Raw genomic sequence first — 124,822 nt, forward strand, 5'->3', positions numbered from 1 at the left:
GGAATGACCTTAGAGCTCCCACATAATCAGCACTTTACCCACTTACTAACATCTGTTTGAGAATCGGATTTACCAACCATGAGGTGGAAAAGCACCGTGCCTGACGGGGTCATGGGATCCCTGCTGGGGTCAGTCATGGCAGCTGGGTGTGCTGGAAGGATGAGAGGGTATGCTAAACTTTCCTTCCATCTAGTTCAGGCTGGACTACCTGGGAAATCTTCCTCCCCTGCTTGATCTGTGCCCTTGGCTGGCACCCCATGCACAGTCCCTGTGCCTATCTTGGTAGATCAGAGAGCTTTGGTGCATATGAGAGGATTAGGGACAAGTCACACTCAAAACTGGAGCTGTGGGGTCCCAGCCCTGTCAGTTTGGGGGCCAACTCTGGTGTTCCCACATACACATACCCCCTGTCTAAGAAAACCCAGGCTCTGAGTAGGATTTGCACAATGGGTAAGTTCTCTGCTTTTGTTCTCCTCAGCACAGCAGAAATACCTGCAGAAATGCTCAGACAATGAACAAATAATTTGGAATCTTCACTCTACCGTGGTGCAAACCTCAGTGCCTGGAATGCCTGTTTGTGCTGCCCTTTTCATTGATTATAATGGAGTAAAATTAAGAAGGAAAAAGAACCTCAGTCCTTTTAAATCAATGTGGGGAAGGATAAATCAGGGCTTCAGCCTTGTCTTGCTACTAAACAGCCTTTCCTATTTTATTTTTTTTTTGCTGAGAATAAGGATGTAAAACTGATATTAGTATCTATGAAACAATATCACTGCTTTGTGTTCATATTGAAATAGCTTCCAGTTTCTCAGTCTTGCAAAAATTTCCAGCACATTAATTTGGCACAAATGATTTATAGCTGATGAGCAATTAAAGTATAATTTCTTTCCAGTATCTCAGGCTTTGTGCCTAGACTATTAAATGATTTTGCAAGCTTGCTCTATCATTACAGGATAGCGTTGGGATGATTTCACAGGAGAAATTTATTCCTCCTTGCAGACCCAGCATCTGCTCTCACTGCAAACTGGAGCACTGCTTGCATTCCTCAGATAATTTTCTCAGCATATCTTTTGTACAGTCTTTCTTCGGACCTACAAGAGAGCTTTAGTCTGAATTTCAGTGACAGTTTACTCTGACATTACAAAGTCCTCCCAAAATACCTGTTCTGCCTGGAACCTTTGATGTAGACTGATGCTTTACTTAAACCTGTCATGGTATTTCAGAACTAGCAGCAAACAAAACCATTTTTTAAATTATTTTTATATTTGGAAGGGCAGCTCCCAGAGGCAAGTGGGGTAGAGAAAAATCAGATGAAAGTACTGGCTACAAAGAGTCCTCACCTCTAAGTTGTTTAAATGTCAGCAGATGACATTTAGCTAACCATGTCTTGATTCTGCTGTAATGGAGGTGGAGAGAACCAGAAGAGCTTCATGTAGACACTTCACCCTTCAGGAAAGGACATGACAGGTATAGTTGTCAACCCTGCTTTGTTTAGGAAGGAACAAATAGCATGGATATGAGCAGAAAAGGAAGGAAAAAACCCCCAAAAATCAAAAGATCTGCTTCTGACTGTACAGCTGGGAGGTACACTAGGCTATCTGATTGTAAGATCCTTGTGGGATTCCCCTTTATAAACCTAATTAAAACGTGCACTGACCATGTGTGACACGATTCTCTTCACTACCACCTAGTGGGAAACTCCTCCATAACCCAGCTGCAGAGCTGCTACCAATCTTAACCTCAGCCTGATGGTAATAACAAGGAATAAGTGGAGAGAGAAAATGACAGATTACTGGGAAGGAGGACACAGTCCTGTTTCCACATACAGGTAGAGAAATGTGTAGAGCAAGTCTGTAATTTAAACCCATTCTGCCCCATGGATTTACCAGATCACAACTCCAAGCTCTGCATCCAGCCCAGCCCACTGGTGAAAAGCCCAGCTTCCTTCTTGGTAAAATCACATTTTTCAATTATAATCACACATTTACACCAAAGACTACTACATTAGAACCTAAATGGGTATATATTGGAAACATTAAAACCATGTATTCAAGCAAGTCCTTCCCCACTGAGATACTCGGGGTTTGCACAAATAGCTGAAATCCAACCCTATGAAAACAAGGTATAAATGACAATTATCTCAGATTTTTCACGCTCCTGTGTGCCATTTGGGACTAAGCTCCCAATGCACAAATAATCAGTTTTGGTACTCATATAGCTTTTTCCCCCCCAGTAATAGAAATAGGGGTGAACATTACCATAATAGCTCTCACATTTCAAGGAGAGGATTATGTTAATGTCATTCAGGCCAGTAAAGCATTTAGCAGTCGCAGCAGGAAGAACAGTAAAATGGTAAAGAATTATTAAAAGAACCATTTCCCCGTGTTTCATTTGCCAGTGGCAATTTTGCCACACTATTCAGGGAATTCTATGGGTTCCCACTAGTAGGACTTTTATCATAAATATAAGTAGGCTTTTTTTCTTCTCTGTATGCTCCTTGAAGCCACATTACACTGGCTTTGTACCAGCAAATTACTGTATTTTTCATCATGTACACTTCATAATAGATATAATTCAGTAAATTAAAACATTAGAGGTAAAAATGGAGTTGATACAGGAGTCAGGCTTTGGGAGTCTATTCTGCTTTCCACAGCCCTGCTGTTCACAGGACTCTGCTGTCCCTTACTGTGGGTTTGCTCCAGTGCAATAAGCAGAATACAGACCAGTACATGTAAAATCAGAATAACACTCCTATTGTGTACCCATTCATACTTTCATGCAGTGTTTTCAGTTTAAGTAATTTGCTCACTTTATTTGATACAGGGGAGAAGAGATTACTTTGGAACAGTTAATACAAAACCAAATACCACAAATGTGAGAAAAACAAGCAGGTATCTCTTGGTGTCTTCAAACTTTAAGCTTTCCATGTTACAATGACCAAGATTATATTAATCAGAGTGACTTGAGAATCAAGTCATGGCCTGGGAAATGGTTACAATTAAGGAAATTAACATATAGTAAGCAGTTGTAATAGATAAAAAATGTGTATAGGAAACCCAAGTCCCCTTATTTCAAATATTCATCCTCAAGGCACAATCCCTGAGTACAATTCAGCTACAGGAGAATTGTCTGATTATGGCACTCTGCAACTGAGCTCTTCCTCCAATAGAACTTTAATCTAACTTCCATCCTTGACCTCTGCTATTCTTTCATCACCTCACAACTGCACTTGTAATAATCTAAGAAATATAATATTGCAATCCTTAATGCCAGGCTATAAAATAGGGATGCTGGCTAATTCACAACAGGAATCCCTTTCAGTCTGACCACTAGCTATTTTTAACATTTAAGAAACACTGAAAAGCTCACTAGCTTTCCTGCACTGAGGAATCTGAGATACTCAGTGGGGCTGAGCCATTCACTGGCACAGTCTGACAGGTTCCAATTAATGGAATGATGAAAGTGGGTAAGTTTATTTGCTTTTTTTGCTAATTGTCCAGGCTCCTATAGTTTAAAATGGACAATTCTGATAGACCAAGGGAAAAAGCTCTTCAGGATAAAGTGACAGAGAATATTTACCTCCTTGTTGGTATTTTAAATGTTTCCTTGTTCAGCTAAGTATTCTCCACATGGCATCCAGTTGTAGCATTCAGGGAGGTCCCATCAGACAAACAGATGTGCATTTCTCGTTTTATAGACTTCAAAGTTCAAAAGAAACTTCTACAGCTGAAGGTCTTCAAGGCAAGCAGAAGCAGCAGCATCAGAACTTCTGTGTGGATAAGGAATCCTTGAAACCACATCATATAGACATAATTTGTTGCTATGCTTTATTCTCTTTACAGCTTCCATTGACAAATATTGCTGTTCTTTGTTTAAACTTAATCTGTGTCCCCATTGCCCCTCAAATATTCAACAGGTTTATGGAAAGTCTTTTTTAACAAGAACAGTGGTAGTATTTTCCACCTTGGTTTATGTAAAAGAGATCACCATGCCAAAGAGAGGCAGAAATAAGTAACACAGAATGACAGCATCCCCTCTGTCACATATTGCTCCACAATCTGGTGTGTCCCTTTCCAAAATCCTTGAATTATAAGGACATATCATGCAGAAACTGTGTGTCATGGCTGGATACTGTAATTACAATTGAAAATTGCCAGTAACATTGTCATGTCTACCTGAGAGGCAGGAATAAAGGAAAACTGTAATAGCAAATAAAATGCATAGAAATTGTATCAACACACTGATGATAAAATGCCAAAAAATGCTCATCATTCTTTAAATGCTCTTGTGACAAGTGCAAAACCAGCACAACTCTTTATAAGAGTATGACCCCAAAAAAATCTTTAGAAGCTGAAGTTGTATTTTTTACATTAATGTTCACAAGAAAATTTCTTACAATAAATGTTTTTACATGGACTCGGAAATCTTACTTGTTTTTAGCCACACAAAGTCGTCCGTATCCATCAGCGCTCTGTTAACGCCCTGCAGGGAGGGGACGTGGTGCGCTGGGCACAGAGCAGATCTGAAATAAAAGGCAAGAGTTAACACAGCCCCGCCCGGTGCCTGGAGGGAGAAGGGTCCCTCTGCAGGAACTCTGTCCTGCAGCTGCTGACTCAGGAGCCTGGAGAGCTTGGCCAGCGGTGCCCACAAGGGAAAACAGGGACCAAGGTCCTCTGCAGCACTGTCTTGGGACACTGCCCAGTCTGGGGACAGCCCTAGCAGGCTCCGTTTAGCTCAGGCTTGATGGGAGTGTACAGACACAGGCAGCTGCCCTTGGCAAGCTTCCATTGAGACAACAGCTTTACATCCTCCAAGGAATCACTCGCATGAGACACTCGTGCATCGAGTCCACAGGTGCACATCAAGTTACTCCCTAATTCAGCTACTCAAAGTAGATAGATTCATTCATATAATTTCAGATCAGAAAGGACAGTTTAGTGATACAGATCCCTGGAGAGCCGTTTTAAGCAATTCCAGCCAAGCCAAGGATCATGTTTTAGGAAATCACCCAACAGGTGGGAGCAGAACCTCAGAGCAGGGCTGGTATCAAGAAGGGATCGAGGCGGATGATAAAGGGACACCACAAGCTTGCCCAGAGCACTCATCAGAAGCAGCAAGGCAGTTGATGATAGAGTAGGGATTTTGAGCATGACCCAGCACCCAAGGCTATCCTTTATCAAATACATGAATCACAAGCTCACAGAAGCAAGCCCTGCAATCCCCCAAATTAGTGGAAACACTGCTCCTGCTCATAGCTGAGCAATAAACATGGCAAGGTAAAATGGAGGTACTACTAGTATTTGCACATCAAGATCCCCAGCAAGCCAAAGCCAGAATTGAAGAAGCCACTCAAGTTTTGATGCTCTGCCACAGAAACCAGCTGGAGCCCCAGAACACAAGCTGCAAGGCTTGGGAATGTTCACATAAAGCCAGTAGTCGCCTCGCCCTCTGCTGGGGGTTGCACAAAGGCCACTGCAGCTGCCAGTGTGGCTTTCTGTCAGCCCAAAGCCTTTGGCAGGGCCTAACACTGGCTGTACTTCACCACTGCCAGAGCTCTGAGCAGGTTCTGTGATATTCCAACAGCAGCACCTTGTCCTGAACCGTGGGCAGCCAAGCACAGCTCTTCCTTCTGGGTACTCCACCTTCTTCCTTGTCCAAAACTAACAGAACCAGAAGTAAGCCATGCTTCTGCATCCCCATCTTCCTAGTTTTCTTTCCATACTTACTTTTCCATGCCGCGGATTTTTTATCCTTTCATTTTCTTCTCCTTCTTTCTCCTGCTTCCCCCTGCCTTTCCCCCTCCCCCTGCTTTCTCTCCCTCTGCACTTTGTGAACTGCTGCGGCAGTGCTGAAGTCCAAAGTTCAGTAACTTGCTAAAGCACACAGATAAATATGAACCTTGGAGAATTTACATTTGCTCCAATGTAAACAGATAGCCAAGGGTCCCTTTATCAGCACTGGCTCAGGACAGTCGTGGGGGGTCTGAAGTGGCTCAATTTTGTATTTTGTTTTTTTGGGGGGGTGTAAAGGCGGGAGGCTGTGCTGTGCCCACTCTCCTGACAGTCGGGCGTGTTACCTCAGGAACATGGTGTAGGGAAGCTGGAAGCAGGATAACCTGAAATTCAAACAAGAGACACCAGGCTGAAGACCATGGTCTCGAAGCTGACTCATCTCCAAGTGGAGCTGCTGGAAGCACTGCTGGAGTCGGGGCTGACCAAGGAGACCTTGATCAAGGCACTGAGTGAAGTGGAACCCTACGGGCTCCAGAGCGAAAGCCAGCGCGCTATCAATGCCCTCCAGACTGAAAAAGGGGAGCCCTGTCCCGACATCCCCAACCTCCCCAACGGAATGGGGGAGTCCAGGGTATCAGAAGATGAAACCTCAGATGACGGAGAGGAATTTACCCCTCCAATAATGAAGGAGCTGGAAAACTTGAGCCCTGAGGAGGCTGCTCACCAGAAGGCTGTGGTGGAAAGACTATTACAGTAAGGACAGATTTACTGTTCCTCTTTGCCGTTTTCTTGCGCTCTCCCTCTAACTATCTTTTCCTTTCCCCTTCTCCTCAGTGTCCCTAGTATTCACAATTGATCTAGCTGCACAGTCTTCATCCATGACAGGACTAGCAGCCTCCAAACACCCCCAAATACTTTATAAATGCTCAGATTTTCCTTTTACCTCACTTAAAATGCATGAAGGAAGCTATGGAGCCTGATTATGTATTTGACATGCTTACAGCATCAGGCTTCAGAATAGTCCAAGGCCTGTGTAACTCTCATCTCTTTGACTGAATGTTAGGGTTTAGAATTTAAATTTTTAATACAATTCACAGTTTCAGTTATCAGGAAAGAAAAAAAAAAACCAAAACCCTGGTCACACTGAGCTGGTGCTGTATTTGTATAAATGACACAGTGAAGTTGTAACATTTCCCTGCTGTAGTTAAGGAGAATGATATTGTTATTTTCACTGGGGTTCGCTATAGATTATTGGCCAAAGCAAATCAAGAGACCTTGTTGTTCTTCTGAGTGTGAAGTTCCCCGACTTTGGTGGGGATTTTTCTTGTAAAAAGCACACACCAAACACAAGCTGAGGTTAAAACCTGGACAGAACACTGAGCTTCTACCATCTGTAGAACTGTCACAGTTACAAAATACATACACAGCAACAGTTCCAGGGTTTGCTGCCACACACATTTGCCTTTGCCTATAAGCATTTTTGAGATCAAAAGACAGGGAATGTACCCTGAACCAATAAGGCTCACAACAGACTCAGAGAAACATTCACTCAGTTTCCCACTTGGGATTCTTACTGGGATACAATCCCCATGGGAGACCCATGAGGTTTGTCCAAGCAAGGATTAGGCCCATCCTACCATCTATCACAACAGATTCTTGCCTGTTTTGGGGCTAGTTTGAAATGACAAGCTGATAGAAGACAGAGGGGCAGCAACATCCTGCTCCTAAAATCTTCACTAAAAATCCAGCTACGGAATTTCTCAGGCTTTCTAATCACTCTCTTTCACAAGCAAAGGAAATCAACAGAAAATATAAAGAAAATATCAAATCCCACCACAAAAGGCCAGAGCTAAGAAAAGAGCATGACAAGAGTTAGCATTCACTCTAAATACTGAAAAGAAAGCTTGTTGGCAGATTGGGAGTGATGATTGTGCAGAACCTAAGAGAGGAAAATTCACTGGATCTGCTCTTACCTGGGTGGGGAAACATTCCCAGTAATTCAGTCTTCTTCCTGGCCCAGTAGGTCTCATTTCTTCTGCACTTCCAGCTCTTCTGCATCTTTTTCTCTACTTCCTTTACATCTTTCAGATTCTTTTTACCTGTTTCTCTTCTCTCCTCACTATTGCTGCTTCTGCTATTCCTCCCATTTTGTTGTTTCCTTGGCTGATTCTCTCTCTGCCTCCCACTCTTTTTCTTCCCCTCATCCTTGTCTCCTTCTCATCTTCCTGAGTCTGCGTACAGGTCTTGGGGCAGTTTGAGCCCAGTGGCACCGGGCGGGCCCTGGCTAGTTACTAATTATCCAATGGCTTTATTATTTCTCTTTTGTCTTATAAATTTATAGATGAAAAGACCCTGATAAGCTTTTTGATCATTAACTTTTGATGGTTTATCAAGTATCTCTCCAGAAAGGAAGGTGTGGAACTTGAGGAAGGCCCCTCTGGCTTTGTCCCTTTTTCTCCAATGAGTGGGTGAAGCAGGACTGAAGTGACATCTGCTAAGAACAGACACATGGATGGAGGGAATTCCTTCCTGTCACCCTCACTGCAGCACCATTTTTGGTTTCTGATCCTCCCTGCCTTTCTAGGATCTTGCTGCCAGTCTTCCCTGTGCTTACCAGTCTCACCACAAGTCTTACCTCTCTTCCAAACCTGTGACATGAACACTTTCTGATGAACAGTCAGTCTGCTGGGCAGCATTTCCATTTCACAAATAGAAACTGAGGTACAGACGAATTCTAGGACCTACCTAAACCCCTGAGACAGCACAGAGGAGACTGGGCAAGGACAGGGATCTCCTAAGCCTCACACTGGCTCTTAATTACAAAGGCTTTACTCTGAAACATCAGAGATTTCTGTCACAGCCTCCCCCACTACAGGATAGAGCAATTCACTTCTGCTGTTGAGGACAGTATGAAGACACCAGAAGCCTCAGTTTCAGAAAAAAATTACAAGTACAATTATGGAGGTCTATAATAGATCAAAATTAATCAAGTTAAAATGAAAATAGTAGGAAGCCTGCATTGACATATTTCAAATTTCTCATCAAATCAACAGTGTGTCTAAAAATCTGTTCAAAGCATCTGAATCAGTATCAGGGATTGATAATACCCTAAGAAGTTGTTATATACTAATAAACGTATTTTGGTTTTGAGATCAAGCCTTTCCATTAATAGATGCCTAAAAGTAATGTCCCTTAAAATAGTATTATAAGTATTGTAAAGCAGGGCAGATTAGTCTGTGGTAGCAATTACTTCCAGCAATAGATAAAAGAAAGGCAGGCAAGAATCTCCATGCCCAGGGATTCCCAGAAAAAGGTCGATGCTTGCAAAACTATTTCAGCATCTACACAAGGGTTTCAAATGCAAAAACCAGATGGAGGCAGTTCTCCCTTTAAACAGAAGCCTTGTTGGGCATTATTAACAATTCCTGGTCTGCAGACCCAATTTTAACAGAGAGATTGACTTGTGGGCAGCTTTGTGGTAACTGCAGACATTGCTTATAAAGCCATTGCTTTATAAAGTAGAATCAAGAAAAGTATCCATTATTAGGCTTTCCAGGAGCTGGAAAGAGAAAAAATTGACAGCATCAAGAGACCAACTATGTCTTCACAGGATCACTGAAGTTGAAACCAGTTTGAAAAATTCTGGTCAAAGCTGAGTAGAACAGAGAAGATACACCCACAGGGCTGGGTGCACCCATGGGTGTTGATTAGATTTTGTCCCTACAGAGAAAACATGCTAAAAGCAGTTCAGATAAAGGTTTCTCTAGGGGGGAATTAGCATCATTTCATTTTGTCCTTTCATATGTCTCATTCATCTCCCGTAGATTTACAGTTTGAATAAAAACATTCTTTCCATATCAATCCACACAGAAAACAAATTGCATCTATGATAAGAAATAAATGACTCAGTAGGGAGGTAGAGCTGTGTGGAGAAACTCCCAGATATTCCTAGAATATAAAGCAAGAAGGAGGCTACCTTGGGGGAAGGGATCATACTACTGCAGGCAAAGCAAGTGGAGAGAGGTATAGCAACAATCCACCTGTAGGGCAAGGGGTGAAATTCCATGAGGAAAGAGAGAAATTGAGATAAGCAATAGATTTCCCCTGGAGGCAGGGATAAAAGCATGTTTTCCAAGAGGAAAAAAGAAAACAAAGATATATAATGACAAAGGTCCAGTCTTTCCCCCTGCTTAGAATGGCTCTAGCTGGGGAATCTGGAGATGAAGCTGCCACACCCCTTTCATTTCCACATATAAACCAAGATGAGGCAAACCAGGCCAAGTTCAACAGAAAGGAACACTGCCAGGATGGATGGTCTTACCTTCCCTCTGCCCAGCCCGGCTCCAGGCTGGGCTCTGGGTTGTGAAGCAGCTCCAGAGGAAAGGGCCGGGGAATGGTCCTGAGCACTTCACAGCTCTGAACCTCTGCTTGAGCAGGGTCTGGTCCAAAGCAGCAATTCAGAACCCACCTCAGGGAAATAAAGGCTTCTCCCACCTGAGAATCAGGACAGAAAAGAAGGGGAGAGAGAGAGAGAGAGAAAAAGGAAGAGGAGAAGAAAGAAAAGAACAAAGGAAAAATAAAGTCAGGAAGAGTGAAGGAGGGAGAAGGTCCCCTGAACGTTACATCTCCAGCTCTCTGGAATGGGTTTTCTTTAATGCTAACAACTTGATATTTACTTTCCATTTAAATTTGAGATGTTGCTATAAATTATCAACCAGCCTCTTGTTCCCTTTGAGTTTATAACTAACTACCTGGGTTACTTATTGTTCAGGTAACAAAAGGGAGGTGAAAACGCCCTTAAAAAGTGACCTCAGAACTAAGAAAATGGGAAGCTGACATGGAGAGAAGACCCTGGCCCCTGTGGTGGGGATGAGTCATGGAGAAGGGCTATGCTCACATTGCAATAAGCAACTGAGAGCAGGAGAACAAGACTTCAGAAGAAGGAAGTAAAAGCTATAACTAGGAGACAGATTAGACCCTGGAGAACAAGACCTTGGGGAGACAGTTTGCATCTGAGGAAAAAGGGAAACTAAAAGGCAGAAAACAGTCTTGGAGATAGGGAAGGAGAGCTTGGCAAGGCAGACCCATTTGTGTAGTTCTGACTCACTGAAACAATTGAGATTTGACTGCAACAAGCAGGACAACTCAGCTTAGAGTGAAATCCTTCCCTTTGAGTCAATGATAGTCTCATAGCCAGTGAAAGAGAAAAGGTTTCAACTTCTGATGTCTTAGCCTGTGATGGTGGCTCTGCAGATGGAACTGTGTATTTGAGCAAGGGTTCAGCTGGCCAGACTGTCATCACTTGGACTGTGGTGTAGCCTTGGGCCTAAAGGACTTGCTGCACTGGTTTTGCAGACTGGCCTTCGACAATGTACAGAGTAGCCAGGATTTCATACAGCTGTCCTAGGAAACCACACTGTACTAAGATTCCCTGCACTATTTTGCATCACAAAGCTCCCTGCCATGTCAAAAGAAGACAAAACCCACAAGTCTTTAACCACTGTGAGAAGAGATTCCTGGTTTATTTATCTCAACAGGGGAGACAAAACTGGCTCAACTGGGCTGCAGAAAGGAACTAATACATAACAGAGGCTTCATCAGTGGCAACACAGCCTTTCCTCTTCCCAGCCAGAACACAAATCAAAGAGGACAGCTTCCCAGTCAGAGTCTTTTCTCCTCTCACAGGGACTTGGACAATGAACACAGGGTGCAGGTGCTGGCCAGACTATCACAAGTACAAAGGCAGAAGACTGGTTTAGGCAGCAGGAGAAAAAACAAAACAAAAAACAAACAAACAACAATAAAAAACCCACCCAAACATGAGGAAAGAAAAGCTTTCTTAAATTCAGCTCAATATGAGGCTTTTGAAAGACAAAGATAGTTAAGGGAAGATGCTAAAAACCAGAAGCCTCTATGGCAAGTGCTCCAATGTAAAAGAGAAACAAATGTTCTATTTTAAGCAGGTTCTTCAAAAAGCTGTAACTGACACCATTTGTGTCACACTTTAACTGCTGTGGAGCAGTCTTGGACTACTACAGCCCCTGGGAGAGGGGCTGCAGGGGAACAGAGATAAGGGTGTTTGTACTGAGAGAACAGGTGTGGACTTTGTCCTCCTTATCACTGTGCAGCCTCCAGCAACCTCCTGAGTCAACAAAGCCATGAACAGCACAGTTGCTGCCTGTTGCTCAGACATGTGTGCTCTTGTGACAGTTTCTGCACCATCCCAGGTACCTTTTTTTCTCCCCACTGCTCCTTTGATGCTGGTGTTGAATGTGACACCAATGTCTTCCTACAGCACTGCAAACCATTTCCTCCAGACATTTCACACAGAAGGATGCTCTTGTTCAAAGTGAGCCAGGAGCTATTCTGCAGAAATGCTCTGGCACTGTTTGGATTTAGACTGATGAGTTTTGCATCTTTATTTCTACTGTGACTTTCAGCTGTGGTGAAATCAATACACATAAAGTCACAGTCATGTTTTTTCTATTTTCCTCAAGAACCTTAATGGATATTCTAACTGGAGATAATAAAACCCAGAGGATCACGTTAATTATAAAATCCCAAACTGTTCCTCAAATTCTGTGAGCAGGTCTCAAATAGTTCTATTCCCTCGGCTGTTACCCAAAGGAGGGCAGCAATAGGAGGAATAAGTGATTTGCCTTTAGGTCTATATTGCATTTGGAAGCTCTGAGTAGATCTAGGTGTGAACCCATGTGTTTGAGTAACACGTAGCAGATGTGTAAGAACATAATTCTGGATGATTTGTCATATACATATGCATAAAGAGCTGTCATGTCACAGTATAATGACAGCCTGTTTCCATTTGCTGAATCATTGCAGGCAACACAGCCTGGACCAGAATCAGGGCATGAGTCAACTTCAGTCTAGTATCACAATCAATCTGTCTTGGAAAACCCAGTACATCTGCCCCATCTGCTTTAATGAGAGGGGGATAGAGAAGTTATGTAGGGAAAGGGAAGAGAGAAGGAAATTCCCCTGGTAAGCAAAGTCTCCTCCTAAGGGCAGCCCTAAGTATGTACAGACAGCAGTTCAGAGGAAGCCATTGCTATACCTTTTGCACTGTATTTCCAATGTCACATAGTTTTACCCTGCACACAGAGTCAAAGCTGAGCAAGGAAGCACATCGAGGAGCAGCTTTCCCCCCTGGCCTGACCAAATGTGATGGTGATGATTGACAAGTGCCCCTCAGGAGCTACTACTGCACCTCCTTGAAATCCAGGTCTGCTGAGAGCAGGTGTTTGATCTCTCTCCCCTGAGAAATGTTTTCTTTTCCTTCCAGAGAGGATCCCTGGCGAGTAGCAAAGATGGTGAAGTCTTACCTCCAGCAGCACAACATCCCTCAGCGTGAGGTGGTGGACACCACAGGTCTGAACCAATCCCACCTCTCGCAACACCTCAACAAGGGCACTCCCATGAAGACCCAAAAACGGGCAGCCCTGTACACCTGGTACGTCCGGAAACAGCGAGAGGTGGCCCAGCGTAAGTGTGGCGACAACTGCTCCCCTGTCTCAGTTTCACAATGGCTTCTGCTCTCCCTTGCTCGTCATTACTCCTTATTATTTTCAAGGAAAAAATTCCCTTACCCCTTTGCGCTTGCAGAATTCACACACGCTGGCCAGGGTATACTGACAGACGAGCCCATGGGAGATGACCTGCCCACCAAGAAGGGAAGAAGAAACCGCTTTAAGTGGGGTCCTGCCTCACAACAGATCCTGTTCCAAGCCTACGAGAGGCAGAAAAACCCCAGCAAAGAAGAGAGGGAGGCACTGGTGGAAGAGTGCAACAGGTAAGGCTGGCTGTGTGTCTTTGAGGAAGAGGGGCACAGCACTCTTGGGGTTTGCTGGGGCCGCTGGAAGGCAGGACAAAGGTACAGCACTGGGTGGCACTGCTGACACCAGCCACACTTAAATTAAATGCCACAACTGATCATTCCTTGTCCACAGAACTCAATGCCCCAGGTCTTGCAGGACCCTTCCACAGAGTGTGCCAGACCACAGCCACATTCTGGTGTGCACTTACTCTGTGTCTCTGACTAAGCCCAGCTCAGCAAGGCTCTTCTTGTGTTTTTCCCAACAGGGCAGAGTGTATTCAGAGAGGTGTTTCCCCATCTCAGGCCCAGGGACTGGGCTCAAACCTGGTGACAGAGGTCAGGGTTTACAACTGGTTTGCCAATCGCAGGAAGGAGGAGGCTTTCCGGCACAAGCTGGCCATGGACACCTTCAGCGGACCACAGCCCACCTCTGCCCCTCCTCTAACTCCCCACAGCTCTTCCTCCCTCCAGCCACCACCTGCTCTCTCACCCAGCAAAGTTCACGGTAAGAAACAACCAGAGGGAGATCTGAAAGAGGGGTGAACCTCCCCAAACTCAGTCATCCGAACTCTTTCCCAAGTCCAACCCTTTAGGAAATGGATCTACAGATAGAAAAAGCAGATTTGCTACAAGGGAAGAGCAAAGGTGACAAAGAGACCATGTTTCTGGGTGAAGAGAGTGGCTAGAATGTCAAGGGAGATAAAATTCAGTAACAAAACCCACAGCCAGAGCTTCTCACTTACTGTGAGGCCCCCCAGTTGGCAGGCATCAACCCCAAACTTCCTGTTCCAGGAGTCATCACTGCCCATCAGAAGTCAGCTCCATGCCCTTTAAGTGTGCACTTTACTCCTTTCAATGCCAGCCCCATCAGACTCTGTGACAGAGGTTTTAGGCATGAGGAAAGGTCATTCTCCACCCAAAAAGAGCACAGCTTTTTCAGCTTCACAGGCCAGAGCTGGGGGGTTCCCTTGCTCTGGGAAGAGATGATCTCACCAACACTCCTCTCTGCAGCCACATCCAGAGGGGTGGTTTCCTGCTCCCCACAGCACTCACAGCCAGGCAGTGTCTGAGGGAGCAGCTACACCAAATTACAGGGAAAAGTCAGGGCAAGGTGTGAGTGCCTGTTCTTCTAGTTCCCCTACTGACCATGAAGTATCTGCCCAAGTATCTGGTGACAAGTGCCTGCAAAGGAAACTGAATTTAATGCCTGCCTAAGTTACTCAGTTTCTCACTTGTGACAACCAGTTTCCCTCCTGTTGTGATGCAGGAGTGAGGTACAACCAGCAGCCCGCCAGCGAGGCAGAATCCTCCAGCAGCAACCACCATGGGAACAGCTCCATGGTGACCACCCAAACCATCCTGCATCAGGTTTCGCCCCCTGGACTGGAGCCCAGCCAGAACCTGCTGAGCACAGACACTAAGCTGGTAAGTGATGGGTGCTTCGGTTCTGCTGACTGGAAGATGTCAGACCATCTGCCTGTGCTCATAATATGAACTATTCATGGGTATTTTTTTCTAGAATGTTCTTAAGCCCACCTTCTTATGTTACATAGTCATATGTAACATATCGTTACATAACATCTTATATAACTGTATGTTACATTAGAGTCACTTTGCACTGACCATGTAAGATCAATAGTCCCGAGATCCACAGACTGTGGTGAGGGCAGGTATTAGAGCATGAAGACATTTCCTTATGAGCAATTAAAACAGTCTGTTCTGGAAACACAGCACTCAAGGTATGGCAAGATTTCCTTCTTCCCAGGAAACCCTATTCTCTCTTCCTTTCCACAAAGAGATTCTCATCTCATCTCTAACTCTAATTTGGACTCTACCCATCTCAAGAGAGTTGCTCAGACCAGTGGGGTTACCAGAACACAGACCCATACTTACATCTATCTTACCTGTAAAAATGAAGCCAAACAGCCTGGATGCAGACATGTACTGGATAGATTGCCTCCTCAAAGCCAATTTCCTTCAGAGACCATCTGAAAGATCTGACCAGATCTTTTCCCCCATCATTACAAAGAAGCACCAGAACTACATGACTGATCATTTTCAGTCTGCACACGTTCCCTTGCTTTCAGAGAAACAGTCAGCAGAAGTCTGCATTAGCACAGGCTGGCCAGAGGCAAAGTTAAGGTTGCTAAAAATAAGTATGATTTAAATCTCATCAGTCACTCACTTTGCTGGCTTTCTGGTCTCTTGCTGAAGAAAATTAGTCTTTCACAAGGTCCTGAAAATCTTCTATGTCTGTCTTCTAGAACTGATATCAAGGTGGTTTGTCCCAGTGTTTAATCTCTTGGTGCATATTCTTACTAAAGCTTCCTTACAGCTTTTTGTCTGAGGGGAGAGAGAAGTATAATATAAGGCACTTAGCTTTCTCTATCAGCCAAATTATTAGAATGCTTTTTTGCTCTTCAACAAGATTATGACTACAGATCTCTAAAAGAAAGAGGAACTCCTGGATTCTGTGCTGAAAGTTACATGAGCCTCTTAATTTCTCTGAACTTCACCTTCTGCCCTCAGCTATGAAATAGATGATCTTTTCCTACAGAGAATGCAGTGAGCTTAATCACATTCTTACAATTTCTTAAACTTGGAAGAACTAAACCAGCAGGGATTTACTCTTAGTATGTCAACAGCTGACCTGTGCTAGTTAATCAATGAGCACACAGAAACTGCAGACAAGGATATGTGAAGCCTTTCCAGTTAGCAAGGGGGAAGAGCAGGAAGAAAGGTGTTTATCACAGATTCGCCTGCTGCAGGCAGTACGTTCAGGGTTCTCCTATCGCACAGGTATCAGCTCCTGGTGGAACTCTCCCTCCTGTCAGCACCCTGACTGCCCTGCACAGCCTAGAGCAAAGCCCACACACGCTGAGCCAGCAGACCCAGAACCTGATCATGGCATCTCTGCCGGGGGTCATGGCAATTGGGGCCGGCGAGACCCCGTCCCTGACACCCGCCTTCACCAACACGGGAGCCTCCACCCTGGTGATCGGTGAGTAGTGGCTGCAGTGACTCTGCTTCCAGCACCTGCAGGAAGAGCTTCCTCTCGTTGTTACCATTACCTGCCCCCTTTTCACAGCCTTATCACTAAGCTGGCAGCGATACAAACCTGAAGAAATTGTCACCAAAGATCAGCAGCACTCTTGGCAAGTACCAGTGGGATTAAGGACAGATGTTCCTCATTCATATTAGAATTAAGTTACACACAAAACCCACGTTTTAAGAGTAAGAGACTTTTACAATCTATTTCTATGCCAATGTTTTGGTTTGCTGCTCTTCATCTTTCCAAATATAAGTATAATACTGCCTTAAAATAATGAAAATTGAAACATGTTTATAGTGTTTGAAAGACAAAACATCCCATTCCACTTCCTGCAAAGAGCAGCATATGCCTTTGGAATCCACAGCAGTAATTACTATTTTTTTGTATTTTTCACTTTGACAGCTTTTCTGGACTTTTATGAGATTTCTTTTCATTCCAAAACTAGTCTACTGCCAAAGTGCATCTCATTAGAGAAAGGAAAATAAAATGTATACTCTTCTCTTACTTTCTTCCCAGGAAAAAAGATGTCTTGTTTTGTTCCATGGTGACAGCTGTGAACTAATTTTCACTTCTTCCCAAGATTATGATATGGATTTGAATTCTGTGCAAACAAAAAAAAGATAAAACTGGAGTGCTGGGGAGACCTGCTGATTTACAGGAACAGGGTCTGGACAGCTGTGGGAAATGGGCAGTAATGTGTGAAACCTTCTACCTCTCTCACTGATTCAAATTCCTTAATTTGGCAGCCCTAGCAAAAAGAGTTGAAACTCCATTCCACGTGGCTGGACAGCTACAGCCTAGTTGTCTCTGTTGCCAACAGCTTCATAAAACAAAAAGAGTAAATTAACTGGGCACTGAGGTGATGCTCTGAATTTATTTTTGAGCAAGGCCTCCCTTGCTGATCACTAAACTTGAAAAGGGGCTATACTGGTACACAAGGATGTAGACAAGGACAAGCCCTGGAAATCAGAGGTGGGTTTATGCAGTTTTTGGACATTTCCACTTTGCTCTCACAGGCATGAAATCTCTTCTTAATCACAGACAACCAAAAGAACACCTGAAAAGCAGGATCTGGAAAAACCCTGCAGTGACAGGCTGCCACAATGGCTGTTTCAGATGTCCCTGTTGCAGAGCAGCCACTCTCCTCCTGCAGTGTGGGACACCACTGGCATCAATCCTTATTTTCCAGGCCTGGCCTCAACCCAGCCCCAGAGTGTTCCTGTAATAAACAGCATGGGGAGCAGCCTCACTACCCTGCAGCCTGTCCAGTTCTCCCAGCAACTGCACCCATCCTACCAGCAACCCCTCATGCAGCAAGTCCAGAGCCACATCAACCAGAGCCCCTTCATGGCTACCATGGCTCAGATACAGAACCCTCATGGTAAGAACTTGAGCTCATTTGCTTAAGTAAACAAAAATAAAGACACTGTTCTGGAGCATTTGCCTTGAGCTTACAGCTCTCTGTTTTTCTCCTCTGTTATTGTCGCTCTAATTATGAAATTATTTTTCTATTGCATTTATCTCCCTGTCCCTCCACTCCCAGCATTCTGGAGACAGACAGCAGGTCCCATTGCATGAGGAGAACAACTCAGCCAGAGCTCCAGCATCCACATGATGTTGTTTTCTTTCATATACAGCTCTCTACGGTCCCAAATCTGAAGTGACTCAATACACGCACACAGGCCTCTTACCACAAACCATGGTGATAACAGACACAGCCAATCTCAGCGCCCTGACCAACCTGACACCAACTAAACAGGTAACAGCCTTTATTCAGCCTTTGTTCCCCCTCCTGAGAGCTGCACCAGTCTGCAGACAGCCCCTTGCATGTCAAAGAGGTTTTGGGTGTGTCTATGCCATCCCAGCAGAAGCCTCTTTTTTATCTCCTGGCCTTGCTGGTACCAGCTGCAGTACTGGGGGCACTAGAGCAAGTTCTTCACTGCATCACCAAGGAGGATTTCATCTCCCCAGAAACTGCCCCTGCTCAGTGCTTCTCTCACAGCTGTTAGAAGGGATATAGAAGCCAGGCACTATTAACTCTCTTTTCTTTAGGCATTCACACCTGACTCGGAGACTCACACTGAGTCTGGGATGCACACACCAGTGTCACAGGCACCAACAATCCATCTACAGAACCAAGACACAACCATCCAGCACCTTCAGCCAGCCCCACGCCTCACCTCGAGCCCTGCTGGTAAGAGCAGCAGCCACTCTTGTGGCTGTTAAGCCATGTATTGCCTAGTTTTTCTTGCCAACACTGTAAAATACAATTACAAACTGGTAATTTGGGTTCACAATTCCCTGAATTGGCTCTGTCAGTGTCCTGAGGGGTTTGAAAAGTCAATACAATGAAGATTCAGAGCAGAGTCCATGTAAGGCCAGACTGTGGAAATTGGTCCCTTCAGAATCTAGAAAGGAAAATACCTTGAAAAATATCAACAAAATCAGTATCAATGAGTACCCAGTTCTGTGGGCAATTTTCAGGGCTGAGAAGCCCAAGACTCTCTTGTGAAGGCTCCAATTAGGTCATCCCAGTTCTAAGAGGAGAACTGGGACATCAACTGGAATTCCTAGAACTGAACACTCTAGAGATTGCTGCCCTCAATGTTTTCAGGCTGGCTGTGGACCCAAGCCAGCTATTCAGCAGCACACAAAACACACAGAAAAGCAGCTCTGCCCCTAAGCCAGGAGAGTACAGCCATGCTGGAAGTGGGGGGTGTGCACACGCAATTAGGGGACTGATGAGAATCTGCAACTGACTTCTTTCTGCCTGTACCTTTGGCAGTGTCCTCCAGCAGCCTGGTGCTGTACCAAAGCTCCGACTCCACCAACAGCCACAGCCAGCTGCTGCCATCCACTCACAACGTCATTGAGACCTTCATCTCCACACAGATGGCATCTTCCACCCAGTAACCACCACAAGTAGCTCCTGAGTGACTGCCACCACCAACCTGCCAGGTGCGACTCCAGCCGTGTTTGCCACTACAGCCGCACACAAGCCCCTTCTCAGCTGCCTTCAGGAGAGAAAATGTCTCAGGCTCAAGACAGAAAACATGGAAAGATGATGCTGGAACTGCTAAACTCCACTGTACCCCCCTCTCCCAAAACATCAAACCTACACCACATTCTGAGCCAGCTCAGAATGGCCAGACATCCTTTTGTGGCTGCCCAAGAAGGAATCCAAACGCTGCCAGGACGTGGATGGGACTTTCATTCAGCTGTACTTTCATCAAGCTGGGCCTGCACAAACCTGCCAACACCAGACTAAATCATGTGGGAAAGTGCAAAGCTGAGCTGCCAAAGAAGGGACCACCTTTAAACACTCTCCTCCTTTGCTGCAAGGAAGCACCAACAGGAACTAGAATAAATAACAGCACCCTGGAAGTTTCTGACTTTGCAACAAGAACAACCAAGAAACAGATTTGAGAATGGCTTGGCACAAACCTGTGAGTATGGGGTCACCAACAAGCTCCAAACCCTTAATTAACTACCAAAATACCAAACATTCTCAGTGAAAAACGACCTGCTCTAAAATCATGCTATCCTAGTGGAAATGGCTTGGTTGTTTTTGATATAGCTCTGCTTTGTTTTAAATGCAGAAATTAAAGTTTAACAACTGCAAGGAGATTCCAGTTCTCTGCATTAACCCTGTGAATTCTCATCTCATCTGCTATGAATAATCTGCTATATAATTTAGCTATCTGCTAAATTATTTGCAGGATGGCATTCCCCACTGGTCCCTGACACTGCCCAGCACCTGAGAGGTTCCCATGCTCCACAAAGAGTAGAGGTTCCTTCAGTTTTCTCTATTAACACTCAGCCTGGATTAATTTTACAGAACATGGCTCATTCTCAGCTTCCATGTAAGCTTCATTTGTAGTTCTTGGTATGCAAATAACTACCCTAGGGTCTAAGAGTCTTGCTTGCACTAAGTGAAGGGTTTTAGTCCCAAGGATCTACTTCTGTAATTCCTCTTCTAATTATTCCTCTCTATTTACTCTCAACATCCACATCACTGATATGTCATTAGCCAGACATGAAAACAACCCCAACTAACAGGTTTTTGTCTATGACTGAAACTGAGCTTCTCTCTCAACTGTGAAATGGATGAAAAACCTTGAGACTGGGAGAATTGAAAAAGCCCAACAGTGAACTCTTCAGTTATCATACCTGGGAATGTCAAAATGGCTGATGTCTGTGAAAAGTTTCATTGATAAGAGCTTCCTCTAGATACTATCAACAGTTTCAGTAACTAGATTCTCTGAGGAATTTCATCCTAGAATTGTTTCCTGATTTCCCATGTACATCAGTTGCAAATATATCTATTTTCCAGTTAGCATAAAAATAAACCCAAAATAAATCAAGAGGAAATGTTTGGGCCACCATGCATTTGAAAGCCCAGGTTTAAAATCCAGTACACTGAAGTTTTAACTGCACGTAACACAAAAAACTTCTGCTGGCACATTCTGTTAGGTTACAAGCCAATTTTCTACTTAGCTTTTCTATTTTTGGACGCCAGCTGTGTTTTCTTGACTAAAAACCAGCAAGAATCTTATAACAATTTCCCATGCTCAAAGAGCTATACTTCACTCTTTTGGTTTCTCTAATCTGGCTTTCTGATCTTCTGAATTGGGCCAGTAAATTGGATTTACTGAAAACCAGGAATCTTAAAAACAGAAGTAGAGTATTTATCAGTAACAGCTGATTTCCTGAAAGACTGGAAGTGAAGAATAAACAGACAAAGAGTCATACTGAAAACTACCAAACCTCACAGTATTTCAGAGAGACAAAAGTCATTAACCAGCTCAAACAAGAACTGAAATGTGGTTTTTAAATCAGGCTTAAGTCCTTCCTGTAGCAATTCCATAGCGTCGATCACCCAGCAACAAAAAAGCCATCCTAAGCCACCTCTATCTCTGCTGGAGAGAATCTGAATACAACAAGAAAGTCACTGTTGTACAAAACCTATCAAATTAAGTAGGTCCAAGAGTGTAGTAAAATTTAATAACAACAGATGCCATAAAAAAAAACCCTATACATGAAAAAAAATTTTCAGTGGACACAACTGGAACAGTAGGATGCATTTACACCAACCCTGAAATCAGCTCACCACACATTGTTTATGTGCAGGGGCCCTGGAGAGGTGCAGATTGCAGAGGGATTAGTAACACAGCAGGTTTCAACAACAGATTGCTATGATGATCGCTGGGAAAAAATAAGGGGCCCTGATTTCTGACAGGATGCTTTTGATAAATGAGTCTCCCACGAGCTGGAGCTATTCTCAGTAGTCTACAAAGAAGCAAAGAGAAAAAGCAGTTGATCACCTGTTGCCATGTAAACCAAATTCAATTCATCATATACTTTCTCCAGAAGAGTTTCATGATATGAAGAACAGACCAGGAGGAATGCAGCTATGATCATATCCCTCTGCCATGCAAGTCTGGCACAGTATTTAATACTTTTAGATTGGGCCTGCATAAGCAGCAGCACAGACTGCTGCTGTGTGAGGAGAACAATGTTCCCTTCCTTGGGGATGCCAGTAGCACAGGAAGTCACTTAATTAGTCTCTCAGGCCACTGAGCTTTTAGAGCAGAAGCTCTGCCAATTAATTTTCCCTCATCTGCAGCAAATCTTGTTGTTAGGTTTTCTTTCAGTTTCCCTCACCCATCACAACCACCTGCCGTTTGTAGAGCAAAATCATCATTCTTTTTTCTTCTTTTTCTTCTTCACAGCTCCTGGCAGCACAGAGTTCTCTCTGTGATTGCTGTCCTGTCTCTCCTGTTGGCCATTTGCAGACACCAACTGAGGCAAATCTTTGCAGATCTGGTCACACTCTGCTGGGTCTATTATTTTCTCTTGAATATTGTTCTGTCTCCCAGTTTTCTTCTTCTTTTTTTTTTTTTTCTGGTTGGGCTCTACATAACTCTGATTCTGATCCTGGCTGGAACCCTGGGACAATGCAGGAAAAGCACTTTGCTTCAGAATATCCGCAGGTGACACGGCAGCCTCCCGGTACCTTTGCCACTCTTGGTCACTGTCTGAGTCACTGGAAAAGTAACAAGAGGGAAGGAAGTTGAATTGCACTTCTGCCTTGAATTCACCCAAAACTTGGACAGCAGAGTAATCTGAGATGAGAACACATGATAAACAGGTCCCAGTGGCTCTGGGACTCCCACACCTACAGTTTGCATTTAACCAGTCTGAAAGCCAATGTGTTCTTTTCCCCTCCATACCAGGAGGAAAAGAAAATCTCCCACAAACATTTCTATTTCCCCAGCACTAAATAAGAACAAAATTCTGGTCTAGTCAAATATAAAAGTCATAAATACACACTTCTCAAGCTCTTCAGCTTCCTATTCCCTTGTGGGAGTCCCAGCTGCCTCTAAAATGTGGGATGCAACAGTACCTGAGGAGCAAAGCAGCTTCCAGCACCTCACCTGGAGCTAACTGGCCTCCTCCTCCTTGCTGCAGGGCAAGGCTCCGGTTTCCCACAGTCTCCAGGGACAGAGGAAGAGAAGAGGCGAAAACCTGAAGTATGGAAAGGGGGGATTTAGGTAGAATATAAAACAGAGGTGGAAACAATCAACTGCTGTTTTCCTGGAAGATACAGCACTGTTACTGTATCCCCACAGTGCGTGACAGCAATTATTTGGGACTGTGGGGGAGGACTTTCAGCACAGAGGTCAGAGCTGCAAAGTAACAGCCCTCACAGACACCAACAGAAATTCTTTTAGTGCAAATGTTAAAAGTTGGATGTACAGCTGGTGATGGACAGGATCCATCCCACCTGTCAGCAGCTAACAGTCACAAAACAGCCACAATGGCTGAGACTGGAACTCACCATCATCCTCAGAGTCAGACTGTACCACCAAAGTCTGTGATGGTCCTGATGGGTCCTTGAAGACAGTGATGAAGCTAAACAGAAAATCCCAGTCAGATCTTAGACAGGTTTGTGCAAACTGAGCTAAAGTTGGGTATTTCTGGGAAACAAGACTAGAGGGAGATGTTGCATATATCTTTTTTTGTTAGTTTGCCTCAGCTCCCTGTTTCCAGAGCAGACCAGGCCTTCTCTCCTCAGTAGTGCAAGTCACAAGAATAGTTTAGAAACTGTGTTTCTAAAGCCAGCTCTGAACAGTTCTCCAGAAACTGTTCTATTTAACAATAGATGGAGAGTGGCAGCTCAGTACCAGGCATTCTGCCAGCACAACCCTGAACCAGATATTGGTTTAGGTTGCAAGAACAAATCAAAGATTCTTCTGCCAGCTTTTACATGATGGAAGTGCTAAGGCACCCAAATTCTCTTTTCTCCCCACAAGATGCTCACCACAGAGGCAAATGGAGACAAGCAGTGCTGCACAGAGAGTTTTAACCAGATGGGCACAGCACATCAGCAAGGTTAGGTCCCAGAATACTGGAACCTTGTACTTAAGACATTGAACTTCCTGGCTTTAGCGAACAAGCGCTTCAGTGTAACTGACCCACAGAATAAACTTTCCTAGCCTTGCATGCCAGTACCTGTCTAGCATGGATCCCAGTTTCTTTGCAACGTGTGCTCTGAACTCTGGAGTCGTTTGGAGCTCATTGTCACCCTCCTCACGGCTGATTGCCTCACGCCCGTTTGAAATAAGAACAAGGATTATTTCTTTCGAGGCTAATAACATCTGTCCCTCCTCACCCAAACCCTTAAAAACATATTAGTCTGTTCAGATTTAAGCATTATTTCAGATTATGGTTGGACTAATTCCCCAAACAGAATTGGCCCTTTCAGTATGAAGTATCACAAGGTACAAAGTAGAAGCAGCACAGATATTACACATTCTTTTTTTCTTCAGGGAAAACATTAAATCTGAAACCAGAAGCAAAAATACCTCAGGCTTGGCTGATCTTTAAGCTGCAACCGGTCCTTTCTAAAGCCCCCTGAAAAGAAAGTAGCAAAGGCACATTTGGAGACCTGCGGCCAGGATCTCTTTTACCTCCATCAGACCCATGTTAGGAAATAAAGAATAATGTCTGAAGGACAGCGCTGGCCCACCTTCGGGTGAGAACAGTTATGAGGGGAAAGGGAAACTTCCCCCAGGCCAGGGTTGCCGGGAAGGGGCTCTGGGCCCGGCTGGAGGCCGGAGATGGCCTCGGGAGGACCAGGCAGAGCCCCCTTCAGCTCTGGCACCGGCACCACTGCAGGGAGGAATCCCCGCGGGTCAGGAGGAGCTGCTGAGGGGGCCGGACCGGAGCGGCGGGGCGGGGAAGAGAGAGGAGGGCACGCCGCAGAGGGGGAGCAGAGCCCAGCCTGTCCGCCGTCCCTCACCGCCGCGCGGCTCCGCCCGCGCCGCCGCCTCCTGCGCGGTGCAGTCCCAGGCAGCTTCCCGGAACCGCGCGGCCGCTTCACCGCCGCTGTCCGAGTCCGAGTCCGAGCCGGTATCGCTGTCCGGGCCCGAGCCGCCCTTGGGCGCCGCCATCTTGCAAGCGCGGGACACGCTGGGCGCTGTGGTACGGCCGCGGCGCATGCCGGAAGCTGTAGTCCAGCCGCAGAGCACGCCGGGAGCTGTAGTTTGACAAGGCTCCCCATACCCGAATTTCATAAACTCATTCCTGTTTTAATCAGCTTCTGGAGGATACGGTTCATGTCCTCGGGGCCCTGGTAACTTCCTAATCAGATACTACACTGACATGACAGATTTTCGCTTGAATGGAGAAGCTGTGCCCAACCCTGCTGCTTTGCTGACTGATTGAAAATTAAGAGAACTGCTTTGTTAGAGATTTTCAGTGTTCCTGCAGGTAGGACTGCTTTGTGTGCTCCTCACGCCATCAGCACTATCGCGTTATGCACTACATATACAACAACGTGTTTGGTGATTCCAGGTGGGCTTCTGGATAACCATTTTGCCGTGGGTTTTGCCAAGCCTATGTGCTCCTGAAAGCAGCAGGACTCTGTAGAACTGTTTTTATTCTGCTGGACATTTCCTGGCTTGCACATTCCAGCCTTCACACTAGAGCTGTGCAGTCTCAGGCCGCTGACAATATCCTTGGGCTCTCTCCAATTGGCTCCCTTGGCACAAGCTTCCCTTAATTTCTTCACTATTGCCTCATAAAACTCAACTTCTTTAGTGGAAGACCTTGGTTTAGGAATCACCCATTCTCCACTGTATACAAGAACAGGCAATTTTGGGCTGTTTTGTACCTTGGAATCCTCAGGACTGGTGGGGTGCCCCCGGAGCTGGGTGAAACCCTCCAGAAGTGCCTTCTCAGTCAGGTCACCTCCTCTCCCTTGCTTTGGTTTCTCACAACTGTACAAATACATTTTTCAAGCTCAAAATACTTTTATCAAGCTCTCTGTTTCCATTCTGGAGATGTTTCTCAGCTCAGATTCTAGCACTCTACACTCGTAAGTCAACGATTTGTTTCCCTCAAACTTCCTTCCTTCCCTTTCCGTCCTTCCTTCCTTTTCCGTCCTTCCTTTTCTTTCCTCCCTTCCTGCTTGGGCCGAGCATTCGGTACGAACTTCTTGCAGTTCCCGGAGGCCGCCGTTTGGCCGCGGCCGCCACACGTCCCCGGGCAGCAGGGCCGCGCACACCCGCAGCACCGGGGGTGGCGGCGGGGGCCGAGCGCGGGCGGAGCAGCCCCGGCCGTTCCCCCCGGAGGAGCCCGAGGTAACGAGCGCCCGCGGGGTCTGCGTGGGGCCGGGCTGAGGAGGGGCCGCGGGCAGTGACACCTGCCCGCCGCGGCCCCCTCTAGCCGCCGGGCCGGTGCGCGGGGCCGCCGCGGTCGGTGGGGCGGGGGCCGGGCCCTTCCGCCCACCGCGTTTCCGGGCGGTCAGGTGACGGGGCCCGGCGGAGCGGCGGCTCGGCACGGCGCTGCGGGGAGCCCGGACCCGCCGGTGAGCAGGGCCGGGCCGGGCCGGGCCGGGCCGGGGGGGGGGTGCTGAGGGGAGCTGGGGCCGGGCTGCGGCTCCGAGGCCGGGCCGGGCCCGGGCGCTGGGAGGCCGGAGCCGCCTGCGCCTGCTCCAAAGGAGCGGGGCGGAGACGCCGCGGGACCCCCGGCCTCGCCCGGAGCCTCCGGAGCCGCGGCTGCGGTGCCCTCGGCGGGCCCAGCGCGCGTCCCCCGAGCTCAGGACCGCGGCCCGGCGCTGCCGGCCGGGGTTTCCCCCGAAAGCGCCGTCCTAGGGGCCGCCCGTGCCCGGTGGTGCGCTGTGCGGGGCCGGACCCGCTCCCAGGAGCGGCGCCTCTGTCGCGATAGACGGGTCTGGCTCTGGGTATGTCGCGAGGCGTCAGCTGCTGGTACATGACATTACTTGTATTTTGAGAATTGCTCATACAGTAAGACTCGCTTGTTACTTTTTAAATCACGTCTGTTGTATATAATTACTGTTGTATTTGATATTTTTACGTTTTGCTGCTAGCCTGGGTTAGCCAAGCACGTCTGTCTTGCACGGCACTGCAGACCAGGAAATCGCTGGGGCAGCATTACCCAACTGCTTATATTTCTTTTTCTTTTTTTTTTTTTTCCCCTTTGGACTTTGTGAGGTAAGAGGATAAAATCTTTGTTGAAAGACTTTTGTTGGGAGTCTGTATTAAACCTTTATAGAACAGATAAAAAAGCAATTACTTTAATCATGTAAGGGTTTTTACTGTTTGCATTTACAAGGTACATGGACTCCTCAGTGCTCCCGAAACAGCCCTTCAGCTGGCATACCCTGCCTTACCCTGACTGGAACACAGGTGTGCATTGCAGAATCCCAATTAATGAAACCAGGCCAGGCAAGGACACGTTGGGCTGGAAGGCAAATGGTTGGTTTTGCAAGAGCAAGTGATCACATGAATTCATGTTTTGGGACCACTTTATGGTGATATTAAAAAGTGGGTGCCCAATGCTGTACAGGTTACAGGAGGGAGAAAGATGAACTGGAGAAATGTTTCCAAGGAGTTAAAATGTAACATGTTTGGGGGACAGAAAAGAGTAAAAAGGTAGTGAGAGATAAATATGTATTTAATGATTAACAGCAAGACAGTCATGTGTTTGTTAAAAATATCTGAAATGACTGTCAAGAAGGCAGTGCACTTTCTTCTAGGCACTGTCAGCAGTTTTTAGCTAAGGTTATTACCTGGTTGTTGTACTTGAAGCCCAGGCAATTGTAATATGTAAGTATCAGACTGTTGTTAGACTGATGAGTAGACATCTTTATATAAACTCTCAGTAGTAATTTTAGATTTAAATTAATTTTCTAATGTTAATATTCCTTTTATAAAATTTTTAAGTGTCAGAAAATGACACTGTTACCTTAGTAATAAGATAATACTGACAAGTCTTCTTTTTCATTTAAACAGAAAAAGGTTCAGGAGCTAAATCAGAATTTGTTTCATAAATAGATTTGGATTATTTCAATTTCAATAATCTTAGCTAAAATAAGATTAATTAGGAAAGAAATATGGAAAAGGGTCTTTCCAGTGGAATTGACATCCAACAGTGCTGCCCTTTTTATTTCATTGTTATGCCAAGGAAGAACAAACTGGATTTTGTTAATAAACTAGCCAGACTTCTATATCTTCACCAGAATGTTTTCTCATTGTTCATGAAAAAAATTCAATACTTGAGACATCCTAATGTCATACTGTGAACATGTATTTGAGGACTGTTTTATGTAGGTGAAATTAGCTTCTAATTTATATTCCCTCTCTGCCTTTCCCAGGTTGAATTAATGTTCACCTGCTGTTTCCAGCAGATTTATTTTATATACCTGAAGTTATGGTGAAAACTCCTCTAGCCTGTCTTGAAGTGTTTTTCCTGTATTTTGAGGGTTGGGCCAGTGTACCTTGGCAAATGTAGTCATTGTCATTTGCTGAGTTCAGGGGTGTGATCTTTGACAGCCACTTTGACAGTTTGTGCTTTCCTGGTGTGCAGTTGCTCCCAGTAGATTTACAGATTAAGTTTTTAAAATATTAGAGGAAAATTCCTTTCTTAGTGGCTGTTAGTGAGATCTGTAGCAGTACTCACACCCAGCACATGGACATTTCCAGTCCCTGTACTTACTTACTCCTCTCCTGGACCTCCTGTGCTCTCAGCTGGCTCAGGTCCCAGTCTGCCTTTTGGAGTTTCACCCTCTCATGTACCTCCACTTGCATGTCTTCATGCTCCACCAGACTTCTGTGTTTATTTAGGAAGCCTCCTTGCAAATGAGTTTCTTGTTTCTTAACCATTCATCTGCTGCCACTCTTGATTCCTGGACGTAGCAAATGTCAGTCGTTGTCAGAACAACCTGTTGGGATATAACATAGGGATTGTGTTTTAAAGGAAATAAACAGCTAATCTAGATGGCTTTTATGAAACAAAGGTACTGTTTTCCTGTAAATATGTAAAGAGCAAAGAAGAAAGAAAAAGACAAGATCTCTGAATGCCTGCAGTTAGGTATCAGCTGGTTTTTATATCCTTTCCCTTGTTTTGTTTGCTGTTCATCATGCCTCTAGGGTTGATTTGGAGACCTGATCTGAAGGACAAGGATATAGCAAATCTTGACTGGCATCCCTCAGTTGTGTTTACTTAACCCCAGAAGTCATGTTCTATCCCAGTGTACTCACAGTCTTCCTTAGAAACTCTAAGGAAAAATGAAAATGGGATTGGTTTGGCCTGTTGTGTTAGTTGTTGATTTTTTTTAGTTTGTGATTTGTTTATCATTCGTTGTTTTGGTTTTTTTTTCCCTAGAGAATTTTGTCTCAAAGTTTAAGTAGTTTGAGTGACTGTTCCATTCTGAGCTCATTCTGTTCCATCAAGTTCCATTTGCAGTTGAATTCCTACTTTAGGATTCAGAGTACACTCACAAGCTACACAATATATGATTATCAAATGTAAATTTAGCCACTGGAAGCTGTTTCACGTTTGCTTCTTTATATATGTGCAGATGTACGGAGCCCAGCAGCACTTGTTACAGACTCACATTAAACTATGTTTCAAGGACAAGAGCAAATGTTTGAGAATACTTTTATTATTTTTACTGGTGTGTATGGTTTTGATATTTTGAATTGGTTATATCATAACAGGTCACTGGGCCCCATCAGCCAATGAACAAATACTTAGGAGAGGATCCCCAGTAGAGATTAAGGAATGACCCTCTTCTAGGAAAGGAGATTCAGTGCCTGTTGCATTATGTCATTTTAATCTTTCTTCTGTCTCAGCCATCTTTATTCCATTTCATTACTAATATGTCTCTGGATTTCTTTGTCATCCTTCTTCATAACATTTTACTTATTTGTTGTAGTTACTAAAAACTGAGAGGTTTGTTTTCAGTAAGTTTTTGTGGAGATACAGATTTTATCTTTTTTGTCAAGTCTCTAGATTCATTGTGTTAATATATAGAATTTAATTTGGAAAAAAGGAACTTTTTTTCCACATTGGTATTAGGGACTCAGAATTTATTCATTTGCCTCTTTTACACATCCTTTCCTTGTGTTATATGTCAAGATGTTTCTTGTGACCATTCCATAAAGGGATGTGTATTTTTAACAGCATGTTGAACTTTTTAGTTTTAAAGAGGTTTTCTCAGTTTTTATATTAATATATATAGGTCCAAGTTGATAAGTTTTCACTTAAACTACTGAGCAAGACAGACCGAAGATTCTGCTTGTAAGGATGTGTGAAAAATCCAAGTGTCTTTGGCGTACGGTTTGTGGGTTGGCAGCGTTTCCATCTGCCTTGATCTAACACGGATTTTAATTTTGTACAATGAACTGAGTGTAAATGGAGTCATGGTGTGAAATGCTGAGAGTCAGCAATGCTGAAAGCAGCGTATGTTGAAGTGCAGCATCTGTGAATACAAATCTGCCCTTCTGGGACACTGTGCAAAATGATGTAATGGAGTGAAAAAGCTCTGCAGAAATAGATTTCACCTGCTGTAACTGAGTCTTTGCTGCAATACTTCACAAGGCTGGAGTGTGATGCTTTCCTGACTGTGCAGTGGGAATGTATTGTAGGAAAGGAGCTGTTGGCAATAACAGCTGGAGATCCCGAGGCTTTAGTTTGCTGCCCTGCAGGTGTGCTGCAGCTCTGCTACAAAGAGGCAACACTAAGGAAAGCCTTTAGTGCTTGGGGGGTAAGTTCACGAAGAAATTACCTTCTGAAAAATTCAGGTTGCCCTTTGAAAATGCTTCATTATTTGTACACTTGCAAAAAGTTCAGATAAACACCTGTTTGTTTCTCACAGCTTTATCTAAGTATTCCTGTTCCTGCAGCATCAACATGATGTTAGAGTTTCATGAAAAGCACAATGGAATATTTTAAACATTTTTGTTTTAGTTAGTGAATTAATTTCTGTAGCTACTGAAACTCTTTTAGTTCTTGGATTAAAAAATTTGTACTGGTAAAAGTATTTCTAGAAATGTAAATGCCTTGTGCTGAATCTCAAAGTTTTAGGTACTGTGGAATTTACATATCAAGGAATTACACTGTAGAGGTTGTTGCTACTGAAATAAAATAAATGCTGTTCTTTGGTAAATATGATTATGTTAATGAGGTGAAAGCATTGAATTAAAATGCAAGCACATTCAGGTAAAATTTCTAATACTTACATTACTACCTTACTACTAGATTAGAGATGTTTGATAGTTTGAAAGTATTAGGAATGTTTGCTAGTCATATCAAGACTGCTGTGATAGCAGCAATATACTGCTCAGGAGACAATTCAAGTTCTAAGCCACCTTTGCTTGCCATTAATGTCATTAATATTCCAAACTAATGAACATTGAACTTAAAACTCTGCATTGTCAGTCTGAACCGTGAATTACTTCACTATTAAATTTTGCTTCAGACTGCACTCTCAGTTATAAGTTGTGTTGGATTTTGGAAGGGCATGTATGACTAGGTGAGCTCATTCTCCTTACAGCAAATGGCATTTATGAGAAAATACAGAGGGGTTGTTTTGGCTGTGGATGCTTATCAATAACAGTAAAGTACAGGTCACACATCAGCCAGGTCATACTATGGGACTGTAAAGTAGCTTAGTTTCTAAAAAAAGATCCCTCATGGCTACCTTAAACTAAAACCATCAACAACAGGATTCAAGAGCTTCTTAGATAATTCACTGCCAGTTTGGAATGGGGCCAGAATGCAATGTTTATAATGCCAATAAGTTGTTTAGGTTTGTTTATTTTTTTCCCTTTCTCACAGCTAGGATTCCAAGAAGAAAATTTTCTTGACCTCGTCTGGGTGGTTCTTGAGGATGGCAAGCAAAGGACCCACGACTTCTGCATCGACAAAGAACTCCAGTACTGGAGGGACCAGTGGCAGCAGTAGCAGCAATGGTTCTGGGGACAACACTAATCAGGACAACACTTTTGAATGCAACATCTGTTTAGACACCGCTAAGGATGCAGTTATCAGCTTGTGTGGGCACCTCTTCTGGTACGTGCTGCAGCCCCACACATCAGCCAGGAGGAAGGACTGGGGGTTTGGTTTAGGAGAAGCTTGGGTTTGCTCCTCAGCTGTTTTAATTTGCTTGTGTTTCAGGGAGTGGGTTTCCTGTGTCTTAAACTCCCTGTACTTCTGGATTATTGTGTAAAAGCAAGCAAGCAGCCTCACACAGACGGTTCAGTGCTTGTTGACACTGTTTGCTTATGTGTGTTAATCTATTTGTGCTGTCTGGCCTAGCACAGATACGTTCTTTAGATCTAAATTCCTTTCTAACCTCTGCCTACCTAAACCTGGATATGAATCTAGGTTCTGGAGGCCAAATTGTAGTTTCTCCTACAAGCTTGCTCTTTTTACCTTTGAAACCATAAAAAAAGAAAAAAAACAGTCAATAAGCTTTTTACATATGGGCTATTTCTCTTTTCCCATGATACTGCACTTGTGTTAGGAATTTTTCAGTTCTGTAATTTGACCTGGAAATAATGTACAGCACAGATATAATACATGTACAGAATTTCTGATGTGGGTAACCTGGTTTGAACTGACATGATTGACATGGCCAAATGTGGGGGGGTTGGAGTTTCTTACACAGTGGGCTAAATTTTTAATAAAAAGAGGCCTAAAGGTGCTTTTCTCCTGTGTAAATATACATAACATCTGAAAATCTGGGTTTTTATTTGAGGAGATGGAAAATCACTGGTTTAGGGTGTGTTAAGATAAAATAAGATTAAATTATTGCACAAAAGGATTTGGAAGAGTGGAACTTTAAAAATACCAGGTGTCTTGTCTGAATGGTGTTATTGAGAACATTTTGAAAGCAGATGGCTGTTTAGCAGTTCTATCTTGTAGGTTGCTTGTCTTTGACTTTTTTTTAATTTGCCATAGCAATTTAATCTGTGTAATAGAATTTCTCTGCCCTGAGCAACTGAGTCTGACCTCAATAGCTGACTCTGCTCTGAGCATCAGGTTGGACTAGAGGCTACCTGAGGTATTATCCAGCCTGAGTTATTCCATGATTCTGTGATTATGGCTGGTGTTTCTGCTCAATCTTCTAAGATCCTAAAGTCTCATTACTGACATCTTGCTCATTTGCATCTTGGCTCTGGGATATCTTTTCATGGTATCAGAAGAGAAAATTTGTACAATAAACCCTAAGATTAATAGAGCCTCTGTCTGGCCCTTTGGAATGGATGAGGACCCAGCAATGGGAGATGCACAGAACCATATTAGGAATTTAGATTGCGTAATGTGAAAAAAAACCCAGTGGAGATCAGTCTTGGGCTGTGCTTACAAAAATTATTTTAATGGGAGGCTACAGAACTGGCCCAGCTGGATTCCAGGATTCTGTTGTCACCAAGCTGTGCTATCCCTGTATGCTGCACATTTGTCATATTGAATTCAGTAACTAATTCTAATTTCTTCTCTTTTTTTGCTCTGTGAACAAATTGTCCTGGGAATGCTCACAGTTGGCCTTGTTTACACCAGGTAAGACAAGTTTCCTTTAACTTTGTTTTTCATCAGCTCCAGTTGCTCAATAAAGCCCTTGGTTCTCTGGAGTATCCCCCTCTTTTCAAATGTGCTTTTCTCTCCAGGGCCATCACAACCTGCTCATGCATCTTCATGTGCAACACCTTGCAATCTGCTCTTTGAGCAACAAGAAAACTTAGATTCTGTTCCGCTTGCCTCCACTTTTGAGTTTCTTAAACCCTGTGTAATTCCAGTTTTGGTACAATTACTGTTGGAACTTGCAAGGTTTACTTTGCAGGTTTAAGTGCTGAGTATTGTTCTCTTTGTGTACATAGTGTTTTGCATTGTGTTACCAATATAGAAAAGGTGGATGATAGGAAGTCCATCTGCACTAGCCCTTGGCCTACCAGTTCTGGTGATACTCTTTATTTCTTATTTTACTGCAGTGCAGATCTGAATATGTACACATCAGCAAGTGGTTCCCACCAGAACAACAGCCAAAGTGCCAACTCCACTTTGGGGACTACTTGGCACTTATTAAATGTCTTGCTCCAGAGCTCTGTGAGAAATTGCTAAAGTCTTTCTGCCTGGCTGCAAGTGAGGTTTGCATAGTTGTTTTTGTGGTATTTTACTAGTTTTCTTCTAATTTACCTTTCTTTTAGTGGCTAGAGACCAGGCCAAACAGACAAGTGTGTCCTGTATGCAAAGCAGGAATCAGTCGAGATAAAGTTATTCCTCTGTATGGAAGAGGCAGCACTGGGCAACAGGACCCCAGGTAAGAAACCTAAATGCAACTATTTTAATTTGAAAATTAAAGATGAAACTTTAGGGTCTTAAGATTAAACTGTTGAAGTGCTGGATTCACAATTTTAAATACTTTGTCAAAAGACATAGATCTGATATTTCTGCCAAATACTACTGGCTTTTTCAGGGCCTGGGTTTGCACACATTTCTTCTTCAACTGGCAATTCATTTTAATTTGAATCAAGTGTTAATTGTCAGTTACAAGTGGCAGGTGGCAATGATTGTTACCTGACCAGAGAAGCTTCTATTAAATGTTCATGTCCTCAGTTTTTAGTCTTTGCAATGGGTATTTGTAATTCAAAAGTGCAGTGTTAATTCAGTGATGTGCTGCTGAAGGTCCACAGCTGCATGATTGGCTCTCTCACACTGCTCCAGCTCTGCTGGATGGCCCCAGCATTTTATGGTGGTTCTGCATTATTAGGCAGGCTACAGCAGATACTGTTGTCAGATGTCCTTGCACTTGAGCTAATTTCACAACTTCCTGCAGAGAGAAAACTCCACCACGACCCCAAGGACAGAGACCTGAACCAGAGAACAGAGGGGTAAGTGATCAAACAAGCTCAAGCAGTTTGGTTGTTTTTATTGATGGTGGTATTTATTCATCCTGGAGAACATAATGTTTGTGAGAGATCTTGTATGAAGATCCTGCAGCTTGCACATCCTGCTCTTGCCCAGTTGGTTGTTCATGAATCATTGATAGCTGTGGTGTGGCAGAGAGCTCATTCCTCTGGTACCCTTTAGCATCCCAAAGAGCAGCCCAGCTTGGATCAAGCTTCATGAGCCCAGTGTGGTATCACTGGAAAAGCTTTTCATACTTAATTGTTCTCCATATTTTAATACAAGAAACACTTTGCTTTGAAAATTCCTTGTGCAAATGTATTTCTCTCAAAACATACGTGTCATTGAAATATGTCATCCACGTATGAATTTAGATTTTTGAAACTGACACCTGCTTCTCTTGTTTCGATGGGATGTTACTGTACATTACAAGCAAGAGAAATCGATATCTATTGGATACATGTTAATTTGAAGAGGGATCTGTGGTTTTGTTGAGGAGGTTACATAGGGTGAATGTAAACAGCAGTTGGCAGATGGAGTAGATGTGGGAGTAGGCGGTAGGACAGACCACAGTCTTCAGCACGATGGCAGCGAGCATGACCTGATGAAACAATGGCACATTTCCATGTAACTCAGCCTGGAGTCCTTGGAGAGGATTGTCTCCCTCATGCTTCAGGCAAACAACTCTGCAGGGTGTGATTAAGGTGCATTTCTGTATTGAATGTATTGGGAGCTCAGCTGTTCTCTTTGACTAGGGCATTGCTGCCTTATTAAATCAGCTCCTGTACCTTATTTGGACCTTTCAGCTGGTGCTGCTGTAAATTAGAGGGATGGGATATGAAGGGCAGGACAGTAGTGGTGTTGCTTCCCTGTTCTCTTCAGATCCTGTACGTGCCACAGAGAGCTTTGCTGTCCCTCATAGTTAGTGGCAAAATGCTTGAGAAGAGTATGTTCAAAAAGACCCAACTCCTCAAATCAAGGCTCAACCAAAAAACTTCTGGCTTTTATTATATGTTTAAAATCATCTTTGTCCTCCCATTGTTGGTGGTGATAAACCAGAGAGTCTTTCAGAACTGGTAGCACTGTTTTAATCCTGAGGTGAGAGGACAGATCATTGGATTACAACTGGGGGCTCTCCACAGTTGTTAGGCATGACAAAAGCCCCTAGATTCCTATACAGGTGGTTCTCAAACAGCACACTGCTTCTGCAGAGCAGGATTCATCTCATTTCAGAACACTTATCTTTTGACTTGATGTGGTATTTTAGTCTGGATCCCACAGGGTCAGTGTTATTGCATTGTAACTTCCTTTTTTCCTCCTTTCCTTATGTCTTGCATTTATGCCCCAGGTGATTTTTCCACCTTAATTTGAGTCCCCCGGTTAACTTTTTTTATACTTTTCCTTCAAATGCATTCCATCCCACTGGCAATTTATCATTTCACTGAGCGTTGAAATGATGCACATGTATCACAAAAATAAATTTCTATTATTTTCTGAAGTACCTTTCTTATGTGGCTAACAGCTGTTAACAGAGATAAATTGTTAAGACATTCTAAACAGAAATCCTTCTGATTATTTTGATACATTGGCAGATACCACATTACTACATTGAGAAAGGTTGCAGTTGAGAAACACTGTCCTAATTTGTGACCCTCAAGCAAGAGCTGCAGTTGCTAGTTTTCATTTTCTCAAACCTTTGGGTTGCTTGGCAAATTTACTGCTGTCTGAAACATTTAAACCCAGGAGAGCTAAGGGGATATGTACAAAAGTGTGTCAGACTGAAAGTTGCCAGACAGCGTGGCTTTCCTTCAGTCCTCGGAAAGCCAGTGAGAGGGAATGTCTGCACTTCCACAAAGTACTCTGAAATAGGCTTTAAGTGATTGTTACCTTTTTTGCCTCCTGTTCTTTGTTCTCTGCAGGGATTCCAGGGCTTTGGGTTTGGCGATGGTGGCTTCCAGATGTCATTTGGAATTGGGGCATTTCCCTTTGGTATATTTGCAACAGCCTTCAACATAAACGACGGGCGACCTCCTCCAGGTACCACGGATCCTTCTCCTGTCCTGTCACAAACAGACATTTTACAAACTTAAATAACCTACTAAATGACAAAAGATTCTGAACAGTAACCAGTGTTGCCAATGGAAATACGAAATGAGGGCAAAAACACTCAGTAGAGAACGTGGTCTGTAGCTGATATGTTTTGTACACAGACTTATAAAAGAAGAAAGTTTGTCACTTGCATATAATTTGCTGAAGTGCCTCCTGGGAGACCAGTGACTGCAGGCAAACAGTGGCACTGGAGACAGCTCTCCTTTAATTCAGATGTCTCCTCTGACATCTGAATTAAACTAGCAGACTCCTCCTGCAAAAAAACAAATTGGACTAGACTTTCTAATACTAATAAAAAGGAGTCATTAGGGATGTGAAGGAGACACAGATTTTAAAAACAGTACGAAAGGACCATTTCCTGAAAGATAAGAAGGAAAAATTTAAGCTGGTGCTTGGTACCACAAAATAATGAATGCAAAGACTGTTCATTTTTCAGAAATTTATCTCTGAGATAGTCATCTGTATTCTGTGAGAAGTAACTTCCCAGTGAAATTACTTCATGTTTTTGATTAACAGAAAACAATTGGGTTACTCCAAGGGGTGATCTTGCTCTCTAACAATTAAGTAATCCCTAGAGAACTTCCTCCCTGTCTTTATTGTAGACAAGCTGAATCTGTTTTGAACAAGGACACCTACTGCCCAGGGTTTTCTGAACTTATTTTGTGAAAGGTTATGCCTGGCAAATCTTCCACTGTCATACAGCACAGGAATTATGAGGAGCAAACTCATTCTTCACATCACACCAGTGTTGCCATGGTCCTGTGCTGTCCTTGGGTCTAATTATTGTCCCTATTAATTACAGTTCAGTGTCCCCTGAAAATCTGGGGTGGGACTGAACTAAGGAGTCCTGCTTCAGGGATCTGATACTTGTCTTCCTTCTGATCTTCCCATGCAGCCAGCCAGGCTGAGGGTCAGAAATAGCAACTTTCTCACCAAGCAGATTCTTTGCATATTTTTCAATGTATGAATATCCTATATTCAGAATATACACAATCCCAGAGAAGAGGAAGGAGCTGAACTGTTGTTTTTTTTACTTCCTGTTTTCCAGCTGTTCCAGGGACTCCTCAATATGTGGATGAGCAGTTCCTTTCCCGCCTCTTCCTGTTTGTGGCACTGGTGATAATGTTCTGGCTGTTGATTGCATAAGTCTTTTCCATTATTCTATATACTCATGACCAACAAGGCCACTGAAACAGTTACAAACTGCATCCCCATCCCATTTTAAACCTCTTGGTGTCTGGTTCCATAGCTAACTATGGGCTTCAGGAGTTGGTGGTACCACAGCACAATGAGGAATCTCACATTTTGCACCAGAGTTGGGAATTAAAACATTGGTTTAAAAGTGTATTTCATCTCAGATATCTTGTACAGGTTCCTGCCACAAACCGTGGGCCTAGCGTTGAGCTGCACTCGGAGAGGGAGTGCTGCTTTGAAATCCTGTGCCAATCAGTGACACCAGGTCTGTGGGATAGACAGTTATCCCAAAGTAGATTGGGCAGGTAAGGAAACCTCCAGTGTGACCAGTATCTCCTGCTTTGCAACCACGATGGATCTGCCAGAGCTGCAGATGTTATTTAATGTCTCCATCAACATCCGACCTTCTTCAGGAAATCATCTGCAGCACTGGAGAGAGAGACTCTCTGGGGCACAGCATGTGATGCAAACGGAACCAGGTCTGGAGACTGGTTTCTTTTCCGTCTGTTATTTCCTGGTGTGGTGGAAAACCCTTCCTGATGGTTCTGATGGCTGTTAGAAGAAGGGATACAAATTTATGCTGCAATTTTCTAAAGCCTGAGCATGCTGGAGCCAGACACTGGAAGATTCTCTGGCCATGGAGCCAGGTGGGGCTGCCAGACCCAGCCCAGTTCCTCACTGACAAACAGTGTTGTCTTCCCCAGCTCTGTGCAGCACCTGTGGCTGCACTCATGGATAATCCCCTCACAATCTCGTCACTGTAGCGACATTTATCTTTCCCAAGGCTTTGAGACTTTCTACACAAGGTCATGTACTCCAGATAAAATCCTATTACAGATCTGAGATCAGTTTGTTTGGGGAGAGGAAGAAAAAGCATCTTTACGTGAGTTTTGAGGTAAAACTTGTCATACTGTAAAATTACACAGGAGGAGACATGAGACCCTGCCTTTGCCAGCACATGTTCAGTAGGGAACATTTGGAAGACCTTCTCTCTGCAGGTGCGTACAGACCTTCTCCCGTGCCACAGCAGAACCACTACAGCGCAAGAGTCTCTGCAGTATCTACCAAAGATTTTAATTTGAAGTGCTGGAGGAGACCACAACCATTAATGTGCTGAGGGGATATTTCAGAAGGTGAGCACTCTGCAGCCACTTTGGAATCTTGTTGGGTATTCAGCTTTAAAGAGTACTCCTGATGTATTGGTGTAGATTCCTTCGAAACAGGTACGAGAGATTCCCTAGCAAGATGAACAGTTCATATTTCTCTGACTAGGCAATTCCATTTTTTTTCTCTTACTGTTTTTAGATTTTTTTGATTCAGTTCACTCATAGTCATAATGATTTCCTGCAAGATGAATGTTGTGACTTCCCTGGCAGTAGACAGAAAACTGATAAATCAATTAATAGAAACTTTTTTTTCAATAGCTTGGGATTTTTTAGCATATGGAAGAGTTTCCTGGGCAGGACACCTTTAATTAATTGTTATAGAAGTTTATTTATGTAATTATAAACTGTTCCCTTTTAGTGTCAAGGCAGAGGATGACTGAAGTTTAACTTGCCTACCTCCAAAATCCCATCTGGCAAGTCGAATGTTGCAAAGCTTCTGCAGTGTTTTGTCATGTCAGATTTGTGCCTGACTCGATGATAATCTGACAGAATATATTGCTCAGCTATTTATAGTTGAGGTGGTGCTTCAGCTTTTGTTGTGCGACACTTGTGAGAAGCTGAACTTTGGTACAGGGTTCTTCTCAAGTGCATAACTTGGTAACTGGGGCCCCTTCCCAGGAGAAAGGCTGGTGTTGTTTGGTTGTCCTACAATGTCACAGCTTTGGGTTCCTCTCCTGCACAGTCAGCACCACCTGCTGATGAGAAGGGAAGGTTCATGTCACAGTAAAGGACGGATTCCTTCTCCTTTTGTACGGAAAAACTCCATACTGAGAGGTTATGCAGGGAGGAGAAGGGTAGCCCGTTGAAGCCTTTATCCCATAAAGAGGATAGAGAAGTGACTGCAATTGATTCAAGTGGTACTGAAATATATTTAAGTAATACATTTATGAAGCAGAATTTTAATGGATTGGGGGGTTTTTCCATCTAGGAGTGAGAGAGATAATGGATTTAGAGAAGGCTGCAGAAACATGGCTGAGAGCTCTTATTTTCCGGCAATTCAAGGATCAAATAGTCTAAAAGTGTTAACGCTTGGTTCCCCCTTTCCCTGGTGTGCTTTTATATGTACCCCTGCCCCGTAACCCGACCGCACACGGCCCGGACGGCTCGGTCAGTGCGTTACCGTTCCTCCTCACTAATTTTCACTGTTGTGAAAGTGATTTAGAATTAAAAAATGGTTTTACATTGAGCGGAGTACGCCGCCGTTCCTTTGCGCTGCCTCGGGGCCGGGAGCGGGACCGGCGGGGCCCGCCCGGGGCCGCACCCGCCGCGGCACGTGCGGGGCGGGGCTGCGGGCGGGGGGCGCTGCCATTGGCCACCGGCGCGGAAAGGGCGGGGCGGGCGGGGCGGGGCAGCGCGGTGATTGGCCGGTGCGCGGAGGGGGCGACGCCGATTGGCGGGGAGCGGTGGGCGGGGCGCGGGGAGGCGGGCCCAGGTGCGGCGGCACCGCTGGCGTCGGGCGGGCGCGGGCGGCGGGCGCGGGATGGAGGCGCTGCCAGGTGAGCTCGGGCCGGGCCGGCCGCGCCTCCGCGGGAGGAGCCGCCCTCCGCCACCGCGGGGCGGGCGCGCGTACGCGAGGCCGCGGCTCCGGTCGGCCGCGCCGCCGTAATGCGGCCGCCGTTATGCGGCCGCCGGTGCACCGGCGGTGTCGCGGGGCGGCCCCCGCGGGGCTCGACGGGGCCGCTGCCTCCTGAGCCCGCGGTCCGGCCGGACGTCAGTCCGCGGCTGGGGCGCATTCTGGAGCCGGCCCGCGGCTCCCTCCAGCTGGTGACACCGCCGGTTCGCGGCCACGCGCGCGGCCCGCGGCTTCCCGGCGGCTCTCGGCAGCCCCGGTGCAGGGGGGCCCGCGGGACGGGCCGAGGGGGGCCCAGCCGCACGGGCCCCCGGCAGCGCAGGTGCCCGCGGGGCCGGCCGGTGCCACTCACCCCCACCCTGTGGTACCGCCGGGGCCGCTGCGGCTGCTCCTCGCTGGCACATTCCGCCCGTCCTGGGGAGCTCGACAGACCTGTTACATGGATTATGTCCGTTTGCGTTTCCTTCGCGCTGTTTCCTGCTCTGTTTTGTTCATTTCCGTCGTTTCTCCTGCATACTGAAGCAATTTCTGTTGGATTGAGGACTGTTCGTTTCCGTTCGTGAGCTATTCAGCCTTCCTGGGTACATTTAAACAGATGTAGTACTTCAGCCGAGAGTAGGTGACTGCTTCGTGGAGTTCCAAAGCTGATGGGTCAGATTCCGTAAAATGGTCGGGGAGTAATTTGTTGCTTTTAGTCAGCTGTGGTGTAGTCATTGATCTTTAAATGTCTTTAATAGGATCCACAGACCGTTTTGACACGTGTGTGTTGTGCTGGTGACACTGAATGGGGAGGGGATGGAGCTGCAGAATGTTTGATTTGCAGGTGTTTTTGGCCTGCAGCTATTTCAGAAGTCCAGCTGACTTCCAGGGCTTGCTCCTCTTGGAGAGGAGAGCATTGGCTGCCTGTGCATGGAGGCACAGGCACATATAACTTTGCCCTTTATTCCCAAGCCCGTTCGGTGTGCTAAAAGCCATTTGTTTTAAAGGACAACACAGGTAGGGTCAGGTTTTCCCAAGGTACTCCCAGGCTTTACTCTGCTGTGCAGGTCTGAGCTCAGGTGGAGTTCTTGTCTTCTGGATTAGCAGGAGAGCACAGGAGCTGATGCACACTTGGGAACTGCAGTAGCAACCTGCACCACTCATCACATTTAAAGGAACCCTTTGAGCCTTACAGTCTGCATGGAGACCTTTCTGGGTGCTGCTGCTCTGTGGTGATACTGGTGCTTGTAGCTGAGCAGCAAATGGTTTTTACCCTGAAACAGCTATTCATGTAAAAAGTGCAAGATCTTCATATTGGTTAATTTTAAACATTGTCCTTGACCTACACTGTGGGGTAAAGGTGCATGGAAGGCTGATGGTTTCTGCTTTATGTAGTTTCAAGGAGCTTAACAGTGATATTAACTTGCCTAAGCAACCACCAAGTTGTACCACTCTTTGGAAAAGGGAAGTTTGTGGTTTGTGGTTTTCCTTGTCTAAGTGCACCTTTTTCTTTAATGCAGAGTTGCTGCAAGCAAACTGTTGGTAGCAGGAAGGACAGCTTTGGGATCTGCTCAGCTCTGTGACACATTTCGTGTGCCATCCTGTGCTGAACTAAGATTCTTGATTCTCTAATGTCTGCACTGCCCTTGGGATTTTGGATAGCAGTTATCTGTGTGCCAAATGTTCTTTGTGCACAAGCTTTCATTCTGTTTTCCTAGCTTGCTTGCATCTAAGTAACCAACTCTCTCTGGGCTCTCTGGCAGTTCTAGCAAAAACTATTATAGCTCCATTATAACTATTATAAGTGTTTTCTGAAAGGGCAATAGGCCAGTAGCATCACACCCCCTTCCTAAGTCTGACAGTAGTGTGGTGTTGGCTGTGCAGTCTCTATGGGAATATTCATTCAAGAGTGTAATTCCTTCCTGGTAGTCTAGTTGTTCTCTATTGAATTAAGTTTGCCTTTCCTTTCTTTCAGTTCTGGGAAATCCAGTTAATTATACAAATGAGAGCAAACGTTATGTGCTGAGTCAGTGCTGTGGGGGAAGCAGTAGCGTGGCTTCCTGGCCTAGCATGGTTCTCTCTTGGAATTGTTGTACTAGACCGGTGTTGCCTTCCTGAAATCTGACAGAGCTGTAACTGAGCTGTTTTATGTGAAAAGTCATATTTTTTTCTTCTGCAGAATGTGAAGGAGCAGCTGTCACGTCTGGAGAAAAATATATATACATATACACAAGATATCAGAGTTTGATTTGGGATCTCCCACTCTGGGGTTATAGACTGCCTGCAGTTTTCCATGTGGGAAGGCTTTCCTGTCAGTTCCTTAATTTAAGGTTGTTCTTTATGAAGGATGTACCAATCTCTGTTTTCTCTGATGTAAACTGGTTGCTGTTTGTCCCCTTATTGCTGCATGCAGGTGAAGAAGTCTGGAGATGTCTGGGATGTGGGGACAGCATTGCTGCTGGGCAGCGCCTCCACAAGACTGTCAATGAAGCTTGGCACATTTCCTGTTTCAGGTAGGTAAAGCTTCAGCCTCCTTTAAACCCTCCTTGGTTCCGCTGGTTGGGACCTGGTGGTGAAGTAGCAGCATGAGCTGGGAACTCCTGCAGTGATCTCTGTGCCTGTTCTGAGCTCTTGTTTGTGGCCTTACCTCGGGGACAACATCCAGTCCCAGCAGCAGCTGACACTGCCTGGCGGAGTGTGGCCATGCTGACGCAAACAAGATACAGATAAAGTGCAAATAAAAGCTCTGATTTACTGGTGGTGGCAGAAGCCATGGGTTACATATTTGTCTTCTGCAGCATTCCAAAGCAGTGCCCAGGCAATTTGCACAGCCTGTTGCTTTTTCCATGTGTGGTAGGTGCAAGGGTGTTATCAGGGTGCTGATAGAGAGGAGGGAAGAGAGAGATCTTGCCTTTTGCCTTCTCTCCTTTCCAGACTCTTAAGACAGACAAACCTATGAAATCTGTTAGATAATGTTGCTGTCAGCAAGGACAAAAAGGGATGTCTGCCATGCTTTTTCCTGGTCATAGGAGTAATGCCTCTTTTTGGTGTTCCATGGATACTCAGTCCAGTTTTCATGCTCCAGAATTACATTTCTGAAGGTGTCTGTATTTTTGAGAGGGGTTGAGTAGCTGCAGTTTCTACTGGCTTCTATGTTGGCTTGAATATAGGGAGGCTAATATTTTGGATACTGTTAAAGAAAATGGGGGAAAAGGAAGCCAAAGTGTGGTTCTGGAGGAATGTTTTCTGTGCCAAAATAAGCATCTATTGTCCCCGTTCAAAGAACAGAAAAAAACCCCAACAAAATACCCCAACTTTGTTGAAGTGAGGATTGTTACTGGTATATTTAAAAAAAAATAAAGCATCTCGTGCTGCCAAAGCAGTGCAGGCTCAGTTGACTTGGAAAATGCTGTTACAGTGACACGTTAATAATCACAATTACACTTTGATATCATGACAAATCCCAGTATTTTGGATTTCTGTTGGTTTTAGTGTTCATGTTTAGCTATAATGAAGCAGCTTTTCTTAATCCTGGCTTTCTCTTCTCCCTGAAGGACTAGTATCCTGTTGCTGAGCTTCCCTAGACTGTGCCAGCAGCCAAACCCCAAGCCATGTGTGCTGGAAAGTCTCGTCCCTCTTGCCATTGGATGTATTTCTCTTGTGGGTCTTGATTTGCAAATGTCTTGGTGCTTCTTCTTGTTGGGCCTGTTGAGGTGAGGAACAGCTGAGCTGGAGGCAAATCCTGCCTTTGGGACAGTTGACAGAGAATTTATTTTCTTAGGTGATATTGTATAATGGAAGTTTGGTTGTTGGTTCTGGGCTGGTTTGTTTTATACAGATGATGACACCAGCCTTTCTCTGAGCTGTGTAGTCACTTCTTGCATTTGCTAATGCACTTCTTGTGCTCTGTGCTTTTGGTGAGCTCAAGCACTCTCCAAGGCTGCTGTGCTCATTGAACAGTTGGAACCTGCAGGAAAGGAAGTTGCCCTCCCCTTTTTCCTAGTTCCAGGGTAGGACTGTACATGGAAACAAGTTTCCAGTTCGCACCGTGTTCCTCCTTTTCTTCTGCTGTCCCTAAACCATGCTGAGCCGTAGTCTTGTGCCTGATATCCCAAAGCCAAACTTTAAAATGCCTCTAAGGGTAGGAGGCTTTGGCAGCTGGTAGCTGTGAGTTCCGGCAGCTCTTGTGGAGTGTTTTTTACAGTCTTCCTGTGGATTAGCTGACTCCCTGGCCTGGCACATAATTTCTCTAATGCTGATTGGCACTGCTCCAGGCTCGTTAGCTCTGTTTATTCTTGGTCAGGCTTGGCGCAGGCAGGAGCTGACGTACATGAGTGTCTCTGAGGATTTAAGTTTTTGTCACTTCCCTCCTTCCTCAAACTGCATGTACAGGAGTTTTTGTCTCTAAAACCTGCATTTTCTCCGCTGTGGCTTGAGGGAAGAGCAAATCCCTGTTTGTAGATCTTGGATATTTTAGACTGTTCTTTGGCCAGCTGGTTCCTTAGGCTTGAATCTGATGGGTTGGATCTGGCTGAGGAAGTTTCTTAGATGTTTCTGTCACAGTGTCTGTTGTGAATTAACTCTGAATGTGCTTTTGTGCCTCTGAATTCTGTTGAGACAGCACACACTTTCAAAGGTCATTGCTTTTCACAGTTTGACTGGATTTGGAATTTACATTGCACAGAACTTCAAACATTATACCAAGAAAGGGAATGACAGAAGTGAAAAGGTGCCTTTTTCCTAGGTCTGGATCACTTTTACCTTAGGAGATTATTTGAAGAGTTTTGTTTTTTTTTTTGACCAAGAGCTTGCTGGTTTTATTGCTTTCAGCCCAACTTTTTCCCATATTGCAAGATAGAAGGTAATGCCTTGAATTATACTTTTAAATAAAGTATTATTACCAGTGTTTATTTTTGGTGTTTTGTGTTGTTTTTGTTTTTCTGCAGTTAATGACAAACGAAATTAAAGACAATCCCCACTTTCTGTAGGGATATTGTGTATTTGAATTGGAGTAGGATGGAATGAGAAGACCCAGATACAGCTGTATGGCTTGATCATAAGGACATGATATTTGTTAAAAATCCAGTTTTGATTATTTGAAAACCACAAATTCAGATCAAGCTTGTAGACTACATCCAGATGGAAATGGATACATAGGAAGAAAATAATTTGAAATGGTGGTAGGAATTACTACTGTAGCAGGGTACTTAAGCACTTTTTAGGAAGGAAGACGGCTGAGGCTCAGTTCCTTCCTAACCATGAAATAACAGAGCATGTCTAGTACTGTGGTCTATAAAATAAACCTAATTTAAGTAGCCAAGCAACACTGGCTTGCTGCAGAAATCTCAACAAAAAGCCAAAGCCAGAAAAATTGTTCACAGATCTTCAAAAGTAGCTGAAGGTGATGGATTGCTGCTGATTTCACAGTCACAGATTTAAAATATACCGTTTAGTTTATACCCAAACCAGTTAATTAAAAGCTGAAAAATCACGAGGATTTTGAAGAGCACTGGATTAGAGAGCGCATGGATTAGTTATCCATGGATCAAGGGGGTGTCCTAAGCTCCAGCCTACTGAACAGAAAGACAAACACTAATTTTCCAGCTCTAGTGATTTGATTGTCTTACAAAGATGTGATTTTTCTATACTGAATGCCATATGTGCTACTGAAATATTGTTTTTTCCGCAGCAAAACTTAGTAAATCACTTCAATTCTTTTTACATTTGGGGGCAGGGAAAAAGCAAGCCAGGCAAATTTATATGAAGACTATATATAATTAAACCTGGTCTGGGGGTGCAGGATAAACTGATGATTTCTGAGGGCATTTTTATAAATCTGGTTTATGCTTTTAGTATATCTATTATCAACTTATATTTAAAGCAAGTAATTTTTGTGGCTTAGGGATGATTAAGAAATTGGTCATCTAACAATCTCCAGTGACTGTGGGATTTTGGTCTCCCAGACTGACTGCTAGCACTTCATTATCCTCAGGGTTAGAATCTTCTGTCTGCTATCTTCAGAAATCCTGTGCTGCAATTTAAATCCATTTCTTCTAGCCATCTTCATGAAAAACAAGAAAACAAGCTTTTTCCCTGCTTCTGTTATCCACATAGCCTTCCCCTGTCAGAAAGCAGATTGTGTCTCCCATCAGTCCCTCGTACGAGGCAGAAGCCTGGATTTAGTGGACTTAGCTTTTTCTCCAGACTGTATTTCCTTGACTTTAGATCACTTCTGTCAGTTCAATCTCTTTGGCACAGGCCTTTATTTTCCAAAAGCAGCTCCCTCCCCAAAGGACAAATCGTTGAACAGGATTTGAAGCACAAATAAAGTTGTAAGCAGAGGTGTGTATTAGGAGGGATTTAAATTGTGGGATGTTTGGTACCTTGAATTTTCCTTTAGCTTTTTCACCTGTGAGCACAAGGCAGGTTTATACACACAGCAGCTGAGTTTGAGAGCAGGGGAAAGAGCAGTAGTAATAAAAGGCAGCTGAATTAAGGTAGAAGCAGGAAGATAAAAATCTCCCCTTTCTTCTCCAGTTTCTCGAAGTTACAGAAAGCTAATGATAGGGGCCTCAGAGGTGAGAACTCTTCCCTAATCCTGCAGACTCCTGGGAATGTTCCTTTGGTGGTATCTTCAGCATTGAAATTCAGGAGCTCACTATCAGATTCAGGGAGAAATAGTTGCCTATTGGCATACAGATCACTATGACCCTTCAAGAGTTTACACATTCAAAGGAACAATGAAGCACTTTGCAGGTGGCCGAATTCCTCAGGGGAATCTATCGATACAGGGCATCAATGACCAGCCCTTATATTTAAGGAGGAATGGGGCATTCCAATCCAAACTTTCTTTTGGTTGAATTGGCAGCTTGTCCTTTAGGGCACTGTTATCGAGCATTATTATTTCAAGGTAATTAGAATTACTCACACAGCCCAGAATACGGTAGGCTCTCACAGGAGTGAAGCAGGATCCTTTCCTGAGGAGCTCCTGCTCTTCACAGAGCAAAGCAGCACGTTAAGGAGGAGTGAGGATGCAGTGGTGAAAGTGCCAGTCTTATTGTATCTGCTGCGTTTACAGAGCAGAAGCCACCGCTTCCCAAACCCTATATAACCCATGAAGTTTCAGTGGGTTTGAATTTCCTTGGTTCGCTTCTCAGCCCACACACATTCAGGAGGGCTGCAGCCATCAGGCAAGAGTGGTGGGAATAAAAACTTGGTGGTGTGAGTTTCTGAGAAGCATCACAGTGTTGTTCATCCAAACGGTGCTGGTTTCAGGAGCTGGCTGTATTGGTTTCAGGAGCTGACTCTTGTCTTTCAACAGCAGCAAAGCACGTGTTACACTTTAAGTGCCTTGGAAATACAATGAGGTGTTGGGATTGCACTGAGGTATTTGGAATGCCTCCAAGCTTTGCCCATGCTAAAGGAAAGGCTTGCTGCAAACTCTTCAGGCATCAAGCTGGTTCCTCTTCCCTCAATCCCACACATATGGAAGTGTCAGTCTGTGCCAGGATAAGTTTGTGTATCTTAGGGCTGAGCAACACATCTGTCTGCAGATACACTACTGAGCAGCACGGGATGTGTGGCAAAGAGTGCAGAGAGGCTGCCCAGCTCCTGCTCCAGGTATTCATCACTGGAATAGCACAACAGCTGTGTGATTCATTTCTGTGGCCATAAATCTGTAATGGCTGAGACTCAGTGAGAAATATCATGTAAGTCATTGTCAAGGTTTTTAATGTGTTCCTTTTCAGTTGTTAGTTATGGTCTTTCTGGCAAAAGTTACTGTGCAGTTCTAAGCCATAATGAGGAAAAAAAGCTCCCTCCGTGATGACTATCTGTAGTGGAAATGCTGTCAGCATTTGCAGGAGAGAAGTTGCTGATGTCTGACTTTACTTGGTGAAAAAGAAATTTACTCCCATGCATTTTGGCCCCCAGAGATGGTATCAGTAAAATTACAAAATGTCGTCCCCCCTCCTCCCCACACACACCTGTTATCAACATTTTTGAAGTACAGTCATTCCGGCAGGAATTCAGATCTAGAATGTACGAACACATTAACACCTTTTCCAGAGCCCTTTTATCAGAGACATTGTGTTCTCAAATAGGTCATAGAGACAACAGAAAAAGCAAGAAGTAACAAGACATTTCTGTGTAGCCAAAGTAACTTACTGGCTGCTGCTGCTGGGCCTTGCTGCAGAAGTAAAATCATTTTGATAAGAAATTTCCTGTTTAAATAGTCATAATTTGACTATGTGTCCTTTGGCTTTAAGGAAGTCTTAAAATCCTTTCCTAGTTGCTTAGCTGTCTGGGTGGTTTTTATTACTTTGATGTTCGCCTTTATCTACTGGCTTCATTCACAGACTAGCTGGCTGTTTATCACATGTGTGGATCAAACCTTCAAAGGTTTTGTCTGAAGAGTTGGGATTTATGAGGTCACATGGAATGCCCCTCGGAGGGCGTTGAGCCCATGGCAGCAGGATTGATGGGAAAGGCTTTTGTGTGTAGGTGCTGGGGCTGCGCGGAGGTGAGCAGGTGGTGAGGTGCTGATAGCCAGGGAAGCGCAGGATTGCGGGCGCTGGCCCCTTTTCTGCACGCAACATCCAGAGCATGTGGGAGAGCAGAGCGCATTCCTAGACACAGACTCACCGTGTTGCTGCTTCCAGTAGAGCTGTGTGAAATGTCAGAGGGAATTAGACCCGTGCTGGATCTGACAAGCACATCGGGCTCTGCAGCATTAGGCTTCACTGCACTTTTACAGCCAAGCTTATCAACTACACTGAATGGGGAAAATGGAGATTTTTTTTTTTTTTCTCCCTTCAGAAAGTTGTCTGCTTATTAAAAGTTAAATGGAAAAAAAAAAAAGCTAAAGAAAGGAGAAAAAAAGAACACAAAAAGCTGCCTATGTTTCTGCATACTTCAACAGCAAGCAGCAGATGTCAAATCTGCAGCCAAGACTGCCTTGTTCCAGCCCCTGGGACAGTGTGCCAGCTGAGACGAGCATCTCCAGGAAAAGCACATTAGAGTGCTCTTGCCTCTGGAACAGAGCACGGTTTTCAGGCTGTGTTCAGGCATGCCAGGCTTTGCTGACTGTACAAAAATGGGCGGGCTTGGTGCAGCAGCATGTGTTTGTTGCATTTTTGAGTGTCTTGCAAGCAGCTTTAGCTGATTAGGTCACTAGAGATCATGCTTGGCTTCAGAGAAGCACAGTGATACAACTGCATGTGCTGTGAGCTGGAGAGAGTACTCCATGCTGATTTGTATTTCCCAGCTTCCATTCAGGAAATGAGGATTGAGTTAAAGGATTGTAATGATCTCTCGAAACAGTATTGGAAAGAAAGCAGTTTTTTCTTGGATGAAGCACATTGTGAGTTACTTCCTGCAGCAGGGTGAACGGATTGTAGGTGCTGTGAAGGCAGGGTAACCCCACTCACTGTGAAGGGTTTAGGAATGTATATTGTTAATTATATATACTTGGAGAGGCGGCTCTTTGCCGTCTTTGCTCCATTAGAACGTGCGCCTGCTGCAAAGACAAGTTTCACGTGTGTGTGCTTATATTCTTTGGCCAAAGCTGCTCTCTTTCAGCACTAGATACACAGCCCCTCTTTGGGTCAGAGCTCCACCCCTGTGAAGGAGCAGAGCCTGCTGAGGCTCTGCAGCCGCCGCTGTCCGCCTGCCATGGCTCCTCCTCCCCTCCCACCCTTGGGTGGAACCAGAGAAGGGAAAACTTGCCAGTGGTTAGCAGGCGGCAGAGCTCGCACAACTACTGCAGCAGCATGTCCCACTAGCCCGGTTAGCAGTGATTCTGTCCTTCCCGAGGTGCTGCTGCTGCTGCTGAGTGCAGGAGAAGATGGTTATAGCGATGGGAGCCAGGAAAAATTTGAAAAGGAATGAGCAGCCGAGAAATCTGGCATTCCTTGAGCAGCTTCAAAGGGAGGTGAAGTATCTGAATCAGCGCAAGAGTAAATGAGCACTGGCTGCTGCCATGTTGGCAGAACAGAGCTGTTCAGAGGCTGTTGGACAAGTTTGTCGCTGATCCGGTTTATCCAGTGTTGAAGATGGGAAGTTACTTGTCTGCTCCAGCTTACTTCGCTCCCAAGGATCCCTTTCGGTAAGTCTTGCACAGGATTAGCCGTGGGCCTCCGGAATGTGGTTTCCCCCCTGCGATGCCATCCCAGGCAGTCAGTGTGTGAGGCTGGAGGAATGAGGTGTTCGTGTGCCAGAAACAGCCAGCCTCAAACTGGGATCCCACGTTGCTTTGAGGGGGTGACAGGGAATATTCCTATTGCCAGTCCCTTCCCAGCTTCCTGGTTCGAGGGAACAGCTCCAGTGTGTGCACAGCCAGGCAGGCTCCCTTCCAGAGAGCCCTCCATGTGCACTGTACCCTGTGCCCCTGTGCTTTGCTCACCAGCAGAGGAATGAGATTAATGTGGCTGCTGCTGCTTCTCTTGCAAAGCTCCTTGTGACTAGGTGATGTGAGGTGCTGCTGTGGGAGTTCAGGAAGGTGATGTAATCTCCAGCAAGGCAGCACATAATCCTGTTTAAGAAATCAGGCACTTTGCAGGTAACTAGAGATGAGCAGCACACTTCCCTTACATGGAAAGGATTCTTCTGTGATATCTTGGTTAATTCAGCTTTTAATCAGTTTTGGTCCAATTGAACAAATGAGAATCGAGAAAGGCGATAGTTCCAGAACAACACTTTGCATTGCATCTCCACAGTGAGAAAAGTCAGCGGGGCTGAACACAGCCAGGCTGGTGATTGACACTGATGTGCTGATTAGGTGGATGGATGAGGAAAGAAAGGCACAGCTTGCACTTTCATTGTCCCCCTCCTATCCCCTCTGCTCGGATTTGCTTGTTATTGATCCTGTCGTGCAAACACTTTTGTACTGGTTTGGGAGTAAGGAGCCTATTGGTAAAACAGTCTGGGATAGGAGTAAATACTACTGCATGGCTGCTGAGCTTCTTCAGACAGCTTTCTGAAACAGCAGCTGCTTTCAGAAGAAGGAAAGTGAGCAGACGCTCATTATTTGTAATATGTGTAGGATATTATGCTAAGCCATGGATACACCTTCTCCTGAGTGTGTGGAAATGGCTTTGCATAGTCAGAGCTTAGGCACTCTGTCTTTCTAGTAGTCTGTTTCTCACATCTGTTCTTCCTTGTCTGGTGTCTCTTACTTAGCCAGTGCACACACTGCTGCTAAGCCCGGTGAGTAAGCCTCTGGGTGAGCTACAGGCTGGGCTACTGCTTTATTCTGCAGCTCTGGGACTGTCCTCTCCCTGCCCTGCCTGCAGAATTGGAACCACTCTCCCGAGCCTGGCCAGCAGTAACTGATCTGGCCTGACAGTGTGTGTGAGCGGGGCATTTTGTTAATGAGCCCTTCATGAAGGGATCTGTCTCTTCAGTGCCAGGGAAGGCTTTGCTTCCGTGAAGGTATTGGCTTTCATTTAGCTGTAAAAGAGATGCCACCAGGCACCGGTGCTGCTTTTCAACTGAAACTAGGCTGGTTATCTGTTGTGACCTGATCCTCCCACCACCCCCCACAAAACCAAGAGTCCATGGAGCAGTGATTTGTGAGCTCTATCTGCACTTGCTGTGCTTCAGAGCACAAGGGCTGAGCTCTGCACCCAGATGCTGCCAGCAGTTCCTGGAGGATGGCTGTGGGAGGCAGATTAATTTATTCTGTATAGCCAAAGCTGGGAAGTGAAGGATTATAATGTCTGTTCTGTATAATTAGAGCAGGGTTCTGTAGCTCAGAAAATGGTGCCTGTGCAGCAGAGGAAACACGTCAGGTATGGCTGTAACCCGTCCTCCATGAAACTTGATTACCATTGTTTGCTACTCTGTAATAAGAATAGGAAAACAATCTAGGAGAAGATTAGTGGTTTCTAATCTATAAAAGATAGAGTAGCATGGCATACTCCTTTCTTTTGGTTGTGGTGACTGGCAAAGGTTAGCTTCCTTAATACTTGTAGCACTAATTGCGTTCCTGTCTCAGCTGATGTGAACCTTGGTGCAAGGGCACAGCTCCACTGAGGAGGGAGAGGAAGAAATGGCAACTCTTGTATCTTCTGGGATAAAATTCTGACATATCTCTTCAATGAGAGCCTTGTGGAACAATCATGTGATGCTTTTATCATTTGGTGAAGGCATTGAAGCCATACCTGTGTGCTGTCAGCCAGTTTCCCACACCTGCCATATCTAAGCCTTTCCAAGGTTACAGCTTGCATGGTAAGTAACAAAGGTGCTGCTTGGCAGTATGGGCTGCAGCCGTGTCCTGTTCCTGGCAGGGATTAAGGGAGCAGCCAGTTAGACCCATTCCAGCATCCAGGCTCTCCAGGGCTGCTTGCTCTGTTCCTGTTGCCTCATTGCCCAGGGTGGGGTTCTGAGCCTTAAGCTGCAAACTTGTCCTGCCCAGATTTGTTTAATTACATAGCAGAGAACTGACTGCTTGCTGGCTCCACCTCTTCACCTTCATTTTGCTATGGGTGTGTTCCAAATTAGATACCAGTGCTTATTTCCGGATGGAAGCAAACTTAACTAAGTGCAATAAGGTTGAATCAAACCATTTAGTACTAGAGGAAGGGTAAAGGGAAAACAAATGCACATGATCCCGTGGAGACCACCTAAACAGAATTGCAGTTTGTACTGCATTTGCAGAAATTTTACATTTACTTAAGGAGAAAAAGGAAGGGGTTGAAGGTAAAATTGAAGAGGAGTGAGAAGGGGAAGGTGATGTGCTTAAAAACAAATAAGTGACCCACCTCCGTGGAGAGAACATAGAAAGTCAAGTCCTGAAATCCTGGTGAAGCAGTCTCCAGCATTGCTGTCTGCATCCCAAGTGCAGGTCTGGTCACAGCTCCCTGTTTGAAGATGTAATCACTCCTGGAGCACACACACTGGTACAGGCATGCATGGAGGAGTTGGATAAGTCTGAGGGATCCGATTTGCCCAAGCTGAGCCAGATGTTCCTGCCACAAAATGATAGAAATCTTTGCTGTTAGTCTCCACTTGCTCTTTTTTCCCTCCCACTCACCTATTTGCTCATTCAGCACGGGGTATTTACTGCAAATGGAAGCCAAAGGCCAGTGGTTTAAGGCAGAATGCACTGGGATGCCCTCTGGGTCTCTTGCATACCAGGAGCAGGGTGTAACCATGACAGTGCCCCCAGGCTGGGGCTCTAGTGATGTATGTACCATGTACAGCAGTCTTAAATTACTGTTACCTCTGCTTCACACAAAATTGGCAGGGCCTGTTGCATATGCTGGAGTTCTTTCCCATCACTTGGAGGGGGGACAGGATTTGATGCTCCTCAGCTGGGAAAACAAGCACTGTAGAAGCCAAATACATTTTAAGGAGAAATCTTCCTGAGGGGAGGGTACAGCACTGAATACTCCATGAGGTTTTCCCTAAAGCTGCTTACAAGCAGCTTTACCTTGTTGCTTTGCAATCTCTTGAGATGGAGCAAATAACTCTCTCTGTGCTCTCTTGGAGCACGACCAGCCTCACATCTCATCACACTCATTGCAAGCTGCTGGGGTTTACAAGGACTGGCTTTGGCACAAATAAGTTTTCAGGAAGCTTGTGAGAGGTGAAGTCAGCTGTGGCTCTCATCTTAGCCCTGGGAGCATGTGAAAAGTGCTCCTCCAGTGCCACTGGCAGACTCCAGCACACTGGGTGCTGAGGGAGGGACACCCACCTGAACCCCCATCCCACTGCTGTGGCTCCCCTCAGAAACTGAGACAGGTGGTGGGGTAGGGCACAGAAGAAAATCTTCTCACGTTTGGGAAAACATTGTACTGATGACAGCATTGATCCTCCAGGTGTTTGTTTGAACCAGTTATTGGTGACTAACCTGCTTTGGATTGTGTGCTCAGAAATGGCCAGTGCCAGACTTATTTTCCTTTTAAAGTCTGAGAACATGCTGCCCAGGGCTAATGGAATAATCCTTACTGATGCAACTCCTGTCTGTGCCTTATCTCTCCAGTAAGTCACACCTCCATGCTGCTGAAGTTAAACTTCCTTGCCCAGTGCATCTTGCTGAGGCAGGTTTATTTTATATTCAGCAAGCCTGGGTTCTGCTTGTGATTTGCTAAAAAGGTATCTGCGGTAGAATTGCTGCATTTTTTTCCTTGATTTTTTTTTTTTTTTTGGGGGGGGGAGGTTTGTTTCTTGAAAGGCTGTAGACAGACGATTAATAATGGTTTCTTGTAGAAATAGAGGCTGAGAGGTGAAGAATTGGGAATTCTCTTCATGAAATCAGAGAATTAGTTTTATTGAGGTTTTTTTGGTGGGTTGCTTGTTTATTTTTTCATGCATTGTTATCAGCAGAAGGGAGAGCAATCGGCTGGGAGAGGTGGATTTTCATCACAGTTAATTGGTGGATGCGGTATGTATATGGATCTCAGGGGATGAACTGCTTTGAAAACTCTCCCTCAAATGCAGAGTGCTGCAGTTTACCTTTTGGGAGAGGCCTTGGTACAGAACAATAGAAAAGCTTTCCAGACAGGTTGGTGCAAATCTGGCTTTGCATTTCAAAGGGAAGTGGATCCTGCCTCTCTGTCCCACTTCCTAAACTGGCTTGAGGAGTCAGGTGCTCTGGCATAAAGGTGATGCTATAGAAACACTAAGCAGAAACAGGGCAGAGCTCTCACTGTGCTGGGCAGCTTTGCAGCTGGAAACTTGCATCCAGAAAGAGGGAGAAAGCAGAGGAGTAAAATTTACAAAGCAAAATTTATAAACCCACTGATGTGTTTCAATGTGTGGGATTTGTTTTAAACCTTGGAAGCTTCTTTTTCTTTATACTGGTTGAATCCACCTCTCCTTACAAACCTTGGGTTTGGTGCTAATTTTCAGTTCAAAGAGCACTGGGAAGTGGAAGGGTTTATTAGATCCATAACTGGCAGACCTACCTGGTGGTGAGCTGCTGCTGAATGTCTGTGTTCTCCATGCAGGAAAGGACTGTTGATTTGTGACTTGTTGCCTACTGGAACTTTGTTCCTTTGTTTCCTTCAAGGTGCTCTGAATGCCAGGATCCCCTCACTAACTGGTACTATGAGAAGGATGGGAAGCTGTACTGTCACAAAGACTACTGGGGGAAGTTTGGGGAATCTTGCCATGGCTGCTCTCTGCTGATGACTGGACCTGTGATGGTAAGGACTTTGAAGGACTCCTGCCTGGAGGCAGGACATGCCTGCCTCCATCTCCTCAAAATTAGTTGGTTGTTATCTTAGGTATTCAGATAGCCAAATAAACTGAGTGGAATAATCTCCTTGTTACTCTAATCTCTAATCAAAGATTAGAAATTAAGCTTCTTTGTGCATCTTCTAGATAAAAATTAATTTTGAATGGGGGTAGCTGTTAAAGGAAGGGGATCTGAAGCATATCAACAAATCAAGTGCTGAAAAGTACAGAGCTGAGAAGCAGAAAGGTGATTCAGGGGACATCTGTTCAGTTTCTGGAGCACAGTGCCTCAGTGTCTCCAGGGGAGATTTTCCACTGCACTGTGGAGTCAAAGCTCTGGGCTCAGGATAAGCTGTGGGAAAGTTGCCATCCAAGTCCCACCTGTGCTTTTTCAGGCTGATGGAGTCTTGAAGTAGTGTTAGCCCCAAATGCACTGAACTCTTCCTGCACAATATGGGCTCACCTAAATGTTCCCCTCCTGCCAAAGCCTTGCAAATATTTAAACTTTAAAACTGCCAAGTATGAAACAAAAACATTATTTTTCTATAGTCTAAATAAAAACCAGGATGGTACTCAGTAATATGATTGCTAACTCAAAAGGAAATACTGAGAAATGTGCAGACTATTTCTCATTGCTTGCAAAAGTCTTTGCATAATAATGTAACTAAAGGAAGTTCTCATAAGGAAAATAGAAAAACAGACCAATTAATAAAAATATTCTTTAAAGGTATTTTTTGTCTCAGTTTGCACTTTTTTTTCTGTCAGCTGGCTGGTTCAATATCTGAATTTGTGCACTGTCTGCCAAAAAAAAAGCCCTTTCAGCTTTATTAATTCAGGCGTAACATTAGTTATCTTGCCAAGAGCAACTGAACAGGAAGGTTTAATACCTTGTTTACTAGTCTGCAGCAGACTATCGACTATTTTTGATAGCTGAGCAGCTGCCAGATATAGCAGAGGTTCCTGGGACATGAGATTTGCTTAGAGTGTTGATGTGTTTATTTTGGAGTTCTGCAAACAAGGTGCCATGGATGGGGCTCAGGAAAGATAGAATGGACTCTCCAGTTAAAAACTGCCACTTGCCTCAGAGATGTGAATGAGCACGTTAACTGCAGAGGAAAGCAGGAGCTGCATCTGCTGATGGGTTTTGGCCCTCCTAAGCTACTCCCTTTTCTGTCTGTAGGTGGCTGGTGAATACAAGTATCACCCCGAGTGCTTTGCTTGTATGAGCTGCAAAGTGATCATCGAAGATGGAGACACTTATGCACTGGTGCAACATTCCACTCTTTACTGGTAAGAGGAGCTGCACTTTGCCACAGAGCTGCTTTTTGCAGAGTGTAAGCCGAGTTCAGCTGGCTCAGAGTGGTTCAGCCGAATGCTACTCTGAGGAATGCCAGGAAGCTGCCTTTGAGGGAGGGAGGAAGGAGTGCTGCAAACACTAAAACTATGGCTTGTGGTCAGTGAGACAACTCAGACGTGTGAGTTTGGCAGGGAGGGATGCCATAATGACTTTCTTCACTTCTTCCAGTGGAAAATGCCATAACCAGATTGTGCTGACACCGATGATAGAAAAGCACTCCACTGAGTCTCTGCGTGAGCAGCTGCCTTATACACTGACCCTCATCTCCATGCCAGCAGCCACAGATGGCAAGAGGGGGTTCTCTGTGTCTGTTGAAGGTGGCTGCTCCAGCTATGCCACTGGTGTCCAGGTGAAAGAGTGAGTATGACCAGATTTTATACAATGTGCATGTCTGTGCAGAGGGAGCTGGTAAAAATCCTGCAGCACTGTTGTCCTGAGGGAATCTTGGCATTACAGGGACGTAGGTTGGCTAATTTGTGTTTGGTCTTCATTTCAGTCTTGTGACAACCTTAACTGATAATTGTATCTCTCAGTGCTATTTCCTTCAGTGAACACAAAACATTTGGACTAAAATTTTACCATTGGTGATATGAAAAGCTCTCTCCAAACCAGCTCAGACCTAAGCACTTGGTCTGATGGTAGCTACCCACGTTGGTAGATTAGCATTGTTTTATTTCAAAATGCCAATATGAAGGGGAGCATATTTTTGATAATTTTGGCTAAACTGACTTCACATACAGACTGTAAATCCCATATTTAGAGTTAACAGGATGCACATCAGCCCAGATGTCCGAAACGCCATCCACCCTGCAGATCGTATCCTGGAGATCAATGGAGCTCCTATTCGCACGTTACAGGTGGAGGAGGTGGGTAGAGTTCTGTTCTGAAGCCTTCTTCTCTTCTGCCTTCCTACATCTCCTCTTTCCAGACACTGTTCTCCCACCCTACACACAGTGTGTGTACACCACTAGTACTCGTGCTGACAGGAGGAATAAACATGAAGGCAAGCTTTGCCTTCCAGCTGGAGAGGAAAATGTAACAGATGGAAATGCAATGAGGATTCAGACCTGATTTTGTGGCATTCAAATGTGAAGGGAGCTACTAAGAAAAGTCTAGGGCTGTGACAGAGGACAGAGAGGCTGTGAAGACTTTCCCATGTACTGCTGGTGAAGTACACAGTTCTGATCCTTTTAGAGGCACTGCTAATACACAAGGGCCCAGCTGATCCTAGGGACATTTCCCATTGCAAAAAACCTATCTGCTGTCTGTATTTACAAGTAGATGCTTTCTACACATATCAGGTGATGCTGCAAGTGTGCTGCAAGGGGGGCACCATTACCTTCACTTCCCAAGGGTTTTATTTACTGTGTGTGCTGAAGAGAACACGAGGAGTGCAAGGCATCTCTCAGATAAAATCTCCATGTAGCCTTTGCAAAGCTGTTTTTTGTAGCACTGTTCAAGGTGGAAACTTGTGCAGTTTTTGAACACTTCTCAGAAAAAGAAAAGTATTTAATAGAGTCATAAAATACCAGACTGGAAAGCACCTCAAGGATCATCTGGTCTAATCTTTCTTTGCAAAAGCACTATCTAGAGCACTATGTCCAGCTGAAACATAAATGTGTCCAGAGTTGGGGAATCCACTACTTTGCTGGGGAGATTATTCCAAGGGCTGATTGTTTTTTGTAAAAAACTGTCTTTGTGTCTACCTGGAATTTTTCCAGGATTAATTTGTACCCGTTACCCCTTGTATTTTCCATGTAACTCCTTGTAAAAAGGGAGTCTCCATGTTCTTTGTAGCTACTCTTTAAATACTGGAACATGGTGATAAGGTGTCCCCTAAACCTTCTCAAGGCTGAACACACCCACTTATCTCAGCCTTTCCTCATGTGGCAGCTTCACAGCACTTCATTCATCTTTGTGGCCCCTCTCTGGACCCTCTTCAGCCTGTTCACATCTTTCTTATATAGGTTACTTGTAGCTGACCAGAAAGAAGTATTGGATAGCATAAGGAACTTGTGTATTGTCAGCCTGATTTGTCTGGTAGACAGTTGTGGTGCACACAACTAAACCACAACTATGGAATGATCTCACTGAACTCTTTCCTCTGATTCCTGAGGGGCATTCCCTTTGTCTCCTCTGTCTCCTGTCATTTGCATTCCTCCTGCCTGCTGCTATCCTGCCCTTTGGTTTGATTTCAGGTGGAGGAACTGATTCGCAAGACAAGCCAGACCCTTCAGCTGCTGATAGAGCACGACCCTGTGTCGCAGCGCTTGGACAGGCTTCGCTTGGACTCGCGTCTTCCCACGCACATAAAGACACCCATGTCCCCACGCTCCCTGTCTCCACTGGACATCAAGGAGAACCTGGAAGGAACACTCCGACGGCGCTCCCTCAGGTAAAGGCTTGGAAGCACTGCCCCTGCCCTGTCTCTCCTTTGCCCTGTGCTCCCTGGCTGGGCAGCTTAGGCCTTATGATCACAAGGACTGTGGGGACACGGCTTGTCTCTGACGTGAGCCGTGGTGTAAACCACTGGAGAAGTCATGGAGAGCTTTGGATTCTGCTGTTGATGTATACTCTCTCCATTCCCTTTCAGGATGACAGACTTTCCTTAATAAAAAAATAAGGAGCTCTACTGTTAACAGAGAGAAGCTACTAAGTTTCATAGTCAGAAAATCTAAAGGTCATGTTTTTACCAGCCTTAGATAACTGGGGAAGAACGTGTCCTTAAAGGGAATCTGGCTGAAACATGGGACTTGGGAAAGTCTTTCTAAGAGTGGAGCACTCAGTTGCTCATTTAGTCTTTTACCAGTACTTTGTTTAGAGATAGCAAGTGATGTGTCTTCACAGTTTCCTCCTCCTGTTCACAGAGCTGCACCTCAACTGCCAGTCCAGGAGAGGTGGTTGTTGTTGTTGTTATTGTTATTGTCAGGCAGCTCTGAATTGAAAGCTGCTCTGGATTCATAAGGAGCTTTCACAGTGCTGGGAGAGCATCTGGCTTTGGAGATAGTAAAAGCACTGGAGCACATTAGAAACTGGTCCCTTAGCAGTGAATGGTGGGATATGCTGGACCAAAGGTTACTCAGCTGCTTCCCTGATCTTCCTGTCATCCTTGTTTTCCAGGCGAAGTAACAGCATTTCTAAGTCTCCTGGCCCCAGCTCTCCAAAGGAACCGCTCCTCCTGAGCCGTGACATCAGTCGTTCTGAATCCCTGCGCTCCTCTTCCAGCTGCTCCCAGCAAATCTTCCGGCCCTGTGACCTGATTCATGGTGAAGTTCTAGGAAAAGGATTTTTTGGACAAGCAATCAAGGTAAGGGGGGTCCTCAAACATTCGTCAATTGCTTTGAGTACTGCAATCTCTGTCTGTCTTGGCATCCTTACCACAGTCTCGGTGGTTTTGCCTTGCCAATAGTGATTGGATCTTTCCTGGTTTGCTTTGAGATCCATTTCTGTTTCATTCCCTGACCACGAGTGTCTCTGACTGCAGATGGTTTTGACTTTGTCCCCTTTGAATGTCAGCCTTGGCCACACGTGTTCATGTCCTGAGTCAGATTTAGTACACCAGAGTGCCAGTCACAGCAGCCTCCTGGGTGAGGTGGGGAGAACAGGGAACAGGCTACACTTCCTCTTACGAGCATCTTTCTTATGCTGAGCTGCATTCAGCTCCCCAGCATTTCTCACCCACCCTTAGTGTTCAGGGGTTTGCTAGGCTGATGTAGCAACCATGTCTGAACCCTGGCACAGCCTGAATGGCTTTTCAGTGTGGGGATAGTGGTCAGGTCTTGCATGTCTCTCACAGTTCTAATCTCAGTCAATAGCAGTTCTCTCGCATTTAAGCTCTCTGATCTTGGCTAAGGGTACTCCAGCAGTTCCTATCCCAGCATTCCTGACAGCATCAGAGCCAACTTCATCTGCCTTGTTGAGGTTCTGTGAGCTCCTCAGTACTCAAAGTGCAGCCACCAAAGGCTGGGACTTCTCCCTGTACATTGGTATAAAGTTGAGGTGTCCAGCCACCGTGTTCATGTCATGCTTCCATGGGAGGTGATCAGCCAGCACTACAAACCCAAAGCTTGATCCATACTAATGAGCATATTTCTCTTCTCCTCTGCTCATAGAGAAATAACAGGTGCAGGTAAGTGGAACCTTTGCTCTGTCGCATGCTGTTGTCATCTGTGTCCCAGCAGTTACTGGCACAAAGGCATTTCTTTTCTGCTCAAATTACCCCATGGCTATCCTGTTCTGGTGCATGCTCTGGGAGTTCAGTTTGCCCCCATGGAGTTTCATGTGACACCTGTTTCAGTTTTGCTGGTATGTCAGCTTAAGAATTCCACTTAGCCTTGCCTTTGTCTCTTCACTTCCCTTTACCATTGGGTATTAGATGTCTTTGGCTTTCATATCCCTGGCTGAAACATGCAGTGTTCCCTGGCTCATTATTTGTGTATGGATGCTTGATTTCAGATGGGAGCAGGAGAATATTGTACTCTTGCTGTTGTTGTGTTATTCCATGCACTCACATTCCACCTATGTCAGCTTTGTTATGTCCATGGCTCCAAACAGAACTAGTGTGTCACAGTGTTTGCAAGAACTCATAAGCTTCCTAAATACTACAACTGGGTCATGTGTTCTGGATTTTAGTTCTAGATGTTTTCTAAAGGACTTTTTTTGCCTCCTACCTTTTTTTAAAAAAAAAATTCCTTAGGCTTCAGATTGACTGGGTGTGATGCAGCAAGTACTGTATTTGGTCACATAATTCTCCTCTGATCAGAGAGGCAAGGTGGTTGTTTAGCTCCCTGGAGATCTTAGGGAGCTAGAGCTGTCCAAGTTAAGCAAACAAAGAGGAGAGGATTTCCAGGAAAATGTGCTCATAGGAATTTGGACCTTTTCTATTCACTCCTGCAACCCATGCAAGCAAGCCTGAGCTGGTTACAAAAACCTCCATAATACTGCAAAATGCCAGGATCTAGCTGGAGACAGGCAAACAGTTCTTGAGGAACTGGAAATGCTTTCCATGTCAAGAGCCAGGAAATTTATTACCTTATTATGATGGATTTCTTTGTGCTTTCCACTGTTCTAGGACATTCCTTGCAGGTTGAGACACACTGCTCCAAAGGAGCAAGGTAAAATTAACTGCTTCCTACCTTAACTGAACAGCCTGTGCACTCCAGTTCCACTTGCATGGGTATGAGATTCAGATTCTCCATAAAACCAAAGCATTTATAATGCAGTTTTGGGTTGTTTGGTTTGGTTTCTGATGCAGGTGAACATTGATTCCTTCACTGATGCAGAATGCATTTGGTAAAGCTTGTGTGAGAACTGTGAGCATCCCACTGGACAAATGCATTCCATAAGGGAACTTTGAGGCAGGCAGCAGTGTGGAGGCTTTGGCAGCCTGTGTGCACACTCAGCCCTGTGCTACCCAAACTGAAGCCTTCAGCTCTGGCTCTTGCCATGATCCTCTGTCAGCTTTAGGTAGTTTCTGTTTCACATGCAGCATCTTTGGTGAATTCCAAAAGGAGAAGTTTCACACAGTTTTTGGTAGATCCCTGGGCTCTTAATTTCCTCCCATCTCTATTCTTCTCTGGATGGAGGGGAATATTAACACTTTTTCAGAAGTTGCAGGAGCATTGGAGCTGTGTATTCTTGAACCTTGCCTGTAGTTGTGGGTTTTGTTCCCACCAGGTGACTCACAAAGCAACAGGAAAGGTGATGGTGATGAAGGAGCTCATTCGTTGTGATGAGGAAACACAGAAGACTTTCTTGACAGAGGTAAGAGCAGGATTTCAAAAAGTTTCTGAGCCAGTAGTGTGGTGGAACTCTCCCATCTTTTCCAGAGAGAGAGATCCTGCCAGCAGTCTGGCAGGAATGAAGGTGCTGAGGAGGGAGACATTGCATGGGGAAAAGCTGACATGAGCTGAATGTTTGCTGCAGTCAAGTGTGACTCACACTGGGCAATAGACATTGCTTCAGCTCCAGTTCATTAATTTTTCAGTGATAAGAGCAGCTTCAGTCAGAGGCAAATTGAGCTGTGCAGTACATAAAGGATTTATCCCTTGAGCCTTCTGCATAAATACAAAGGATGAGGGCCAATATCTGTAAGATATTTAAGACTCATGCTGTATTTAAGCAAAACTCTTTTCTTGGTGGCTGCCTACCATGTTTTTCAAAGTCAGATTTAGCTTAAAGGCAGCTCCCTAAACACCTGACACTGCGGTTGTGGCCCTGACACACACAGCACGAGACGCAGTAGCTGCTCTGGAGAGTTTCTCACTCTGAAAAGTTAGCCAGACTCAAGGGTGCTCTCCTTAAAGACTAAGATCAGGTTAATTGCACAGCATGGAAATGAAAAAGCAGCAGTTAATTGACTGCCTTAAGGTTGGGGTTTGAGCCTTCTCTGTGATCCCTGAACAGGACTTTGAGCGCTGGAGTGTTTTTCACCACAGAATGAATCTGTCAGGACTTGTTCCACTCACTTTCTGGGGTGGGATGTCTCTGCTTGCAGGTGAAGGTGATGCGCAGCCTGGACCACCCCAATGTGCTGAAGTTCATTGGTGTGCTGTACAAGGACAAGAAGCTGAATCTCCTCACCGAGTACATTGAAGGGGGCACGCTGAAGGACTTCCTCCGCAATGCAGTGAGTATAGACACCTGGGAGACCTGTACTCAGTGAGCCTGACTGTGCTGATGGTTGTACCAGCCCTATGTACTCGTTATTAGTCTTGCTCTTTGGAGCTGTGTAGTAAAGATGCTTCATAGCTGAGGGTGAGCTTGAGGCAGGAAGCCTCTTCTTTCTGGGGCTGTGTCATGTGTTGCTGACTGCTGTAAGAGTCCCTGTTGTGAAGGAACTGCTGTCACCAGCTGGCTGGTAAGATGGTCCCTGACCATTGAGGATTTGTCTTTCAGGACCCATTCCCCTGGCAGCAGAAGGTCAGCTTTGCCAAAGGGATTGCCTCTGGAATGGTGAGTTGGACTGTTGCTTCATAATAGAGCAAACTCTGGGGTCAGAGTGCTTTCAGGAGGGTGGTGTATGAGGGGCTGTGGATGCTGTCTGACTACTGGAGTTGGATTGTTGAGTCTGTAAATGCTCAACTGGGAACCCCTAACACCAGCTTTTCTCCTTCTGTTCCAGGCTTACTTGCATTCCATGTGCATCATTCACAGAGACCTGAATTCACACAATTGCCTGATCAAGCTGGTGAGTTACACCTCAGTTCTCACAGCACGCTGCTCCTCTCCTTGGCATCTTCCTCTCTTGGTTTTCTCCACATGATGTTCCCTCTTTTGTCAGGGTAGAACTGATTTCAGAGAGGCTTTATGCCCCAAGCAAAGGAGCTCTATTCTGATACAGGATTTTCCAGACTGATCTTGTTTTCACAGTTTCTGTGCTCTGTTCTCTTACTACCCTTCCTCTGCTCACAACTCCTGTAAGAGTCACCTTCTCAGAGTTAGTACAGCTCTGTTCTTTATCTCAGCTATAAGATGTTCTTTATAGCTGTTTTTGGTTTTTTAGCCACTTGATGACTTTTATTGGCACTCAGGATTCAGACAAGTGTGTAGGTGTGTGCACATGGGTGTTCTCTTTTTTTTTTCTTTTTTTTTTTTAAATGCTGAGTCACAAGATTTTTGTGTAGTTTCATTCCTTCATTCCCTCAAACCTGCCCTTTTTTCACTTGACTTCAGACAACCCAGGATGAAACTCTAAGTTAATTCCTGACCAGGTAAAAGAGGAAGATCTAAAAGGAAAGGTCCAGGTCAAGTGTAGCCAAATTGATGGGATAAGTGCTAGCAACCACACAGGAAATAAGATGATGAAGGGAGGAAGTGATAAGTTGGGATCACGAACTGGGTGTCTTACATCTGCTATGCTGATGTGTCTTCAGAAAACCTGCATAGTTGCACTTAGACTACAGTTGGTATTGAACAGGAATTGCAGCCTCTTTGCTCCTAAAAGGAGTAATCAGTGGCTTGTACTAAATCCTCTGTGCAGGACAAGACAGTGGTGGTGGCTGACTTCGGTCTGTCTCGGCTGATTGTGGAGGAGAGGAAGAAGCCCACGCTGGAGAAGCCGTCTGCCAAGAAACGGACGCTGCGCAAGAGCGACAGGAAGAAGCGCTACACGGTGGTTGGGAACCCATACTGGATGGCCCCAGAGATGCTGAATGGTAAGAGTCCAGCAGCAGGGAGAAGGCAAGGAGGAAGCCTGAGACAGGGTACAGAGATGACAGGATTACTGAAATTTTCTGTGCCACAGTAACAGCCAAACCTTTCAGAGTCTGTGGTTTTAGACCTGCTAAGGTGGAAGCTTTTTTATACACACAGAGGCCATAGGTGCAGTCCTGCAGTACCTGACCTGGTAAGCCTTTGTACCAGCCCAGGTAATGTTTCTGGCTTGACAACAGGATTCTTCGGGAGGGCAATGGAAGTAAACTTGCTACAATCCAAATAAAAGGGAAGACAAAAGAGGCTTGAGATAAAACTGAGCCCAAGATCAAGTTTTGTTATAGCCTCATGCTTTGGAACTGCCTCTTGAAACAGGGAATCTTTACACTCCGGGATGCGGTGTTTACATATGCTGTTGCATAGATCTAGGCAGAGGCCATCTGCTGCCAGGTTTGCTAAAGCCTCAGTATTCAGGTGGGAGTTGTCCAAGTGCAGGGAAATCTGGGTTTTGACATGCAGCCCTCAGCTGCATTAAGGTTGAGCTGAGATCCCTAGAGGAAAAGCTGCCCCTGCAGGAGTTGAGGTGAGGGTGAAATACAGTGGATACAATTTCCTCCTAACAAACAGGTCTCTCTGACCAGCAGGTTGGGCAGGCTGAGATATCAGCACTGACCAGCACAGCCTACTTGGGAAGTGACGACTGGGCTCCTCTTCCCCAGCTCAGTTCTCCATGTTGCTTTCTTGTGCACCATTCTGTTTGCCTTTCCTCAAGGCCTCCAGCCCTAAAGGAGTCTGAGGCTGCTTCTCAGAGTTTGTCTCAGTCCTGGCATTTGTGAAGAGAACAGCAAAAGCATAGTCTGACATCACCTCTGAAAGCAAGGCTGTTTACCAGCTACTGGCTTGGGAGGGGCGTGTCTGTAAAGCAGAGCATGGCATGCCGGAGCCTGCCAGCTTTCCCAGGATCAAAGTGCTGCCGGTGTGTAATTTATTATCTCTGCAGTCACTGCAGCAGGGACTCGCTGGCTGCTGCGGAAGCTGAGCTGAAAGCTGGCTCCATGCACTGTAGAGATGCACAAGAACAGCAATCAATGGAAATGAGCAGAAGCTTTCCACAGTCACCCTTAGCATTTGCTCAGACCCAGTACAGTGTTGTCCTGTAATTCCCAAGTACAAGAGAGAAGCAAGCTTAAAATCTGTAATGGCAATGTAATGCACTTGGTCTGTACAGATTTTGGGGTGACTAACCCTGCTCAGGTTTAAGCCTTGCTTTGTCTCCTGTCTTAGGGCCCTCCAGGGGATAGTTTTAGTTAATTTTTGTACTGGCAACTCCTGAAATAGCTGGATGGGTAACTCTCTCTTTACAGAACTGAATGTCTCATGTTTCCTACAGGACAGAGCTACGATGAGATGGTGGACATTTTTTCATTTGGGATTGTTCTCTGTGAGGTAAGATGAGGACATTACATGGCATCTTTAATGCCCCATCTCTGTGAACACATGCTATCACCCGGATCTCTGCATCTGAGTGTGCAGCCTGTGACCTAACAGCACATTATTAGTGAATTAGACTGGGAGAACAAGCTTACCCTGTCTCTGGTTCCTCAAGGAAGATAACTGCCTTGTAGTTTTCTGGTCCCAGTTTCTTCCTGGACTGAAAGAAGCTGTGAAAAAGTTATCAGGTTCTGACTGAGCCTGGTATCCATTTGAAAGTACATATATTCCCTAGAACTGCAATCCTTTTTTCCTTTTCTGCCTCATTAAAGGAACAATCAGCTGCATAATCTCAGCAAATTCAGAGCCTCCACTGGGGATGGCACTTAACTTCAAAGAAGTGGAAACAAAAACCTCTTTGCAGGTCGATTAATGAAGCTTGCACCCTGAAGTCTGTTGGCTTAGTTTATTTCTGAGCCAATGCAGAATCTGACTGTTATATCAGGCTTTTCTATCTGCAGAACAAAAAGCAGCACTTGAAAGCTGCAAGGTATTTTCAGTTTAAAAGGTGGGTATGACAGTGGAAATACAGACGAAAGGCAGGGTGTTGTGTAGCACAGCAGTTGCAGGAACACCAGGAGAGCAGAATTTCATTTTCAGTGTTTGGATGAAGGGGACAAAGCAAATGTCTGTGCATAAATCTTTGTGGCCTCATCTGGAGCTCTGTTTACACTGGTCCCTCCTCTCAGAGAATGTTGTGGTTGTGAGTGATGGATTTAGGAACTTGAAAAATCTGTATGTGGGATTAAACAATTGTTTCATCTAGAAAAAAGACATATAAAAGGGTAGTGGCATATGAACATTCTCCTTGTCACCAAAACAATGATGCTAAAAAAAAAAAAAATAAAAATTAAACACTCAAACAGATAAGGAAATAAACCTGCCAAAATACATAATGGGTGTTTCTGTCTAGTTACAGGATGTGGCTGTCCTGCTGAGTTATTGGCATAGAAAAGCCTGGGTGGCTATAAATAACACCCCTTCTATGATACCCAGTGAGGCTTTAAACCTAATGCTCTGTCCATGTGAAAGTTTGTATTGACCTTGTGAGTCTAGCTCACCCCACAGCTCTCTGAGGGCTCCTTCCCTCCCACATTTGTGCTGGAGGTGGTGAGCACTGGGGCAGTGCTCGGGCAGGGCTTCCTTGTCCACCCAGCTCTTTTCTGGCTCTCCTTTACTGCAGCCTCCTGGGTGTCAGTAATGGTTGTTCTTTTCTGTCCCAGCCCTCTGGCTGTGATGATGGTTGAATCTGTCACTGGCAGAACAACTCAGAGGTGCTTTTGGCTTCCCAGCGTTGTTTAGGACAGGCTCTGTACCAAGGGGCTTTGCCTATGGTGTAGTAAGATGGTTGGAGGAGGAAGGGATGGGATGGTGATGAAGATTGCCTTGATTACCTGCAATCAGAAGGGGTTGCATCATCCCCAGCTGCAAGACACTGTGGAGCTCCCTGAGAGGGGCACATCATGCTGTGTCTTCTGGGAAAGAGACCCTGGGTAGGAGGAGAAGGCATCTGGGACTTCTTCCACAGCCATGGACACATCAGGAGGTCTTGAAGAAGTTTCCAGTGAAGTTTGTCTGTACATACTGCCATGAGCTGAAGGCTTCATTGGAAAGGAAGAACAGTGTTTCTGTTCTCTCCACCATAATACTTTGAAGGAGCCCTTGCCTGATGCAGAAGTTCCCTGTTTGTTAACACTCTAGAACTGTTGCAGTATTTAAGTGCTTTTCTCATTTTTCCCTAGATCATAGGCCAGGTTTATGCTGACCCAGACTGTCTCCCACGCACACTGGATTTTGGCCTTAATGTCAAGCTGTTCTGGGAGAAGTTTGTTCCTGCTGATTGTCCTCCAGCCTTTTTCCCTCTGGCTGCTATTTGCTGCAGACTGGAACCAGAGAGCAGGTAGGTTTGGGGTCTGGAGGACTCCTCTTTGGAAGCCTGCAGGATGTGTCTGTATTCCCATAGCGGAACTGCTCTGCACAGAGGGCAGTTCCAGCCTTCTATGGGAATGCTCAAAGGCTTCCATGAGTGAGAGACTTCAGACTCAGCTGTTTGGGAGAAAGACTGCTGTATGGTGGAGATGTACGAACAATTCCAAGACAGAGAGAGTAAAGGAGGAATGATTGTTCAGGATTTCTGAGGTACAAAGAGTTGGGGCAGACTTTGACAGTAAGGAAAACACTTAATTTGATTATGAAACTTGTAGCTTCAGAACAGTGTTGCTGCCAAGTAGGTTCCAAAGAGCCAGACCTCTCTGGTCACTCACTGGCTATAAAGATGGGTAGCCCAGAGAAATGAGGGCTTTGCAGTCTTGGAAGCTGAATGGGGAGGAAATTATGGCCCTGTTCACCACTCTGTACGGGGACCTGGATGGACAACTAGCTCAGCCTTTCCCGATGCTGTTCTGCTTCCCCTTTCCTACTCATGTTTCCTCACTGCTGCTTCTAGGCCCCCTTTTTCCAAGCTGGAAGACTCCTTCGAAGCTCTCTCTCTGTACCTGGGAGAACTTGCCATCCCCCTTCCATCTGAGCTGGAGGAGCTGGACCACAATGTGAGTGTGCAGTATGGACTGAACCGTGACAAGCTACCTGAAAACACAACCTAGAATGCTCGTCCTGCTGCCTGCATCACTTCCATTGGAGCTGGGATGAGCGTCAGGGAGAGGGATGCACTTCAGCCACTTCCAGGGCATTAACGGGGCACCACACTGTGCATCTGCTGCACTGCCTCTCTCTCCCCACCCAGCTTCCCTCCTCTTGGATATCCTGATTCACTGTGGATTTCTGGCATGTTTGAGAAGCAAAAAGGACCATCTCCTGCCAGCTGCACCTAGGAAAGCCTCTGAACACTGTATTTCTGGCTTGAGAAATACTTCTCTGGCCTATTCAGGCTTCTTTACTGTGGTGCCTTAGAACTTGGCTGCAAGCTGTGAAGCCACCCTGGCCTGTCTGCCAGGGAGGGAGTTGCTATAGGAGACTCTCCTAGGTAAGGACAAGCACTTCTGGAACAGCTTCTCCCACTGACTGCCCTGCCCAGAAAGCTGGGGAAATCGGACATCCAGCAACATGTCCCACCACGACAGCCCATGTATGTATTTGCATGTGTTTCCCAGAACAGCCCACTGAGATTTTGGCCTCTGACATGCATCAGAGGAAGGAGTAAAAAGCCCCAGGAGTTGGGCAGCTCTCCTGAAATACCTTGTCTATGGGGAAGCACATACGAATTGTTGTTTTGGTTTTGTGGGCTTTTATTCCTTCTCTGTCTCTGAATACCTCCAAAAGCCTGCCTAGAAACACTAAGACTGAGCTCTGCTTGCCCCTCCTGATGGCAAATGAGGCAGGCAGCAAATGAGCCACTGGAGCCACTGGAGACCCTGCGCCTGCAGTGAGTTTGCCTGCCCAAAACCTTAACCTGGGTGAAAGTATTTGAACCTGAATGTGTAGTTCTGCACTAGGCACTGGGTGTGGACATTCCTGAGTGCTTGAGCTCTTGGCCTGTGAATGTGAGGTGATAGAAATGGCAGCAGAAGGTGCTTGTCAGAAAGCCAAAGGTTTGAAGTGGCTCAGACCTTGGGCATGGACAATGGCAAAAGGGGACTCGCCCAAGGTCAGTTAAAGGATGGACTTGTCATGAATGGAAAAGTGATGGAGAAATGTCCCATCCTCCCTGGAGTGGCAGCTGGAGAACTAATAATTCAGTTGCCACTACCTCATCCTTTCCTGCAGATTGTGCAAGTTGCTCCCTTTGAAGGTCCTTCTTGCAGCTGCTGCTGCAGCACCTGAGCTGATTCTCCAAACAGAATTTTTCCTCAGGGTCATTCCATGCTCTGGGGGTGAAAAAAAAGGTCTTGGAGTCATTGGGAGGTGGGTAGACATATATTTTCTTCCACTGCTTCTCTTCTTCCTCCCTTGGTGGAGGGGGAAGGAAGAAAGCTACTGCTGCAGTAGCTCATGTGGTTGGCAGAACTGAACAAAAATCTGAATCAAGTTCTGCTCGTCACACAAACATCATGGTTTAACTGGATTCTTAGTGTGCTCCTTTTTCCCTCCTCCTCCCTTCAGCATGGAGGTGGGGAATGGGTGTTAGTCTTTGCTGATTATTTGGTTTCCTCCCCCAACCCATGAGTTTAAAGTATTATGTAAAGTAACATGGGACCAGCCATCACCTGATATCAGGTATGCAAGGGGGGTGTTTTTAGTCTGTGTAGTGGTGTTTTAGAAACACTGGGGACTCCCTGTGCTGTGAGTCAGGCAGGTGCCTCTCTAAACTGGGTCCAGTGGATCCAGGATTGTTAATAGGATTTGCCCTTTCATTCCCCTTCCCAGGCTGGTTTGTGAGGGGACCCCTGAAGGGAGAGTCCTGGGTGATGTGTGGGTGGGGTTTATGAACTGTGATTTGCACAGCTCCATGTTCTAACTAAATTAAAAAGCAGTAACTGTATGCTATTGAGAACAAGATTTTGTGGTCTCTGTTAAATAAAGCCGGAAGTTGTAACTTTCTCGGGTTTCTATTGTAGTCGCAAAATGGCAACATCAAGACTGCCCAGATGAGGTACCATCTAGAACACCCTTTTCTGAGTCAGTGAACTCTGCCACATTCACAGAACTGCAGAAATCACAGTGCAGTGCTCTGTAGGACTATTTACCTGGAATGAGGGAAAGGGAAGAAGTTAAGTTCTGTTCATTCACTGGTTGGTTTTTAAGGGTGGACCAGAGTCAGCAGATCATGGAGCCTCTCTCCATTTTCCTTTTCTAACCCAGGAATAAAAATACAGCCAGTCCTTGGAAATATCTCATTCTGAAATATGTAGTTCAGGGGACATTTGTGTTAAGAGAACAACTGAACCAAGATGCTGGCTCTGGTAGTACCTCCTGTAACCTGCTGTGCTCTGTCTCCATTGCAGCTCTCAAGGGATGGAGCTGCTGTTGAGCAGCACCGAAGCAGAACTGACCCAGGTCAGCACAGGAAGGGGCTGTACCCAAGAGTGTGTTCCCATGGGCCAGCCTGTTGAGTCACGCACAGCTCACACCCCCACAGCTGCTTTTCAGGAACAGTGTCCCAGTCCAAGAGCAACTGCTGGCAGCAGGGAGACAAGCTCCATGCCCCTTGTCAGTGCTGGTGAGTGCAGGCACTGCTTGTAGGAATTTACCTTTGGGCCTAGCAAACTGAAGTGGCATCTTCCCTTCTCCTCTGAAACAAGGCAAAGGATGCTGCTCTGGCAGGAGGAATGCACAGATGAGCCACAGTCCACACACGTCTACAGAGCATTCTTCTTTTAAGCTTTAATACAAGGTAGCACAGTCTGCACCTTCTCATAATGAGGTATTTAAAACATTTTACAAAGAAATGGTATTCAAAGGCATTTAAAAATAAAATATTTCCCTTTTCTGAATCAAACATTAACACTAAAACCCCTGTTGCCAAGTGCTGCTCCCTTTTAGGCCCACAGCTATAAAGCAGATGGCTGGAAAACTTACTTGAATGGCTTGAATCCCCTGAAGCGGGGACAGATGTTTCCCTGAACTGGCCTTGCTTTGCTGCCATTAGGGAGACACTGCAGCAACCATCCCTTCCAAACCCCCTGAAATGCTAATAAAAGTTGTTACAAAGCCTCTCTAATAGGACCAGGCTCTGTAAGTAAGTAGTCTTGCTGCACAAGCTGAATGTGACAGAGGCTGGGCCAGGAGCCACGCCAGAACTTCAGTATCTTACAGAGCAGCTGCCCTGTTCTGCCCTTAGAGCCAGAACTGCTGCAGTGTGATCAGGGTGACCTCCACAGCTTGGCCACTCTGTCCAACCCTGGCTCTGTAGGAAGCCAAGGGAGTTCAAAAGAGGATGTTATCTATCCTCAGTATTTAACCTGCTGTAAGTAACTGAAGGGCAGTTTGTTTTCTTCACTCCACAACTATCTACCACTCACCCTTGCCTTCCTGATCTGTTTAAGTGAGCAGGAGGCACAGACAGACCCCCTGGACATCTATAACTGTGGCTGTGCATGTAGCACCACAGGGGAATGAAGAAGTGGCCTCAGCCCTGGAAGACCTGGATTTGTCAAGAGCTTGAGGAGAGCACTGGGGCTAAACATACTGCTTCTGGCCAAAGACATCCCTCAAATAAGCTCTTCCTTGGAAAAAAACCTGATCCAGTAGCAGGATTCTGGACAGTGCTTCCAGCTCTCAGCCACTAAAGCAAAAAGGCAGGAACTATAATCAGAGTGTAATTATCTAGCTAAATCTGACATAAAGCTCCCCTCAGTCCCTGCAGTACTGTTCTCTCCTGAGGTTCCAGGCTGAAACTTAAGTAACAGTGCACACCGTTAAATAGGAAAAGAAGAGAAAAAGAGGAAGCCACGACCACACTCCGGGCTATGGGATCTGTGGCCAGTTGTAAGCCTGGCCCATCGTCCCCCCCAGCTCCTTGGCACACCATGGAGATAGGTGGGAGGAAGCAGCAGGGTCCACCACACCAGTCCCCAGCTGGTCATGCACTGAATGGTGCCCCACAAAGAGATGATGAATAGCCCATTGTTCTGTTCCTCTGCATCACCTTCATCCGGCGTTCATCAAAAAGAAAACAAAATAGAAATGAACACACGCAACCCCTGCACTCACAGTGGGAAGCTGGAGGCTTTGCTCAGCCTGTAGCGCTCCTGCCTGAGTTGCTCAGGCACCAGGAGTCCCCGCCTGCCCCATGAGGGGGCCGCTGCCATCCCGCGTGTCCTCCACGGGTGTCTGGTTGGTGTGCACCACAATGGTGTTCTCATCCACAAGCTCGCACGTGGGGTTGGTGAATGCTGACAGGGGCAGCGTGATGCGCTGCATTTCACGCTCATAAACCTTCTGTTCGTGCTTCTCCTTCAGGTCTTTACCCCTGCATTAAAAAAACCAAAATATATACATGGAGTGAGTGCTGCTGCTTGGAGGGACGGATTCAGTAAAGCTGACAGAGAAGAAAGGACTCTGCTCTTTAAGATAAACAAAGGTTTTGGCTGCATGCAAAGGGCCAGAAATATTCCCCACTGTAAGCAGAGGACCACAGTTGAGCATCTTTGAAAGACAAGCCAAGTGAAGTCCATCCTTCTCTCAAACTGGCCTGTTCACTGACATTGCTGCTGATAAATTACTGTAAAGCCAGGCCCCTCCTTCAAACCACAAAGCTGCCATATGTTTTCTTACCCTTTACAGTCCCACAGCACTGCCTGGTGCAGGCCCCGGGGAGAAGTGAGACAGTGCAGAGGCCACTGCTGTGGAAAAGAGCTTCTGTAACCTGCTTCATCTGAAACAAATGCTGGAGGTGGTGACAGCTTCTGCCTTTTGTTGCAGCAAATTAAGCTGTCCAGAAAGTATTAAAGTTGACTTCAGAGCTGGCCTCATCTTCTGTCACTGTAGTTATAACAGCTTAATGCCACAACCAGCTCCTCAAACCCACCTCAGTCTCCAGCCTGTTGCTAAGGGAAGGAACACCTCTGTAATTTGTGCTGCAGAAGAACTGCCTTGCTTTAAAAATGGATTTGGCATTAATAGCATGTTGTCTCCAGAAGAGTTATGTATATCAAAAACTACTAAACCCATTAAAGGTTTCTCACCACACCTACTACCCAAACCTGCCAGCTTGCACATGCAATTTTGAGATCAAGGCAAGGAGGGAGACAGTAAACCTGCACTACAGCCCTGCTGTGAGCTCTCTGTGACTGGAGAAACAAAACTGCATTTGGACAAAGCCCAGCACTGGTCTATTGCTTCCTCCTGCTGAGGATAGGAGAGAGGTGGGACAGGCACCACTCATTCCTCCTGAGGCTCGTGATCTCGAGCAGGCAAAGCTGCTGGGGTTTCCTGTCAGCGTTTTGGCTGCTTTTCAAAGCTGCCTACAAGCGTGCAGCAGTGGCTGCCGTTCCTGCCAGCACACAAGACAGCATTCTCTGAAGTGACACCTCAAATTCCTCGACAAGCAGTGCTCTGTGTTTTGCCCCTTATGTAACACTCCTCCCTCTGCTTTTTTTCTATCAGCATTTATTATAAACACTTACATAAGGACATGTCCCAGCTTGGGAAAGGGCTCCTTCTGCTTGGTTGTGTCAGACTGTTGTCAAACAGCCAAAACATAGAACAAACCCTCCCAGAGGAGGGAGCCTGGCCCTTTGCTTGCTGCAGTGACAATCACTGCTATTTGTTAATCCTGCCCTCTCACAACTAAGCAGCTTTCTACTGCCACTACCCTCAAATGCTGCTGAGCTACAGAAACATTTCTGTCCAACAGAGTGAAGTGCCTGAAAATATAGTAACTGAAGTCCAAATCAAAACTGACCTTAAAATATACAGGAGCTTTGCTAAAATTAACTTTGACCAAAAAAAAAATGTGCTACCTGATAGTCAGCTTCATAGGATACAATGCATGAATAGCAAAATAAAATTTGCCAATTGTTTTTCTTCTAAAGATAGACTAGAGAAATCAGGGGAACAGGTGGCCTGCTAGAAGGATTGTTCTTTTTCTGATCAAAAGAAACTTCCTGTGAGGGCACCTGGGATCTGCTCTTTCCAGTTCTGACAAAATCCAGCTCCTCTGGATACATCTGAAAAAGCCACATCAAGATGCGCATGCACACACAAATATTAAAGAGGGCAATTTGAAACTTTAAGTGAGACAGAATATAACAATGGCAGAAATCGGAGAACAGAATTAACTGTTCAGTAGTTCTTTCCTCAGTGTGACAAGCAAACTTGCTCAATGTGCCATTACCAAACACATGCTTCTCTCCCATTTCCTTGGGATCTGATGCTCTGACATTCCTGCTCTATAAACACCAGTTTTTGAACACAAAACAGCCACTTACCTCTTATAGATGTATCCCAGGACAATGCCAGCCCCGATGGCAATGATTATCACCATCATGATCAGCCCCAGCACATAACCTGTGAAAAGAGAAAAAAAAGAGCCTAAATTAGAGGTAGCAGATCCAGCTATAATGTTGCTTTCAGAGCCTCAAAACAGGTCTGTCTTGCCAGAATTACAGGAATGGATCCATCACGTGATTCTGGGTTTGTACCTAGTGTCCCTAAGTCCTTCTTTTCTTTGGAGTTCATCTGTACTCTCTGACTGATGCCAATGACGGGCTGCACCGCGGCTGCCTCGCTCCGGGAGGGCAAGGTATCAGCTGGTTCAAACACCTGCTCATCCTCCTGGGATGTACCAACTTCTGCTGTAGGCACTGGGACTGTGGTAGCTGTAGCATCTGTTGAGAGTGGGGAAAAATATATATATATACACAACATACCAAGTATTTATGAGTGCTTCAAAACAACATGTGCCTTGGGAGTGAGACAGCTCTAGACTGGTATCACTGAACTGCCTTCAAAGCACCCTGAAAAACACTTGTTTCCCCTTAAGTTGTTGCCAGAAATTCTACCAAAGCAGATGAGAAACGTACTCCTTCCCCCACTTTCCTTTAACGTGAACCTATTTAACTAAGAGTCCAAGGCACCACCACAGATGAGAGAAGTCAGACAGCAGAATGAAACCCAGGTTCAGGGCGCGAGTCCAGAGGATGCACAATGACTTCATTTAGTGTATAGATCGATATACAGGCTGCAGCTTCAATCATGCTGAACAGATGTGAACAAGATTATGAGAATCTCCATCCCAAATCTCCCAGGAGCCTATTTATCTCTCTTCTGCCTCAATCTTCCTGACACAGGAAAGTCTGACAGGAGACTCCAGCTGGTATGAAAACAACCTGGGGATATGCTTCCCTGGCCCCTCTTTGCAGTGGTGTACTAAACTCTGATAGTCTGGGATACCATTGGACAGGCTAAGTCAGAGCAGCCCTCAGGCAGCACAGCCACTAAGGACAAGCTCCTCCTCAGCCAAGGCCCCGAAAAAGCACCCAAGGATACAGGTTCCTTCCCAGCCCTGTTTTTTATCAATGCTCTTTCTAGTCAACAGCATTGAAAGATTTTCAAGGTAGCTCCTTCTCTCATGACATAGTTTAAATGGAAGCTGGAGCACTGTAAAAGCTGTGACAGCAGGTAAGAAAGGCAAGAAAGTAGGTATCTATTTCCTGTTCTACACAACCCCCTCCTTTTTGGAAATGCTATTCACAGTATGCATCCACACCTGAAAACTCACTCCACCTGCATGTCTCCCCACAGCAGGCAGTAACTCCATGTGGATTTTCTATCTGCAGCCATTTTGAGTCCTCAGTGGAATGTGAAATGGAAGTAACAGAAGGGAGTCAGAGACAGGAAATCAGGGGTCCTGCACAGTAACTTCACGTAGGGTCAGCCAGGACAACTGAACTAATCTGAACTGTTGGGCCATGAAGAGGTCCCCACCCTGAGACACAAAAATATGAAACCTATTAAACATGCAAATGGCTGAAACGTCAGATAACTCTTCTGAACCTAAAGCTGCAAGAGTGTTTTGAGTAAGGATCTTGGCAGCAGAACTTTTTTTTTGCTTCATCTTTAGTGAAAAGAAGGCAAAGTGAAAAAGAGCAAAGTGAAAAAAAGGGGAGGGTGTATGGGCGTGGGAAAAGTATTTACATTCAAGGATAGCAGTCTCGAGGGATAGCGGTGTGAGTAAATCTTGCAGGGCTCAGAAAGTAGTAAACAGTTCAAAAAACCCCAAGTGGTTACTCTGGTGTCAGTCAATACTGACACCTCCTCTCCCTGAAACAGGCTTCAGCTACCGTTCTTTTGGCAAACTGTTTCTCACTGTGACTATCCAGAAGGATGCCAGTGTTTCCATTTCTTACTGTCATCCCTTCTAGTTCTCATTTTTTCCGTGTTCTTCCCCTGCACCCCACACTCAAATTCCCACTGGCAATCCTTTAACGGCAGGAAGCTTCTTTAGTCAGCCGTAACATGTCCCACAGCAACAGTCTACCCACAGCTCAGCAGCTCCTAGATGTCCAGACCTCAGCCTTTTGCAACACGGCTAGAGAGCGCTATAGTGATAAGTGAATTACGGGGGAGTGGGGGCTTTTCACAGGCCTCTTCTGGCACTAATGGAAAAGCTCTAGGGGCGGAGCACGGCATAGCTGGGAGGCAGATGTGCACACACAGGCGGGGGCTGGAGGGGAGCCCTGGGTACGCGATGTTTCCGAGGGAGGTGCTGGCGTAGCCCGGGGTTGTTTGTGCTCGGGGGGGACCCCACCCTGGTGACAAAGCAAGCCCCCCGCAGCAGGGAGGCCAGGAAGAGAGGGGGGCCGGCGGCGGCCGCTCTTACCTGAGCACTGGGCGATGTCGCAGGATCGCCGCTCGGGGATCCCGGTAGCGCCTTGGATGTAGCACCAGGGCGCGGCGTCCCCGTCGGGGTTCCTGCAGCTGTTGTGGTCCTCATCGACTGCTAGGGAGCAGCGGGGCCGTCAGCGCGGCCGCGGCTCCCTCCGCTCCCCCGAGAGCCCCCCCCGGCGCATCCCCCGGACCCCCCTGCCGGGAGCGCGGCGCCGGGGCCGCTCCGCACCGTCAGCCAGTTGAGGCACGGGGCGCCGCCGGAGGCCACTTGCCGGCTGCCGCGGTAGGACGCGCCGTTGCCGCGGAGGCACTCTGCGGAGAGACGAGCCGAGCCTTGCGGGCGGCCCGGGCAGCCCCCACCGCTCCGAGCCGCTCCCCAGCACGGCCCCCGCCTTCCCCGCGGGGGTGTTCCCCCTCCCGAGACCGGCCTTTGTCCCCCACAAAGCCGGGCCGCCACTCACCCTCGGCGCCGCGAGCGGCCCCCAGCAGCAGCGAGCCCAGCAGCAGCACGGCGCGCAGCATCCTCGGCGCGGAGGGCGAGGAGCCGCCGCCAGCCCGGCCGCGCAGCTCGGCTCCGCTCGGCGCCGCGGCGAGACCTGCCCCGGCGCGCCCCTCCCCCGTAAACAACCGCCGGGCTGCGCTTCCCCCCCCGCCCCGCAGCCGCCGCCGGGTCCTAACGCTGCCGCCGCCGCCCGCCCGCCCCCAGGAGGGGAAGGGGCGGCTGCCGCGGGGCAGGGCTGGGGCAGCCGGGAGCCTGCTGCCGCAGAGGGTCCTTGGCCCCGGGACCGAGCACGGCGCTGGGTGCTCGGTGCCCCGGGGCTCTTTGGCTCGAGAACTCCGCGTCCCTGTGCTTTTCTCCTACAGTCGCAGGAAAAGTCTTAGACCAGAAGAGGAGACTTGCCACACGGAACTACGCTTGAACCACTGCCTGTGGCAGGAAAAGTGTTTATCTTCAGAGACCTAAAACTGCTCTCTCTCCTAGAGGATTATCACGAAGGACTAAATCCTGCTGTCCTTATTCTGCCTTTGGGTTCCCTTTTAGCTCTAAAGAGAAGTTGTGGGGGTTACATACTGCCACGGAGGCTGTGCACCTCCACCTTATATTCTTGCCTCTGCTAATCCATTACTTCTCACTGACTCCATGTACTTACTCTAAGAGCTGTGCCTGCTTATAGAAAAAAAACAAGGTAAATGGCATGAAGATGGTTTAGAGTAGTTGTATTGCAGGCATCCAGCCACTGTGATAAAGCCTCTCTGCAGACATTTCACACAGCTTACAATAGATACTTCTGTTTCTGAACATGCCAAGGGTTTCAGACAGTGCAGTTCCAGTGCCTGTACACAAGCATCTGGAGTCCTCAGCACTGTTTCTATTTTACACCAGTGAAAAGCAAGCCACTGAATAGCTGGTCATGTTCAACAATGAACTTGCAAAGGCAGCCTGGGAAACTGATGGGTTTGTAGCCAAGGCACAGGCCAGCAGCACAAGGTGCTATTTCTGGCTTTCCCACAGAGTTCTTCCTGACCTTGGCCAACCTGTCTGCCTCACTTCTTTGTGCCTTCCCTTCCTTTCTGTTACATGAGGTACAATCAAACCTTCCTTCTTAGAACAGGACAGGGAAGTTCCCTTCTTTTAAAGTTTTTTGAAATCACATGGAAACCACTGAACACATAAGAAGTATTTCTATGCCAGGAAAGCTGCTTCAGTGTTTGATGAATCACTTTTTAAGGCAGTCCTGTCTGGAGCAGTGGTCTTTCCCTTCCACTCCCAGATGTTTCCATCCTGGCAGTGCTCTCTGTCAGGCAGCTACAGGTAATTGTATAACAAACTTGTGCAAGGTTCTGGCCTAACCCAACTTTTGCTCCTTTTCCACCAGGTCATGAACACTATAAGCCCTTTACAGCCAGGTCACCTGCTGCATCCAGTCCACATTGGAGCCATAAAAACATAGATGTACCAGCATGATAGATGGGTAATGAGGGAACTGGTCAATTAAGCAGCACTACCGCCAAGTATGAAACCACAGGTCTTAGCACACATTTGTGTGACTCACGCTTTAACAACATGATTTACCACTACAGAAAATTTAGTTTAGTAATGTCAGATTAAAAAAAAATGGTTGCAAAAAATCAAAACAGGAAACCAAAAACCAACTGTATGTGCCAGTGCTACTGACATCACCAGCTAAGATGCAGCCTTTGTGCCATTATACTCATTGTCTGCACAGACACCCTGTTACTGCATTCCTAATGCTCTCCAGTTACTCTCTGTAAAGGCAAGGCTAACTGGAGTCAGCAAGAATTTTTAATAAGGGCTATTCAATCAAGCTGCCTGTTTGTAATAGCTCTTCATCACAGATTTTATGGGACAAATTCCATTCAGCAGAAAGTGCAAGGCCACACATGCATCCAGAGGCGCTGCCTGTCCAAAACTGCAGATGGACTGCCAACCTGCACAATTAATTTATTTTTGCTCATTTCATGATACTAATGCTTCCATGCCACCCAGCACAGAAAGCACCTCCTTCTGTACAAATTGATCCAAGAACTGCAGTAATCTCTGTGGAAACAAATCTCAGACCTTCTCAACTCTCTCTCCTACTATGGAACAAGATAAATTTGCACTTCTCATTATACCCAGCCGAGTTCCAGCAAACAATTTGAGTTTCTAGTCCACAGAAGGACAATGGGGAATCTGGGAGAAATGCAAAAACCTCCACATTAATGGTAAAGATCAAAGTCTTTCCCACAACTGACTTCTAAGCATAATTTTTTCTTTCATCTCTAGCTTTCTCCAGGATGAGGGAAGATTTATGCCTGGCAGTTTCACAGAATTAAGTTTAATAGGATGCCAGGTGGCAGCTGTCAGAGGCAGACTCAATTGCTCTTTCTGCTGCTTGGGAATGGGTTTGCTCTTCTTATTACACTTTCAGAGATTAAACTTGACATTATTTCCTACGACTTGATTTTAAACTACCCAAACTATAAGTAAGTTAATAGCTTTGCAACTACTACTTCACATAGTTTACACTTAGACGTCTGTAGGTATATATACGTACATGTATCATAACACATCCCCACGTTTTACAGGAGAATATATACTCTATTTTTAGGAATAAGGGACATTAAGCATTCTCCCTAAACTCAGTGTGAACCAGTTTCAGCTGTGAGCTGCTACCTTTCTTTATACAGGTTCCAGAATGAACAATGTCTGCTTTCTCTCTCTCCTGTCTGTCAGCTGCTCTTTCTTGTTTGTTCTACTTTTTCACCTGTGGAAAAATTCAAAGTGTTTTGAGATTTTTATTAAAAATAAACAGAAACAAAAAGCATCTAGCATATAGCACAGCACTCCATGCCAAGGGAGGCAGCCCCAGATCTATGGCTCTGGAATGACTCCTCAAGAAGCCATCAAACCCACCCTCCTTCTCTGGCCATAGCCAAGTGTGTTCAGATCTTGCCAGGCAGTTCATCTAACCTCCTATGCAAGAACTAACATGCTTTGTTACTTAACCTTAGTAAATAAGACACTGAGGGGAGTAAACAAAATGAATTTTCTAATCTGAGTAATCTTTCCTAGCCAAATTAACATGGATTGCTTAAAATGGAAAAAGTTGACCATTGCCCTCCTTTTAACAGGACATACGTCATGTTCCCATAATCTCCCCTTTCTTCTTCCTAGGTAACCAAAATAATTGTTCCAGTTTTGCCCAAAACTCATTTTTCTCAATTTTCTGCTTCTTTCATAAATGGAAATGCTTGAGACTAATGGTAGTACAATTCTGAGACCTCACCAGGAACAGAATATTCAAGCAGTTTGTACTTAAGCTTAAAAAGCTCCAAGCATCGAATATTACTAAACACTATTAAGTGCTTGAGTACTTGCAACTCCAACAAAAGCAGGGGTTTTATTTCCTTGTTACCTCTCTCTTGATCATGAAAACAACTGTGGGTCTCACTGTAAAAAGCCTTCTGTAAGCAATGACGTAGGAGTTGGAAATGTTTCATTTCTAACCTAGATACAATTTGAACATAATAGAAGAACATCAGGGCTGTAATAAAAGGATCAGATAGTGACTTTATGAAACTGAGCCAAGTATAACCAAAAATTCAAGAGAGAGGCAGTTACTACAAAAGAGTCGGTGTGGAGCGACAGGAGTTATCTGCTGGCACTGTTGCATCGGGCTGCTGACATGCTCAAGGAGAGGCTTTCTCCTCCCCCTTCAGTCTGACAGCATGAGCTATTGCTAAGTAAATGCCAGCAACAGCCTCCAAGGACTAACAAGGAAGTCTGCAGAAGCAAAACAACCGTATGTGATATTTGAACTGGTTCAGACTGGTTCAGAGTTTGCTCCACTAACTCAAGAGGGCTTTCTCAGATGAGTTTTCTGTGTGGGCTGTAATAAAAGGCCAGAGGCCTCGGGAGGGCAATCTAGGTCCTATTGTTTACTGGGGAGAACCGCAGCAACGCTTCTCCAGCATTAAGAGATTAGCACTAAATACTCTCGGCAATCAGTGATTTAAGAAATTTCACACACTGAGTTCTCTCTAACAGCATCATTTTTTTTTCCTTTTTTGTCAAGAATGCCCAGTGCCTTTCCAGTTTTCTCAGCAGTTCTGAAGGGCCCAAGTGCTGACAGACATCTGTGTTCACACTGGCCCATTGTAGCGGTTGCAAAGGTCCCCATGGATCATCCCTCAGCTCTTTCCCTGGCTGCAGCATTCCAATGGATCACAGACTGCTTTACCTGCTATCCAGTGGGTGGGTGTGTCTGGTAGCAGGATACCATCAAACCATAGCAATATTGTTAGCAATTGGGTGCAGCTGTCTGAAGATGTTTTGGTCTCCAGTTGCAGTGGTTTTTGTTGTTTTTTTTGGTTAGTTTGATTGGGTTTTTTTTTGCTACAGATGCAGGCTGCTACTGACAAAAGCCAGAGCTCACATTTCGAAGGGTGGAGGAAGGGAAGCTATTTTGAAAGATACTGTGATCTACTTGGAGAACACGAGTCTGAGCCAAGAACAGGAGCCTTACTCTCAGTTCTTTAACTGATCTTTGCCTGACCTTAGGCAAGCTTCTGCCTTGGTTTTCCATGTTAATATTATTTGTCACAGAGGGAGAAATTATTATATGTCTGCAAAGTGCTTTGAAAGATTCAGTCATCCAATACTTACCTTATGAAATGGTTTTGTAGGGGAAGGAATCCTGGAGACAGATATGCATGAGATATACTCAAGTTCTACATGTGTAGTAGTGACTGAGATGAAAGTACAAATAAGCATTAATGCAGGAATTAATTAAAATAGGAGAATGGGTCGTTTGGTTGTTTTATAAGGTATAAAAGTACTTTTGTAACTTGTTTCTCAAACCACAGTTGCGCCCAGCAGTACCTGGCAAAGCTAAGCAGTCTGATAACCCAATTTGTTCTTGTTAGAAAATGCCTATCTAAAAATAGTTGTTTATTATTTGCACATGAGAAATGTAAAAAGGCAGCCTCAAAACATCTGGAGATTTCAGTCAAAAGGAATAAAGCTATCTTTTCAAATTAACCTCCAGTGAATTGGATGGGATTATTAAACATCCTTCTACTAATCTTTCACTCACCATGGAAGCCTATTTCACAGTCAAACAGAAGTGAAAGCCCAAAACTCTGCTGTTTAAACTTCAGTAATAACAGACTATTACCACAGTAATAGATTTCATGAGGTTAAAGTTGCACTTAAATATGCAAAACTCCTACTCTAAATAGCACAACCACTCATGTGACCTCTATCCCAAGCCATCACAAAGGCTGTAAGGTTATAAACTTGAACACATAAAAAAGCCAAACATGTATTTTTTTCTCTCTCTAGGGCTTTGGGACTAGGACTGGAGTCATCAACATATGAGCAGAAGCAGAGACTCATTTTGTAATGGGTCTCTGTAATTCAACATGTGAGCAGAGAAGCAGAGACCAAAATCTTGCAGGGGAGCTACTGCTGTTTCTTCATAAAGTGCAGGATTCAGGGACATTTACAATGCAGAGCTGGCACCTCTGGATTTTATTTCTTAGCTGACCTGAAAGCAGATAAAACCACTGGCACACAGGTACTGTGAAAGGCCTCTGTCCACAGGTGTTTGTCTGAAGGCTGTGGGAGGAATTGTTTATTTTGGGAAGTTGCCCTTTCTTTCCTGTGTAGAAAGGCAAATCTGTATTTTCACTGGGTCACACACACATGCCATAAGCATGCAGAGATAGCTTTTTTCATGACTGACATAGGCACGTGGACTTTTTTACATCTCTTTACAAAAGCAAAGACACTGTTCCTTTAAGTATGTTTACTTAAAGGAACAGGGCAAACCTTTGTTGTTATTTTGGTCTTGAGTTTGCCATTCTTTTAGATTGTTAAGGCTCCAACTGGTAACACCATGAGGAGGTAAAAAGCCAGGAGGAAACAAAGGCTTAATAAAATTTCACTCAATACTTGCACTTATTTCTTTAGTATATAAGGATGTGCAGTTAAAACACTGTGCATTTGACCAACACCTGAGGTAGGCAGGCCAGAAGAAAAACTCTATTTATATGACCTCAATTTTATTTTCTATTTACATGACCTCAATTTTATTTCACTGCCATTCAGTGAAGACAATACCAAATTTCACAGATACTTGTTACTCCATCCACTTATCCTAAAACAAGAAATCTCACCACAAAGTGCCAGAGAAAGGATTTCCTAGTGGAAATAAGGCCATCCTGATACACAATGTTGCAACCACACTATGAAGTCTCACATAGGGCTGTGGAAATGTGCAAAGGCAGAACTGTCTCTGAAAAGGGGAAGATTTTGAGATACAAGAAGTCCAGGCCATCTCTGTGTGCACTCCTGGTCTCTACTCTCCATCTTCAGGAAATGAATGCATGCAGCCTGCAGAGTTTAATTCTCTTTTGGTTTATTACTATTTAAAAATCAGGTTTTGTATCCCCTTCTACAGAGGCTTCACCTTCCAACAGAACATACAAAAAATACACACAATAGAAAAAAAAAAAAAGATAGGTAGGTAAGTTGCTTTATACAAACAGGTCCCTAAGAACCCAAAAAGGCTAAAACAGGCTCGGTTTCAATAGAAGCAGGCCCATAAATAGGCAAGAGACTTCATTCAAGTAGGGAAAGAGTCATCCATCCTCACCTAAGATCCGTTCTTGCTCCACTGAAGACAATGGGAGGATTCCCAACTTCAGTAGAAGCAGGATTGGGATTCATCAGAGCCAATGGCCAACTTTTCTGCTCCTTCCCTTCCAAGGCACTGTCTCTTCCATATGGCGTGCAGCCAGGGATAAAATACCAGTTTTCCTGGCTCATCCCACACTCATGTTTCAGTTGTTCACTCTACAAGACATCTAAGAACAGCCTTTTATTTTCTCTCTTACTCTGGTATTTGCACTAATTGCAGCAAACTTTCAGATTACAACAGTACCGAAGAAAAATTCTGAGCCCAAGAGCAAGGCTTGGTTGATTCCTTAAGAGCCAGCAGTCAGTCTGAAAACTTTGAAGAGGGCATGTAAAATTTGCCTGGAGAAGGCACCAGTTTGTAGACACAGCAGCCAAAAAGGTATTAGCAAGCATAAGACTGATTTATTATAAAATCACTTACCCAAGGTCACTATGTGACTGCAGGATGCTCAAGAGCATTTATGGCTGCCAGTGGCTGCATGAAGTGACTCCATGGTCCACATGGAACCCAGGAGCTGGGAGGGAGTCACTGGAACATCAGTGAGACTCCAGTTACCTCCTTCCTTCAGCATAGGTCAGAGCACTTCCAGGTCTCCAAAACTGCAGTACAAGTATGGAGGCCACCCAGGAAAAGCTTCATTCACATAAACCCTGAGAGCAGATCAATAGTGCCAGGCACTCTATAAATTAATTTATATATCACACCTTTCAGGAAAAATGTAGCCAAATGCTTGTTTAACTTTGCATTACACCTGAAGTCAGTGAGGCCAAACATTTGTAAGAGTTCAGCAGCATAGTTGTGCAGCACAATTTAGCATGTCACATTCTTACCCAAAGGTTATCATCATCTCATCTTACAGACAGGAACACAATACAGGAAGAGGCTAGAGATGACACAGGGTGTTCATTCTTGGCAAGCAGGCCATCACTGCCTGCCACCACAGAGTGCACAGCTGTGGTTTCTCACTGACGTGCCATAACCATTCCAACCATCACCACAACCCCTCACAGCCAGGGCTCCTGGGCTGCATCACTGACTTACGCCATAGCACTCTTGAAGTGGTACTTTCTCTTTTTTCTGTTTAGCCAAATAGCTCCCTGCTTTGTTTTACAGCCAACAGTTATTTGCAGAGTTGCACACCTCTGAGCAGGCAGCACACTGCACAGGATGAGGGTGAAGGCAGCAGGCAGTCAACACTTTGCCAGTGCTGGTGCTGACTGTAGCAGTACCTGTGCCTGCAGCCCAGGAGCACTGCCTGGTCCCTCCCTGTGCTCCCAGGCTCAGTGCTCTGGAACATGCTGCCTTCTCACAGGGACAGGGAGCTGCAGCAGATTGGGCTGGAATCCACATCTGTTCCCAAGGGCTCATTCACAACAGCTGAAAGATCTTGTTTTGAAAAGCATGTTCAGAATGAAAAAACACGTCCCTTTCAGGAGACACTGGAGCCTTCCAGAATCTGTTTCTAAGTTTTCCTACTGGTTTTTTTTTCCCCCTCTTTGCTCATTTGTTTTGTCCCTCAGGGTAGAACTGAGAGCCTAAGCTCACAGATTCACTGTGAGCTTCTGGTCTGTTCAAATAACACTCAGGTATTGTGCCCAAGAAAAAGGTGAGCAGCACTAAGCTGGCTTAATTTACCTTTGGGTATTGATGATGCTGTTAAGGTATAATCATAATGCTGAAAAAGCCAGCATATTCCATGATGTTGTCTGGCACTCGCTCTCAGACGTTCTGCCATGGTGACAATTGAAAATATTTTATTATTTTTGTGAGTGGTAAAGAAAAGCCTTTCCTGTTTCATTACTTAGAATTTTGGTGGCTGTTTTTTTACTTTGTCCATTTATCTCTCATGAAACCCAAGGAGAGCTCTTGTTCTCCATTCATTCTTCCAACACTGAAGTCTGGAGTTCCTTTGAAGTTTACTTTGGCATCTACTTCCTCAAGCAAGCACCTTAAAAAAAATTAAAGCTGAAAGTGGTACCCCACTCCCGACTCAAGACGTAAGTTTAGATATTGAATTCTAGGAACAAAGATTTAGTGAAAAAACAAGACACTAAAGTTACAACAGAGCCTACAAAATCTAGGTTAGCTTTCATACTAGCAATTCAATTAGTTGAGTTATAGACATTCAGTTACACAGCTCTTCTATTCAAGTCATTCCTTACTGCTGACAGCAGTTGAGGGAGGAACAATAATTTCAGGGAATACATGGGAAATAACAAATATTCCCTAAGTCACTGGCACTCAAACAGGTCTAAAATTGTGACTGGGCATTTACAATAATTCAAAAGATTGGCAGGAAGACCAACTCCACACCATCTTAATAGTTCTAGGCTTTAAAAACCAAAAAAAAAAACATCCCCCCAACATATAATACTTTGCCCTACTATAATTAAGGCACTGGATTGAGAGAAGGAAAATTCTGTGTTCAATTTCTGGTTCTGCTATCAATTTCCCATATCATCATGGGCAAATCACTTAGGATTGAGAGCTCACCATGTGTCAGGTGAGCCACACCATTTGCACACATTTAAGACATGACAAATGCAAGGCTGTGTCACCTAATTCAACTCAGTATGGAATAAATTCACTTAAAATTGCTTCACCTTGCATTTGTTCTGGATTAACATTTATAAATTCAGGCAACAAACAAAGCCTGAAGTTTGTGCCTCCACATTTAATACAACACTTAAGCATGCATGCAAGTGGTTTTTAGTCCTTTATCTTTCACTCATTCTCTTATAAGCATCTATTCCATTCTTGTCTGTCTTTATTTAGATTATGAATATCTGAAGATGTTTTCATCATACTTAATACACAAGGCTCTGAGCCTCAGATAAGAGGTTATGGGACTCCTATAATACAAACAAATACTACAAGTCTGATTATATAAATTTGCATGAACTGAAGTTTCCTTCTTGACATGTGCAGCAACTCAAACACTGGCTTGCAGTCCCTCCAAAGGGGAAGGCAAGGAAAGGAGAGTGGCCCAAATCAGAACTATCATTTATACACCAATTAAAAATAAAATGTAATAGCAACAAACTGCAGCTCAGGGCATGCTACATACCTCCCTTTGAACTCTGAACTGTGAGGCTGAGTTTTCAGCTTGGATCTGTCTCATGTTCTATGAGAAACAGCCATTTCCCAAAGTACAGAATAAAAAGAATTTGCATGTAGATTAAATTACTGCCCAGAATGGAATGGTATGCCCCCAAAGAAGCAAAAAGCACTGAAAACACACCACAGCTAAAGATCTGCCCAACCTCCTACTGGCACTAGCCTGCACCAGCCTCCTGTGTTGGTACAAATCTCTCCCATTTACACTAGGATGATCTAGAACTGTCATTTCAGGATTGTTAACCTCCTGCCTAATTGTTTCCCTGTCCACTAGACTGAGAAGTAAGTAGTTTTCATTCAATGTATTCATGACAACTTAGTAAGCATTTTCTTTGACAAGCAGAATACACAGTGTTTTAGAAGGCTTCGTTTACAGATAAAGGCTTTTGTTTCACCAGGTCAAATTCTGTAGCACTCAAAATTAAATTCTGATAGAGACAGCCAAAATTCAACCCACTTGTAACGCTAAAGTCAGAGAGCTAAATGTAGGATGAAACTATTCTGTACTCTGGACTTAGCTTTTGGAGTTGAATTTTATGACTAATGCACCTTCTTTGAGTGCATATAGGAACACTGGAGACAAAACCTTCTGTCTTCCAGCAAACAGCCTCAGTTCAACAGAAATATCCCTTGTGGATTAATTATGAGCTATTAGTAAATCAGTGACTGCAGCTGCCCTTGCTAATCCCAACAAATTGTTACGCTGACTGGAAAACCTGCTCTCTCCTGATTTGCTTGGCAGCTTACAAGGCTGTCTCAGCACTAGATTTGTAAGGTATTTTAAAATGTTTTGTCACTTTTTTAAGATGTTCTGTTTTTACCTGTCTGCTAATCTTACCAGTACAACAAGAGCAATTCCATGAAGCTTTAGTGGTGGGGTTTGTTTGTTTCACTGGTTTTTCCTTTTAAATGAGGCTCATACCTATTCCAGGATTCTGGGAGGAGATGACTGGAGAAGAACATGTCCTTCAGTCTCCCAATACAGATTAATAGCAAAACATCAAGTCCACTGCAACATGCTCTCAATTTAGAAAGTGCTGGTGCTATAAAGAGAAAGCCATTGATTATTCATCCTTGATTTATAATAGTCAAGAGCAAGTACAAAAAGTAGCTTCTTACAAGAGGGAATCTGGGTCTTCTAACTCTGTAGAATTTAGAATGTCATTGCAAAATCCATATACTTACAAAGGGCTCTCTAATTCTAACATAAAAACAAAATGGGAGTATCAGTTGAGCATCAGCTACAACGTTTGAATTAGAAGCACCTGGGCAATGCAAGCTGTGGTAAAACACAATTTGTGTCTCTGTGCACGTTTACACAGACAGATCTCCTGCAGCTAATGAGAACCTGGTCCAAGGAGGCCTGTCCTGCTCCAGCACTATATTAATGATGGACATAGATATTGTTTCTTTCATGGGATGCAAGCTTGGTGCAGGACACGGGCTCTTCAGAGTCGCCTTTAGAAACATTCAAGACACAAAGCAGTTTACCAAATCACTGCTAAACCTTTGCTCAATAACCCTCTCAACAATTGTGATGTAGAGAAGATTCTTCACAGATACAAAACTGAGGAATAAATTCAGGAAATGTGACCTTGAGCATCAACAGCAGAACCATAATTAAAACTCAGAGTATTCCTAACTCCTAACCCTGTGTTAAACAACATTTATACCTGGGTTTGGTACATAAAACCATGACTAGTTACATGGAAGGAAAAGGAGGGTCATGAAAGGATATTATTTCTGCACAAGTGGTATTTTCAGATTAAATGGAATGTCCAACAGCCTGGAGTGCAGCTTCTTTGCATTTTGTAATCAATTAATTTCCAAAGATATGCTGTTTGCAATTCCCACCTCATTTGTAAAAGAAAGGAGTAACAGTGGCTTTTGCAAACCTGACTACAGACAGATCAGGAGAGCACAACTGTGGCCAAAAAGCCCAGCTCACTGAGAATACAGCACAGTGCAGAGTGGGATTCACAAATTATTTACTGGCTCTCATTTGCACACCTTTTGGACAGGTGGCTAAATTGCTCAAAAACCAGACAAAACGAGGGGATGCAAAGTAACATACTAACTTCTTTAATAGAGTCCAATCCAATTAAACCAAAATCACTCTGTGAACCCCTGGGTTTATTCACACTAAACAAGTCAGTGGTACATAGTGTTAACCCGATAGCTGATCGTGTTCATCCCCTAGGTCCCCACATGAAAAATGAGCACCAGTCAACCAGACTGTAAGGATATTTTTCCTTCCTTTTTTTTTTTTTCTTTTTTTTTTTCATAAAAACTATTTCTTTCATAGACTTAAAACAACCAACTAGCCAAGTTATTAATTATGGTACATCTAAAAAAAAAATTAATACTAACCCTAATGTGACTGCTGCTTTATGAGTGTTCTGTGTATCGCCTTAGACTGGCTTTTCAGTAGCAATTCACTACAACAGGTCCTAAAATAATAATAATAAAGAATTAAAAACCTGACAGCAAGTTTAATGGTCAAAAGTAATAAAAACAACCTGTTCTGAAAGGTGATTTTTTTCAGCAGTTCAGTCCTGCTGCAGCATTCACAGCCTCACAAAGGCAGAAGGGGTTCAAATTCTCTCACCTTCTTTAAATGTTTCTGGTTTTAAAAGGACAACTGCATTGTAACCTGCTAGGAACCATGGGGCATTTTATTCAACATTATATTCAATAATGGGTCTGTTTTTTAAACTTACTGTTTTTCTGGGGGAGTTTAGGGAGGGCAGGGGAATAGAGGGAGAACAAAATCACAGCTCCCTGTAGCTGCAGCTCCCGAGGTGCCTCGGTTACTAGGACTGTCTCCTTCTCAGACCAGTGCTGGTAACTTTTGATTACTCTCGAAGAACACAAAGAAAACACCAGCAGCAGCCTCTAATGCTCCATTTGTTTTGGGTCATATCTCCTATTCAAGGCCACCATCTTCTGTAATTTATCAGCTAAAGAAGCATTTTCTCCCTCTCCCCAGTGAACGTTTAAAGGTGGGGTAGGGCATGAGACAAAGAGGGAAGCTAAAATGAATAAAAAATTCTTAGCTATAGAACCAAATTTCATTATTTCCTCTTTCATTCACAGCATCTTATCATTATAGCCAGACTGCTGCTCTGTTTTGTTAAGATCCAACTGATCTCATTTCCCCTCTGGCCCCATTGGTTGCTGGTCGACCTCTGGATCCACTAGGGATGATGCAAATGCTGACTGGACGATCTGAAACCCAAACGACTCCAGGAGAGACATGTTCTGTTGGGGTGAGAAGGGGGATCCTAGAGCAGGACCCAGGTCCCCCAGTGGGCCACCAAGGGCCCTGACGTGAACTTTCTGTATGTGTTTGTTCAGATAAGACTTTGATCTGAAAAAGCTGCCGCATTCAGGGCACGGGTACTTCTTCTCTCCTTCCGTCTCCATTTTGTTTTTGCTGACTGCCAGGTCACACGAGAAGGACCCATTGGTGCTCTGTTTCTCAGGAGTCTTGAGGTCACTGGTGTCAGAGAGGTCTCCATATGAATCAGAACTCTCAATCGGGTCCGAATGTGAACATTTCTGGCCTTCTACGGGAAAAAGAAAAGAGAGAAGTTTTCAGAATCTTAGCTCCCAAAGAAGATATTTAACATGCATTAAAATAAATCAGATTGGTTACCACCTGATGACGTTAATGCCTGTCACAACAGAATGATACACACTTAACATAAAATCCCTCATATTCTAAAACCCTTTCCAAACCACCAGGCTGCTATCACAGCAACAGCTGGGGTTTCATTAGGGATTTGTCATGATACTGAATGCAACCATAATGGGTCTCTGGTTTATTCACTTCTTGAATCCCAAGGATGTCTCACAATGTTTACACCTCAGACACTACAAAAGGACAGACCTAATGATGAATTTTCAACTGTGCAATTCACTTGCACACTTCTGAAATGCTGTTGATACTTTGGGGGAGAGCCTAGAAACTTCATGAAGCACAACAGGCTGCAGCAAGATGTGAAGAAACCTGGAAACATTCAGCAAAACAGCAGTGTGCTACTGCAATTTAAGAAGTGCAATTTCCTTTAGTCTCAAGGAACTCTTTTTTACAAGTGCAACACTGTTAGAAGTTAACTTCACAACCTAAAATTGTTCTATCTTTAAATACTGCAGTGTGAAACAGCAGGGAGGTTAGGGATGTTTCTAAGTTATTTGGGTATATGTCCTGGCAAAGCCATTGGTATGTTTGGAGTCTTCCCCATTCTCCTCTGGCATTATGCCAAGGAAATTTGTCCACACTTTTTTTGCTCAGTGCATGTGAATGAGCGTGAGAAACCCAGACGTGCTCACTAAAGGAGTCTCTGAATACAAACAGACTGTACCTACTATTAACTCTAAGACACCAAAGAACCACTTGGCACAGCCCAAAAGACAGATCTGCTCTGGACTCAGCATTACAAACCTAACAGGATATGCATGAAATCAATACACCACTGAGCTGGAATAAATCTCTTGTTAAGTCAGCACACCACCCAAAACTAAAGGGCTTCTTAGTAACTCTATCAAGACTTCAACAGAAAAAATTACACAACTCAAGGTTTCTGCTGGCACACACTTTGTTTAACCCAGCCCACTGTGTTCTCCTGGGCAAGAAAAGAAACAGAACAACCATGGCTTTGAAGAACTTTCTGTTGTTTCACTTTCACCGGGAATACTGACAGCTCAAGCCAAGAAGCAAAAAACTATTCTACACAGGTAAACACACTGCTTTACTTATTCAGAAGTTAAATACTCCTCAGCTATGCTTACAATAACATCTTTTTCTCTGCCCCCCCAAGCTGAATGAATGTCAAAACCAACAAGAAAGCACCAGTACTATTATCACCCTTTACCTCTCCTCCCCAATAACTGCATTTAGAAGTGTAAGTTTAGCTACAGACAGCTGGCTGCATGTACAGTATGGTTCCTATTAAAACCAGAAACGGGGTTTGACTGACGCGAGATTCAAGCAGAGTGGGACTAACAAACTTGCCCTTGGGCGAAGTTCAGATGCTGACTGCTCCAAGGAAGATGCTCAAGACGAACTAACATGACTTTTTCAATCTTCCAAATTGAAGAAGCTACCAAAACTTCACATACTCTTCTGTGTCCATTTCCTTCCTCTAGACCTGTTAAATTTGCTATCCAATGACAGGTATTACATCCTACGTGATGCTATGGACTTTCTCTGCATCTCCCTAAGCTTCTCTCCAGTATTTTACCTGTCCTTCCTCCCTCCCCTTTCTCGTGCCCAGCCCAACACCCCACAACACAAAGTTCTGCACAGAGCAGCAAGGTGCAGAGCAGCGAGTCTCTTGCCTTTGATGCCATAGGTCCTGACGCAGTGGAACGCTGCTCCCCCATTCGGGATGGACTCCTGGTGCCTGGAGACCTGGGGAAGGGGAACACCGTGGTGGGTTTTAACATGGACCTTTAAGTAGGAGGCAGAGGAGAAACCTAAACAAGATAAAAGGAGATGAGATCCTGCCACCAGCAAAGACACACATCTGCCTTCCCTGTTCCTTAATCTTTCTCTTGCTCCTGCTCCCTACTGCAAAGCTGCTGTTCCACCAGCTCCCTCTGACATGCTCACATAGGAGTCCTGTCATCGTCAGGCAGTAATGCAATGCACACTTTTCATCAGACTGAGTTTGCTTTTTGTTAGTCACAAAGAGAGAACAGCCTCCTTAAAAAACAAATTCTGTGTAAGCAAACCTAGCAGGTGACATGAACCTTTCAGGAAAAAAAGGCAGAAGAGACATCATACAAAAAGGCACCTATGTCTCTTCACCATTTTGGTGCTGGTTTATTTATTTCAATTAAAAATGCTTTCTTCATCTGATAATACTTAGGAAGATAGCTCCAATTAGTTGATTTTATGCTGTTAAGATCTGAAGGAATGCTTTCTAGTAACAACCGTCGTTGCTTTTTAGGGCCATAGGTTCTTTTCCTTTAGGTTTCTAGCACTTATAGTGACTTCTAGAAGGCAGAAAGCTGAAACTATTGACTTTTTAAGGTATACAGTTTTGCTCTATAGTAATTTTTGAAAAACATTTCTTGCAGTTAGCTCATCCTGAGTTTTAAAAAGTATACTAGAACTCATATTTTGTCTAGAATTAACAAAAAGTATTAAAAATAAATTTCACTATTTTTATTAGCTCTGATATGTAAGCGCCAAACACTGAAAATAAAAACATATATATATATATATCAAACAATTGATTTCTGAACAAACCACTTTTTCACTTTTGTGCATGTGCTTTTTAAAATGTTTTTTTAAAGTCTCACAAATATGTTGTTTCTCTTTAATGCAATAAATTATCTCACATATACTTTGGAATGTTTTTAAATTCAACCTCAATAAAATCTGCAATTACTACTAGTACCTTTGGACCATATATGAGGCACAAAGAGGACAGAGTTTTAACGACTTCCTACAGAGGTAAAGCTACCACCACCAACCAGCTTAATTTTCTATTTTATTTTGAACAGAGTATTATGGCACTTTCATGTTAGAAACATTTTCCACTAAAAACTAAGAACACAACACAAGGTTCACCATCAGAGACCCACAGTTGCAGGTTCCCTTTCTGGAGAGAGAAAACCCAAGCCCTAGATTTTTTTAAACCAATATAGCATTTACAGCACAAGTCCTTGCAAGAGAACTTTCAAAACAGTATTTTGCTTAAAGTATGAATAGATATTCTGCCATAAAGCCATTTTTGTAGTGATATAACTGCATTTACATTTGATAATATATAATAATATATTAGGAAGGCCGCAAACCAAATACTACACACCTCTCTGGGGTGGATTTTCTGATTGCAGCTGCTAGTTTCAGGTGCTGAATTTAATAATGAATGTGGCTTTACACTAAATTTCCCTGTGCCTAGCACACAGAATATCCCTCTATCCTGACTTTCATCCAGGGGTTATTAAGAATTATATATACAGGACCTGCAAAGCAAGAACTCCACAGCAACCTGCTGAAGGGAAAAGGAGCAGGCTGCTGAGAATGAACAAGAGGTAGTTCCTGTGGACCCCTGAGCTGAAGACAGAAGTACAGAAAAGTAGATACATCACAACTGAAGAAAACAAGATCATACCACTCTCAAAACACAATGGAGCAGAATCACCAAGGCCAAGTCATCCAGGGAATTAAAGTAAGGATATTATCCTCTGAAATAATGCAAGACCTACCCTCAGACACAAAATGTTGCATTGAAAATCTCACTGTGCAACAAGAGAACATATTCTTACAAATACAAAAAAAACCCCACTGTAGACCTGAAAGAACAATCCTCTGACTGGTAGAGAAAAGGGCACAGTGTACAGATAATAATGGTGACATTCCACCTATGAGGTACTTTCCTTATTTCACACGTGTGGCTAATAACCACATGCATGCTGAGATCAACCTCTTTGATGGAGCAATGCATTAAAACCTCACTGCCAAGCGTTATAAAAGGACTACATGCAGGTATTCAGTGTTTTTCTACACCACAACTGACACAGGAAAATCTGAACTTTTAATCTCTGCACACAGTATTTTTTCTGAACTCTGCAGTTCTTTTTGTAGAGTACATTGTTTTATATAATGAAAACTGCTGCGAAGTGTGTTAACTCCCCTTTATGCACTTGGCAGATGAACATGTGAGTCATCAACTTCCATCAAAACCATAAGAATGCCAATTGCTTCATGGGAAACTGTTTAAAGAGAGATGTTTTTGGGGTTGTTTTCATCCTAATTTTTTCCTGAAGCACGTAGCACTGGTCTTTTTATCTCCACCAGACTTTAATTACGAATGCCTGTCCTAGGAAGATGGGGGTTCATAGACCATAATCCTTCATTCTTAAAAGTCTCTTTCAGAGAAAAGTCAGACTAATCCAGAGGATAAAGTGGCAGTGTTTTCCAGAGAAGGAATGTATTTATTACTTTACTCATACACATCCCTCTATTTTGCAGGGCAGATTATTTCTTCATACCAGAAGAACCAATATTAAAAATATGTATAGAGAAGAAATTATCTCCTTTATATAAATGGGACCTACCCCTTGATCTCTTAGATAAGATTTATAAGGAGATAAACTGTAGAAATAATTGCAGGATGCTCCTTGTTCAAAAATTGTAATTTGGATTTAGCTGGAACATAAGGAGAATGTGCCTTGCTTTAATGGACTCTGCCACCATGAAATGTACAAGAACTCATCGTGAAAAATAAATTCTCATTTGCGATTGGAATATTTACCCTTTTCCTAACTAATTTGATTCTGTGAAACAAACAATCTGTATGTGTTTGAAACATAAACCCAAACTTCTGAACTGTACGTGTTATTACTAAGTATCAGCTCTAGACCTGCCAAAGTCATTAATCTCTAGAATTCTTTGAAAAAGCCCACACAAGCAAATAAAGTTCCTAAGGATGGTAATAGAAGATTGTGTAACAACGCATCAGGAGCATGTCTTCTTTATTTAAACTGATTAAAGAGAATTTGTCTTAAAAAGTGAGGCTTGAGGATTAGTTTTTTAAGCACAATTTAGACAAATTCTTTAAGAAAAAAACCAAAATGAAACAAAATACCAAACCAAGAAAGAAAAAGAAAAAGAAACCAAAACAAACCCCAAAATCCCTGGGAAAAAAAAAAAAACAACAACACAAAACCCCTCCAAATTGCTTCACTGTTTCCCTGATTTAACAAGATTTAATTGTTTCCATGATTACTCTAAGCATAAAAACCTCAAGTAAGGAAACAACCTGGATAAAACATCAAATCACAGCTCATAGTTCCTTAAAATTATACTGCCACATTGTAAAAGAAGTATGATAAACAAATAAGCCACGTGACATGGCAAACCATTGACTACTACTTTCTGCCAGGTGCTGAGTTCCATCCACATCTCTTAAACCCATTAAACCTTAAAAACTACGTAATACACTTCATTAAGTTCCACAGAAAGCCTTCAGCCCAGCAGGATAAACTGAGGAAGTCTAAGCTCTGTTATTAGCACTGGGAGTGTTGAGCTGTGTAAAGTCACCTTTTCATCCACTTTTTTTAAGTGGCCAACATCCAAAATTCTCTCCACAAGCAGCTTGAGCTTGTAGAGCATTCTTGCTTGACAATTACTATACCCAGAGGCTGACAATTACTATATCCAGAACCAGCTAAGTTTCAATTAAAAAATACATCAGCATATTAGCCAAGGGAAGAATAAACAAAATCACACTGCACAAGCACCTCAGCCATGGCACAGCTGTGATCAGGTTACTGTGTGTGGCTTCTGACTGCACCAATGCCTATCAAACAGGTATTTCTAATTCAGAAATTTTCCATTAGACTTCATCTTGCCAGGCTCAACAATTTAAAAATTAACTGTTTAAAACACTAAGCATTATACTTCGATTCTAGAACATCTAGGATTAAAAATTCTGCTGTCATTGATCACAAATCTATAATCAAAATTTACAGCATAAAACGAGTTTACAACACAATTGTTTGACAAATCCAGTCTGTAGCTTCCCCTTCCTATGAACTTTATCACTTCCTGTTAAACATTATTCATAATTACATTTTAAAAATCCTGATGTGAACTGAAATTCACAGCAGACAATTCCCACAACTCCCATGAAATACACAAACTGTAAGAAGAAAGTAGTTGCTTGAAGTTTGAACCTGTACAACAGGTTCCCTATCATTCTACAGCAAAGTATATATTTTACTTAAATTGCCACTGTACATTTAGATTTGTAAAATGTGAATAAATCACTCAGTCATTTTATTGTTTGAATACCGGGTCTGTCTTTGTCACACTGGCTCCATTTCTGAAGAGCTGCAGTGACATCCACTGGTAGTTAAGTTGAAATTCAAGCTTACAAATCGTGGGAACAAGACAATTCCTCCCAACCCATCTGAGTTTCTGTTTGACACCACATTCAATGGAAGGAGAGCAGGATAGCACCTGGATCTCAAACAGTATAATCCATGTTGTTGTCACAAAAAGAATCAGGATAAGCTTAAGCCGTTTTTAAGAAGCCAGGCCTTCAGCTGAAAAGGAGGGCAAGCTTCATTTCACACCATCTACCCAGATTTTCAACCCAGATGCCTTTTCCACTCACACTCATAACATCACTTTCAGGATTCACAGGCTGTTCAACTAATGGTAACACCTCCCTTGCAATTTAATGTCTCATTACTCATCAACTCCAAAAGCTCCCTGTACAGTCTGCACATTAAACAGCAGAGCTTAATTTTTTCAAAAGATTTCACCTCTCTTAAACTAGAAAACAGAACACATGTCAGGAAAAAACCTCAGAAAAAAAAATATCCCAAAACACAGCAATCTCTTCTAACACCTACTAGCAATGTATACCTGTGCGAGCCAAAAAGGCATTCTGAACCTGTGAATTAATCCCTCACAAAAAAGTCACCAATAAGTCAAAATAATTTTTCCAGCTTGCCTTACATCCCACAAAGCCTAAATTTCCAACTCTCTCCAACTGAAGAGTACCCCAAAGAGATGGAAAAGCTTCATAAGCTTAGTCATATGGTTTAATTTTACATGGTGCTGCACAGAACTGGAGCTGGACTCGGTGATTTTTATGGGTCCCTTCCAACTGTGAAAAGCTGTATTTGTACAAATAAAGGTAAAGCACATTTCTAGTGCTCTTTACAAAGTATGTTTTAGAAATATACATTAGTACAAAACAGTTTTTTGTGTTAAGAGGGAAAAGCAGCTTGACTCTATTGCACCAGGAGGTTAAGACTTGGTAATATAATGTAGATTTATGTTCAGTGTATGATTTTCAATTTAATGTGCATTTCAAGATACAAAAACATTTTTCTTCCAAACTGACTGCAAGAGCTTAAATCTAATCAGGTATAGAAAAACAAAAATGTATGTTGAATGGCAGCAAGGCAACTTATCATGGTTATTTTGTATAGGGATCTGGCTATTTAGCAAATAAAATTTGATTCAGATTTAAACCGAGTTTCTTTGGGAACTATCTGCCATGTGAAAAGGCTAGACCTATACTCCATCAGTTTCAGGGTTAAGTAGTCAGTAGGAAAGGCAGAGTATGTACACAAATAGGGTACAACCTCCTCCTGTTGCAGAGTCACGCAGCCTTACAGCTCCCCTCAAGGGCTGTCCCATCCCACTGGAATAAAAAAATAGTTTCTTCATTACCTCGGTTACAGATAGTGCAGAAATTGCTTGGTCCTTCGCTATGCTTCTTCAAGTGATCTGCCATATATGCTGCTCGCAAGTACTTCCCACACACCTGGCATGGAACTTTGTCTTCGTGACATGCCAGGTGTGAGCGCAGCCGGTCACGAGTGGCAAAGGAAGCATTACAAGTCTGCAGGTATAACGAGAACCATGTGATTCATCAACTCTGCTAACAGCACTGATATTGTTGAATATATTTAGTATTCTTTAGAGTAAATACCTTAGATCCTGTGCAAACACAAAAAATGACATGATGCACAAGCCTTTTTCCCCAGATAAAAAGTTCAGAACGCCAATGCATTGCACAAGATGTAATGCTACTACTCAAAAGAATTAAAGCAGCAAGAAAACAGCTCTGATACACTACAGACAGTAAAACTTACACCAAGATAGACTTGTAAGGCTTTAGCTCCTTTCTGAGGGTGAAGATACTAAAGTCTTAAGTAATATTTAACAGAAGAAATAGCAGAAGCCACCTTGCTCCATTTACAGTAAGTTCTGCCATTCCACTGAGCCATTCCAATCACTTTAAACTACTCAAATGTCCTCTCTGTCATTTTCCTAAATTCTATTCTTTGATGAGATAAATCTCACTTCAGTACACAGAATTCTTTTGGAGTGTGAAGATACACAAAGAAAGGATCAGAGAATTATCTGGGATGACAATGACAAGAGACAGTAGAAGAGTCATCCTGGTATCCACAGCAGCAGTGCAGACAAACTGTAGAAGTGAAGCCTCAAAACTGAGCAGGTATCAAAATAACTGCATGACATTGTAATCTGTTTTAACTTACCCCTGGTCAAGGTATCATATTCCCCTTACTACCACAAAACAAGCTTGATTTCGCATAATATTGATTCTATTTTCCCACTTTCCAGCTGAAATCTGTCTGATAAGTGAAGGCTCGCTCCCATTTTTATAACTCCAGCAGTGGGCAGGCAGGCTGTGCCCACAGCCTGTTACAGTGGCCTGCCAGTTCTGAAAGGCTTGCTCTGTCCCTAATGTGTGAAGGGAAATAAATCACCAGCAATATGCTGCACATGGTATTACAGTCTAAACCATTTCACAAGTGCAAGAAAAGCAAACATACATCAGAATGACCAGACCAAGCTGGAGCAGTGACATTCAAGAGTGTACAGTGTTTTGTTTATACCAACTTCATATAAAATAACACAGTTTTAAAAGCTATAACCAGAATCCCCAAAGAAATAATATGAGGCTGTTCAATGTCTTGGGAACTGGGTATAATCCCTATTTTTAAATATCAGTGTGTAATCAAATCACTGTTTCAATAGAGACAAGACTTGTTAAAGTAACAATCTTTGTAAAATTCCAAAATTATAATTCAAGTAAGTGAAATTGATAATACAGAAGAGGATAACGTAATTACATAAAATTCAGTTAAGCAAGAGCTTAATCCAAAAACCATTGAAGGCAGCTGAAAAGCACCTATCAATTTCAACAGGCTTTACACTCATTCAATCCTATGAGATGCTTAAGTGTGGAAAACTCCCATGGAGATGACGCTGCTCTGCAGCAAGTACAAGACTTAACACCTCAGAGGATCAGAACTTAATGAAATTTAAAAGGCAACAGTAAAATTATCTGGATTTCTGCGACATACACAGTTTAATTAGGCCCACCAGACAGAGATTTATAAATTACAAGTATTGAGGTTTAAGAGGCAAATTCTTGAACATGAAAGATTTCTCTTCCTTTGTAATCTCAGTACACAGCGCTGAGCAAAAGAGGTGCAGCTTTCACTTACTAAAGCGTTCTTAGAGGTAAGCACTCTCTTAAGGCAGGATTGCAGCCCTGATACTAATCAATCTGTTTGATATCAGCTAAAAATATATGACTGGACTATCAACAATGACAGCCAAGAGATCCATCATCATTAACTCTAAAGCTATGGAGCTGCAGGAGGGTCCATACCCGAGCACTGGGAGTGCATTAGCCGATGAGAAGCAGACCAGAGACAAATCACATAAATACAGCGATGCCAACGTAAAACCAAATCTATCCCACAGTGAACTTAGCCAGTTGAAAGCTTAGGGAAAAGCAGTATAATAATTTATGTGTTTGATTTTTCACTGTTGCTGCCGAGTTGTGTAAAGCTCACCTTTGGATAAGCTATATATAAATATATCTGCAACAAAGCTTAAAAACAATAAGTCCAGTGGAGAAAGCAAGAACCAGTTTAGCTGAATCATAACAATGGGAGACAGGACTAGGGTTAAAGAAAACCCCAAAGTTAATATTCAAATAGTTAATATTTATAAAAGGTATAGAGAAAAAAAAAGTTTTATTTTATGAAAGATGTGAAGTGCTAAATGAGTGCTAAGTATTTATCATTAATTGTTAATCACAGAAGAAAACTCTCCAGTGCTTTCCTATCAAACAATGCACAGGTATATAAATAGATCAAAAAGAATATATAAAGTTTAAAAAACATTGTTTAAGAAATACCTCTTGAAGTTTCAACTTTTCTATGGATGTGGATGTCTCTGAGCTTATTCCATGGTGGCTGCCATTTTCCTGCTAATAGGCAGGAAGTAAGAGAAATTAGGACAGGAAGAAACTCATTCTGCATTGAAATCAATGGGATACGCACTGGACTTGGGATGCCAATTAAGTTGTGCTTTAATTTAACCTGTATTTTTCTTTTTTAATTAATTTGCCACAACAACCTGTCTTGTCTCTGAGAGGAGCAAACTTCTTTTTTCTCCCCTTGTTCTTTTCACGTCTACAGATTTTCAGATCACTGTTTGCTCCCAAACTGCAGCCTGACTTTCATACATGGACACGCCAAAGCTGACAGCTTCACCCCATCCCGTGGGGTCAGTAACTGAGCTGCCCCATTCTGGCCACAAAACTGACTCACTCCTTCTCCTATAGCCAGGACTCAACTGTCAGACTGGGGAAAAAAAAATAAATTCACCAGTGCAACCATCCAAGGGAAAAGATCCAGAGTGCCATTTGCCCAGACACCTGGACAACTCCTTGGATCTGATTTTTCAGCTGCTTTGGCTCTCTGGAGATCTTCCCTAATCTGAGTCTATCTTAACAGTAATGAAAAAGCTGGAGTCAAGACTTTGGCATCAGGTACTAGAGGTGCTGGAAATTAGGATACTTGTGAAAGATCTGAGAAGCACAGCCATTATTTCAGGGGGATGAGTGTAGGATTACAAACTGAGCACTGAAAACTACAGCTGTTGCAGGGATGTTCAGATTAAAATTGTCCTGTTTCTCATACTTTATTCTGAAGTTGGGTTGACACCTTCCCACTTTCGTTTTGGTATTCCAAAGTGTACTGTGATGCCACACCAATGAAACATTACATACATATCACCGGTTTGCAAAGATACATAAGAGCTCAGGTAAATGGCCAGTTTGTTTACATCATAACAGAGCACAAATTCCAAAAATGCCATTGCAATAGAGGATTCTGGCGTGCTCTTCTGTTTACTGACAGGCTAATTCTCTTTTCCAGTAAACATAAACAAAGCATGACAATAACAGGAATTTTCAACAGGAACTCAAAAGATTCAAAAAGGATGCTCAATGCTGTTCAGGCTGCTCTCAGGGGGAGCTAATTTGCCAAACAAAATCAGTGGAAAAAGAGAATGGAAAAAGGGGAAACAACATGCCAATATTAAGCTGTTTTCCTTCTTGGTGGCCAGATCCTGTGTTAGATATATATATAATGGAACAGATGTGTAACTGGTTATGAGATAATCACAGGGAGAACTTTATCAATTTATACATCAGTTTTCAGATTTGAAACAAGTTTTGAGTGACTGCATCCCTTCTGTGGTTTCTACAACGTACAGCAGATCTGTGCATATTCAAGAAGACCTTCTAAATCTGATAGGATATTACAAAGCATTTTCTGCAAAGACACACAACAGGTCATTAACAAATTTTCCATGCCTTAAGATTCATGAAAAATTAACTTTGCAGGGCTAAGCAATCAAAAATCAAGAACAAACCAAGCCTGAAGGACAATCTCAACTCTGTCCTGATGATTATAGACTAGTACCTTTTAACTGAAATGAACAGTGCATACAGTATCATGGCACTTTAGACAACACACAGTAAGAAAGACTGCTCTTGGAAAGTGCTATCACAAAATACAAGTGTGCAAGGAAATGGCATTGAGCTTGGCTGTGTCATCTTAGCTTCCATGTTCCTTTACTTCTGAGCTCTTAGTGTATCCTCTGATTCACATGGAGTTGATATTTAATATTCTTAAATCAATGTTAAATTATAAAAGAATTGTTGGTTATCAGTTGGCAAAGGACAATTCATAGCTATCTGTTAATTTTTAAAGTGTTCATCCAGTAATCTTGGCATCAAGTAGCAAAAGACTGAGGAGTTCATGTTGGGACATAAACATCCACCATCAGTTCATCCATAGACCCCTTGCTGTCCCCACACTGTGAATTTTTTTTACGAGTGGAATTTTCCAGTTTGTATAAATCTGTAACGCATAAAATCATCTCAAGAAGCTTGAGCCAATCTAAGGCTTTATCTAGGACAATGTGACAGCTCTATGGCCCGAGTTTCAAATGTGCTGGGCTTTCACAGATCATATGGATGTCAACAGAAACCTTTAGATGGCTCCAGCTGTCTAGAAAACTTCTCAGGATTCTTAAAATTTCAAAATGTATCGATACTCTCACAATTTGAAGGAAATATAAGTGTGTCAAAATGTGCAACAATGCAGATCAGGAGGCAGCAATCATGTAGGATTATCTAAGTTCATAAAACATGGTTAAATATTTTAGAAGAAAAAATCCTCTAACCTTCACTGTCTTCAAAAGAAAAAAAAAATAGAAAATAATCTTGCTCCTGCTTCTTTAAATAAATATTAAATATTTATTCAGAAGCCAAGCATGGAGATTGTTAGCCCAACAACTGTCTTGAAAGTTTGTCCAACATCTCTCTGACGGCAATGTGTGATGGTGGAAACTGATTCTCAACTTTGTTTTAATTGATACTACCAGGCACCTTTTAAATCTCTCTATAAATGGATTATAAAATGTCTTCCTTCATTTGGTCTTTCAAACCTTATTAACTGTAAAAAAACTATATACAACATTATGACATTGTACAACAAAGGATACTGTGATGCCATTATTTATATTCTCTCTTAGATAAAAAAAAGCTTCCAATTTTGCTCAGTGCAATGTTCTGACAGCTATGCAATGTAAAAAAGTAGTATCTTGACAAGTTATAATAATTACAATTAACTAATTATTTATTGAAGTTATTCTAAAAAAATTAAGTCAGCATTGGAGCCTCCTGATGGCAACAACTGCAATTTAAAAAAGAGGGAGGGAATAATCAGTGACACTGACTCCAAGCCCAGGTGGCTGGATAAGAGATCCAGGGTGAGACTGGGACAGCACAGTAGGGAAGAACATCTGGTAGAAGGGGGGGAGGCAGGAGGACCAAAGCTGTAGATGAGGCAAGGGGGGACAGGAGGGAGGTAAAGCAGATGTCACTGTGGAACACTGTTCTTTACAAACATTTATCCCAAATCACATATACACAGTATTCCTACTGATACTTTAAAATTGTCTGTACACATAAATGCAATGCCAAACATTATCCACAACATCAGTCTGGCTCCTACCTGACATTTGTGAGGTCTCTCTGAGGTATGCACCTGTTTGATGTGTCCATTCAAGTGGTCTGGCCTTAAAGGAAAATACACATAAGCAGACTTAAAACAAATACTAAAAATAAAGTTACAATTTTAACAAGAAAAGGAAAAAAATCCCAGTGCTGTATCTATGACAAATGTAGTGATATTTAACTTTCCAAGAACCAGATCACCAACAACTGGGACTCTACCTTATGTACCCTCTCCAACTTGCTAAAAAGGCAGCATTTTCTCCTCAGGAATAAATCATGACTCAATGATCAGAGGAAGCAGGAAATACAAATTATGATTTTCAAGCCTGCACATCCCCATCCAAAATCTTATTTAGACCTTAACCAATCAGGCACTTTGATTTACAGTTGCTTAATATTTGAAAATCAGACCCTTTTGGTTTATGTCCTAAACACAGATGAAAAAAAGCCAATTTTAAGCATCTCTTGCAAAAAAAGACTATCTGAACTCTGTTGCTGTGACACATTTTCCACCTGCAAGATGAAAAAATAGTCCTAATTTACAACTTGGTAGGGAGACTGCATTAATACAAATAAAGTGCTCTGAACATTCCAACTAGAAGGTGCAATGGAAGAGCAAATTATTACTGTAAAAAGTTAGACCATTCTTCACAACCAGCAAAGCCTACTTGGAAGAAGAAAGGACTGAAGAGCTGCAGATTGTCCTGGTGGGAGTTTCTCCTAGTGGGAAGAAAGCTTTTCATTGTATGAGACCAAAACTGCTTGGAAACAACTTCTCCACCCTCTCCTCCCCCAACTTCCCCGCTGCACCAATGAGAGGGCACGGGATGGAATTCACGCACTGCAGACAGAAAATAGGCTGGACTTTGCAGTGAGGCTCTTACACCCGATGCTCCAGCGCTGGGCTGGAGCGGTGTAACCGGACAGACTGGTTGGGGTCCTTCTGGGTACCTCAAGCCCAGCCAGCTCACGTGCTGCGCTACTGAATATAGGAAAGGACACTAAAAAGAGACATCACGCTTCCAACTTCCTCTGGCTGCTCCTAAGATTGAATACTGAAACTTAACAGTCTCTGGTTTTCATTCATACTTCGGTTTTACAGATACACAAACGGTCTTGTTGTTAATTTTTGTAACAGCATTCCGGCCTGTTCACATTAACTTACTGAGGAAAATAGGAACTCAACATGTATTTCTCACTTCCCCTTAATGACAAAAACCTTTCATTCAGCAACAGCAGAAATCTTTAAGTGTCAGTAAAAACAATAAAACTTGGCACATGATCCCAGATAGTGCTATAAGAAAAGTACTTTCACTTCCAGCCACAGATGAAATTTTCATTTTGTGACCTTCCATCACTGAATCTGCAGTCCTTATGAAGATGCATCCCTAATTACTGCCGATTTAAAAGAAGAAGGGGGGGTGGGGCTACATTTTCATAATTTATTTCAATAAAAGAAAGTCCCTCTAACAAAAAGAAAGCAGGGGCACAGTTCCACAATTTACACAGCCTGGTGGCCTTTTGATTTGTTTTGAGACCTCAATTCCTTCCCTCATGTTAGAGCAAATCAAGTGCTGTAGAAAACCGACTGCTGGTACAGAAATAGCAGTGTATGCATCCCCCTCCCCCCCACTACTTCTACACTCAAAGTGAGCGGCAAAATTCCAAAAAAGTTTCAAATTCATTTACTCAGACTATAAGATACCACTAACACAACTACGTGTACCAAACTACTTATTAAATTAGCTCCCACAAACAGCGACAACAAAAAATCAGCAACATTAAATGCACAGATCTTACGTATGTTGCAGGGCAGAAACAGGATCCCCTTCAGAAGGATGTAAACCCAAAGGACACAAAGATCATGTATTAAAAGACACTTGATGCTGCAGCCTTTGAAATCTCACCTCTTCCTTCACATTTGGGTGATAAAAAACATTACGAACTAAGAGAAATGAAGGGAAGTTAAGAAAAAGAAAATTTAAAATGGATACGAGAAAAATAATAATCTTGAGATGTATTATTTTGCACTTCAACAGCACCTTCAAACTACCTACACATCAGCGATCTCAAGACACTTCTGTGAGGCAGGTAATTATTTCAATACCCAGTTCACAGAAGAGTCATTTGAGGGAGAGAGACCAACTGATTTGCCCAAGGACACGCATACAACCAACTCTGGGACAAAGCTGGGAACGTTAGCCAGAAGCCAGCTGACTCCCAGTTCAATGTCTTAATTACTTTTAAACCCTTCCAAGAGACTGCAGAATAGCATCCCAGAGGAAATGATGGAAGTCTCACTCCTTGAAACATTTTAAAGTGGAACAGTCAAACTATCCTAAGTACATTTCCAAGAGATAGAAAGTCAACTTTATAGGTCTCTCTTTGTGTCAATGGTCCATACAAGCATCCTCTTACCTGGAAAAGCCTTTTCCACAGCTCTGGCAGATGTAGGGCTTTCCCACAGAGCCATCATGCGATCGAACATGATAGGACATCCTGTCTTTTCGCTTGAACCGCAAGCCACACACCGGACAAGAGTAAGGCTTTTCGCCAGAGTGTGACAGCTTGTGCCGATTCAGGTGGTACACATCCCGAAAAATCTTGCCACAGATCTCACAGGCCACCTGTTTCCTTGTCCTGCTTCTTTTTCGAGGTGCATCGGGGTCATCCTGACCAGGAACACCGTTTTCACCCAGTCGTGGGGGTGGGATGTCTATGTAGCCCAGCTGTAAGCTTGTCACCCCATGTTGAGCCTCGTGCTGCCGAAGACGATTAGCATCCGTGAATACTTTCCCACAGAGACCACAAGGCAGGATACCAGCCTCTCGCAGGCCCCCTGGGGTACCAAACATCATGGAGTCCAAGAGATTGGCTTTACGGGGACGCCCTCTGCCCCTCTTGGTGCTTAAAGTGGGGGCACTAGCAGCAACATTCTGGAACGGTGAGGCCAGCAGCGGTGGGGACAGAGGTCCCGCCACCATGGGCAGGCGGTCCACACCCTGCAGGACAGGTAGGGAGGATTGCGCAGCCGTGAGCGCAGCCCGCGTGGCCTCGTCTTCAGGCATGCCAGCAATGCCATTGCCATTGGGTGCCAAAGCGGCACCATTGGTCATGTCAAGAGGGAAGCCGAGGTCAGCAGCCCCCGGACGGAACAACATAATGTCAGGGCGTGCGGGGGGCACGAGGAGCTGCACGTTGGACTGCTTGATGACCTCCTGGCAGATGTCGATCACGGAGCGCATCAGTAGGAACTTGGCGGCCGTCATGAGCTCCGGGAAGCTCTCCAGCCGCACCACGATGCGGGACGTGTAGGCGAAGTCCAGGATGTCTCCGAACACCTTGGAGCTGATGGTGTGCATCTCCAGCTCCCGCCCGCCCCCGGGGGCGCCGCCGGCCGCCGCTGCAGCCCCCCCGCCCCCCGCCTCCGCCGCGCTCCCCTCCGCGCCGCCGCCGCCGCCACCTGCCCCGTCGCCGAGCTGCGCGCTGAACACCGACTCGAAGTACTCGCTGCAAGCGGCCAGCACGGCGCGGTGCGCCGGGAAGCTCTCGTCGCCCACGCGTAGGAGCACGACGCAGAAGCGGCCGCCGTTCTTGCGCTGCTGGTTGAGGCTGTGCAGCACGTCGGCGCTGTGCCGGCTCACCTGGTAGGTGTAGCAGCCCGACGAGGGGCCGCAGGCGGCGGCCTCGCTCCCCCGCTCCATGGGGGGTGCGCCGCCCCGCCGGCGCCCGCAGGGGGCGCGCGCGCTCTCGGGCCGCCCGGCGGCGCGCGCCGCCTCCTCCTGCTCGTTCCCCGCCCCTGCCCGGGCCGGCGGCGGCGCGCGCGCGGCGCACCCTGCACGGCGCGAGGGGCTCGCGCGGCGCGGGGGGGGCGAGACAAAAGGCTCGGGCGGCCGAGGCGCGCGCGCGGCCGCGCGAGCCCCGCCCGGGCCCCGCCGCCACGAGGCGCTGCGGCCGCGGGGCCGCCGCGGGAAGGGGCGTGCGCGGCGCGGCGGCAGCAGCCGGGAGGGACGGGGGTCCGGCGGCGGCTCCGGGCTGCCGGCTCCGTCCGTCCCTGTGTGTTTGGAGCGGAGGAAAGATGGCAGCGGCTGCACTTCCTCTTGCACTTTCACCCCTGGGGGGAGGAGAAGGAGGGGGCGATACCACCCCCCCTACAAAAATCCAGCGGGGGCCCCCCGGCCCCTCCCCCCCGACCAGGCGCCGCCGCCGCCGGCCCCGGTCCGGGCCCCGCCCGCTTCGACGCACCCTCACCACCGGCGCCGCAAACTTTCCTCTCTTCTTTGGACGAGAAGACCCCCACCCTATTCACAGAGACCCCCCCTCCAGCCACTCGGGCTCCCCCCTGCCCCCCCGCTTCCTGCCCCCCTCCCTCCCCGCATCCGCCAATGCAAGAGCAGCCAGAGCCAGCAGGCCAGCCCCCACCCCGCCCGCCCGCGGGGGCTGGGGGCTGCAGTCTCCCCCTTCCCCAGCACCGATCCTCCAATGCCGAGCCGGCAGTGAGGCCCCCGCCCGCGGCTCACGGGGGTGGTGGGGCTGCGCTCGCCCCCTCCCCCAAATATCCGGGCTGCAGCTCGCCCCCCAGGCCCCCTCCCGCTGGAGAGAGGAGGAGGGGCCGGCGGGGGGGGCTGCAGGCAACCTTCCCCCCTCCCCAGGCGCGAATCGTCCAATGCAAACCCTCCCGGAGCTGCAGAGGCGCAGAGCGGCCCCCACCTCCTCGGCTCGCCTGAGGAGAGCCGATCCCAGAGGGGCCAGGGGCTGCAGCGCAGACCGGCCTCCCCCCGGTCTTTCATTGCATTTCTCACCCCCACCCCCCGTACACGATCAACTCTCAGCCTCGCTAGAAGAGCGAGGCGCCGGCATTGTGGGGGAGGGAAGGGGTACAGCGGGAATTCTTCCAGTACGAAAATGCCCTCCCCTCGAGAGCGGTTGGGAGGAACGGTACCCGCGGGCCGGGGGCTGCGGGAGGCACGGGCACCTCACAGCCCCGAGCGCGTCCATGTTGGGGAAAGTGCTGCCCGCGGAGCCCCTCCCGCGCAGCCGGGGTTCCCACGGCGCCCGGAGCGCCCCACGCCCCAGCGCGGCGAGGCTCCCGCTCCCTCAAGTTACCTTCCCCGGGCCCAGGTTAAACGCTCCAAAATGCACTGCCGAATTCACTGCGTGGGGTTGCCTGGACTGTCCTAGTGCTGAATCTTCCCTGTGTGCTCGAGGTCTTTCTATGAAGAGCTGCTATTTCAACATCATCATTATCATTACTCATTTGCAGCTGAAGTCTGCTTTCTGTCTCAGACAAAAATTGTTCTCTACTTTTGAAGAAGCATCTCCCCCATATGTATCACACACACACACACATACTCTCCAAACAGACTTTGTTTTGTCAAAGACAACGCTTGGAAAACAGTGTTCAAGGACGCTTTTTTGCATTTGTAACATCAAGCCTAATTAAGAATGCTTGGACTACCTATTCACGATCTAATATCGTCACTTAAACTATTCTGTGGAAAATACTGAACTTGGCACATGTGAGGGCATCACAAACTACAGAGCTTTCCAAAAGCTCAAACCCAGCACTTGAATTAAATAGTGGTGGAACTTAAAAAGCATTCTGGGTACTGATGTGTAAATGAGCGCACCAAGCTTCTAACTTCCAAAATACTACATTAACACTTAAGGCCACACAGTGCCCTCAGCCTGTACACCAGATTTCTCCTGCTTTTGATAGGAACTGTTTGTCTCTACTGCAGTCAGAATATTACCAGTAACTTTTTATTACTGCACTATGTGTGCACACATCCTGATGTGAACATTTACTTGAGAAGTTCGAGGTGGAGTGATAGCAATGCTGACAAACCCAGCTTAAATACACCCTATTATATAGATAACACAGTGCTCGTATTCTCTTAAGTCTGTGTGCCACAGACACACAATTTGTACTTGCTACAGTGAGGAAAATGATTATGTTTAACTCACTCGCCAGGCTGCAAGCACACACACACAGAGCAGTTAAAGAATCTGGAATTTGCTTATCTTTCCTAGTGGCTTTGGACAGTTGCGTGCCTTTCCCCCAGTGGTTTATTAATTTGCTTTCTTTTAGCCCCCAGCCTCCTGACATGGTTCCTGCTTCCTATTTCAGTTCCCTCCTCGCCTGTTCTTTGTCTCTCCTCTAGGCAGGGGGAGGGGGGTCCTGCCTCTCTCAGAGCACTTTCCTCAGAACTTTCTCCAGTTGCCACGGAATGTTCTGGTTTCAGCTTCCAGCCCTCCTGTTTAAAAGGCACCATCCAACACACCCTGCCTGCTTCTCTGGGTAAAAGCTAAAAAAACCCCAAAACATGGCTGTTTCTTGGCAAGTGACCACATTCACTCTTGCCACGAGGATGCCAGATCAGCACACTGGGAGCTCCCACTCCGAGTAGCTGCTGGATGCTGGTTCAAGATGACCGCTAGCACCTTGCACTCCCGAGTAATCACAAGGACACAGACACAGCCCTTTGCCTTGGCTCCTCAGCACTCTGCCATGGCAGTGGCTGCAGATCTCCTCTTGGTACAGTTTTTCTGCTCTGTCTCTCTACACTGTGTGGCTTACCACACCCTATAGCTCCACCATCACATTTAAAGGACTGATGCTTAGAACGTTTTCTGGTCCCAAACTTACCCTGTCTCAGAATATGAGACTATCAAAGTAGCCACTCCACTAGCATTTGTTAGAGCATTGCCAAATTTCTTTTCAAAATGAACAGGTACTAAAACACACTGCGCAAAAATTTGGCTCATCGCTATTAACAGACTTGTAAAGTGAAGTTCCCTAAATTCAATGTAATGACTAAATGGCATTTCTCCATAACTGTGTAAGCAGACAGGAATGACTACCTTTGACTCAATTACTATCACAACTAGCAAGTTACTTTTTGAAGACAAAGTTCCAGATAATGTGAAAGAAAGTTTTAAATTTCAATTTTAAAATTTACATTTTCTGTATCCAATATTTCCTCTCCTTTTCCGATTAATCCTAATCTCTTTTCTTTGATGTCTTCTGCACTGGAATGTGCTGAACTTCTTTTGAATCCATCCCTCTTTTAAATAAAGGCATTTTCCTCAGCTACTTTATTCAGCTTCTCACTATTTCCTGTCTCACTTCTGCTCAAGGGAATTCCTGAGGTGTCCCTAAATGTTTTGCAGCTGCCTGGTGCCTGCTGAAGCACTTTGATTGGTATTTCAATAGTATTAATAATCCTCCTTTTCTCCAAACATGTGTGTACCATTTGGGACTCCACATTGTACATTGCTCGCTTCACTGCAGATCAATTGCTACTGGCCTTACTCAGAAGTGCAGACCTTAAATTGGTGTGCAAATATAGGAGGTAACAAAAGACAGTTACAGTAGAATCTGTTCAAACATATTTGGGTATATGTTAATTAGAGTTGAGTCATACCTATTTGTTCAACACTTTCAACTCGTGAATCTGTGTAGATCTTGAGGCTACTGAAACTTTTCAGAATAGTCCCATTATTATACTCTTTAAGAAGGTTAGTCACTATTTCACATGGATTATAATATTAGCAGAGACATTTGTGCATAGCACTTGTGCCAGCTAATCAGTCATATGAACCATTTCCTTTGTATGTGTGTTCCACAGAAATACACAACACTGCACAGTTTATGGCACACTTGCAATTTCAGTGAGTAGCTGTCAGTTTTTCTGAGCTTTCACTGGTATTTTAATTAACTGCTACTGATACAACAAGCAATTAATTCAGCATTCATTACTTATTAGGTTGACTATTACTTAAATTTAGTTTTTAAATCTTGCTCAGTTTATTATTGGGAATCATCCCATGAGAATGCCAACCCTAGCAGCAAGGATTCTCAGACTTGGAGACAGCAGAGTTTCCTCTGTAACCCATATGTGGGTTTAGTGATTTGTCAGCTTTCTCCTCTAGAAGCAGATGAAAAGTCTTTAAAAATACCCAGCACCCTCACAAAACCAAAAGCAATAGGAAGGTATATGATACTGTGGAAAGTACACAGAAAGACTTACTTTAAAAAGAGAAAACAGCATTGTTTGTTTTTCCTCTTTTTGATCACTCTCCTCTCTGCACTCGTGCTGTGTACTCTGTGTGTTGCATGGCAGCCCACGACAAAGTGTGGGTAGCTGATGCTAAACCTTACAACTTTTAGTTGTTATACTAATTTTACACAGTCTTGGAAGCTAACCTTTGATACTTAATCTCCCTTTTGTTCCTCTCATTTCTTCAGTCTTCCCAGTTTAACTTATTCTAGACTGCCTGGAACCAAATCAACCTGACCCATTCAAAACAAGATTGCCACATTAGGGATCTGTGCAACATGGAAATACAACCTAGGATTCCATTTCGTTGACTCCCACTGAATTAGGCATTCATGCCTACCTAAACAAACCTGACAGACAACTTTTTCTTCTAAAACATACATTACAATACAATCCTAAATATGCAATGCAAGCAACAAAGGTTTGGTATTTACAGATTAACAGCTAAACTACTGTGCTGTCCCCAGGAAAACTCCTCCCTAGATAACAACTAAACTGGCATAAAGAACAGTTAATCCTAGAAGACAACTAGGAACGGCTACATCTGTACATTTTACAACATTTGAAAGAGATACAACTTTGTCTATTGGCTCAAGAGTTAATTAAGCTGTGAATTGCATCAACTCTCAGAGTCACTTCACCTCAGGCAATCATCTTCCATTGAAGATTCAGCACTATGGATTTAAAAAATCTTACCTTTTGATAGAGGGTTTTCAAAATCTCTTTCCTCCAAACAGGCATGAAGCTGGCCCTTACTCAACTCATTATAGCTCATTATAGTTTGTCTCTTCTTCAGCATGAGCAGTTTTTCCCTGAAATACAATAAGAGGGTTAATTACCAGCCAGTTCTCAAATCAAAGCGCAATTCATAGGGTAAATTTGCAAAACTGTAAAAATTAAAAAAAAAAACACAAACAAAACCAAACAAAAACCCACAGAAAAACCACCTTAAAAGGAACCAATTGTCTGTATGCCTTAAGCTGCAGTTATCCTTTTTTTTTCATGGGGAAACTCTGGCAGGTTGGTTACAGTCCCATACTCATAATTCTTAAAATCCTAAGTACTCAGATCACTGTTACCATTTGATACAGATTATTTTTCACTGAGCTGGTGATCATTTCTGAGAGGATATGAAATTTCAAGATCCTTGCTTCACTTGAAATCATGATTTCATTTCCTCCCTCTCACCCCCTCACTTTCTGAAATCCTGCAGAAATCCCACCACTAATCTAGAAATGCAGTCTGTAGCAAGCCCACAAACACACAGCATCAGCTGGTTGCCAGTATAGTCTGGCATGAGGTGAATTACCAAAACCACAAGTGCTGTACTACCAGAGTGGCTCTTAAGCTGAAATGACCTTCTCAGTGCACTGTGAATAAACTTGATATCCTCAAGTATTTGAGTTATTTATTAGAATATAAAAGAGGGGGAAAAAACCCCTCAAACCTGACTAGGTGAGCATGCACCGCTTATTTTTAACAAGGTACTTCATGTGATTTTAATGAAGCATACACGAGTTATCACAATTAATTTCATACTCAAAGTATTTACCATGTATTGTACAATGATAAATTTTACATAGTTATCCAAAAGACTTGCAAGCCTCTTCTCAATATACTTTGTTTGCATCTCATCATCTCACGTAAGTTAAACTCTTACTCAAGCTGAAACACTAATTGCTTTCGAAAGAATTTCAGAATTTGCTCCATAATTAAATAGCTCATTTAAAATTGGTAGTTTGACATGAAACCTAACTGCATTAGCTCCTAGGCTCTCCTATGGAAGTGAGCTACAGTTACAAAACTTGCAGGGCAATGCTATGGAAACATGAAAGTTTCAATCATTCTGCAGCAACTTCACATTCCTGTTGTGCAAAAAAAAACCTGAGGCACAAGGAGAGGAAAATACTTGCTCAAAATCAGAGTTGGCAAGACAGGAGTGTGTAGAAGATGAATTTCCTAAATCCATTTTTCTACAGCCCTGCACTATTCAGATCTTGCTGATGAAGTATGTGTCATTTCAGTCACATTCCTGTTGTAGCTTGGAGAAACAAACACTCCTGTTTTTTCCCTGTCACTGATTCTGTACTGTGTCATATTCCTTAAGTGTTTGATGAGACAGCCTTTGCATAAGGTGCAGTCTTTGTCCACTTGCTGAATATGCTTTAGTACATTGCTTTCCTTATTAAGAATATTATTAGAGATATTAAGATATTAAGATATTAAGAATATTATTAGAGAAGTGTTGAAGTTATATACTTCCAGTTTATCAGTCATTCACACGACTACATAATCATTTGTGGGTTTTACTCCAGATCTGAACCTTCATTCTGTGTCATCTGATTTTACAGGCAATTGGTCCCAGGAGAGATTGACTGTTGTGCAAGTAACAGCCTTGGGAAGTATTCGCCCTGTTGCACTTCATCTAGATTCCCTAAATGGAATGACTGCAATTTAAAAAACACACATATATGTTTTAATAAAAAAGATGGCAATTCACATATACCATCTTCCATCAGTACCCACTATAAAGCTCAATTAACCTTTCGAGCAGATCTCAGTCTCTCACATCTCCTTTCATTTTCTCTCCAGTTCTTCCGGGGGCTTTTTTTCTCCTGACACTGTATCCAATCTTCTATTAATATTTTCCTTGATTTTTCTGTTCTCTGACTGACTTTTATTCTTATTTCTTTAATAAAGTTTTATCATTTGCGCTCTATTTTCTAGTTTTGACTGCAGTCTTCAGGGGACATAATTTATCCATTCCCAGTCACCCACCCTTCAGTCATTTTTCCAGCTGTTGCACCTTTATTTCCTATGGTCAGAACCACCCTGTTCTCGAAGCACCATATTGCATAAAACACCTTTATATTAAAAAATTCACAGCAGTACTCACAATAAATAAAAGTAATATTACTCTGTTCACAACCTGGAAACAATCCCTGTTGAACAAACCTTTCTGGAGCTCAAAGGAAGGTACTGTTATAAACTAAGATAAACTACTTTAAATATCATAACCAATTAGAAAATGTTAATTTCGCTACCAAAAATCAAACTAATTACCTTAATTAATTAAATTCTTTCTCTCTTCAGGTAATTAAGGACAATACTCGACACTGAAAGAATTTTTATGTGCCTAAATTCCTTATAGCCTTTGCTTGAGTAACTTTCTGAGAAGAAAAGAATTTAAGAACTGAGCAGCATGTATGTTAAGAACACTATGGAAACATAAACCAGGAACACAAAAACCAGCCAGTAACTAAATTTTCACACCATGTGTTTTTTGACATCTTTGTTCATTCAGCCCCCACTTTGAAAAATTGTTTTACTTTAGACTATGAGATTTGGAGTGAGTTTGTAACAACTAGCAACAAGTTCTGAAGTTAACCATGATGTACTGCACAGAAGAGGGGAGGTCTTAAACCCTGATTCAGAATTTGTATTTTTCTCAATATTTTTCCTTTTACTAAAAAGAACCACAAATCTGGACTGATTGTGTGGCTGAATTCAGTTGAGGCATAAACAAATCCAACTCCATCTGAAGTAAGCAGGAAAAAATTTATACCAGGGTCAAATCTCTGTCCCGTGTTGGAAAAGGATATTGTTCACAAGGAATAATTAGAAAACTATGAACAAATATATAATGGGTAGGTGCATTTATATTTACCCTAGCTTAGCTGAATCAACATTACCAGGAATAGTAATTCAATTTTATTTGAGATTCTATGTTAGTAAGCTCTCTATAAGCTTATATTAGTAACAGTTCCTACTGTAAATATATTTATGACAATAAAGGCTGCTCTTTTGAATAAATGGAGACAAAAAGGGAAATGCAGAGGCAGAGACCACAAATAGCAGTCTGGTTCCCATTGCACTAGCACTCTTTTTTTTCCTTTTCACTGTAAGTTAAAGAAGATTTAATGATTCCACAACAATTCTATCACCAAACTGTTGTAAGGTTAACTTTTGTCAATTGTAACATACTCAGAATTCTGTCTGAAGATGGGGCAGATGTGTCTGTAAGTGCTCACATTACGGGCAAGGAGAGGGTAATTTTGGCTTTTTTTTTTCTTTTTAAAGTTAAGTTTTACATTTAGATACACCCTATAAAAACAGACTTTGCAATAAATTGAGGTAGAAGAGCCTTTTTGGAAAGGTTTCTATAAATATTCGAATTCAGACAAAATATGACACAGAAAGAAACTTGGAAACCAAAATCATGAACACTGATTAAACTGTATTTCCTTGTAAATAAAAATACTTCATAAGAATACTTCCAATTTGAAATCCAATTGTTTGGCTTCTTGTGGAACAGCCAAACGCTGGAAATACTTGGCATTTTAAAGTTTGAAGGGGCCTTTAAAAAAAAAAAAAATCCTTTCTCTGTTTAATTAGCCTGCATTCAGTGCAGTTACAGATGTCCCTGGGGCAAAGTGGTACGGCCAGGGCTCAGCTGAAGGGAGCCGTGAGAAAGCTCCAGCATGAAGTCCCGGTTTGACAAAGCACCAGCTCAGGAAGGCTCCGCCGCGGGCAGTGCAGCAGCGCCGCCCGGTCCGGTAGCGCTGCGGTACAAGGAGTGCCACAAATACACACCTGGCGAGGAGCGGAGCGGGCTGCGGGAAGGACCGCGGAGAGGCCGGTCCGGTTTAACCACAGCGAAGGGCACACGCCAGCTCCCCTGGCGGGCAGCGAGACTCCCGGCTCCCCTCACACCTGCGGGGCAGCTGCCTCAGCGCGCAGCTCCGCCCGCACCGTCCTCTCTCTCAGCCGAGCACCCATCGCCTCACGCCGGCTTCTCTCGGCGCCGCAGCCCGGCTGCCCCTCACGACCGAGCACCTCAGCCGTGCCAGCACCGTCCCCGGGCCCCCCTCAGGGCTCTCGCACACCCGGCTCATGCCGGCTCCGACAGCCCCGCAGCCGCGCTCTGCCTCGCACACATCACACGGACACGGGGCACAGACACGCCGATCTCCCACAAACAGATCACACGTACACGGATCTCTAACATACATGGATCTCACAGACACAGATCCTACGGATACAGGAATCTCTCTCACATACACGCGGATCTCTCACACGCGGATCCCTCACACACAGATCCCTCACGCATGGATGTCAAAGGCATACGGACCTCACACACACGGATCTCACAGGCACACGGGTCTTTCATACACACAGGGATCCCTCACACACACGGATCTCACACTCGGGCATCTCTCCCTCACTCTCGCCCCTCACAGCGTTGCCCGCTCTTTCTGTGGGGCGGCGAGCGCCCTCCACACGGCCCAGGGGGCGCTGCGCCGCCTCCCCTCAGGGCAGCGCGCGAAGCCGGCGGCGCGCACCGCGCGCCCTTTCCCGCCCGCCGCCTCTCGCGAGAGGTCGCCACGCGCGTGCGCGGCGCCGGCGGGTGCGCGAGGAGCGGCGGCGCTGAGGGGCGGCCGGGCGGGCCGGGCCGGACGCCACCATGAGCGGCACCCTGGCCAAGATCGCGGAGATTGAGGCGGAGGTACCTTACCGCCGCCCTCCGCCTCCCGCGGCCGGGCCGGGCACTGAGCGCCGAACGGGGCGGACGCGGGGCTCGGGCCGGGGTGGGGGACGGCTGCCGGGCCGCGCCGTGGAGGGGTGTCGGGGCCCTTTCCCCAAGCATCGCGCAGGGCCCGAGGCGACAGAGCCCTCCTGGTGTGAGCCCTCGGTCCTATGCCCTTGCAGATGGCCCGGACGCAGAAGAACAAGGCCACCGCCCATCACCTGGGGCTGCTGAAGGCCCGTCTGGCAAAGCTGCGCCGGGAGCTCATCACCCCCAAGGGAGGCGGCGGCGGCGGCCCCGGGGAAGGTGCGTGGTCTGTGCAGGTCTATGCAGGAGCTGTCCATGTGCGGGAGGTGTGACGGAAGGCGATGTAACTGGAGGGCTCTTTTCCGCACAAATCGTGTCAGATTATCTGCGGAACGGTCATAGAATCGCAGAAGCGTTTGGGTGGGAAGGGACCTTAAAGATTATTTCGTTCTACCCCCTTGTCATGCCGGGGACACCTTCCACTAGATCAGATTGCTCGGAGCCCTATTTAACCTGGCCTTAAACACTTGCAGGGATGGGACAGCCACAGCTTCTCTGGGCAACTTGTTCTGTCCTTGCTTCCTCTTGTCCTACGCGGTACTGGACCTCTAACCATGATTTGTGGCCCTTCCTAGGGCTGTGGGGTGGAGCCCTTCATGAAGTGTAGATTAAAGTACTTTTGTATTTTGGCTAATATAATCTTTGCAGAAATCTTAAGCTTTTTACACGAAAAAGCACCTTTACAGCAGCCACGTTTTTTAATATATATAAAGGTGTGAATTGCCTTAGCTGCAGTGCTTAAAGGAAATGCTTCACTTATACTCAGGTACAGTCCGCTGTGAAGCTTTGCAGCCAACACTTTATTAGACAGGTATATGTCATGGGGTGTTATAAGTGATACAAGGCAATAAGGATTGTGGACAATCTCTCATCCTTCTTCTAGGAAAGCTTACTTGGCTTTTACTCAGGCAGTATTAAAAATAATAGTGTATCTAGTGTCCAGAACATTAGAAGATAGAAAATGTCAATCATTAGACAAATATTTCTACTCCTTATTTGCAGGTTTTGATGTTGCAAAGACGGGTGATGCCCGCATTGGGTTTGTGGGTTTTCCATCAGTGGGGAAATCTACTCTTCTAAGTAATCTGGCTGGTGTGTACTCTGAAGTGGCAGCATATGAATTCACTACACTGACTACTGTGCCTGGAGTCATTAGGTACAAAGGAGCAAAGATCCAGGTGAGATCCTGTGTCTCTGAGGGTAGGATGGGCTATACAGATACTGTGCTGTTGTGGTTGAGTGGTCTGGCCTGACATTAGCAGGTTAGAAGTGATGTGTAGAAGTGCTTGAGAATACCTTGGAAATGTTTCTATGAGGTATGGATTTTTCCCTGCTTTTCACTTTGCTCTGGGAAGAAGCTCCTGTGGTAGTTCTAATTATTCCCTATGACATGATCTGTACCACCAATAGGGCACATGGGATTTTATATATATATATAACAATCAAATGGGAAACAGTCCTGTCATACTCTGTCCAGATTTGCAGTAGAGTCAGCTGGTTCAGAAGGGTAAAAGTAGGATTGATTTAATGAAGAATACTTTTCTCATGTGATACTTTCCTTCCTGTGAACAAATAGCTACTTGATCTGCCAGGAATTATTGAAGGTGCCAAAGATGGTAAAGGCAGAGGACGGCAGGTCATTGCAGGTGAGTATGTTAGAGCTGGAGACAGCAGCCTGTCACTGGTTCATTTAACACAGTACGGGAGAATGAAGGGTTGAATCACTGTTTCTGATGTCTTTGAAAAGCTGGATTGTTTTCTGGACTTGAGCTGCCTGCTGAGAAGCAGCAGCTGCTTTCATATTGTTGTTTTCAGTTCTAGCTTTGTGATCTTGCTGGGTTTATGCTCTGCACTGACACTTCAGTGAAAGCACATTGCCAGTTTTGCAGGCAGATCTGATACCATCCTAAACAAGGCTGCTGTTTTCATTTCCTTACCCAGTTAATTGTCCTCAGTCTGGTGTCTGAATGGAGACAAGAAGATTTTTTCCAGCCTCTGTCATTCTTACATGTGCAGATCTGTCTATCAGTGATGCTTGGCCAGCAAAATAAACTTCAGTCCTACACTGGTATTTAAAAATAACAAATATGCTGGCATTCAGGGGTTTCATAGTGTCATCAGTCCACCAAGCTATATTGTGGTTGTTTTGTCTCAGGTTGTGTGAGCATGCTTTTTGAGAGGTGACTTTCTTTTTCTGATTCTTAGTTGCTCGAACCTGTAATCTCATTCTGATTGTTCTGGACGTGCTGAAACCCCTTGGCCACAAGAAAATCATTGAGAATGAACTGGAGGGATTTGGAATCCGTCTGAATAGTAAGCCCCCCAATATTGGCTTTAAAAAAAAGGATAAAGGAGGCATTAACCTTACAGCCACAGTAAGTTGGAAGTTCTCTTTACCCAAAATTAAAAAACAAATTGCTTGAAGAAAGAGACATTTATAGTTGATGGTATGTCTGGGACCATGTGGTACTATGACTTCTTCAGGAGCTGAACTGCTGTACTGTGCTACAGTCAGTTACTTTCCTTAGGGGCCATCCACACCTCTCCTGGAGCCTGACCACTTCCTTGCCCTCAAAACAGAGCCTTGGTTGCTTTCCACACATAACAAGTTTGAGATCCAAAGGAAAATGTGCAAAAACTGCCTCTTACTTGGTGGCTACAATGTCTTTCTGGAGAGGATTGCTCTGAGTTTCAGGCCTTGCAACCCATTCAGCTGAATCTTTAAAAGCATAGAAATAACCAGAGATACCAAAAGTCAGAACTCTGTGCTCTAAGAACCTGAAGTGTAGTTGTCTGGGCTCTGAACTGCAAGATATGTGGGTTTGTGTTGCATTTGGTCCCAAACTGAAAGGAAACACTGCTTCTGAAATGTTTGATTGCAGTTCTCAGTGGGGCATTAATATAAATGAAGTTGTTAGGAGTTAAGGATTTAAGTCTGTTTTTCCCTTTTCTCACACCAGCTACGGTAAAACCAGTCATGTCCAGTAACTTAAAATGCAACTATTCTTTGTAGTAAGGTGTATGCAGTGGTTGCTAGGTGACAGCACTGTTAATTGTAATACTTTATTTGGCTGTTAGCTCTGCCATTCCTTAACACTGTGTCTATGTTCAGTGTCCTCAGAGTGAGCTGGACACTGAGACAGTGAAGAGCATCTTAGCAGAGTACAAAATCCACAATGCCGATGTCACGCTGCGCAGCGACGCCACTGCCGATGACCTGATTGACGTTGTGGAAGGAAACAGGTACTGTTGGCTCCCAGGCTGTGCCACACGAGCAGTCTGTATTATAAAGAAAAGAATTGTCTTTTGGGTTTGCTTTCCACAGAAGCTGAGCCAGCAATGTGGCATCAACACAGGGATAAGCTTTTTATAACCATTTTTTCTTTGCAGTGAAGATAGCAGCGTGCTGCTGTGAGGTTGCTCTAACAATTTCTTTCTCTTTGCAGGGTTTACATCCCATGCATTTATGTCCTAAATAAAATCGACCAAATTTCCATTGAAGAACTAGATATCATTTACAAAGTACCCCACTGTGTACCGATATCTGCTCATCATCGCTGGAACTTTGATGATCTGCTGGAGAAAATCTGGGACTACTTGAAACTAGTCCGAATGTGAGTCAGAATTGCTGCCTTCTGTGGACTTAAGTGTTTGGCTGAGACTGAAAAAGGTCTCGGGAATGGATGAGGAATATTTTAGAAGGTTTTTCTACTAACTGGTGTTTGCTTTGTAACCCAGAAATTGTGCTTGTCTTAGCTGTTGTGTGATAGCCACAAGTGCTGTTTTGAATTTATAGGGGAATTAAATGAGAACCTTTTGAAACCAAGACCAAAGCACATCTTTAAAAATTCCTGAAAACATGGAACTCTACTCAAACTTTGTGGTAATACTGTGATTCCAGATGTAATAATCTTTTCAGTCTGTCATGGATGCAGCTCTCTTGACAGAACTTAGTTCTTCACCTAGAATTTCAGATATTTTTACTGCAAGTTATTCCAGGTTTACCTCATAATTCTTAGGCATTTTTGGATGAACTTATGAATGAATTTATTAATACTCATAATACAGTAATTGCTGTCATTTAAATTTATATCTGTCTTCTTACAATTATATAGAATGTACTGTGAAAAGGCATTTCACAGTCCTTTGTATCTGTGTTCTAGGTATCCATGCTATAGACTTCATCAGGTACTTCTTCTAATACATGTTGAGGTTTTCACAGAAAAAAACAATGGCAAGTTGGAACCATAAAACTAAACACATTATTTTAAAACAACTATTGCCATTTGGCTTTCTTTTTAAGCACCTTCAGAAAGTTCACAAGTGAGAAACCTTTGCTGTTACAAGGGAGAATTGACTGATGGTTCCATCTGTTACAGCTACACCAAACCTAAAGGACAGCTCCCAGACTACACCTCTCCAGTGGTACTACCTTACTGCAAGACCACAGTGGAGGATTTCTGCATGAAAATCCACAAAAATCTCATAAAAGACTTTAAATAGTAAGTATTATTATAAAAGAATATATAAAATAGAAAGTAATTTGCCTTCAGGTATATTATTTAATGCTCTTCTAAACTAGAAGGGAATACCAGGACTATTTTTTTATGTTAAATTGAATAAATCTGCTCATCGTAATCAAACTTAGTACTTCAGTTGTTGTATTTGATGTTCTTGTGCTCTTTCCTACATACATGTCCTCTGTGGAGAAAAATTTGTTATTTAAAAGTAGCACTAGACACAGCATTACAAGCCATTGTCCCATGCACTTGGGTTTTCAGGACAACTTCAGGCTTTGTTTTGATCTGTTTCTAACCATGGTTCACACTGACCACTCAGCCAGGTACTTGTAGGAGAATAAAAATAGCTCTGAAGCATTGCTTTCTGTATTAGCTTTGTGACAGAAATAGCTGCTGGTCTGCTTGCATATCATACTTCTAAGCCTTTTAATTTAAATTTGATTTTTCTTCTTTCAGTGCACTGGTCTGGGGTTCATCTGTTAAACACAACCCTCAAAAAGTTGGTAAAGACCATACTCTTGAAGATGAGGATGTTATTCAGATTGTGAAGAAATAAAGTTATTCTTACATGGTTTGTTGCTGTGCCTGAAATTTGTCATTAATTGTGACATCCCTTCCCCCACCCCCATTTTGATTTAGAAATGGCCTTCTATTATAGTATCTTGTTTGGTAAAAGTGATGTTTCTGACCAACTTACACTGCAGGGGCTTGTTCCAGCAGAACTTACAGATAAAAACTCTGGTTAAGTGACTTTCACAAGGGCAAAATCTTACACGAAGCTTTGATTGCAGGGATAAGGTTCTGCTGCATGTATGTGTCTTCCCAAATTAGAAAAAATTTCACACATCAGGAATTATTTTGTTCAAAGAACAAAACATGAAAAGCAGAGGCTAGAGAACCATGTCTTACGAAACAATGCTAGGGGACAGAGTTCCAGCTACCTTTATCTGAAAGTGTTCTTGTTGGAATACTTCAAGGCTATTAATAGTCCTGCAGTTGTGGAAAAGCTGGTCAGTTCTGCTCGGGAGCAGTTGCTTTTTCAGTTGTTTTAGACTAGTGGAAGTGAGCTACAGTGTGTCTGTATGACTGAAGGCTGTTAAGTTTTCTTAAAAGAATTTCCTGCCTAGATAGAGAAGTCAGGT

At 44.4% G+C, this 124,822-nt stretch overlaps 7 protein-coding genes across 27 annotated transcripts; 4 read left to right on the forward strand and 3 right to left on the reverse strand.

Annotated features, from left to right (window-relative positions):
- Positions 1-1,004: 1,004 nt before the first annotated feature.
- Positions 1,005-25,390, reverse strand: C20H12orf43 (chromosome 20 C12orf43 homolog). 7 transcript variants are annotated; one of them, XR_015774241.1, is made up of 11 exons: positions 24,921-25,390; positions 24,483-24,532; positions 24,131-24,228; positions 23,457-23,530; positions 23,053-23,143; positions 21,940-22,661; positions 10,054-10,226; positions 4,431-4,522; positions 3,580-3,769; positions 1,341-1,446; positions 1,005-1,091 (listed from the first exon to the last, which is right to left on the reverse strand). XR_015774241.1 is itself a non-coding variant. In XM_088065120.1 (6 exons), exons 1-6 carry the CDS (start codon positions 25,192-25,194, stop codon positions 22,316-22,318), a joined length of 933 nt encoding a protein of 310 aa, XP_087921246.1. In that variant the 5' UTR covers positions 25,195-25,390; the 3' UTR covers positions 21,119-22,315. The 7 variants fall into 7 exon arrangements, 1 of the variants encoding a protein (XP_087921246.1); XR_015774242.1 differs by lacking the exons at positions 1,005-1,091; positions 1,341-1,446 and adding an exon at positions 2,626-2,981; XR_015774244.1 differs by lacking the exons at positions 1,005-1,091; positions 1,341-1,446 and having other exon boundaries at positions 2,626-3,769; positions 24,131-24,214; positions 24,484-24,532.
- HNF1A (HNF1 homeobox A) lies at positions 5,745-22,471 on the forward strand. Of its 3 annotated transcripts, none has more exons than XR_015774238.1 (10): positions 5,745-6,485; positions 13,033-13,539; positions 13,830-14,068; positions 14,831-14,988; positions 16,363-16,564; positions 17,805-17,996; positions 18,253-18,374; positions 18,668-18,809; positions 19,401-20,061; positions 22,348-22,471. XR_015774238.1 is itself a non-coding variant. In XM_005524442.3 (10 exons), exons 1-10 carry the CDS (start codon positions 6,151-6,153, stop codon positions 19,526-19,528), a joined length of 1,905 nt encoding a protein of 634 aa, XP_005524499.1. In that variant the 5' UTR covers positions 5,746-6,150; the 3' UTR covers positions 19,529-20,893. The 3 variants fall into 3 exon arrangements, 2 of the variants coding, with proteins under 2 accessions (XP_087921240.1, XP_005524499.1); XM_005524442.3 differs by lacking the exon at positions 22,348-22,471 and having other exon boundaries at positions 5,746-6,485; positions 13,033-13,232; positions 13,353-13,539; positions 19,401-20,893; XM_088065114.1 differs by lacking the exon at positions 22,348-22,471 and having other exon boundaries at positions 19,401-20,895.
- Positions 25,391-26,112: 722 nt separating the features above from the next.
- Positions 26,113-40,489, forward strand: RNF185 (ring finger protein 185). Of its 6 annotated transcripts, none has more exons than XM_014253775.2 (7): positions 26,113-26,262; positions 31,766-31,999; positions 33,472-33,490; positions 34,135-34,247; positions 34,764-34,818; positions 36,754-36,871; positions 37,992-40,489. In XM_014253775.2, the coding sequence occupies exons 2-7, from the start codon at positions 31,818-31,820 to the stop codon at positions 38,087-38,089; spliced, it is 585 nt and encodes a 194-aa protein (XP_014109250.1). In that variant the 5' UTR covers positions 26,113-26,262; positions 31,766-31,817; the 3' UTR covers positions 38,090-40,489. The 6 variants fall into 6 exon arrangements, with proteins under 6 accessions (XP_014109250.1, XP_005524500.1, XP_014109248.1 ...); XM_005524443.3 differs by lacking the exon at positions 26,113-26,262 and adding an exon at positions 26,369-26,489; XM_014253773.2 differs by lacking the exon at positions 26,113-26,262 and adding an exon at positions 26,689-26,889.
- A 256-nt stretch (positions 40,490-40,745) lies between these two features.
- LIMK2 (LIM domain kinase 2) lies at positions 40,746-72,165 on the forward strand. Of its 6 annotated transcripts, XR_015774239.1 has the most exons (17): positions 40,746-40,799; positions 43,266-43,365; positions 55,866-56,001; positions 57,213-57,322; positions 57,558-57,746; positions 58,150-58,255; positions 59,588-59,784; positions 60,510-60,696; positions 63,066-63,152; positions 63,886-64,017; positions 64,287-64,343; positions 64,513-64,578; positions 65,371-65,545; positions 66,934-66,989; positions 68,777-68,934; positions 69,481-70,895; positions 71,936-72,165. XR_015774239.1 is itself a non-coding variant. In XM_014253994.2 (16 exons), the coding sequence occupies exons 1-16, from the start codon at positions 40,784-40,786 to the stop codon at positions 69,635-69,637; spliced, it is 1,929 nt and encodes a 642-aa protein (XP_014109469.1). In that variant the 5' UTR covers positions 40,746-40,783; the 3' UTR covers positions 69,638-71,489. The 6 variants fall into 6 exon arrangements, 5 of the variants coding, with proteins under 5 accessions (XP_014109469.1, XP_087921244.1, XP_005524503.1 ...); XM_014253994.2 differs by lacking the exon at positions 71,936-72,165 and having other exon boundaries at positions 69,481-71,489; XM_088065118.1 differs by lacking the exons at positions 40,746-40,799; positions 71,936-72,165 and adding an exon at positions 41,284-41,488 and having other exon boundaries at positions 69,481-71,489.
- A 125-nt stretch (positions 72,166-72,290) lies between these two features.
- On the reverse strand, positions 72,291-78,862 carry PIK3IP1 (phosphoinositide-3-kinase interacting protein 1). Its single transcript, XM_088065121.1, has 6 exons — positions 78,725-78,862; positions 78,459-78,575; positions 78,256-78,375; positions 76,076-76,261; positions 75,863-75,941; positions 72,291-73,902 (listed from the first exon to the last, which is right to left on the reverse strand). The coding sequence occupies exons 1-6, from the start codon at positions 78,783-78,785 to the stop codon at positions 73,695-73,697; spliced, it is 771 nt and encodes a 256-aa protein (XP_087921247.1). The 5' UTR covers positions 78,786-78,862; the 3' UTR covers positions 72,291-73,694.
- A 6,436-nt stretch (positions 78,863-85,298) lies between these two features.
- On the reverse strand, positions 85,299-109,187 carry PATZ1 (POZ/BTB and AT hook containing zinc finger 1). 3 transcript variants are annotated; one of them, XR_015774280.1, is made up of 7 exons: positions 107,902-109,187; positions 105,482-105,545; positions 102,310-102,381; positions 99,798-99,969; positions 93,932-94,069; positions 90,959-92,157; positions 85,299-89,631 (listed from the first exon to the last, which is right to left on the reverse strand). XR_015774280.1 is itself a non-coding variant. In XM_014253748.2 (6 exons), exons 1-6 carry the CDS (start codon positions 109,185-109,187, stop codon positions 91,739-91,741), a joined length of 2,151 nt encoding a protein of 716 aa, XP_014109223.2. In that variant the 3' UTR covers positions 90,698-91,738. The 3 variants fall into 3 exon arrangements, 2 of the variants coding, with proteins under 2 accessions (XP_014109223.2, XP_005524506.2); XM_014253748.2 differs by lacking the exon at positions 85,299-89,631 and having other exon boundaries at positions 90,698-92,157; XM_005524449.3 differs by lacking the exons at positions 85,299-89,631; positions 102,310-102,381 and having other exon boundaries at positions 90,698-92,157.
- Positions 109,188-118,929: 9,742 nt separating this feature from the next.
- Positions 118,930-124,254, forward strand: DRG1 (developmentally regulated GTP binding protein 1). Its single transcript, XM_005524451.3, has 9 exons — positions 118,930-119,052; positions 119,256-119,379; positions 120,163-120,338; positions 120,737-120,806; positions 121,366-121,535; positions 122,273-122,403; positions 122,607-122,774; positions 123,540-123,662; positions 124,137-124,254. Exons 1-9 carry the CDS (start codon positions 119,011-119,013, stop codon positions 124,234-124,236), a joined length of 1,104 nt encoding a protein of 367 aa, XP_005524508.1. The 5' UTR covers positions 118,930-119,010; the 3' UTR covers positions 124,237-124,254.
- The last annotated feature ends 568 nt before the right edge of the window (positions 124,255-124,822 follow it).

This window comes from Pseudopodoces humilis, chromosome 20 (assembly GCF_049639895.1).
Source record: "Pseudopodoces humilis isolate 2021_Gansu_Grassland_sample_001 chromosome 20, ASM4963989v1, whole genome shotgun sequence".
Classification (NCBI taxonomy): domain Eukaryota; kingdom Metazoa; phylum Chordata; class Aves; order Passeriformes; family Paridae; genus Pseudopodoces; species Pseudopodoces humilis.

Coding starts and splice junctions, on each gene's coding strand:
- C20H12orf43 (XM_088065120.1), bottom strand. CDS start 25,194: ATGAAATTCGGGTATGGGGAGCCTTGTCAAACTACAGCTCCCGGCGTG. Junction 24,229..24,482: donor AAGATCAGCCAAGCCTGAGG/TATTTTTGCTTC, acceptor ATTTCAAACGGG/CGTGAGGCAATCAGCCGTGA. Junction 22,662..23,052: donor AGGAGGCCAGTTAGCTCCAG/GTGAGGTGCTGG, acceptor TTACTTTTCCAG/TGACTCAGACAGTGACCAAG.
- DRG1 (XM_005524451.3), top strand. CDS start 119,011: ATGAGCGGCACCCTGGCCAAGATCGCGGAGATTGAGGCGGAG. Junction 119,380..120,162: donor CGGCGGCGGCCCCGGGGAAG/GTGCGTGGTCTG, acceptor CCTTATTTGCAG/GTTTTGATGTTGCAAAGACG. Junction 122,775..123,539: donor TACTTGAAACTAGTCCGAAT/GTGAGTCAGAAT, acceptor CATCTGTTACAG/CTACACCAAACCTAAAGGAC.
- RNF185 (XM_014253775.2), top strand. CDS start 31,818: ATGGCAAGCAAAGGACCCACGACTTCTGCATCGACAAAGAACTCCAGT. Junction 34,248..34,763: donor ACTGGGCAACAGGACCCCAG/GTAAGAAACCTA, acceptor AACTTCCTGCAG/AGAGAAAACTCCACCACGAC. Junction 36,872..37,991: donor CGACGGGCGACCTCCTCCAG/GTACCACGGATC, acceptor CCTGTTTTCCAG/CTGTTCCAGGGACTCCTCAA.
- PATZ1 (XM_014253748.2), bottom strand. CDS start 109,187: ATGGAGCGGGGGAGCGAGGCCGCCGCCTGCGGCCCCTCGTCGGGCTGC. Junction 105,546..107,901: donor TGTGGAAAAGGCTTTTCCAG/GTAAGAGGATGC, acceptor TTTTCCTTTAAG/GCCAGACCACTTGAATGGAC. Junction 99,970..102,309: donor AAAAGTTGAAACTTCAAGAG/GTATTTCTTAAA, acceptor TTATACCTGCAG/ACTTGTAATGCTTCCTTTGC.
- HNF1A (XM_088065114.1), top strand. CDS start 6,151: ATGGTCTCGAAGCTGACTCATCTCCAAGTGGAGCTGCTGGAAGCACTG. Junction 18,375..18,667: donor ACCTGACACCAACTAAACAG/GTAACAGCCTTT, acceptor TCTTTTCTTTAG/GCATTCACACCTGACTCGGA. Junction 18,810..19,400: donor CCTCACCTCGAGCCCTGCTG/GTAAGAGCAGCA, acceptor TACCTTTGGCAG/TGTCCTCCAGCAGCCTGGTG.
- PIK3IP1 (XM_088065121.1), bottom strand. CDS start 78,785: ATGCTGCGCGCCGTGCTGCTGCTGGGCTCGCTGCTGCTGGGGGCCGCT. Junction 78,576..78,724: donor GGCCGCTCGCGGCGCCGAGG/GTGAGTGGCGGC, acceptor GTCTCTCCGCAG/AGTGCCTCCGCGGCAACGGC. Junction 73,903..75,862: donor CTGGGATACATCTATAAGAG/GTAAGTGGCTGT, acceptor TTTTTAATGCAG/GGGTAAAGACCTGAAGGAGA.
- LIMK2 (XM_014253994.2), top strand. Junction 56,002..57,212: donor TGATGACTGGACCTGTGATG/GTAAGGACTTTG, acceptor TTCTGTCTGTAG/GTGGCTGGTGAATACAAGTA. Junction 66,990..68,776: donor TTGGGATTGTTCTCTGTGAG/GTAAGATGAGGA, acceptor ATTTTTCCCTAG/ATCATAGGCCAGGTTTATGC.